Source organism: Oryx dammah, unplaced genomic scaffold, assembly GCF_014754425.2.
Source record: "Oryx dammah isolate SB20612 unplaced genomic scaffold, SCBI_Odam_1.1 HiC_scaffold_19, whole genome shotgun sequence".
NCBI lineage: Eukaryota > Metazoa > Chordata > Mammalia > Artiodactyla > Bovidae > Oryx > Oryx dammah.
In genome coordinates, this window is record NW_024070203.1 from 73205303 (window position 1) to 73349481 (window position 144179).

The 144179-nt window shown below is 44.7% G+C and overlaps 1 protein-coding gene and 1 pseudogene across 5 annotated transcripts; one reads left to right on the forward strand and one right to left on the reverse strand.

Annotated features, from left to right (window-relative positions):
• Nucleotides 1-60983: 60983 nt before the first annotated feature.
• LOC120878827 lies at nucleotides 60984-61693 on the reverse strand (annotated as a pseudogene).
• An 11457-nt stretch (nucleotides 61694-73150) lies between these two features.
• On the forward strand, nucleotides 73151-107991 carry AZIN1 (antizyme inhibitor 1). Of its 5 annotated transcripts, none has more exons than XM_040261968.1 (13): nucleotides 73151-77754; nucleotides 82755-82892; nucleotides 90614-90759; nucleotides 96062-96259; nucleotides 97606-97779; nucleotides 98766-98938; nucleotides 100371-100657; nucleotides 102214-102295; nucleotides 102663-102737; nucleotides 103317-103479; nucleotides 104540-104655; nucleotides 105239-105453; nucleotides 105671-107991. In XM_040261968.1, exons 7-13 carry the CDS (start codon nucleotides 100575-100577, stop codon nucleotides 105780-105782), a joined length of 846 nt encoding a protein of 281 aa, XP_040117902.1. In that variant the 5' UTR covers nucleotides 73151-77754; nucleotides 82755-82892; nucleotides 90614-90759; nucleotides 96062-96259; nucleotides 97606-97779; nucleotides 98766-98938; nucleotides 100371-100574; the 3' UTR covers nucleotides 105783-107991. The 5 variants fall into 5 exon arrangements, with proteins under 5 accessions (XP_040117902.1, XP_040117901.1, XP_040117898.1 ...); XM_040261965.1 differs by having other exon boundaries at nucleotides 77372-77754; nucleotides 100523-100657; nucleotides 105671-107855; XM_040261967.1 differs by lacking the exon at nucleotides 90614-90759.
• The last annotated feature ends 36188 nt before the right edge of the window (nucleotides 107992-144179 follow it).

A 144179-nucleotide genomic window follows, 5' to 3' on the forward strand; every position in this document is an offset into this window, starting at 1 on the left:
AAGGAGTTTCAAAAGAGACAGAGAAAGCAAAACCCCTGCCCTCGAAGATTTCGAAAGGTAACGGGTGACAAGACGAAGGCAACTATAGGGAGCTGGAGTAATCACTTACGCCTGCTAACTTTTTCATGGTGGTATTTTCATTCTGAATAGGGAACCGGTTACGTGAGCACCTGGTTCTTGATGCTCCACCAGATTAGCAATGCACTTTAATTGGATATTTTCATGCCTGTTTTCTAAAGAAGTGACTCAGAGCTGCACGGCAGTCAGGGGGAAAAGGGTCATTTAATGTTTCTCCTTTCCTCCAGCCTTGGTGCTGTATGTGTGTGTGCGATACTATATGAATGATTTAAAGCCGATGTCTGTGGATTCCCTTTCCTCTAAGATTTAGGTATGTCAGTCCCTATTTCTAGTCCCAGCAAAGGCCATCCATCCGCTGCCCCCACCACTGAGCAGTGCTACAATCACTTGGATCCATTCTGTGGGCTGCCTTAGCAGTCTCTCTCAAAATTTCCTTTTAACTCTTCTCTGATGACTTTAAGAAGGAAGTCTCACTTAGGTCCTAGTTGCCTTTAAGACTTTTCTAAGGCTTATTACTCTTCTTTTTAACATTAAACAGCCTTGGGGCTCAGCGTCTCCGCCGGTATCCAGCTGAAATTTAATAACAGCACTTTGTGTTTATTGTACTAATCTTTACAGTTAGCCGTAACTCTATTCTCCATTTAGAGCAGCGACATATAGTTTTCAAAGTAAATGTATTTTATATGCATAAAACACAAGCAATGTGGATTAATGGCACCCACTCCATCATGCTTGCCTGGAGAATCCCAGGGACAGAGAAACCTGGTGGGCTACAGTCCATGGGGTCACAAGGAGTCAGACACGACTAAAGTGACTCACCACACAAAGTGGATTATGGCACAGATATATTTAAGTTTATAAAGTAAGCTAAATCAACTGTTTACAACAGCCAAGACATGGAAGCAATCTAAATGTCCATCAACAGAGGAATGGATAAGGAAGATGTAGTATATATGGTGGAACATTACTCAGCCATTAAAAAGAACGAAATAATGCGGCAACATGGATGGACCTCGGGAGGGCTATACTGAGTGAAGTCAGCTAGACAGAGGAGAAATACTGCATGACATCCCCTTTACGTGGAATCTAAAAAGAAATGATACAAATGAATGCACTTACGAAATAGAAACAGACTCAAGACTTCTAGAACCAGCTTATGGTTGCCAGGGGGGAGGATGGTGGGGGAGGGATAGTTAGGGAGTTTGTGAGGAACATGTACACACTGCTATATTTAACATGGATAACCAACAAGGACCTACTGTATAGCACATAGAACTCTGCTCAACGTTTCATGGCAGCCTGGATGGGAGGGGAGTTTGGGGGAAAATAGATACATGTATATGTATGGCTGAGTCCCTTCCCTGTTCACTTGACATTATCACAACATTGTTAATCGATTATACCCCAATACAAAATTAATATTTTAAAAAATAAACAGAATTAAATAAAAACGGTATGCTCCACTTAAGAAAGAAATGATAATTATATGATGAGATAGAGGGGTGTTGTGTGCGTGTGAGCAAACTCAAAAGTAGTAATCATATTGCAATACGTAAATGTATCGAATCACCATGTACACCCTAAACTTACAAAATGTAAGTTTATGTCTCAGTTACGTCTCAATTAATAAAAATAAAAATGTTATGTAAATCTCCTGTATCTGTGCACAGAAGGTACATATTACAAATTGTGACCTGGTATGAGAATAACTGAAATATGGGGGAATGATCTTTGGGAGGAAGGAGCAGGCAGCTACTACAGCCCAAGGTCATATAGCTGAATGAACCTGGGGGCACAGATAGCCGTTCTAGGGAGGTAATGGGAAGATGGGGCTTCCCAGGTGGCCCTAGTGGTAAAGAACCCACCAGAAGAAGACATAAGAGATGTAAGTTCAATCCCTAGGTCAGGGAGATTCCCTGGAGGAGGGCATGGCAATCCACTCCAATATGCTTGCCTAGAGAACTCCCATGGACAGAGGAGCCTGGCAGGCTACAGGCCATAGGGTCACAAAGAGCTGGACGTGACTGAATCGACTTAGCATGCATGCACACAGTGGGAAGAAGATGCAGAAGGCAGATGTGAGGGGTGACTGGGCAGGCATAAGAGGTCAGCCCTCAGAAGGTCAGATCCAATCAGAAGGCCCCTGAAATTTAACTCTTTAATAATCCACAAAAAGTGTTAAGCTTTGGGATATTCCCAGCAGTCCAGTTGTTAGGACTCCGAGCTCTCACTGCTGAGGGCCTGGGTTTGATCCCTGACTGGGGAACTAAGATCCCACGAGCCACGGTGTTGTGGCTAAAAAAAAACTGTTAAGTTTTAGGAGCCTCTTCTGGTAATTGCTATTTTAAAAGTGAGAAAAAAATAAAGTAGCAAAGAAAACTGTTTTTCAGTTTCTTTTCTAATCAACAAGAGGAATGCAATATATGTTCAAGGAATACAGTATTTGTTTGAATGTGGAATTAGAAACAAAACTTGTGAAGTACTTTAATAATGAATAGTTACGTGCATATTGGGGCTTCCCTGGTGGCTCAGAAGTTAAAGCATCTGCCTGAAATGAGGGAGACTCGGGTTCGATCCCTGGGTTGGGAAGATCCCCTGGAGAAGGAAATGGCACCCCACTCCAGTACTCTTGCCTGGGGAATCCCATGGACGGAGGAGCCTGGTAGGCTATAGTCCATGGGGTCGCAAAGAGTCGGACACGACTGAGCGACTTCACTTTCACGTGCACATTAAGGGTGTCCCAGGTGGCACTAGTGGTAAAGAACCTGCCTGTCAATGCAGGAGACCTAAGAGATGTGGGTTTGATCCCTAGGTCAGGAAGATCCCCTGGTGGAGGGTATGGCAAGCCACTCCAGTATTCTTGCCTGGAGAATCCCATGGACAGAGGAGCCCGGTGGGCTAGAGTCCATGGGATTGCAAATAGTCAGACACGACTGAAGCAACTTAGCACATATTAAGAGATTAATAGATGTTGTATTAATTAATAGTTAAATAACATTTGTCAGTTTACAAACAGCTTTTTACATACATTCTCTAAATTTATAATATGTAGGTAGGAATAATTGTTTGTCTTCTTTTTTCTCTTTATTACATGTTAAACAATATGTGACCCAGAGACATCATGTTATTTCCCAATATCACACAGGTAAAGCTTGAGTTCAAGTCTTCTGGTTCCAAATGCCACACACCCCCTTTTTTTTTTTTTTTGCCTGGCTCTGCATGCAAGAAAACATTGACTTTCAAACCCCAGAAAAGTTTAGAAGTGTTTTTAGAAGGAGAAGGTACATGTTTTTATCATTTTAACAATCAATCAACAAATGTTTCTTGAGGGCTTACTATGCTCCGATTGCTAGGGAGAATATACACCAAGGAGTATGATACACTTTCATAAAAGCAAGAAAAATTAAGCAATAAAGAGCGCACTTCTGGGCTGCTGTGAATGGTCTTTGGATTCTCCGTCCCAGGTCAGACAAGTGCAATTTGACACCATCTGTGGCAGCCACAGGGCTTGGCGGGAAAAGGACTTTTTCAAACAGGAATTATGAAGGCTTTTAGAAAGCAACAGAGTGATTCTATCAGAATTTAAAATACATACATCTTTTCAGATTGAAGGGAGCTTTTAGGGTGTTGATAATGTCCTGTTTCTTGATCGAGGTATTGGCGACATAGGGGAATCAGACTGCAAAATTTCATCAAGCTATGCAACTTATGTATGTAATATTTTACTGTATATTTTTTCTGTATGTAAATTTTAGTAAAAGATCAAACAATAAAAATAGACTGCCTGATACAGTAATCCTTTTCCAAGGAAGTTATTCCAAAGAAACAGGATGTTCACTGAACCATTTGTTGGGGCAAAATATTGGAAACAACATGAATGTCCATTGATACAGCAATTATAGTACATCTCATGTGAGGAACGGCATTCATTTATTGAAAAGAACGAATTATATTGACATTGACTTGGAAAGATTTTCATGTTGGTTGTTGTGGGCTTCCCTGGTGGCTCAGAGGTTAAAGCGTCTGCCTGGAATGCGGGAGACCTGGGTTCGATCCCTGGGTCAGGAAGATCCCCTGGAGAAGGAAATGGCAACCCACTCCAGTTCTTGCCTGGAGAATCCCATGGGCGGAGGAGCTGGATGGGCTACAGTCCATGGGGTTGCAAAGAATCGGACACGACTGAGCCACTTCCTACTGTTGTGGAGTGAGATCTAGAGAGGTGAATATAATTTCATTTAAAAAATAACACAGGACTTTCTTGGTGGTCCAGTAGTTAAGAATCTGCCTGCCAATGCAGGGGATATAGGTTTGATCCCTGGTCTGGGAAGATTCCACATGCCTTGGGGAGACTAAGCTTCTGCACCACGACTACTGAGTCCACACTTCCTAGAGCCCGTGCTCCACAGCACAAGAAGCCACCACAATAAGAACCCCACGCACTGCAACTAGAGAGAGCCTTCCAGTAACAACAAAGCCCCAGCACAGCAAAAAAAAAACCCCACACGTAAAGGGACTTCCCTGGGGATCCAATGGCTAAGACTCTGAGTTCCCAATGCAGGAGGCCAGAGTTCGATCCCTGGTCCAGGAACTAGAATCCCATGTGCAGCAGCTATAAATGCCCAATCCCACACGTGGCAACAAGTCTTCCACGTGCCACAACTAAGACTTGCATAGCCAAAATAAATAAGTCAAAATAAATATATAATTTTTAAAAAGTGAACATTTGCCAGTACAAATATATAACTATGTATGTGTATATATATATATATATATCATATTTTATGAGCACCAAGAAAAAAGATAACACAAAGAAGTTAACATTGATTTGTGGGGAAAGAGGAAGGGGACAAACTTGTTTCTTATGTTCAAAATGAAGCAAGAAAATAATTTTTTTTTTAAATGAATCAAGAGTCATAAGGGAATTTTTTGAAAATAAATGTTATTTTTTTAATGGTTTTAGATTACAGGAGATTTTCCATATATCTCAGTTCTATTAGTAACATGTTGTACTAATATGCTACATGTGTTACAACTAATCAATGAATATTAAAATATTATTAACTCAAGTCTGTATAGTTTACTCAGATTTTCTTAGATTTTCCTCACTGTCCTGTTTCCTGCTCCAGGTTCCTAACCAGGATAACTGCCAAGTCTCCTTAGGTTTCTCTGTGACAGTTTCTTATATTAGATGCTCAATAAACTTTTACTGAATGAATGTTGGATGGGTGCATGGATGATGGAGGGATGACTGGATACATGGATGGAGATAGACAAAAATAGCTCCAGAATTGGCAGAACTGACTTGTAAAGCCCAGTAACCCTACCAAGTCACATCTACTCATTAAGATCTGTCCTGAAAAAGCTCCTATACACCTTTGCTATGATGTGCTTCCAAACTCAGTTATTTGTAAAATGTCCCTTGTATTAAAAACTTATATTCCTTGTTTCTCCACTAGAAATTCATGTTTGTGTTTGGGTAAAGTATTTACATAATTAGATTCATTGCTGCTTCTGGAGGTGTTAGAGTTACCCCCCTGCTATTTTCATTTATATGTGAGAAAATTGGGCTTTCCTGGTGGCTCAGACAGTAAAGAATCTGCCTGCTATTCAGAAGAACCAGGTTTGATCCCTGGGTCGGGAAGAACGCCCCTCCTGGACAAGGGAATAGCTACTCATGCCAGTATTCTTGTCTGGAGAATTCCATGGACAGAGGAACAGAGGAGCCTGGCGGGCTATAGCCCACATGGTTGTAAAGAATCGGACATGACTGAGCAACTAACACTTACTTGAAAAAAACATGGTTTTCTCCAAGTCTTGTGATCACATTCCTTGGGGCCAATGGAAGAGGATTAATCCAAACCAAGAGGCACTCTTAGAGACATTGCCATCTTCTAATGTTCCAAGCACCAGGCCCTGATATACTGTTAATTTTTTTAGGAGAATCCTCATTTGTGAAATACTGGATGGGAAGTAGGACATTTCCTGCCCCTACAGAAGCTGGAAGGTGGACCATGTGACTCAAATCAGATCTGCATAGCAGGACTTGTCATCGCAAAGGACTGACATTATTCAGTATGGCAGCAGCAGGGTGCAGGGTCCATTGAATGGTGAAAATAGGTTTTGGGGTTTTTTTTAAATAACTTTATTTATTTTAGTTGGAGGCTAATTACTTTAAAATATTGTATTGGTTTTGCCATACACTGACATGAATTCGCCACGGGTATACAAGTGTTCCCCATCCTGAACTCCCCTCCCACCTTCCTCCCCATTCCATTCCTCTGGGTCATCCCAGTGCACCAGCCTCGAGCACCCTGTATCATGCATTGAACGAAAATAGGTTTTGCAGCAGCAACCGAGTATCTCAGATTGTTCCTGTGGTGTGTCCTTGGCATGTTTTTACCCGCTGCTCGGCTCTCACGGCTGTTTCCTGAAACTGATTCTCTAGCTCTCTGGTTGATTTTGTGAACACGATATTCTTCCAGTAAATAAGTTACCAGGAGACTGTTTCTGTAGTCAGTACTGTGACAGTCTCTCCAAATTCCCTTTCAAGTCTGAAGGATTTCTTTTCTCAGCTGTTGAGCAGTCTGCAGGCAGGCAGCGCTCGGCTGACAGCCCACATCAAAATTGCTGCAGCTGAAGAGCCTCATTACCCAAGGCCATACCCTTTTCACTGGGGCATCTGAATACAGAGATGAGTCAACACAGGGCAGAAAGACCTGGCCCTTCACTCCAACTCAAGTGGGTTTGCCAGATAAAATAGACAAAGCTCAGATAATTTCAGATAAACAATGAACAATTTTTTTTTCAGTATAAGTATGTTGCAAGTATTGTATGGGCCACACTTATATTAAAAAGTACTCATTGTTTATCTGAAATTCAAGTTTAACTAGCCATCCTCTATTAATTTAAAAAATTTTTCATTTATTTATTTGACTGGTCTCAGTGGCGGCACACAGGATCTTCTTTGCATCATGAGGGATCTTTTTTTGTGGTCCACGGACTCTCTAGTTGTGGCTCCCAGTTCCCAGTACACAGGGTTAGCTGCTCCATGACATGTGTGATCTAGGTTCTGGGACCACAGATTGAACCCATAACCCCTGCATAGCAAGGTAGATCTTTTTTTTTTTTGCAAGATGGATTCTTAATCACTGGGCCACCAGGGAGGTCCCCATCCTCTATTATTATTATGCACTAACCATCGGGGCTTCCCAGGTAACTCCTGGGAAGTGGTAAAGAATCCTCCTGCCGATGCAGGAGTTGCAGAAGATGTGGGTTCCATTCCTGGGCTGGGAAGATCCCCTACAGGAATCTTGCCTGGAGAATCCCATGCACAGAGGAGCCTGCTGGGTTACAGTCCAAGGAGTAGTTTAAAGTTGGACACGACTAAGCACACACGCATGGCAACACTAAACTCAAAGCAACTCTGAAGGACCATTCCAGTCTCAGAGCACTCTGTGGGGTTGGATGAGGATGACACTGAGTCTGCCTTTCAGACCATCTCCTTTCTCTGCCCCCTCCTGTTTCCATCTCTTCTCTTCCTTAGATGGGGATCCCAACACCACTCCCCAGTATAGCCGCTGCAAGCTGATCTCTGTCTCAGAGTCTGCTCCCCAGACAATCCAAGCTCTCAGGGTTCTCTTCCTTGCAACAGGGTGACCAGCTGTCCTGGTCTGCCCAGGACTGCGAAAGGACCTGAGATACAATGATCACCCAACCTGTGGAATTCTAGCAGATAGAACCCTCAATAGCTCGGGTAACTAGAAAGTGTCACTGGTCCTTCCCTTTTGAGGTGCCTAATAGTCTATCGGCCTAAGCTTTTATTTTATTGTCTTTGCAAGTGCTCCCATGCCCTGCCAGGACCAAACCTTTGTTCTGAATCCAAACCTTTCCACCAGGGCCCTGAGGTCCTGCCTTCTCCCAAGTGAGATCAAATGCTGTGCTGTTAAAACCCTGAAGCTGTTACTTCCTGACTTGAGCAATTGTCTGGAAGACAGACTTGCCTTGTTCTAACTGCTGGATCATCGAAAAAGCAAGAGAGTTCCAGAAAAACATCTTTTTCTGCTTTATTGACTACGCCAAAGCCTTTGACTGTATGGATCACAATAAACTGCGGGAAATTCTGAAAGAGATGGGAATACCAGACCACCTGACCTGCCTCTTGAGAAATCTATATGCAGGTCAGGAAGCAACAGTTAGAACTGGACATGGAACAACAGACTGGTTCCAAATAGGAAAAGGGGTACATCAAGGCTGTATACTGTCACCCTGCTTATTTAACTTCTATGCAGAGTACATCATGAGAAACGCTGGGCTGGAAGAAGCAACAAGCTGGAATCAAGATTGCCAGGAGAAATATCAATAACCTCAGATATGCAGATGACATCACCCTTATGGCAGAAAAGAGGAACTAAAAAGCCTCTTGATGAAAGTAAAAGAGGAGAGTGAAATAGTTGGCTTAAAGCTCAACATTCAGAAAACGAAGATCATGGCATCTGGTCCCATCACTTCATGGCAAATAGATGGGGAAACAGTGGAAACAGTGTCAGACTTTATGTTTTGGGTTCCAAAATCACTGCAGATGGTGATTGCAGCCATGAAATTAAAAGACGCTCACTCCTTGGAAGGAAAGTTATGACTAACCTAGATAGCATATTGAACTCAGAGACATTACTTTGCCAACAAAGGTCTGTCTAGTCAAGGCTATGGTTTTTCCTGTGGACATGTATGGATGTGAGAGTTGGACTGTGAAGAAAGCTGAGCACTGAAGAATTGATGCTTTTGAACTGTGGTGTTGGTGAAAACTCTTGAGAGTCCCTTGGGCTGCAAGGAGATCCAACCAGTCCATTCTAAAGGAGATCAGTCCTGGGTGTTCTTTGGAAGGAATGATGCTAAAGCTGAAACTCCAGTACTTTGGCCACCTCATGCGAAGACTTGACTCATTGGAAAAGACTCTGATGCTGAGAGGGATTGAGGGCAGAAGGAGAAGGGGAAGACAGAGGATGAGATGGCTGGATGGCATCACCGACTCGATGGACGTGAGTCTGAGTGAACTCCGGGAGTTGGTGATGGACAGGGAGGCCTGGCGTGCTGCGATTCATGGGGTCACAAAGAGTTGGACACGACTGAGCGACTGAACTGAACTGAACTGAACTGAACAGTAAGATTGGTCTATCCATCTCCCTGTGCTGTGCTTAGTTGCTCAGTTGTGTCTGACACTTTGGGACCCCATGTACTGCAGCCTGCCAGGCTCCTCTGTCCATGGGGATTCTCCATGCAAGAATACTGGATTGGGTTGCCATCCTCTCCTCCAAGGATCTTCCCGACCCAAGGATCAAGCCCAGGTCTCCTGCATTGCAGGCAGATTCTTTACAGACTGAGCCACTAGGGAAGCCCAGCCATCCCCCATCCCACCACTATCACTTGCCTCCAACCACACTTGAGATTCTATTTATTAATAGCTCATATGTTTTCTCCAGGGCTAATCTCTTTCTTCCCAGAGCTGATTTTTTCCTCTTTTGATAACCCATGTTTCTGAAGCCATATGCCTAAACATCCCATTCTATTGATTGGAAATCTAAGAGCAAGCTGAAAAAGCATACAGACTCATGTTGTTTCCCAATAATATTAATTGAACATTCTCTATATGCCACATTCACTCATTCAAAAAATGCAATGATTATCAGCTATGTGGCAGGTACTATGCAAATAGCATTGGAGATATAACAGTAAACAGGAAGACGAGGTTTCTTTTCTAGCATGGGATGCAGTCAATAAGTGAGTGTAGCCAGTATACCCCAGTCTTGCTCCCTGGGATCCCTTAACACTATTTCTGGGTGCCTCTGTCCTGGTTCCTGTGTGAATTTTCTATGATGGTCACGGCTGCAACTCTCCAGCAGCCTTCTTTTGGGCATCTGGAAGGAGTTAAAAGTGGTTGGGAGTTGACCCCACCCCCAGTTGCCCTTAGCCAATGACTGATTGGAATGGGAATATGAACATACTGCTCATTTGCTTCAAGTTGGGGTAACCTTAGAGGCAAGACCTGCACTGGAGGGCTCTCCTATGGAACCAGGTTGAGGCTGAGACTTTTCCTTATTTGAAATCTTTGGGACTTTACCTTATGGAAATCCCATCTTTATTTCCCTTCTTCCTCACCCCTGTTCTGCTTCCCCCACACCCTTACTTGTTTCCCTGGGAGCATTTCTTTAATAAATCATTGCACTTGAACCCTCTTCTCAGGATGCTATTCCAAGGGAGCCTGATCTGAGACAGCAAGTAAGTAAATCAGTAATGATAAGCTGTGATTAACCTGTGAAGAAAGGAGTCCCATGATGGAGAAAGATGCAGGGATCTATCCTAGACAAAAGGACAAGATAGACCACCCAAAGAAGGGACATTTCAGCCAGAAGGAACCGGATACATGAAAATCCAGGGGAAATGTATTTCATGCAGAGGGAATGGGAAGAATCAAGTTCTCAAGGCTTGAAAGAAATTGGCACTGGGCATGTTCTAGGAATGATCCAAAGACTAGTAGGGGTGGATAGTCATGCTGAGAATGGGGCACAGGAAGGCAAAGGCTAACTCACACAGAGCCTTGAGGCCAAGATAAGGAATTTGGAGTTTACTAAAAATGAGATGGAGACCGCTGGAGAGTCTTCAGCTGCAGTGTGATATATCTACTTAACTTCTTTTTCTACAACTTGTGGGATCTTAGTTCCCCAACCAGGAATCAAACCTGTGCTCCCTGTAGTGGAAGGATGGAGTCCTACCCACTGGACTGCCAGGGAACTCCCCTGATAGACATTTTGAAACAATTGCCCTAGCTATCTGGTATAGGTTATAAATGGAAGGATGAGGCAGGAGGTAGATGCCCCCACACACCCCAGGGTAAAGCAATTGGAGATTCATTCTTTATTGACTGAAATTCCAAGACAAGAATAGCAGAGCAATTAATGCAAGGTGGCTGGCCCCTGCCCAGAACATATATTTCTTGTTCTCGAAGTTGAGAGACCTCCCCAGCCACACATGTACAGAAAGGCTCCTTGGAGGCCAAAGGGGAGTTATGACAAGTGATGTTCTACCCAGACGCCTTTTCAGTAAAACCCATCTTGGCTAAGAGATGCCTGCGCATACATGGGAGGATCCTGAGATAGACCAAATAGGGATTGTGAACCAGGCAAACCAAAAATGACTGGCCAAAGGAAATCTGGAGAAAACAACCCATAAAAGCAATGCAAACTGCCATGAGGGCGTGACTCAGAGACCCTCCTTCTGAGTCTGCCTGTGTGTCTATTCCCGAGTACTGTACTCTCTTCCTCCCAATAAATGCATTACTCACTTCACTGCTTTCCATCTTTGTGGGAACTCTTTTCCGCAAAGCTGAAGGGCCAGGGCCCTTGTCACTGATCACTGGTCTAGTGGCTAGAATCTGGTGGTTTCACCACCTTGACCCACCCTTAGTTTCTGGCTGGGAACTCAAACCCTGCTCCAAGCCGTTGCAAGCCCAGGCCACCCGAGATCAAGAAAAGCAGTTGGGAGACTACAGCAAAAGTCTAATAGTCAAATGAGGGGTGATATCTACTGGGACTAAGGAGGTAGAATTGGAGACAAAACTGACAGGGCCTGTTGGTGGGTATTAGCAAGAAGGAAGAAGGAAGAACAACCCCTGGTTTCTGGTCTTAGTCATTGAGTGAATAGTGATGTCTTTCATTAAGATAAGATCACTGAGAAAGACAGAGAAGTCCACACATGATCTATTTCTCACAGAAGCCCTTTAACCAATGTGAAAACCGACGCAGGAAGAAATAGCTGGCTCCTTTCCAGCCAGTACATGGGAGTAGAGGACCAAAACCCTGACCTGAATACTGACCTTGGCAACTTGGGCTGTCACAGCAAGCCACCAGAGTCTCATCTGCACAAGAGGATCTCTGTCCCCAGAGAGGTGGACTACAGGAGGGCTCATGCTAGATGCTGAGGTTAAAAGAGATGGAGGAGATGAAGCTACTCTAATGCTTCAAAAGACTGATCAGGACACTCACCTCAAAAGGTGTTTCTAAACTCCTATCAAAGGTTGTCTGAAAGAGCTTAAGACAAAATCAGCTATTCTTTGGGATGGAAGAGTGATGCCTCTTCCCAGCTTCAGGAGAAGCTCTAGGGGTGGAAGGGTTGCAGGTGGGCCCAACTGGGATTCCAGTGGACCATTCCTCAGCCATCAGCTTACCACTGCCAGGCTGCTCCTTGCCCGCCCAAGCAGCCCTTACTCCAGCCATGATCAGCTACCCGCTGCTTTCTGAAGGGAGCAAGCTTCCTCATGCCTTTGTCAAAGGCACTGCTGTTCCCTCTATGCGGGGGCTGGAAACGGGGTTCCTTCCCAGTCTTATACCTGGGGGCCACACCTCCTTCGCCTCTAGGATTTAGCTCTAAAATTAGCTCCCCTGTAAAGCTGTCTCCACTTCTCCAGGCAGTGTGAGTCACCTCTCTGTGTTCCCACAGTGTCCTGTCGAGGCCTGTGCTATGGATTTAACTATCCCCACTTTGCAGGCGGGGAAAATCTGAGCCTATACAGCAACTGAACAGAGGGGAAAGGCGTGGGGCTGGAGGCAAGCACTAGAAAATTCTGTCTCACTTGAGCCACACGGGGAATGAGAGTTTCCAAATGACCCCACCAGGCCTGGCTAGGCGAGGACGGGAGTCCGGGAATGATGATCCTGAAGGTGGGATCAGGGAAGGCCCACTGAAGAGGGTATAACCTGGGTTATTCTACGCTCCTTCTAAACCCTCTTTTACAACTGTTCACAAGCTGAGATGATTCCTCGATGTGTCTTTTCTCTGGAACTTCCAAGAGGACTGGGGATGCAGGCACCTGACTTTGTCTTCCTCAGGAAGACCCTCAGTGTGGCTCGTCACCACAGCACTGTGCAAAGAAAATGAAAGAGAACCAACCCGTGCTTCATATCTGTGATGGATTCTTACCAACATTTGCATTAATAGAATCTCCTATTTATGTAGCACCTTGCAATTCACAAGCTGCCAAACTCTTTCAATTGTCACACAAAGTCAAGGTAATTCTGCTGTAAACTCATGTTACACATGAGGAAGTTGAGGCTCCTAGAGGCTGGCTACCCTGGCAGGAGGTCACAGAGCCAGGACGGAGACCCCAGGTGCCACCAACTCTAAGTCCAGGACTCAGCTAAAGAATGACTGACAGATGCTCTCCAAGGAAAAGGCTTGCTTCTACTCTTCTAAAAGCCTGAGAAAATCCTAATTGCTTGACCTTCAGAACTCAGGAAGACCATTTTGACTGTGGTTTGTGTCCTGGCCAAAAAAAGCATTTATTACAGGGCCTTGTGATGACAGCAGCAGTTTGCAGCATGCCCTAACCAAACCAGGAAGAGCTCCATCGGAGGTCGATAAGTAATCCTGCTTCTATAAAAGAGAGGCGATTCCAAAGAAAATAAACATACAGCAAATTGCTCCTTGTAGTAGGAATGTTCCAGTGTGTGGGTATAATAAGAAGCATTTTATATGGACAGAGCAGAATGCTGTTGGGGGGATAGGAATAAAAGATATTGTTAAAAACAACAACCAAAAAAAAAAAAAACTGAGAACAAAAAAATATCAAAGAACAAAAGTCAGCATTGAATCATTGGCAAAAAGAAAAAGATGTAGTGTGTGGTCCAACAGAAAGGCTTTGAAATGTCAACGATAAACTTTTTTTTAACAACCTGAAAGTAAAAATGAAAAAAATATGAAATTATGAATTGAATCAGTATGTGCTGTATCCCACAGGGTGATTGTGCTATGGGAGACATTAATGACAAGAGAGAGAGAAAAGGCCATAATAGCTATATTTATTCAGTTTTTGTTATTAATATACCCCAGGCTGTCCTAGGGCTTTCAAGATAATAATCCTGTTTTAAAAGATGTAGTCCCATTTAGGGATTCCCTGGTGGCTCAGATGGTAAAGCGTCTGCCTGTAATGCGGGAGACCCGGGGTTCGATCCCCTAGTCAGGAAGGTCCCCTGGAGAAGGAAATGGCACCCCACTCCAGTAATCTTGCCTAGAAAATTCCATGGATGGTGTAGCCTGGTGGGCTACAGTCCATGGGGTCGCAAAGAGTCGGACACGACTGAGCGACTTCACTCACTCACTCAATCCTATTTAAGGTGCACAATGACCCTTTAATTGTTTTGTTGATCATACCGATGAGAAGCTAAGGCACAGACAATTTAGATGCCCTACCCAAAGTCACTTAGCTGGTTGATGATGAAGGTAGGATATAAACCTGAGGCTCTTGAGTTGATGCTCTTATCTCTACCACCTATCATCTGGTATAGGTGACCTTCCTTGACAACTCAAGGTTTACAAGGTTAGTATTCAGATTAACCTATAAAACAATGAATCTGTCTGCAATGCAGGAGACCTGGATTCGATCCCTGGGTCGGAAAGATCCCCTGGAGGAAGACATGGCAACCCACTCCAGTATTCTTGCCTAGAGAATCCCCATGGACAGAGGAGCCTGGCAGGCTACAGTCCATGGGGTCGCAAAAAGTTGGACATGACTGAGTGAGTAAGCACAGCACATAAAAACAATGAATTCTACAAAGTGATCCTAGCAAATGTGTGTGGGAAGAGGAGGTGTAGAGGGTGGAGAGAACTCTCTGGAGTCGGAAATGATAAAAAAACAACTTAAACTAGCTTAAGCTAAAAGGGAGATTTTTGGCAGCTGGCTGAGATGTCTCTCAGAATGAAGGATGAGCTAAGCTGTGGAGCTTAGGAAAGAGAGAGTCTCTGAAATTTCAGTTCCTGGAACCAAGGATTTGAAAGGTCTTAGGACTCTCCACCTTTCACCCTGTTTATATCCTTGGGTTGATGTCATTTCTCCTATTGAAGGAAAGTTTCTTCATCGCGTTTGTGTTGGCCTCTGGTAGCCCTGTGATCCCAGTTTCTCAACCAACTTCACAAGCAAAGAGGGACAACCTCTCTTCTTTCCCAGATTCTTTCCCTTTCCCCATCCCCACAGTAAAAAATATTCCCAGGGAAGAACTATGATTGGTTCAGCTTGAGTCATGTGCTCAACCCTGAGCCAATTACTGTGGCCTAGGGGCAGGGTTCTGTGATTGTCAGCTCCCATTCACTAGAGTCAGATGGGTATTTGGTGGAGTTTATCCCAGAAGCAAGGAGCTGCTATTCTGGAGAGTTAAAACAACAAATGTCCATAAGAAACTGGACTACTGGCAAGAAAATTACAAACATTAGAAGAGATGCAAAAACAGCCAAGATCAAAAAATTTGATAGCAAGGATAAAATACTCAGTAAACTTTGGAAACTCTATATCATGAAAACAGGTTTTAAGCATGATGAGTGGATATTTATCTACCAAACTAGAAGGTTTAAAAAGTGATTTAAGAAGTGAATTAAGATGCCAGCTCTGAAACCTTTAAATAGTTCTATTATGAAGGCAGATGCATTCTAGGAAGGTTGACTAATGCAGGGTCATGCTCCTAGTTTGTGCCCACTACATTATTAATTCATTTTGATGACAGATTTTGTTAAAAATTATTGCTTGTGGCACTTACATATTTATAACATATATTTTTAGCAGAATAATTTGCATATATGCAGAGTTATATATAAATGCAACCAATAATTTATTACAGAGTCATTGGGCTTATATTTACTCTTTCATGTATGCATTTATTGATTTATCTGATGGTTACCAATGGAGTGGATTCGTTATTTCACAGACTCTTGGGCAGGTCTGGTTTCTGCCCCCAAGATGCTTAGCGTACAGGGGAGGAGCAGAGTGATACATTGATTGTGCGCAGACAGGTGTAGAGAAGACCCTAGTGCACTGGCAGATTCCCCCTCTGAGACTGAGACACTCGCCCCCATGTATAGGGAGTGTGTTCATTTTAAAGGCTCACAGATGAGTCTACCCTCAGGAATTGCCCTTGGCTGATGGGAGCTGCTTCTTCCAAGGTTATGTCCGCCAGAGTTGGGTAGTCTACACGCCATGACTGGTTAATGACTGAGCATTGAGAGGGTACAATGGTCAGCCTCTTTACCTCCACTGGAGATGGGCACTGAAGGGTCACCCCAGCTCTCAGGTCCTGGTGGGATCAGCTGAGGCTTCTGGTGCAATTGCATCACAATTCAACTCCTTCATTTTCCCAGTCTTGTTTTGCTCACTCCCCTATAGACCTTGTTCCTGAGAACTCTCTCCAAAACTACTCTACCTGCAAATCTCCATTTCTGAGTCTATTTTACAGGGAAGGTGCAACTTAGAAAATTTCACTCAGAAAAGGCAATCATGGTCACAAAGTTTCCAGAGCCTGCTTTCCAGTCACCTTGGAGCAAGTCTTTATTTGGAGAAGAATCACCTGGATGGTTTCTCCACACTGTGTAAATGTAAGAAAGAAGGTACCCTTTGCTCTGCAGAAAGAAATTTATAGAATATTCTTTAAAAAAATTTTTTTAATTTGTATTTATGTATTTATTTTGACTGCACTGAATCTTTGCTGCTGAGCTTGGGTTTTCTCTATTGGTGACAAATGGGTTCTAACTCTTTGCTGTAGTGCATGGGTTTCTCCGTGTGGTGGTTTCTCTTGTTGAGGAGCACAGGTTCTAGGTTGGGCACACAAGCTCAGTAGTTGCAACACATGGGCTCTAAAGCATAGGTTCAGTAGTTTTGACACACAATTTTAGTCACTCCACTGCATATGGAATCATCCCAGAGCAGGGATTGAATCTGTGTCTCCTGCATTGGCAGGCAGATTCTTATCCACTGTACCATTAGGGAAGTCCTGTATAGAATATTCTTTGTAGCATGAGGAAGCTTGGCCCTCTTAAGTATCACAGTGTATAGAGCTGGTCTGCTGTGGAGAAAGAGGATATTTTTTGCATAGGAGACAAGGAGCCTCTTGGGAGGAGAAGCATAGAGACTAGGGCCCTCTCCTTTGTGAAGTTCAATGCTATTATAACCTCTCTGATAAACGGGATGATCTTTATTGAGGTCTGCTGGTGAAAGAGGAGGAAAAGGTCTCAGAGAGGAACTTACCCAGGAGCAAAGCGGGAGTCCCTGGGCTGAACCTCATGTCCCAGCCAGCCTGGTAGGGAAGGTGGGCTTTGAGAGAAAGAGTGAGCACAAGATTGTAAGTTAAAGAGCTACACTTCTATCTGAAAAAACACTGAAGGAATGAAGTCATCTTGTCCCAGAGGACTATGTGGCCAGTGACGAATATTAACCTGCAAGACTGTCATCTCTGTAGTAGACAAACACACACTATTTTACAAAATCAACTTTCACTATCCACCCTGTAGAGTAACAGAATCAGTCACAGTGGAAAACAGGGGTGTACCAGGGCACTGATGAGGTTTTCCAGTTGTATTTCTCGAATGTGGGTGACAGGGGTTCCCAGCAATTGGGGAAGGGAGGCTGCGAGCTATTTATGTAATGCTCAGGAGAGATGTGATTATATTGGCACTTTAAGCTGGTGAAAGGGGTCATACAGGTTACAAATGATTTCAAATGAAGTGAGTTGTACTTTAAGGAGGAATGACTACTGTCAGGGAGAAAGCCTTCCCAGAGGAGGTGAGCCAAGTGGGGTCTTGTAGGCTGAATACGAGTCCAGCGGTGGATGAGGAGGTGTGGACATTGGTCAGAAGGGCCTTAGAGATTTCCCAGGACAAAATCACAGAGAAAAGAAGGCACATCATCTCCTGTAAATAGTCTGCATGAATCTGGAGCCCAGGAGGCACTGAAGGAGGAGCTGCAGGCAGGGTGAGACCGTTGGAAGGCCCTAGAAATCAGCATAAGACATTGAAACTTACCCTGGCTGCCAAATCTTGTTGGGAAGAGCTGGAATTTCTGATTTTTATCAGATTTTATCAGATCTTTTTTTAAGTTGGCAATTACGTAAAAAAACAAAAACAACAACAACAAAAAACATTGCGGCAGCTAAAACAAAACATCCTTAGATGAGGTCACAGGCCTCTAGTTCGTAACTGTAACTCCTGCTAAACCAAAGGGAGCTTTTAGACAGAAAAGTGAAAAGATCAGATTTGCATATTAAAAGTTCACTCTTGGCAGTATGATTAGAGAGAGTAAGAGATTTGACAGGAAGACTGGTTAACACAACAGCAAATATTTTGAGACTTCTGTGTGTGGCGAGAGCTGGAATCACAACAGTCGGTTGTGGACCTGAACTCAGTGTAGGAGACAAATCTCATGAACAATCGCACAGTGTGTAATTTAACAGAATTACAAATACATAATTACTCCAAGGAAGAAAAGGGGATGGTGTAAATTGTGGGGAAATGTGGAAGAGAGTAGATTAAAGAGATATTTGGAAAGTTTGGCCACAATTTTGGACATGGAAATGAGAGTAACAGAGTTTCAAGGTTTTACTTGGGTGATTGAGTAGATGCTGTCTTAGAAAGAAGTATAAAAACTTTGCCTCTATTGAGAGTTTGATAAACAGAGTAAGCACAGTTTAAATAGGCATAGCAAAAGAAGGAGAGCTGAGCCCTATTGGGTTGGCCAAAAAATTTGTTTGCATTTTTCCAGAACATATTACAGAAAAACCCAAATTAACTTTTAGGCCAACCTAATGTATTTTAATTTGTGTCCTGAGGCTTCCAAAATGTTGTATTTGCTTTTTTCTGAAGATAATACTTGCCCTGCTTACATCAAAAGGCACTTGAATTAGCCAGGATTCTCCAGAGAAACAAAGCCAGTAAGAGTATAAAGAAAGAGAGAGAGATTTAGTTATTACAAAGAATTGGCTTATACAATCATGGAGGCTGATCAGTGTCCAGGTCTATAGTCAGCAAGCTGAGGACCCAGAAACAGCTGATGGTGTATTTCTAGTCCAAAAGCCAGCAGGTTCAAGGCTCAAGAAGAGCTAATATCTCAATTCAAGTCCAAATGCAGGGAAAAAACTCATGCTCATGTCCAAGGCAGTCAGGTTCCCTCTTATTTGAGGGAGAGTCAGTCATTTTTGTTCTGTTCAGGCCTTTCTCGGATTAAATGAGGCCCACCCACATTAGGGAGGGCAGTCTGCTTTCCTCACTTTATGGATTCAAATGTTGATTTCATTCAGAAACACCCTCACAGCAGCACCCAAAGTTTGACCAAATATCTGGGCACCCTGTGAGGTAGTCAAGTTGACATTTAAAAGTAATCATCACAGCATTTTTGAGTATAAAAAGAAATAATTGATATGAAACTACCTTAGATAGTTCAAGGCTATACAAATATAATGAAGTAGAGAAAAAATTCATTGTCTCTAATGTATGTGTTGCATATTCTCTGTTTGCCCCTCTTGCCCTGTGCCTGGCAGGCTGATCTCCAGCTGCTGCATATCTGGACTCCTTGATGCTTTGGTTTCTGGTTGGGAGGTCCGGCAGGAGATTGTGAGTCAGTGGAAATACTGGGCAGGGCTTTTATCCCCCTCTACCTGTTTCTTCCTTGCAGCTTAGCTCCCGCTTGCATCCCCTCATCCTTGACTGCAGCTCTCTCCCTACCCTCTCAGGTCTAAGCATTCTAACAGCCTCTCTGGGCTTGAATCTCTGGGTGCTTCTCCATCCCTTATTGAGCTCTTACTGCTGCCAAAGATCAGACATCTAGGAGCTGTACAGATAATGTAAATATTAAATTCATATCTAAGCTCTCAGAGGAAATTCTTGTCCATTTTCATTCTAATCTCAAATCAACTTCTCGCCATCTGTTTTCTCATTTAACATCATAATGACTACTTGAATATGAACACATGTTTGTTGCTCCAGAAGCTGTCCTAATGTAGAGAGAAGACCTGTAGAACGAAATGGCATCCCACCCTGGTATCCTTGCCTGGAGAATTCCCTGGACAGGGGAGCCTGGAGGGCTGCAGATTCTATGAGGTCGCATAGAGTCGGACACGACTGAGTGACTAACACACACACAGAGAAGACCGAACTGCCCACTGAAACGAGGGTATGCTGCTTAGAGATGGAGGGCGTGCTGTTTTTGGATCCGGCTGATATTCACATATATCAAAGTAACTGAGAACAGTACTCATTTGAGTAATTCAGTTCAGTTCAGTTCAGTCGCTCAGTCGTGTCTGACTCTTTATGACTCCATGAACCACAGCAGGCCTCCCTGTCCATCACCAACTCCCAGAGTCCACTCAAACCCATGTCCATTGTGTCAGTGATGCCATCCAACCATCTCATCCTCTGTCATCCCCTTCTCCTCCTGCCCTCAATCTTTCCCAGCATCAGGGTCTTTTCAAATGAGTCAGCTCTCTGCATCAGGTGGCCAAAGTATTGGAGTTTCAGCTTCAACATCAGTCCGTCCAATGAACACCCAGGACTGATCTCCTTTAGGATGGACTGGTTGGATCTCCTTGCAGTCCAAGGGACTCTCAAGAGTCTTCTCCAGCACCACAGTTCAAAAGCATCAGTTCTTCAGTGCTCAGCTTTCTTTATAGTCCATCTCTCACATCCATACGTGACTACTGGAAAAACCATAGCCTTGACTAGATGGACCATTGTTGGCAGAATAATGTCTCTGCTTTTTAATATGCTGTCTAGTTTGGTCATAACTTTCCTTCCAAGAAGCAAGCATCTTTTAATTTCATGGCTGCAATTACCATCTGCAGTGATTTTGGAGCCCAGAAAAATAAAGTCTGACACTGTTTCCACTGCTTCCCCATCTATTTGCCATGAAGTGATGGGACCAGATGCCATGATCTTCGTTTTCTGAATATTGAGCTTTAAGCCAACATTCACTCTCCTCTTTCACTTTCATCAAGAGGCTCTTTAGTTCTTCTTCACTTTCTGCCATAAAAGGTGGTGTCATCTGCATATCTGAGGTTATTGATGTTCCTCCTGGCAATCTTGATTCCAGCTTCTGCTTCCTCCAGCCCAGCGTTTCTCATGATGTATTCTGCATATAAGTTAAACAAGCAGGGTGACAATATACAGCCTTGATGTACTCCTTTTCCTATTTGGAACCAAATTGAACTTCCTCAAATACCGGGTCACTTCTTCCTTGGGGTTAGGGTGAGGGCCCGAGTACAGTAAAGATGGTCATATTCTTGGGCTGCTCCAGCCGGGGTATGCGGTCAGGGTCTCTGCCGGCTTCTTTAGGGCGGTCTCCTCTGGGGCAGAGAAGACAACCTTGCGCATGCGCTCCTGCACGCCTGAGTGGGAGCTGCGTGCCGACAGCGGCGCGAGGTGTTGCACGCCCGAGCTGCCAAGGCGTACACTGGCCAGGGGAACTGAGCCTGCGATAGATCGGTAGATCAGTTTGTGACGCCAAGTATCACACCGGGAGCTGCAGCTCTGCTCCAGCGGGTACCGTCTTTTTGCCCTGTTTCTTCCATCTTCACCGTCGGTGCGCTAGTCCATGCCGCCGTCCTCTCTCTCCTGGATGACTGCAGTGACCTTCTAACTGGACTTGATGCTCCTGTGCTGGATATTTCTCCTGGTTTCCAGGATACACTGGTGGCTCAGACAGTAAAGAATCTGCCTGCAATGCAAGAGACTAGGGTTCGATCCCTGGGTTGGGAAGATCCCCTGGAGAAGAGAAAGGCAGCCCACTCCAGCATTCTTGCCTGAAGAATCCCATGGGAAGAGGAGCTTGGCAGGCTGCAGTCCATGGGGTCACAAAGAGTTGGGACTGGACGACTAACACTTCTTTCACGTTTTCCAGGATAAGCTCTTCTCTGTAATATGGGTTTGGAATGATGCAAAGGAAATCTCCCCACCTCCCAGCTAAACTGGCTTCCTGTTAAGTTTTGCTGCTTCTGCTGCTAAGTCGCTTCAGTCGTGTCTGACTCTGTGGGACCCCATAGATGGCAGCTCACCAGGCTCCTCCGTCCCTGGGATTCTCCAGGCAAGGATACTGGAGTGGGTTACCATTGCCTTCTCCAATAGCATGCATGCATGCTAAGCCGCTTCAGTCGTGTGCAACTCTATGTGACCCTATGGTCAGCAGCCCACCAGGCTCCTCCGTCCACAGGATTCTCTAGGCAAGAATACTGGAGTGGATTGCCATTTCCTTCTCCCTTAGCTTCAGTGTGAGGCATTAAATAGAGAAAGAAAAGTGGAGGGTAAAGAGAAGAGACTCTTTTCTTGTTTTTCACTTCCTGCTTTTCAAGGTTGCTCCACAGCAGCATATAATTGGCTTCTGCTTCTAGAGACTTCAACTACGCCCAGCACCCCAACTGCACCCAGGACCCCAACTGGGCCCACCACCCACAGCTGCCAGTAGTATCATGCCACACTCCCTCACTTGCAGAGCTGTGTCCCTGGTGGAGGTCTCTTTCATGGAAGCCCCCAATCAGACAGCACCCCCTCAGAAATCTGAGCAAGAGAGCGTTTCCTTCAGAGATGCAAGCACCAGTCCCCTAGAGCCCTTCTGCCAAGCAACTCTGTACAGGTGACACACCTGTTCTCCAGTCTTAGGAGGTCAGAGCTGCTTCTTGCAAGTATTAATCCCTGGATTGCTACAGTCTTCTTCTTCTTCTTTTTTTCCTTTTCCTCTTTCAACCTTCTAACGCCTGTGAAAGCAATTCTTTATATTAAAGCCCCTCTATTTGAAATATCAAGCGTGATTTCTATTTCTGATTGGTCCCTGACTGACACCCCTTCTAATCCATTTGCCACTTAGCAGTTAGTTCTTTTGAAAATGGGCTTCAGATTGCATCACACCTGTGCTGTACTAGCTAAAATGCTCGCTTTCAAACCACAGAACCCAGCACTGGCTGACTTTTAACAGAAGGATTTACTGAAAGTGACTGTGGAACTCAGAGCATCAGGAGGAAGACCGAAAAGCAACGTATGGAGGAAGTTCCTGGAATGGTTTGTTGAGGATGTGCCCCCTGATTCCTTTTCACAGGACACTTACGGGCATCCAGGTGCCAGTGGACACCGGTCACCACATGCTTGTCTCTGCTGCCCCTACACACTTATCCCCATGCACTCCTGACTGTAGCACTCTCACCTGAATAATTTCTAACTGACCTTGCATCTTTGAGACATGACGTCATGATTCAGAGCCCCAAGGAAGAATATGGTTTGGCCTTGTTCTGTGTACCACGGGAGAGCAGAGAAAATACATTCTCTTATCTTTGGCTTCTATAAGCCTTGGAGCTAGGATTCTGCCTCGCATTAGTTTCGTGATTCCCCAGAATGAGAAGGGCTTTGAGTGCTGGCTAGCCAGTGACAAATGTATGCCATGCTGCCTAAAACCCTCTTTTCTGGCTGGAATTTAGGAATCCTAAATTCCTCCATCACTTAGAATAAAATCCCCAAACCCGGCTTTCCCACCTGGCATGACCTGGCCCATCAGACTTTCTGACCTTGCCTCATGGCCTCTCTCCCTAGCTTCATGTCCCAGTTCCAAGGAGTTTCTGTCTCTCCCTTCCACAGGCCACACTCGTTCCAACCCCCAAGGAATTGCTGTTCCCTCAGCCTTCAAGACTCCTTCCTGCTCCTCTCAAGGAACTTCCTTCTCACTTTCAAGTCTCAGCTCAAGTATCTCTTCCTCAATGAAACCTTCCTCTCCCGCATACTTTTTTCCTTTGCAGCGCCTGTTTGTGCCTGGTATTCTCTTGTGGGTTTATCTGCCTCCCCTCTCCTTGCGGTCAGTTCTGCAATGTCCCAGCACCTGGGAGAGTGGCTGGCTTAGAGCAGGTGCTTGAATGTTGAATGGATCCATCCATTCAACAATTTGATTTTTTAAAAAAGCTAAACAGTTTTGTGATGGAAGCAATGGCAAACAGGATTACGTGAATGCTTTTTTAAAATAGTTAGCTTTTTGACATTTCTTATGGAACTTTTGGAGAAGGCAATGGCACCCCACTCCAGTCCTCTTGCCTGGAAAATCCCATGGACGGAGGAGCCTGGTAGGCTGCAGTCCATGGGGTCTCTAGGAGTCGGACACGACTGAGTGACTTCACTTTCACTTTTCACTTGCATGCATTGGAGAAGGAAATGGCAACCCACTTCAGTGTTCTTGCTTGGAGAATCCCAGGGACAGCAGAGCCTGGTGGGCTGCCATCTATGGGGTTATACAGAGTTGGACACAACTGAAGCAACTTAGCTGCAGCAGCAGCATGGAAGTTTTCCTCAGGATTTAGGTCTCTGAGGTGGGTCCTAAGGGGGCTGTTTTGATCATCTGGAGAAACTGTAGGCCTCCTTTTAACGGCTGTCTGCTCGGAGTCCTCTATTTTGTGAATAATAGCAGAAGGTAAAATTCAGGTCAGGAAAACCACAAAGAGCATGAAAGAAGCCAAATAGTATAATTGTTATACTCTTGGGTATGAGATAGACCTGAGTTTCACTCCCACGTCTGATTCCTATTAGCTGTGTGTTTGCTGGCTCTTTTTCAGCTGTGTGACCTTGGGCAAGTCCCTGACCTTCTCTTTGTTTCAACCCTACATCATAAGGTTGTTGTGAGGATTGAAATGAGTCGATATGTACAAACCACTTAGAAAAGTGTCTGGCATTTACTTAGCTTTAATAAAGCACAGTATAAGCACAGACTATTACTATAGTTAGCATCATGTTGTCTGTTAAGAGGGACTTGAACAAGACAGGAGTTTATTTATCTTTTATATAAGTCAAAGACAGGCAGCCCAGGGTGGGTACAGCAGTTCTCCAGTCATCAGAGACCAAAGTCCCTTCTTTTTCCATCACCACCCAATACATGCTTTATATCTTCAAATTGCAAAATAGCTACTGAAGCTCCTGTAACCACATCTGTATTTCAGGCTTCAGGAAAAAGGAATAGAGAAGGATCTTATGGCAGAGTCAACACTCTTTAAAGAATCTTCCCAGAAGGGCCACATAGTATTTCCTTTTGCATCTCATTGGCTAGAATGTAGGCACTTGATCACCTAGCTACAAGGGACACTGGAAATGTAGTTTTTTCACCACCCCAAATAAAATTAGTACTGTGTTATCAAAGAAAGGGGAAATGGATATTGCACCATGTGCAAATTATTTAACTTCTCCAAATTTTAATTTTGTCATTTGTGAAATGGGAACAATACTTCATACAACTCCCTGGCCTGGAAGTCTACATGAAATAAAGCATAAAAACTACACATAAAAACTGCACAGTGCCCAACACATGCTAAATAAACAAAAATATATCTCTGAATACAAACCAGATGGCACAAAAAGATGAAAAAAATATCCCTACTCAAAAAAGTACTGATTAACTTCAGAAAGAAGCCTATTCTACTTGCACGCTTCTTCCACCTTTTCATGGCTTTGGCCATTTTTATCTCAACTGATTCTCAGCTGACAAAGTTCCAGTTTTAAATATCATATCACCCTGCGTTACTACAGATAAAGGACTACTGTGTCTGGGTGGTGGGGGGCGGTATCTCAAACTCTTCTAAGTCTAACCTCACCCACCATCCAACTTCTGTTCATCTGTATCCAGTGTTCCAAGTCAGTGGATTATGAACCCAGCTGATCCTAAAACTCACTCACTTGTAAAGTTCTGTAAAAATACAGACTCTCATTTCCCACCTCTGATATCAACCCAAAACACTTATATATCTTCCTCACCTGTGTCAAACTGACTCTGGGTATTTTGGATGAAATGACTCAGCCACTTGAATATTTACATAATACAAGCAAATGTATTTTAAAACACAAACATGGATTGAATGTCATTAGGAGGCAGGCACTGTTCTAAGCACTTTGAATGAACTAACTCATTTAGGTACTATCATTCTCCTATATACAGATCAGGAAACAGGCACAGAGAGAATAAGCAACTTGCTTAAGGTCATATGGCTAATAAATGGGGAACTGGGGGCTGGAATTCAAGCCCAGGCAGTCTGGCTTCTGAGAGCCTGTGCACCTAACCAGTTCTCCTCTACCACCCTCCATCTCCCATCATCAGCCAGGTTCACGTTAAACAGTCATGGCACCCCAATACAAGTTATTTAAAAATCTGAACCGTTTTCCTCCCAGAAAATTGCAAGATATTCTTATTCATGATCATTTATCTTCTCAAGCACATTGTGGCACAGATAAGCCTTTATAAAGTATTTCAAGGCAGCCATCAAAAATGGTGTTGAAACTATGTTTCTATGTGTTTATATGTTCACTATGATGGATAGTCTTTGTGTGAAGAAATATATCCACACACACATATGTACACATACACACTGTGTCTGTCTATAGAAAGTCTGGGAGAAAACAGAGTCAGGATGTGACAGTTAATTCTGTGTGGTAAAATCAGCCTTTCAAAAATTATATGCATATATATTTGGCTACCTGGGTCTTAGTGGCAACATGCCAGATCTAGTTGCCTGACCAGGGATTGAATCCAGGCCCCTTGCATTGGGAGTGTGGAATTTTAGCTACTGGACCACCAGGGAAGTCCCAACATCACCCTTTTAAAATTTATCTGAAATAAGCATTTGAATTTTATTTAGTAGAAAAAGTCTTAAAATTTTAAAATAAGGCATTTTATGTATTTTGAAGAAAAACCAATGAAGACATCAACTATATCCCTTCTCTTTTCTGAGCATCTTGCAAGCTCTTCATCTGATTGTTCCTGTAAGATCCTTTAGAACGAAATCTGATGGGGGGAAGGATGGGGATATAGGTGTGTTTGCATGATGGTTGAGCTCTTGATTTCAGTGTCTAGCAGATATGGATTTAAATCCCAGCTGTGAAGCTTCCTGGCTGAGACGCAGATGTTAAGACAGGTCACCCAGGGGCCCAGCCTCACTCGGGCATCTGTTTGAAGGTCCAGGGGCTGAGGCATTTCAGCAAACTGAGCACGTGTATACAGTAGGTGATACAAGGTAGTGAATGCAGCGAGCAAGCAACTGTCCTCATCAGAACATAACTCAGAATTGTTAAATGCCAATGGCAAACCCAGCGTCTTTTCGGCTGGTAATAAAGATTGTAAATAAGTTGCTAATTTGAGGCTAAGCATCCACTCCTGTGACGGTCTGAGGAAAGGAAAAGGTCAGGCTGCTCTCGGGAATTCAGCTGAAGTTGGTTTAAGGTGTTGTTTCTAGTTCAATACCTGCATGTTACCTGGAACAGGCAGTCCTCTAAGCTTTTGGTCTACCAGCTTCTGAACACTGTTTTCCAAAACACAGATTTGCATCCGGTCCTACTCTATATCCCTTTCTGACGTCTCTGCGGTCAGCGGGTTCCATCTACCCCTGGCTGTGCCCACCTCTCGTGCATCGCTCGCTGGAGGCTCTTAAACCCTTGCCTCTTCAACTTCCATCTGGCTGCCTTCCCCCGCCCCCAGCACTGCTGACATACTGCCAAATCTTTCGGCCTTATCTTCCTGGACCTTGTTCCATTAATCATCACTCTTGCCACGTCTCCAGGCACTTTCCTTTCAGTCTATAAACGTGCCTCAATCTCCGGTAGCCTTAAAAAATAATTTAAAAATGAATAACCGTGGCTTCACGTCACGTCTCTATAGCAACTGCCCCATTTCTGGAATCCCAACGTCTGAGTGGCCAGGAGTTTGGATTCTCGAAACTTCAGCTCCCAGTTCTGACACTTCTAACTGTACGACCTTTCGCTTAAACTTTCTGTGCCTCAGTTTCCTCCTCTGTAAAGTAAGGCTCTGGATATTATCTCCCTCCAGGTTGTTGTGAGAATTAAATGCATTAACGCAGAAACTTGTCCTACAGAAGGTGGCCAGTAAACATTAAGTGTGATCTGAATCCTACCTTCTCAACTCCCTTTTGTCCTTCAAAGTACCAGAACCTGGCTCAGGCCCAACCACCCCTGAGATCCTGCTTCGTAAAGGTCATCTATGACCTGTCAGTGTGTGGCCCTCTGTTGCATGTGATGTTGTTGGTTACTTCCTCCTTTCTGCAACTCTCCAAACGTCATCTGCTGCCACTTCCTGCTGCAGACGTTGCCATGCCCTGATTACAGTGAATGAACAAACATACACAGAGCTAGGGTTTGTTTCTTACCTTCAAGTCTTTGCTCTTGCTGAAACTGGATCACCGCCACAACCATAGACGTCACCCCCCACACCTTTAGTGCCCAACTCTGACTTGTCCCCTTCACCCTCCAGATGCCCCTGTCCTTGCTGCCTTCCCCTGGTTATCTTGCACTTATCCTTTAAGACTCTGCTAGGACCTCAATTCCCCAGGAATCTCTCCTGAACACCCTTCTCCTTTTAAAACTCAGTTAGGTACCCCTTCCTGGTGCTTACATGACCCTCATGTAGTTCTTACACCACGTTACAATTCTGTCTTCTGTCCACCCCCAAAATGACTATGAGCAATCTGGTACAACTTTCAGAATCATTTCTTATTCTCTGAGTTTCTAACACTTGACATGGTGCCAGACACATAGTAGGAAGTCAGTAAGAGTATATATGGAATGAAATAATCAATTGATCAATATCAATACTCATTTATATCCTTGAGTTTTAGGTAGTAGGATACAGAACAGCTAGACTGACAGGGAGTTAGCAGGGAATGCAGAAGGTTTGACAAGGTGTGGTAAGGAAGTTGGGGGAAGCAGGCAGAGTTTGGCAGGAGTAAGATGGGCTGTCGTGTAGAGAAATATTCAAAATGAAGAGGCCATGCACTTGGGAAGGCTGTCATCACTAAGCTCTTAAGTACTCTCACAAAATCGCTAGCTAAATGGAAAGCAAAAGAAATCTGAAAACAAAACTAAAGTATATATACTTTCCTTCTTGCTTTTTTCCAAAAGAGCATAATTAAAACCCTATTATTCAAAAAAAAAAAAAAAAAAAAAAACCTTCCAGATGCATGCTATTTATTTTTATGCTAGAAAAACGAGAAAGAAAAATTTTGTTTCCAAAACCTTAGAAGAAATTCAGACCATTCTCCACAGACTGATACATTCCCACAGGCACTGTTTATTATGCACTTTCAGTTTAATCTTTCACCTTCAAGCACTGAACCCAGAGAACATCTGCACTCTTGCTATCTTTGTTATCATTGCTTTTGTCTCTGACATGAGCAATTATTGAGATTCACCATTCCTGGAACCAGTTATTGCCTCAAAAGTAAGAGGCACTGAGCAGTGGTACCAATAACTAAGTTTTAAAGAATCAGAATCTTCATCTTTCTTTTTAAACAGATAATCCACTCATGCAATTCAGAAGACTGAAGAGTGTACAATAAAAATTTTTGCTCCTGCTTTGTCCCTTAAGAAATCTTCTGGTTATACGAAAGAACACATACACGTATGCACTTTTCTTCCTACTGCCTGCTTTTTGCTCGATGTTACTATACACCCTATCTTGCACCTTGCTTTTTCCACCTAACAGTCAGTACATAAGGAAAATGTCTCACTCTATTTGTACATTATATAGATATTGGAGGAGGGAATGGCAACCCACTCCAGTATTCTTGCCTGGGAAATTCCATGCACAGAGGAGCCTGGCGGGCTAGAGTCTACGAGGTCACAAAGAGTCAGACGTGACTGAGTGACTAGCATCTATATAGATATAGCACAAAATTTATATAACCACTCCCCTACTGGTGGATATACAGGCTGCTTCTGATATTTTGAAACTCAAGCAGCACTGTAAGGAATAACCTTTACAGGCATCATTTTGCACATGAGACAATGTATCTGTAGCAGAAGTTCCTACAAGTAGTTTAGCTGAGCCAAAGGGTACATTCATTGGTGATTCTGTTAGCTCTTGCCAGTGTTCTTTCCAGGGAGGTGGTTGTACCAGTTCACCCTCCTACCAGCTTCCTTCCATCTCCACCAGTGGCCTCAGCTGACTTTCGAGGCTTTGCCAGTTTGGAAGGTGATGAATAGCATCTCAGTGTATTCAAGCTTGCAATTTTCTTATCATGAGTATGGCTGCACTTTTTTCCCCCCAAGACCTCAGTGCTATTTATACTTTCTTCTCTATATATAAAATTATGATAACCACAACAATAATGGTGAACATTGGCGGGGGCACTTATACCTCCCAGGGACTTTACAGACATCTCATTTATGCCTTTCAACAGTTCTGCATTGTAGGGACTGTAATGATCCCAGTTTACAAATGGAGAAACTGAGGCTTAGAGAATGGAAGGGATTTTCCCTGGGTCTCACAGCAGCAAGTGTCAAGGCCAGCTTGAATCCAGGCTTCTCTGACCACAAAGCCCACGTTCTTAAACAGGAGGCACCTTCACCTGCGACTCAACAAACACAACAGAAGTAGCGGCCCCGGGGCACCAACTCTCGGATTATCTCCCAGAGATTCTAAGGACATCACCTGCTGAGGTCCTCTCACTCTCTTGCCTCTTTTTGAGGTTAACGTCTCCTCAGGTTCTTGCTTCCTTTTGAGATGCGCTCGCAGGGGCCCGCGGAGATGAGAGCCTGATTGGAGCCTCCCGGAGGTGCAGCCCTGTGAGAGGAGCGAGTGGGCGACTGCACGGGACCCTGGCTCACAAATAGCAACCTCGGGCCTACGAGCGAGGAGGAAGGAACGTTCATTCATTCAGCAAATATTTATCGAACATCTACTACGTACCCGGAAGTGTCCCACAAACTCGGACCCACGGCGGTGAACAAGACAAACTAGGTCTCTGTTCTCATGAAACTTACGTCAGACCAAAAATAAACAAGAAACGAAATGATAGTGTTAGGTAGTTAGAATAGGAAAAAGGAGTCCAGAATGGCGGTGGCTAAAAGACAGGGAAGGGGGAAGCCCGCCAAAAATAGAGCAAAGGAAGGTCCGAGGGTCCGAGGACCAGAGTAAGGACCTCAGAGAAAACAAACAGCACTCCTGGCTAGCCCAGTTTACACAGGGCAGGCAGAGGAGGAGGAGGAAAAAAAAAAAAACATATAAAAAGAGAAGCCAAAACTGGGCTGGGGGCCTCTCTTCTCTGTGCGTCTTTTGGGTTGGCCATGACCTCACGCTTCCAGGATGTATTTTCCTTTACTTTCTAAATAAAACTGAGCTGTAACACTGGTCCGACTGAGGGCTGTAACGCTGGTCCGGCCATCACCTCAAATTTTTGTTGCAAGGAGACAGAACCGAGAAAATTACATACTCCCCCGATAATAGTAATAAGAAGTATTCTATTAGAGGGTTAAAACTGCGTGATTTGGTAAAGAGAGGCCGCTTTGGATTGGTGAGTAGGTGAAGGCTTCTCCAAAGGAAGTTACACTGAGAAAATAAATAATCTGAAGTCCGGGGGAGAGCATCACAGACAGAGGAACAGCCAGTGCAAAGGTCCCATGGGAACAAGCTGGTGCTTCTGCAGACAGGACAGCCTGGAGGCAGCGGGAGGTGAGGCTCAGGCAGAGAGGCTGGACTGGCAGGTGTGATCAGATCTCACCTCGGGGCTCTCTGGATCTGGAAAGAAACCTGCCTTACTGTGTCCAGTGGGAAGCTAAGCTGAGAGGTTTAAACTGGTGTGGGGGTGGGGTGTGTATATGTGTGTGACATAATATGATTTAATTGTTTTTTAAAACAATCACTCTGGCTGCTAGGAGGAGAGCAAATTGTAGTAAGGTGAGAGAGTAACTATGGAGACCAGTATGGGAGACCAGTAAGTATGGGAGGCTATGGAGGTAGCTGGACCAGAGATCACAAGGGCTTAGACCAGAGTAGTACTACTCAAACTTTATTTTTTAAAAAACAGTTAAGATGGTACATTTATTTTTATTCACTTATTTATTTATTTGGCTGCATTGTGCAGCTTGCAGGATCTTAGTTCCCAGACCAAGGATCGAACCACCTGCATTGGAAGGCAAATTCTTAACCACTGGACCACCAGAAAAGTTCCTACTTAAACTTTAGAGAGTATCAGGAATCCTCTGGAGGGCCCAATCCTCAGAGTTTCTGATTCTGGAGAAGACTCCAAGATTTTTGCATTTCTAACAAGCTCCTTGTTGACACTGCTGCTGCTGGTCTGCCAATCACACTTTGAGTAGCATGAGACTAGACAGGAGATGGAAGAAATGGACAGATTTCAATATATTTTGGAAACCTAAGTCAACAGGATTTACTGATGGACTGCATCTAGGGGACAAGCAAAAGAGAAGAATCAAGGATGACTTCGGGGTTTTGGTTTAGCAACCGAGGAAATAATTGCAGGCACATACTCAGTAGAAAGTGAAGGAGGGGCAGATGAAGAGGGAGAAACCCGAGAGTTCTGTTTTGGGCTTGTAAAGCATGAGAGGTATCCAAGTGGAAATGCCAGTTGCTGGGTGGTGAGTTCTGGTGTTGGGGCAAGAGGTCAGGACTGCGGAGACCTCAGCATAAAGATGGAATTTAAAGTGATGGGACTGGAAGGGGTGCCCCAGGGAGAGATCAGACTTGGGGAGGAGAAGGAGCATGGAACTTATCCCTGGGTATCCAGCACCTAGCAGTCAGGCAAAGCAGAGGCACCAGTGGGTAAGAAGACAACTCAGACTTAAAGTCATTCATGCCATTGGCAGAAAGCCTTTTAGGAAAGATGGAATGGCCAATAATGTGGCTGGGAGCAATGTGTGATATGAGAGATCCCAAATCCCAAAGTCATCCTTGACTCTTCTCTTTCACTTGTTCCCCAGATGCAATCCATCAGTAAATCCTGTTACTCTGCTTCCAAAATATATTGAAATCTGTCCACTTCTTCCATCTCCAGTCTAGTCCAACGCTACCCCAAGTGTGACTGGCATACCAGCAGAGGGGAGCACCCTCCAGGGGAAGAAAAGAAGAACCTGCCAAAGTGACTAAGGAACTTGATGGACTTCCCTGGTGGTCCAGTGGCTAAGACTCCACACTCCCAATGCAGGGGCTGTGGGTTCAATCCCCAGCCAGTGAACTAGATCCGACATGCTGCAACTAAGCGTTTGCACGCTGCCCCAAAGATTGAGGGTCGCATGGGTTGTAACCAAGATCCAGTGCAACAGAATAAATGAATAAACATTTAGGGGGAAAAAAAAAGGAACCTGGGAATCTCTAGCTCCTTGTAACATCAGATGGCCCCATGTAGAGAAGTGAAGAAACCTCAGATCTATTACAGCTGTCTCTGCAGCCAGCCTCTTGTCCTGAAGGGCTAGCAGCGTTTGAAGAGGGAGAGGAGATACAGACCAAGTCTCAGGTATTGGGCCTGGAAAGGAGAAGACAGGTAGCAGAGGTCTTAGGATTCAGGTATGATAATAGACAGCATCTCAGACAAAGGCTGCGCCATTCTGGAAACTTTCTTCCCTTTCACCTCCCAGAAACGAGCATCCCTTCTCCCATCCAAGAGCAATTCTTCACCCAGTGTTTTTGAGGCCTGGGCTGCCTGCTGAAGCTGAGCCCTGGCTCCACTGGCGGTCTCCTCCCTCGTCTGTATTTTGATGGCTTCCTCTAGCCTGGCTCCTTCCCCTCAGACTACAATAATGCTATTCCAGCCTAAAAGAAAGCTCTGTTCCTCCACCCTTCCTCCCCTGCAGCTACTGCTTTCCTTGCTTTCACCCCAAACTTCCTACACCAAGGCTCAAGCTTCCTCACTTTCTTTCACCACGGAATTTGCCTTGGGTCCTTGCCACTGTCTCCAAAAAAGCCATATCTAACCCAGGGTCTGCTCCTCCAGGTTCTGACCTCAGGCCATCTTCCCGCTGTGTTCACACAATGGCCACACATTCCTTCTGGAAACTCCCGCTTCCTCCTCTCAAAGTCCTCACCATCCCTATCCAGTGCCCCTCCCCCCACCCAGTGTGGTGGCCTGGTTGGGGGTGAGGGGACAGGACTCTCTGGGTTCTATAACTGGTGGTCTTGTCTCCTTCTCTGCCTGCTCCCAGGTGATCACATTCAGACCCTTCCGTGATCGTCTGTGATCTGATGACTGGTGACAACTTACACTGCTATTTCCAGCTGCCCAGGTGAGATTTCCATGTCCTGCAGGCATGTCAAAGATGTCTAAAACAAAACCTCACCCACAGTGTGCACTTACTAGATAGATATTAAGTACATGTTTATTGAATGAACTGCTTTCTCCTTGCCCACTCCTGCCTCCTACATGTTAAAGAAAAAGCAATAGGGCTTCCCTCGTGGCTCAGTGGTAGAGGATCCACCTGTCAAAGCAGGGTTCGATCCCTAATCCGGGAAGATTCCACATACTGCAGAGCAGCCAGGCCTGTGCACTACAGCTATTGAACCCCTGTTCTAGAGCCTGAGATCCACAACTACGGAGCCCACGTGAGATAGCTACTGAAGCCTGAGTGCCCTGGAGCCCGTGCTCCACCGCAAGAGAAGCCACCACAGTGAGAGGCACACGCACCAGAACAAAGATGGGCCCCCACTCGCTGCAACTAGAGAAAAGCCCTTGCAGCAACAAAGCCCCAATGCAGCCAAAATTAAAACAAAATTATTTTTTAAAGTCTCACACATCTTTTAAAAATAAAGAACAAGCAATAAACAACAAACAAAGCATAAACAGTCTTCCCCTTCTGTCTGGACTAGTGGAATCACCTCACACCCTCCTCTCTCATACATCTAATTGCTCACACAATGTTGTTGATTCTGTCTCCCAGATGTTTCTGGAAATGCTCCTCTTTTCTCCTTTCCATTTCTGTGTGTGTGCTTAGTTTCTCAGTCATGTCTAACTCTTTGCGATTCCATTGACTGTAGCCCACCAGGCTCCACTGTCCATGGGGATTCTCTAGGCAAGAATACTGGAGTGGGTTGCATACCCTCCTCCAGGGGATCTGCCCAACCCAGGGATCAAACCCAGGTCTCTCCCATTGCAGGTGGATTCTTTACTGTCTGAGCCACCAGGGAAGCCCTACTCTGGTGCAATTATCCTTGTCCTAGCTAACAGTAGCCTTACTCACTGGTTCTCAAAGCTGGTTACACATTAGAATCACTGTGGAGATTTTTAAAATTCTGACACTCAGCCCCACTCCAGTGAAGCTGGAGCACTGGTATTCCTAAAAAACTCTACAGATAAGGGACTTCCCTGGTGGTCCAGTGGCTAAGACTCCGAACTCCCAATGCAGGGGGCCTGGTTGGGGAACGAGGTCCTATATGTCAGAGCAAAGATTGAAGATCCTGAGTGTCACAACTAAGACCCAGTGCAGCCAAATAAATAAAATAAATAAATATTAAGGGAAAAAACAGCTCTATAGATGACTATAACGTGCAGTCAGATTTGAGAACCACAGATCATTTCCTTCTCCAGTATCCAGTATTTCCCTCATGATGCCTCCAGCAAATCTGATCTTAACATTCTTCTGCTTTAAAACTTCAGATGACTTCCTATATCCTACAGCATGATTCTTAACTTGGAATCCAGTTTCAAATAATCTGTGAACCTCATTAAATTATACACCAAATATTGTGCCCATGGAGAAGATTGCTTCTGTTCTCAAAGGAGTCTGATTCAAAAAAGGTAAAGGATAATTAGCCAGGTAGAAGTCAATAGTTATTCAACATTTACTGTGTGCCAGGCAGTGTGCTCAGCACTTCACATATACTAGCTCATTAACATTCAAAACTAACCCATAAGTATGAGTGTTACCCCCACTTTACAGATGATAGTTAAGTAATGTCTCCAAGTCAACAAACCCTTGGAGTCTAGACTTAGATGCAACCAGAGCTACTCTCTACCACCTCCCTGGTTTGCAGGACTAAACCACAACCTTCACTGAAGCAAACAAAGCTTTCTCCACCTGGCTAATTGGAGGCAACCCTCCTCCCCTAAACAGACTCCAGCCACCCACTTCGATCCACACTCTGGCCCATGCCTCTGTCCCCCTTCCAGGCTGTGACCACTCCTTGGAATATCCTCCCTGCACTCCTATTCCAGGCAGAATCCTGGTTACACTTCAGGACTCAGCACAAATGTCCCCTGTGACTCTCTGAAACCATCTCTCTTTGACACTTTCCCAAAAAACACTCATTATGGCCTTTCAGCATCTGATGATAGATAGGGGTGTTCACCTCTCTCCCCTGCCAGGCAGAGCTCCTTGAGGGAAAGGACTGTGTCTTGTTGACCTGCGGCTCCCCAGCATCTCACAGTACCCTGGTCCATGGAAGGGGCTCAATGAACATTTGTTGAAAATAACATAATTTAAGTGTGCTTTCTACTTACTAGGGAGTACCCAGGTTCTAAATACAGAGAGTAGGCCTTTGTCTTGAGAGAATGACGTTTGACAGGTTCTTAACGTTGCCAGGATGTCCCCACCGATCTCATTGGGTTATTGTTAAGATTAGATGAAATAATTCTTTAAAAGCACTCTGCATTGTTAAACAATGCAAAAAGAAGGCCTGATTATTAGCTAACTCTCTGCTCACATCCAGTGGCTAATGGACCATTATGAATGTCAGGAAATGCAGATTTAACAGCCACCAGTTACATGCCTTAAAAAAAATGTCTGTCATCGCATTGGCATCTCCTGCTCCGAAACAAACAATGTCCTCATTGCTGTGGCATTCTGCACAGCTGAAATAGCCACACGAGGAATGCTCAATTGAATTTATACTTAACTATAAATTAGTTTTATAAAGCATGTCCCAAGTGTCTTAAGAGGTTCAAGCAAAATTGCTTTTTACAGGGGTGAGAGAAAAGAGGCATCAGAAATGCAGTTGTACATACATGGGCTGCTATGAAGCTTCCTGCTTTTGTTGGTATCCTACTGAGCCAACCCTAAAATAGAGCACTTGGGAATGAATGAGATAAAGATTAATCTTTTAATGAAAATTATCAAATTGTGGCAAATTCCTGAAGTTTGAACCTAATTTTGAAGGTTCTCATACTTTCTAAGCACTCTAAAAAGTTACCTTAGCTTTCCCCACTTGCTAATGTAAAGACTGGGATATTTCATATGTGGGGAGTGATTTCCAAGCCCAATCCTCCAGACTGGTGGCAGAGAAAATTGTTAAACCGATAATCAAATAATATACCAAGCATCACAAACATGTTAGTCATTTGGCAACTCATCAAAGAAAGAAAGACAGAAAGGAGAGAGAAAGAAAACAAGAAAATTTAAAAATTGAAAGTCTACAAGGAAAGGATGAGAGGAAATCCTACCCGAGTCATAACTACTGAGAGCCGTAACTACTGAGCTCACAAACTGCAACTGCTGAAGCCCCTGCGCCTAAACCCTGTGCTCCCCTGCAAGAGAAGCCATCCTAATGAGACCTGAGCACTGCAGCAAAGAGTAGCCCCTCCCTGTTCATCGCAACCAGAGAAAGCCCATGCATAGCAACCAAGACCCAGTGCAGCCAAAAATAATTTTTTTTTAATGTGGAAATTTCAATGACGACAACAATAATAAAATACCTTCCTCATAGGGATATAGCAAGTCAATGGATTAGATGCGTTTTCTGGCCCGTGATGTGTACTCATGCTATGCTGTGTTTAGTCACTCAGTCATGTCTGACTATTTGCAACCCCATGGACTGTAGCCCATCAGGCTTCTCTGTCCATGGGAATTCTCCAGGCAGGACTGCTGGAGAGGGTTGCCATGCCCTCTTGCAGGGGATCTTCCCAACCCAGGGATCGAACCCAGGTCTCCTGCATTGCAGGCAGATTCTTTACCAGCTGAGCTAACATGGAAGCCCGATGAGTACTCAAAAGTGTTAGCTGTTATGACTAAACTTACTGAATGCCGATTATATGCACAGCATAATAGTACCCACTGGTAGTTTTAAGTTCATTCTCTATATAGCCTTCCTCTTCTCATTGGCATTTGAATATCTGTGTTCAACCACTAAACACTATTATAATTATATTTGGTGTGTATCAGTTGTATCCCTTGAGGTTTGCATGGTGCATTGTTTTAAACAGCTATCCTGTGTAGATTTCAGAATATGACTTTCATTATTTAAGATCCAGAAGAAGCTTAAAGTTCATCATGAAGGGTGGTGTGTATAGACTCGAGGGAGGGAATTCAGTGATAGGCAGCTTTGAGATTCCATTAAAATCAGGATTTACATTTATAATAGGAAGCTGAGAGGTCACATGGATAAGCTCTATATATTCCGAACTGATTTCATCTCCCAGGCCCTCCCCAAACTCAGTCTTCCTCCTTTATTATTACAATCCACTTTACCCACCAAAAAGAATTCACCCCCCAGCACTAAAATCAAAAACCTATGTGTGTCACCAAGCTCTGAGCTGCTTCTGATATATGGAGTGAAGAGGTGCTCTTCCCAAAGGCTCTTGTGTTTGCAATCTGCAAAGAGCCTTCTGGAAGGAAACAGTGAGACTTAGGGCCTCTTTTCACAAAATAAAAGTTAATGTACTACCTCTGCTGGACTGGAGCTGAGGCTGGCTGGCAGGAAAGAGCAGCAGTGCCGCCTGAGGGGGTCAGGGTCAGAGGGAGTTCGGTTCTGGAGAGCTGACTCTGGGAGCTGTCCCAGAGCTGGAGCCCTGGGGTCCAGCCACTCGACCCTGTGGGTGGGCCCAGGGAAGATGGCTAAGTGCGAATGGAAGAGTTAGTCGCTGAGAGGGTGGGTCCTCTTGGCTGTGGTCACAGGCCAGCATCACACAGGGCCTCTCCCTCCTCAGCCTGAGGCTGGGCCCCTCCGTGGTGCCTCATTTGCTATTGTGTTCAGGGTCTGGCCTAGACTCTTGTGTTGGCTGCCATTCATGCCTCAGTTTCTGCAGCAGGTCCAGGGATGGATGGAGCCTCCAGAGGAAATGAGGCCTCCCCTGATGGAACCTTCTGCTTGGGGTCCTTATACCTTCAGTCATTCCAGAGGAGAAGGGCTTATCAGTACACATAATGCTAACGGAACTGATTCTCTAAGACTCAGTGAGCTCCTCTGGGGTTTGGTAAGCATATTCTAAGAAGGACACCCAAGAAGGAAAGGAAAGGAGGAAGGGAAGGATGTATCGTCATATTTGCTTGAATTATTTTTAAATATCTCTGGAAGGATACAGAAGAAACCAGAAAGAGTGATTGCTGGGACTTCCCTGGCAGTCTAGTGGTTAAGCCTCTGGGCTTCCACTGCAGGGGACTCAGGTTCCATCCCTGGTTGGGGAACTAAGATCCTGTATACTGAGGGGTGTGTCCCAAAAATTAAAAAAAAAAAAAAAGAAACAGTAGTTACTCTTTGTAGGTGGGGATGGAAATTGAGGGTTTCCCAGGTGGCAGTAGTGGTAAAGAACCTGCCTGCCAGTGGAGGAGACGTTAAGAGACACAGGTTTGATCCTTGGGTCAGGAAGATCCCCTGAAGAAGAAAATGGCTACCCACTCCAGTATTCATGCCTGGAGAATCCCATGGACAGAGGAGTTTGGCCGGCCACAGTCCATGGGGTTTCCTGATGTGAAGAGCCAACTCATGGAAAAGACCCTGATGCTGGGAAAGATTGAAGGTGGGAGGAGAAAGGGACAACAGAGGATGAGATGGTTGGATGGCTTCACCGACTCAACGGACATGAGTTTGAGGAAACTCTGGGAGTTGGTGATGGACAGGGAGGCCTGGCGTGCTGCAGTCCATGGAATCACAAAGAGTCGGACATGGCTGAGCGACTGAACTGAACTGAACATAGGGAGGCTGACCAAGGATGCCTAGAGAAGAGGAAGGAGTTGGGAAGAAGACACAGACCCCATTCCCAGTGCAAGTGTGGGGTTCCCACAGCATAGTCACTGGAAGGGAGTATAGGAGGACCAGCTGCCTGCCAGTTCTTCAGAACTGAAAAGAAATCTGATCTCATTTTGGACCTCAAGCTTGTAAGAGAGTTGCAATTGTTATCTTGTGCCTGCTGCTGCTGAAATGGCCCTTGGATTTGGGCTTTCTTCATCTCTCACCTTGCGTACTCTGACCACCTTTCAATTGGCTTCCTTGTGCCAAGGTTCTAATCCCTCCAGTCCGTCCACCAGTCTTTAAATTTCTTTGTGGAAGTGAAAACCTGATTGTGCCCGTCCAGGAGGGTCCCCAAGGATAGTGTCCTTCCTTGATTTCCCCTGGAGCATGTGATAACACCTCAATTCCTTCTAAGTCCTTGGGGGATCCTGTCACTCTACCACTCACCCTGCTCCACCCACACCTGGCTGCTTGTGGGTTTCTGGATGGCCCATTCTGTCATGTTCTGTGGCTTTCCATATGCTGCCCCTTCCTTCCCACTTCCTGTTTAGTCACCCCGGAAAACGGCATTCTTTCATCAGGATTTGATGGAAATGTCCTCTTGTCTCTGTGACCCATGATCGCTCCTCTTTTTGGCCCTAATCCTGACCTCAATCACTCCACAACACTTTGAACACATTCCTATTCATGTTTACTTTTGTAAACTTATAGTTTCTACATTTTTATCAGATTCTTAGCCTCAGGAGAGCGGGAGTTATGCCTTATTCATCTTTGTGTTTTCAGTGTACAGAAGATACTCGGGTTATACATGGATGAGGGTTTTGTTCCGAATGAAATCCTCAGGATTGGCCACAGAGAAGAACTGCTAAGGTACCCTGAGGTTAAGCTTGTCTTCCAGAATTCTGTAAACTTGGCTCTGTCCCTGTCTAAATAATGATGAAGTTTAAACACTGCTGTTGGCTCTGTCCCTGACTAAACAATGATTGGAGTTTAAACTCTAGCCAAATAAATCCTTAGCTCACTTTTTTTAAAAAAAAAATGCTTAAGTACTGGAAGGAGATGTGGCCTTATACCAAGCAGCAAAGGAACAGAGTGGTTTTGTGTGCCGTGTGAATGCACTGGAAGTCAGGGCACGTCTCATTCCCTAGTAACAGAGCAGTGATACTGTAGCAACAGGTAAGGCCCAATGGCAACCGTGAGTGGATAGATTCACTCTGGGGGAACTCCAAGGAGTAACGAGTAGTGTTTCCAGTTCCAGCTTGGAAAGCCAAGTGCAATTTTCACATGGTACTCCTCTCTGTAGGGTAGTTATGGCGACTGTCAATGGAATTATAAACTGCTGAGATGAAACCCTACAGAGCTCTTTATAGCATAATTTTTGTGATTTTTAAAAATAGTAATAAAATACACATAACGAAATTGATCATTTTAACCATTTAAAAGGTATAGTTCAATGGTATTAAGTACATTTACAATGTTGTTTAACTACTATTTGCAGAACTTGTTCATCATCCCAAATAGAAACTTCGTCTTCATTAAACTTTTCATTCACCTCCCCCTCCAGCGTCTGATAACCTACTTTCTAACTCTATGAACTGGCCAATGCTATGCACCTCACGGGTTTCCCAGGTGGCTCAGTGGTAAAGAATCTGCCTGCCAATTCAGGAGATGTGGGTTCAATCCTTGGGCTGGAAAGATCCCCTGGAGAAGGAAATGGCAATATGCTCCAGTATTCTTGCCTGGGAAATCCCAAGGACAGAGGGACGTGACAGGCTACAGTCCATGTGGTTGTAGAGTCAGATATGACTTAGCGACTAATCAACAACAACAACATACATAATACGGGTAGAATCATATAATATTTGTTCTTTTGTGTTTGGCTTATTTCACTTAACATACTGTTTTCAATGTTTGCCCATTTTGCAGCATGTGTCAGAACTTCATTCCTTTTTATGAATAATATTCCACTGTATGGATATACCACAATTTGTTCAACTGCTCATGCATTGATAGACATTTGGGTTGTTTCTACCTTTTAGCTGTTGTGAAGAATGCTGCTGTAAACAATGGCTCAAATATTTTGAGCCTCTGGGGTTAATTCTTTAGGGTATATACCTAGAAGTGCAATTGATGTACCGTATGATAATTCTATGTTTACCTTTTGAGGATCTGCCAAACGATTTCCCAAAGCAGCTACACCAGTTTACATTCCCAGAAACAACACTCATGGTTTCTTTATATCCTTGCCAACATCTGCTATTTTCCCATTTTTTTGGTAATAGCCATCCTAATGAGTTTGGTAGTTTTGATTTGCATTTCCCTCATGATTAATGATGTTGGGCATCTTTTCATGGGTTCATTGGCCCTTTTCTTATCTTCTCTGAAGAAATACTTACTTAAATCCTTTGCTCATTTTTAAAATGGGTGTTTATTTTTCTCTTGTTGAGTTATAGTTCTTATACATTCTGGATATTAATCTGTTTCAGATATATGATTTGCAAATACCTCTGGAAAATGTTAAGCTTTTATCTAAAAGAAAGTAGTAATGTGATACTTACAAGCCAAAGAGGTGATGCCCAGGCTTTCCAATGCTAAAATGAAAGCTATGTCACCAGCCAGGAGAGGCGCTTCCCTCCTATCAGCACCGCGGAAGTGGGGGCAAGCGACCGAGAGCAGCAGGTGCCAAGAATGGGAGCCCAGCAAGGTCAGGCTGGGAGGAGAAGGATGACCAGAGTGGGGGTCTTGTTTCAGAAACTCAGAGGGTCAAGGGAAAGACCTGGGTTCCCCCTTCCTGTGCCCCCTGCCACCATGGATGTTGACTAGAAAAGTCTCTTCTGAACCCTCCTCCCAGAGCCTACTCAGAAACATCACTTACAGAATTTGTCACCTGGAGAGAGAACTCCCCCACCCCAACTTCTCACCTCCTCATCCTGTTCCCTAGTCAGGAGTCACGCAGTTATTTTAGGCCAAGCTTTCTTTTCACTTTGTTTCTGGGGCCTCATGCATCCGAGGCTGACAACGGAGTGGGTGATAAGATAGCTATAAGACCCCATTTCCCCTAAAAAAGAGCTGCAGTTAAGAACAAGGTTTCAGGTGTTCATTGTAGCGCCATGACTCAGCTCAGTTTTTGAAGACAATGATGGCGTTTGAATCCCGAATCCCCTGTTTATCGGGCCTATGATCTTAGGGAATCACATCTCCGTGCCTTGTCTTTTTTTGTATACCAACGTGGGATAATAATAGGATCCACATCAGAAGGCCAAGGTGAGGATTAAATGACAAAGTTCCTGGAATGTGCTTAGACCAGGGATGGCACGTTGTGAGGGCTTAATAAGCATTAGCTATTATTATCCTCACTCCCTCCAAGGTTCCTGTTAAGCTCTGGAATTGGCATGTTCCTGGGAGTGACCCTAGATGTTGTTCCGCCTGTGAATTTCTTCTCTGCACTTTTCCCAGATGACTGACTGCATTTCCTACGAATAGGAGGTGATGCTCCCGAGGATGTCCAGCACTGGATGACATCAGAAACGGAGTCAATGTGCCTAGGCACAAATCTAAAGAAGAGGATGTCCCAGGGAAGGCGAATCACTCAGCCCCACCCTCTCCAGAGCATCGACAATGCTATGTGGTATTTTCCTTGACCACCTAAGACAGCCTCATGTTCACCTGGGAACTTGATATCATTCCAGTGTTCTAGCCCAAAGTCAGTTATGGCAGCAGCAACCCACCCACAGATAGGTCTGGCACGCCCAGGAAGAGACACCTGAATGCATACCCTGACTCAGTCTAGAATCTCCATGGCAGCACAACTGAGAGTGTGGGTACTAAGCTTAGGCAGCCTAGATTTCTATTCAGGCTCTGCTATTCATCAGTTGTGTAACGTGGGCCAGTAGCTTCACCTCTTTGGACCCCAGATGTTATCATCTATAAAATGGAGATCAGGGTATTACCCAACTCACATTCTTTTATGAGGATAAAGAGATAAAGAGAGTCAATACCTAGAACTGATGCATAGTAAGTGATCTCTTAAAAATATATGAAGCAGGCTTCCCTAGTGGTCCAGTGGTTAAGAATATGCCTGCTAATGCAAGGCACACAGGTTTGATCCCTACTCTGGGAAGATTCCACATGCCGCAGAGTAACTAAGCCCATGTCCACAACCAGTGAAGCCCAAACACTCTAGAGCCCATGTTCTGCAACAAGAGAAGACACCGCACGAAGACCATGCGCTGCATCCAGAGAAAGCCCACACACAGCGACAAAGACCCAGCTCAGCCAAAAACAAATCAATAAAATTCTAAAAAGTACATGTAATGCTCTGAATTCATCAACCACTAACCACACAGTAATAGGAAAGAAATGAAACTATCAAAGAGAGACAGATGGAGAGGGTGACCCCCTATCCAGCAGGCAGCGTGTCTGGCTGTGTGGCGAGAGAGAAGATAGTGAGGTACCACGCCTCAGGGCAGGCACTCAGCAGAGCGGGTACCAACACTATTACGGGGAGACACCTGCATAGTGGGGTGTGGGGAGCTAGCTGAGGTTCGGAGGGAAATAGGAGCCCCACTGGGGCTCTACAGGGGCTAGGTATTGGAAGGTACCCAGGACAGGGGCATTCATTCCATTCAAAACATCTTGGAAGAAGACCAGCTTATATTCGCACACAACTGGAGCAACATCAACTTCATTGTCTCCACCAGCCGTTAGCTGGGAGATTGTTGTTGTTTAGTCACTAAGTCGGAGTGTGTTGCCATTTCCTTCTCCAGGGGACCTTCCCCACCCAGGGATCAAACCCGTATCTCCTGCATTGACAGGTGGATTCTCTATCGCTGGGCCACCAGGCAAGCCCAGAGGCAGGAGATTACATTAACACAAATTCAAAAGCCCTCCCCTGGCTCTCTACACCTTGGCAGCTTCTGCACTGGGTTAGCAGAAGGCAGTGGCCGAGGGTGCTGCCTTCTACCCTCCTCATCAGGCATGTGTAGTCTTCTCACCTCCACTCAGTGTTCCAGCAACACTTATACTTGGCCCTGTGGTTTCAGGTACCACTTCTCAGGTCTCAGACCCCTTCCAATTTTGGCACATTGGAAATGATTGCCTTCCTGGAACAGGTGGCATTTCCTGGCACCCACTCTCGTTAAATTTATCGGCCTGCAACAGCACTGCAACCTGATGCTGAAAAGTGTGGGGCTTGCAAATCAGATGAGAGTTCAAATTTGCTTTCAGTTCCTAGTGGCCGTGTGAGCTTAGGCAAATGACTCCATCTCTCAGAGCCTTGTTGTTGTTCAGTCACTTAGTTGTGTTCAACTGTTTGCAACCCCATGGACTGCAGCACATCAGGCTTCCCTGTCCTTCACCATCTCCCTGAGCTCACTCAAACTCATGTCCATTGAGTCAGTGATGCCATCCAACCATCTCATCCTCTGTCATCCCCTTCTCCTCCTGCCTTCAATCTTTCCCAGCATCAGGGTCTTTTCTGATGTGTTGGCTCTTTGCATCAGGTGGCCAAAGTATTGGAGCTTCAGCTTCTGCATCAGTCCTTCCAATGACTATTCAGCACTGATTTCCTTTAGGATTGACTGGTTTGATCTCCTTGCAGTCCAGGGGATTCTCAAGAGTCTTCTCCAACACCACAGTTCAAAAGCATGGGTTCTTTGGCGTTCGGCCTTCTTTATGGTCCATCTCTCACATCCATACATGACTACTGGAAAAACCATAGCTTTGACTAGACGGACTTCAGAGCCTTTAACAAAAGGTTCTGTATCCCTGTCAACAAAATGGGAATCGCCTGCACCTTCCAGTATTGAGGTGAGGATTGCAGGAAATAAAGGAGAAGTGTTTAGTGCATACTTGGCAGAGTGAGGGCTAGATAAAATGTGAGCTATTATTAGCTGGCCCTGCCCGGCACAACTAGGCCCTGCAGCTGCTCTTTTGAATCCCCACCCTTGTTCCTGCATTTCTCCCAGGCACCAGGTTTCAGGATTAGCGTTAATTACTAATGTGTTGACATCTGGGTGGGGCACAGGTATGCTTAAAATTGCAGACCAGTTTGTGACAAACTAGTTCAGCAGTGCAGATTGTGGGGCACCACTGCCCCAGGCAACCAACTGCTGCTGTTTGGGGAGGTAATTTGAGTTGAGGCCAGTGTGGGGACACGGTGGCAGGGTCCCAAATGCTGGGCTCTGTGGCTGGCACGGGGGAGTGTGCTGTCCTGGGCAAGAACTCTAAGGGAACCCACCCACAGGAAGGGGGAATCCGCCCCCTCTCTGTTCTTCATGTTCCAGTTGGGTAACTTTCGAGGGTTGGGGACAGCTGAGCCAGAAGCAGGAGGTACTAGGATTTGGGTTTTTGTGGTGTGGTTTTTTTCTTTTGGCACCAGGGAAACCAGACTTTAAACGACTGTTATATCCACTCTTGCAAAAACAAACCAAAACAAAACAAAAACCACCACCACCGTGACCGCAACAAACCCAGGTGTCTTTGGCCCATCCTGAGCACAGTGTCAGCCTCTGAAGGAGTCACAGACACAGCCACTCTGACGAGGGGTGCTGATGCTGGGTGACCTCTGAAAGGACTGAAATGAGCTCTGCTTGTCTTCCAGGCAGAAACAAAAGAAAAGAGAATTTGAGTCCTCTAGCTCCAAGGAAAACAGTCTTTTATCTCGTTGAGGTCAGTCCTCCCTTCTTGCCTATCACAAAAGGGTCAAAGGTGCCCAGGCTTATCTCCCAGCCAAAGCCAGCTTTTCTTTGCCAAAAGCAAGCTTTCAGAACTGGGCACTCTTGGCTAGTTACAAGGGAACCAGATCATTCTTCCTGGAATCCCCTGGGGGCCAGTACCCTTGGGGCCTAAAAGCCCCCAAAACTCCTTCCCAGCAGGAAGCATGGAGCTCCAGCCCCCAGTTTCATGAAAGTTGGTGTAACGTGGCCGCCGTGTGCATTATATCACAGTTCCTGTATGGAATCCAAACTGGAGCCTTCTTTTGAAAGGGGGCAGAGGAAAAGGAAAGTGGGAAACTAAGAAAAGCAAAATTCCCTGCGGCCTTTCTAAGTGGGGCTGTAATTATACACACAGATGTATTATCTCCTCCAAAAACGAAGTCTGTAACTTTATTTTTTATTTTTTGGCTTGAGATTGACCTTCCCCAAAAAATCTCCTAAGAGAATCCTTAGTTTTGGTTTCCTCTCTTTCCTTCCCTTTCCCTCATCTGTCCTTAGAGTCTTCTGTTTTGCTCCCCTCCACAGACATTTTTGGAGGCCAGCAAATCAGCAATAGCAGAGCTCAGGTGGGGAAGTGAAGATGGCTGGACAGACAAACCCTGCCCCAGCTTCAAATCTCACACAGTATTCCCTGGTGGCTCAGTGGTAAAGAATTGATCCTTGGGTCGGGAAGATCCCCTGGAGAAGGAAATGGCAACCCACTCCAGTATTCTTACCTGGAGAATTTCTTGCACAGAGAAACCCCCTACAGCCCATGGGGTCACAGAGTCGGACACAACTGAGCAACTAAACAATGATTCTAACAGTTGATGCCTCTGTCTGGGAACAGCAAGAGAAGCAGTGAGCCACTGGCTTGTGAGTCTTTTCGTGGCTTTAGTGCTCAAGCCCGCCAGCTCTCTGCAGGTCTCTTGGGGTGATCTCAGAAGCAGCCCACTTGACCCAGGCCTCTCTGCTCTGTCCCTTCTACAGAGATCTGCAGTGACTAGAGTGCTGACATCAGGACACAAGCAGTTACAACACCATGGTAGGCCTGAGTACAGTACACAAGGGCCCTGGGCTGCCAGCTCCCTAATGACCAGGCAACACGCAGCTGAGCCCAAGAGACCTGGAAAAGGGGCAGTAAAAAGAATCCAGAGTCTCCCCATCCACAAGTCCTTAGGCGTGTGAAATGAAATTCATATTTCATGGCGAGACAAGAAAAATCTAAACCTACAAATTCTCCTCTGGGGGAATTCCTTAGCAGTCCAGTGGTGAGGACTCCATGCTTCCACTGCAGGGAACACAGGTTCAATCTCTGGTTGGGGAATTAAGGTCCTACAATCTATGTGGCATGGCAAAAAACAAAACACCTCTGCACATTGTGTATCTGCATTAGGCATCAACCAGACACCCTTCCAGCCCCACCCCCAACCCCAACCCCCACCAATTAGCAGCAATACCTGCTTAGCCATAAAGAGCAACATCCTCTGAGCATCAGAGCATCAACAACTCCTTAGAGATAACATTCTTTCTTGATCTTATAAGGGGTAGTAAACCATCAATAATAAAACATTTGATGTATCATCATTTCTCTGTCTCAGAAAACTTATGTGTCTTGGCTTTCAACTAGTGCAACAGTTCTTGGAGCTTTCTGAGATACTCTTCTCAACTTGTAATCCTCAAATTTGGCTCAAATAGGATTTTCCATTCCTTTCTTAGATTGACTGATTAATTTTTCATCAACATGTACCTTCTTTAAGAGGTGGACTGCAAAGTAGAAACTTCTCCTCATAGAGGGGCTGGGCTGCATCTGAGGGCTCCCTACCCTGAGGGGAGACTCCAGAATCCCCTTGGCCTGCAGGGAAGCAAGATCTAGAATTTCCCTGGGGCTTCTCCTGGGTCACTCAGTGCATCTCAACTTCAGCTTTGGAGGAGAGGCACCAGAATGGTGTGAAACCCCTCCCCTGCCTCCATGTATCTGCTCCCACACAAGAAGGAGAAACCTTTCCTTCTCTTACCCATGGGACCCCTGAACACAGGTGGCTTTAATTTCTCTCTTCTTTTTCTGTGAGTATTAGGAGCCACAACATAACCAAACCAGGAAGTTTGTTGTTATTGCTATGAAAACTTTTTTTTTTTTTACATTTACACAAAGGCAAACAAAGGCGACTCATTGGGAAAGACCCTGATGCTGGGAAACACTGAGGGCAGGAGGAGAAGGGGATGACAGAGAGGATGAGATGACCGGATGGTATCACCAACTCAATGGACAGGAGCTTGAGTAAACTCAGGGAGATGGTGAAGGGCAGGGAAGCCTGGTGTGCTTCAGTCCATGGGGTGGCAAAGAGTCAGACACGACTTAGCGACTGAACAACAATAAGGGCATAGAAGAATTTCTCCAAAATTTTTGCTCAGAGGACCAAACTTGAACTTCAATCCTTAAAGGATTCTTGGAATATTGTTCAGGTGGGGACAGAATCCCCACGTATCCCACAGGATTTTTGAACTTTGCTGCCTGGCCCCTCCACACATGCCAAATAGACAACGTGTCCCAACCCAAGAAACTGAAAGGCTCATGAATCTCAATCAAAAAATTATTTGAAAAAAAAGTTCTCTGAGGGGCTTCCCTGGTGGTCCAGTGGTTAAGAATCCACCTTGCAATGCAGGAGACACCAGTCCGATCCCTGGCTTGGGAAGACCGCATATGCTGAGGAGCAATTCAGCTTGTGGGCCACAACTACTGAAGCCCGCAAGCTTTAGAGACCCTGCTCCACAACAAGAAAAGCCACCGTAATAAGAAGCCTGTGCACTGCAACTAGAGAATAGCCCCCTCTTGCCACAATTAGAGAAGGCAATGGCACCCCACTCCAGTACTCTTGCCTGGAAAATCCCATGGATGGAGGAGCCTGGTGGGCTGCAGTCCATGGGGTCGCTGAGGGTCGGACACACGACTGAGCGACTTCACTTTCTCTTTTCACTTTCATGCATTGGAGAAGGAAATGGCAACCCATTCCAGTGTTCTTGCCTGGAAAATCCCAGGGACAGTGGAGCCTGGTGGGCTGCCATCTATGGGGTCCCACAGAGTCGGACATGACTGAAGCGACTTAGCAGCAGAAGCCACAGTTAGAGAGAGCCAGTGCACAGCAATGAAGACCCAGCACAGCCATAAATAAATAACCATTATCTGAGAAGAAACAGAAAGAGTAACAAGACTGCAGAGGGCCATGATGAATCACACCAAGAGCAGCTCACACTGTTTTCCCTGCAGGCACTGTGCCCACCTACTAACGGATTATCCCAAATTGACTATCACCACACCCTGTTTAGCCCATTTTACAATTCATGAATCAGAGACAGGGTAAGATAATGGCCCAAGGTGAAGTTCTACAGTCGCTCAGCCAGGTTCAAATCCTGACTCCATCAGTACTTGGCAGTGTGGACCTTAGGCAAACTACCTGACTATCCCCTGCCTCAGTCTCCTCATCTGTTGTTCAGTTGCTCAGTCATGTCCGACTCTTTGTGACCCCATGGACTGCAGCATGCCAGGCTTTCCTGTCTTTCACTCTCTCTTGGAGCTTGCTCAAACTCATGTCCATCGAGTCAGTGATGCCATCCGACCGTCTCATCCTCTGTCGTCCCCTTCTCCTCCTGCCTTCAATCTTTCCCAGCATCAGGGTCTTTTCCAATGAGTCCATTCTTCACATCAGGTGGCCAAAGTATCGGACCTTCAGCTTCAGTGTCAGTCCTTCCAGCGAATATTCAGGATTGACTTCCTTTAGGATTGACTGGTTTGATCTCCTCATGTAGATGGGGGGTTAATAATATTAGCACCTGGAGTTGCTTCGAAGAGGGAGATAGACACAAAATGCTTTAGGGCAGTCTTTGCACACAGTAAATAATTTTTTTATCATTGCCACCTTGTTGGCCTAGCTGGCAAGCCAAGCATCTGCCTGCAATGCAGGAGACCTGGGTTCGATACCTGGGTCGGGAAGATCCCCTGGAAAAGGAAATGGCAACCCACTCCAATATTCTTGCCTGGAGAACCCCATGGATGGAGGAGCCTGGTGGGCTACAGTCCACAGGGTCGCAAAGAGTTGGATAAGACTGAGCAACTTCACTTTCACTTTATCCAGCCACCAAGGCCTCTGGCTCTGGACTGTGCGGGTAGATTTGAGGAAGCAAGGAGCCGGGGCCTGCTGACAAAGCCCTAACATAGCCTGACTCCTCCAGCTCCAGGCAGCTCAAGCTGGTCCCGGTCTCCCCTCTCACATGGAGGTGGAGCCGAAGTTCAGACACCCTCTGACTCGTCCAGCAGCACTGAACCTCAAACTCGCAGACAAAACCTGCGCGTGTACATCTTTCCCTGCAGCCACCAGCCAGCTTGTGACGCAAAAGCCTGCTCCGAGAACCGATTCTGAGAGGCCATTGCTGTACTTTTCAGCCTGGTGTCCTGCCAAGCCCTGTGCTTGAGGCGGCCTCATTCTCCGGCTCTGGCCTCTCAGGCACCACTCTTTTCCATGAACAATTCAATGAGTTCTTTCTTCAGCCCAGCCATGCATCAGTGAGGCCCGACACGGGCTTGGCTCACCACCTCCAGTCAGTGGGATCGCTGGACTCCAGACACCAGTAGGGGTGGCCCCCTCCCTTCTGGGGGCTGGTCTTTCCTGGGTATTCCCTGGGCTGGTACCCTCACCCTGGTAACTACTCCCCAGGGACTTCTGTGATGGTTGTTAAAGCAACCGCTCCTCCCCCTCCACCATCCCCATACCTCACTGTCAGGCTGAGCTTCCTTGATCTCAGGGGAAATAGACCTAGAATCCGAGTTCATGATGCTGCTTCATGGAGAGGCTCAAGGGACACCAAGGAAAACCCAGCCTTTCAAGGTGGTTGTGAGGTTTGACAATATTTATGTAGACTGGTGAGCACATGGCCTACAAATTATAGACATGCATTAAATAACCTAGATCGCGGTCCCCAACCCAGGGCCATGGACAAGTCTGGTCCATGGCCTGTTAGGAGTCAGGCTGCACAGCAGGAGGTGAGTGGTGGACAAGCTTCTTACATATCATAATGTAATAATAAAATTAAAGTGCACAATAAATGTAATGTGCTTGAATCATCTCGAAACCACCCTCGCCTCCATCCGTGAAAATATTACCTTCCACCAAACTGATCCCTGGTGCCAAAAAGGCTGGGGACCACTGAACTAGGATGCTATATTTGCCGTGCAATCAAGCTAAAAGCTGAAAGAGTGATTGGATAACTTCCCTAAGGTTCAAGAGCTGTCAAGAAGCACTGAGCACTGAGATTCACTCCAGGTCAGCCTGAGCCAGAGCTTTCATGCATTTTCCCCAGATTGCTGCCTTTGCCATAGTGGTTCTGGGGTAGGGAAAGCAAGAAAGATCTAGAAATGAGGTAGCCTGATTTCCATTTTGACTGGTGGCTCAGATGGTAAAGCGTCTGCCTACCATGAGGGAGACCTGGGTTCAATCCCTGGGTTGAGAAGATCTCCTGGAGAAGGAAATGGCAACCCACTCCAGTATTCTTGCCTGGAAAATCCCATGGATGGAGGAGCCTGGTAGGCTACAGTCCACAGGGTTGCAAACAGTCGGATTTCCATTTCCTGACCCAAGCTACAAGAGGTGGGAAAGCACTTTCCTCACCCCAGCACAGGGCCTGGCTATCATTGGCTCCCAGCAAACACTGAAAGGGGCCAGTGAGAACTGTGATCAGGTAAGCTCCAGCCAGGCCCTGGCAGTACAGCAGACAGACACCCACACTAGAAGTACTATTTCATCTTTTCTAAACGCTCTTCATTTGCTTCTTCCATGAGGATCTTGAATCAGGAGCCTAGAGGATATTGTAATTATATAGTTTGTTAGGGCAGAGAAGGCAATGGCACCCCACTCCAGTACTCTTGCCTGGAAAATCCCATGGGCGGAGGAGCCTGGTAGGCTGCAGTCCATGGGGTCGCTAAGAGTCAGACACGACTGAGCGACTTCACTTTCACTTTTCACTTTCATGCATTGGAGAAGGAAATGGCAACCCACTCCAGTGTTCTTGCCTAGAGAATCCCAGGGATGGGGGAGCCTGGTGGGCTGCCGTCTCTGGGGTCGCACAGAGTCAGACACAACTGAAGTGACTTAGCAGCAGTAGCAGTTTGTTAAGGAACCATTACTTTTCATTTATTTATTTAAAGAGACAAAATAAGAGTTCCCATGAGATGCCTATAAAAATAAGGTGGGCATAAATAATGTACAGTCGCTAAGTCATACATAATTTACAATTCATGCTTAATGATTTTTTTTTCATTCTAAGATTCTTAGAATTTATACTTACATTTAGGGGCTAGAAAGGATCTTGACATTTTTATGATCAAGACCCTCATTTTTCAGATGGGTAAGTTAAGACACAATATCATGTGTCTTGTCTAAGGCCGGGATCCATGGTGCAACAGAGCTGGTTAGAAGGCCAGGGCACTTCCTATAGGTCACAATTTTTCAAATTGTAGAGAATAAGCCACTAACAAGTAGTAAAATTAACTTTATGTTACAACCAACTTTTTTTCATTTTTTTAAGATATTTTTAATAGAAATTTAAAATTTCATCTTTTAGAGCAGTTTTAGGTTAACAAAAATTTCACAGAAGTGACATTTGTTAAGTGATGAACAGATACTGATACACAATTATTAACTAAAGTCCATTGCTTATGTGAGAGTTCACTGTGTTATCCTATGGGTTTGGACAAGTGCACAAATGTCACGTGTCCATCATTACCATATCATACAGCATAGCCTCACTGCCCTAAAACTGTCCTGTGTTCCATCTGTTCATCCCTTCCCCATTCCTCCTGGACCTCTAATTCAATTTTTTACATACAAGATTTTTTACACACAAAAAATCAGAGTGCATACCTCATCGTATGGATATTAGTTCATGAAACTTTTAGCTATTTGTAAATACATATGTATTTGGGTTAAAATATATTTCTTATTATGAATTTGAAGAGGAAAAAGCTTGACAAACGTGGCTCTAAACTATCTTTTACTTAAAATTCTAGGGAATAAATCCAGAAAATGAATACACAGATGGAACATTTCATATATGAAACCAAAACAAGAAAAACATGTAACCAAGAGACATTAGGAAAATAAGCATACATAAATGCTCTGAAGAATGAGTACCAAGAGGTCAGCAAGTTGCTGTTTTTCCCCAAATCAGTTTTGATTTTAGTTTTTTCATTGGGACTGCAAATCATTCAGATTTGAAGACTTGAATGATCTCAGACTTTAAGGTTTCCCTGATGGCTCAGACCATTAAGAATCTGCCTGCAATGCAGGAGACCTGGGTTCAATCCCTGGGTCAGGAAAATCCCCTGGAGAAGGGAATGGCTGCCCACTCCAGTATTCTTGTCTGGAGAATCCCATGGATGGATAAGCCTGGCAGGCTACAGTTCACAAGGTCACAAAGAGTCGGACACAACTGAGTGACTATCACTATCACTTTTTAAGGACTTCAGAGGATAAGATACAGTTCAGTGTGGAGGGGTGGGGAAGAGGGTAGGAGCAAGGGCTGCATCCTTGCAAATTGATTCTGTTCAAAGTTGCCAAAAATGTTAGCTCTGGATGGTGATCAACAGGGAAAAATTTCTTTTCTGGAGGGTTTTTGAGGTTTGTTTGGCTCTGCAGCTTCACACTTCTTAGGTTTTCATTAGAAACATCATGGAACAGGGACTCTGTTGTATTTAACTTCATGTCACGCCAGGTGTCTGAAGAGTTCTAAAAAAATTGAATTTATGCGTGAGTTAAGAGTCCTCTATTTTTAAAAATCTGCTTTCCTTGTATATCGGTGCTTCATCTTTCCAGGAGACGTGTGGAATCTAGAGACACCAGGGTGTCTCAGAGAAAATCCTGATTTCAAACTCAGAATGGCATGGGCCTGTTACGTGGCCTGCAGGTTTGAATCCCAGGTTCTACTACTGATCTCTGTGTGAGCCTGAAGAGGAATTCTCTCCTAGTATGCTTAAGTGTGATATATAAAAATTCCATATTAAGTGATGCTAAGATTATATTAAGAGCTGCTCTTTCTATGAGTAATATGCTGGGCTAAGCCTTTTGCATGTGCCTCTAATCCCATCAAGAATCCTATGACATGGAAATTATTGTACTCATTTAACAGTTGAATAAATTTAATCTCAGAAAGCTTAAGGAGAATGCCTAACACCACCCAGAAAGATAATGCTTAAGAAAGATTGGAACCCATGCCAGAAAGAGCCTGGGCCTATTCTTCTGGGTGTGCTCAGGGCATAACACACGGCTTGGTAAGTTGTACGTGCTCAGTAGATGTTTCCTGAAGGAATGACTGATGGATGTGTAGGTGCAACAAAGCTTTGGGGATGGATAAGACACTACTACGGGTACTCAGTTCAGTTCAGTTCAGTCGCTCAGTCGTGTCTGACTCTTTGCGACCCCATGAATCGCAGCACGCCAGGCCTCCCTGTCCATCACCATCTCCTAGAGTTCACTCAGACTCACAACCATCGAGTCTGTGATGCCATCCAGCCATCTCATCCTCGGTCGTCCCCTTCTCCTCCTGCCCCCAATCCCTCCCAGCATCAGAGTCTTTTCCAGTGAGTCAACTCTTCGCATGAGGTGGCCAAAGTACTGGAGTTTCAGCTTTAGCATCACTCCTTCCAAAGAAATCCCAGAGTTGATCTCCTTCAGAATGGACTGGTTGGATCTCCTTGCAGTCCAAGGGACTCTCAAGAGCCTTCTCCAACACCACAGTTCAAACGCATCAATTCTTCGGCGCTCAGCCTTCTTCACAGTCCAACTCTCACATCCATACATGACCACAGGAAAAACCATAGCCTTGACTAGACGGACCTTAGTCGGCAAAGTAATGTCTCTGCTTTTGAATATACTATCTAGGTTGCTCATAACTTTTCTTCCAAGGAGTAAGCATCTTTTAATTTCATGGCTGCAGTCACCATCTGCAGTGATTTTGGAGCCCAAAAAAATAAAGTCTGACACTGTTTCCACTGTTTCCCCATCTATTTCCCATGAGGTGATGGGACCGGATACCATAATCTTTGTTTTCTGAATGTTGAGCTTTAAGCCAACCTTTTCACTCTCCTCTTTCACTTTCATCAAGAGGCTTTTTAGCTCCTCTTCACTTTCTGCCATAAAGGTGGTGTCATCTGCATGTCTGAGGTTATTGATATTTCTCCTGGCAATCTTGATTCCAGCTTGTGTTTCTTCCAGTCCAGCGTTTCTCATGATGTACTCTGCATATAAATTAAATAAGCAGGGTGACAATGTACAGCCTTGACATACTCCTTTTCCTATCTGGAACCAGTCTGTTGTTCCATGTCCAGTTCTAACTGTTGCTTCCTGACCTGCATACAGATTTCTGCAATAATAATATAATATATATACAATATAACAATATAATATACTACTACTACTTCTATAGCTGTCATTCATTGAACACATTTGTGACAGACACTATGTTAAAGGCTAATATATGCAGAATGTTCATAAAGGAATTAACGTGGTATATGTCAGTGTTACTAACATTGTTACACATCACTTTAAAGGGAGTTATCATTATAGCAAAAGAGCAGAAAGTTAGGATCTCTTCCAATCCACACACTTGGTGTTTCTTTGGAACCATATTGAACAGGTCCCACCAAAGGTCAGCCCTTTCATCTGTGAACCAACTCCAAACTGGTTTCTCCTTCCCTCTCTTTTTCAGGTGGGTGCAATTACAACACAGTGTGTTGGTTAATCCCTGTATTACATAAGGAGCCCTCAGTGTGCTTTTTGGTGTGAGGGAGGGAGGGGGTTGCATTCTTTGTGCTCGCACCTAGTTTGCATAACGTGCTCTTCTCTTTGGGGCTGAAGTGAGAAAGAAGCCATGTGGTCTGGTGGCGGCAGCTGGAAGGAGAGGGTGATGACTCAGCAGGGCTCTGAGTGGAACGGTGCAGGCAGCTCTGGGGAGCATCGTGGTTGGCTTCCCCTAAGCCACACTGAGAGAGCTGAGAGAGCTCTGAGCAGAACCAGCCTGACAGCCGGCCCTGGCGGGGAGTACAGAGAGCAAGAAGCTAGTCTGTGGTGGGAGCTGGTCAGGCTGTATCTGTGGCCTCGGGGATCTTGTGAGGAAGTTCTGGGGAACAGGACCATGTGGCATCATCCTAGTGATGAAAGTTCTTTGTGACCCGTAATAGCATATTCTTAAAGTGGGAAAGTGCCAGGTATTGTTCATGGGTCCAGGTAAGGTCTGAAGCCTATAGCCTCGAAATTAAATTTCCAGATGGTAACGAATCCTTCATGAAGCACGTGTCACAGGTAGGAATATTACACATGTTTTTAGAAATAGAGCACTTCATCACAACCATAAGCCTTCAACCTAGCAGTCCAACTACTGAACTCAGTATACCTTGAAACGGGACTCATAAAAGTAGAATATGAAGTCACTGTTGCCTCTAATGACTTGGGAATTTTGTTTCATCAAATAGTCTTACAGAAGAGATTTAGAATGTATTCATTCACTCAATCTTCAATTTATTATCCTTTTAAAAAATATCTGTATTATCTGAGGTAAAGTTGACAGTGACCTGAATAGATAGAGATCTTGGGAAAGTCTGTAAAACACGAATAAAAATTCCTTGTCTGTATTCTAAGAACTTAAAAAAAATTCACATGAGAGAATGTAAGGAAAGTTTTTGGTAAGTGGTAAAACACGATATGAAGTTATTACATTTTACCTGTTAAAGAAACTGAGACACAGAGTGAGCAAAATATTTTCCCAAAGTCATAATTAGCTAAAAGAGAGGGTCAAAGATAGATATAAATTCAGGTGACTGGACACATTACAGGCTGGAGTTAGTTCAGCAAAACAACTTCCTTTTTGTAGCCAGGATGTGGGTGACTGTAAGAAGCATCTGTCCAACTGAGGTAAACAGAGGTACTTACTAAGAGTATATAGACTTTCCTGGTGCCTCAGATGGTAAGGAATCGCCTGGAGACCCAGGCGACCTGGGTTCAATCCCTGGGTCAGGAAGAGCCCCTGAAGAAGGGAATAGCTACCCACTCCAGTATTCTTGCTTGGAGAATCCCATGGACAGAGGACCCTGGCGGGCTACCGTCCACAGGGTCACAAAGAGTCAGACATGGCTGAATGACTAACACCTTCACTTCACCACTTCACTAAGAGTACACAGAGATCTCACGGGCTCCAAGGACAGAAAGCAAACTGTTGCTCGGCTTCACTCAAATTGGCCAGAGAACTGAGGAGCCCTGAGACACAGGGTAGCTCTTCCCTGTGTTTCTTTGTCTCTGCTTCTGCACCAGCTTTCACCCTGCTCCATTTTGCCTTCACCCCATTTTGCTGTTCACCCTGAACTTCCACCATGGCCACTAAGCTCCAGGACCCAGACCCAACTGAAAACACACACTGAAGTTCTTCAGGGAGAAAGGGACTAGCCGGGCTCTTCTGAAAGAGAACCTGGGCCACACAAGTCATTTCTGAGCAAATGACTGGGTTTGTTCCTGCTGGTTCAGGTGTGTGCCATGCCAGGTCCAATCAGCTGTGCATTGCCCCACCTCCACCTCCCTAGAAGTCACATTATCTTACATTACCTGGTGCAGCTCTATCATCCGGAGAGCTGTGGGTGGCAAGGGTGCTAAATTGCCTGGCTGGATGTTATCACATAAAGAGAGGAACTGTTTATAGGGAGACTGTACTTGGGATGATATTATGATATATTTCGGTTATGAAATATAAGACCCAAATTTCCTGGTCAAAAAAAAAAAAAAATCATTTCAAGGGATCAAGGGAATTCCCTGGCAGTCTAGTGGTTAGGAACCCACACTTTCACTCCCGAGGGCCTGGGTTCAATCCCTGGGCAGAGAACTAACATTCCGCAAGCCACAGGACGCAGTCAAAAAAACAACAAAACAATTCATCTTAACATCATTTGGGCTCCAAAGATAGATGTATATGTCCATACGATATGGCCACAAGTAACTGTAACACAAGACAGTCTATGAAAGCCTCTTTAAAAACTTTTAAGAAACTTACAAAATTACATGGAAGCATTGTAGGGATTGTAGGGGTTAATAACAGCCTTTCTTTAAGGTGTGCTACTTGGCACGAGGATTATTTTGCACTAAAGGCAATGGAGACCTTGTAGGCTCAAGAGAAATTACTGCCCCTCCCTTAACTACCTAGAACAATTAAAATTGGGGATTTTTTTTCCCAGAAAAAGAGTTATTACCGAGATGCATTTTATCTAAGTGGCCCTATCTATATGGCAGAGTAGACATCTAATTCCCAGCCATTGACTCTTCTTCTTGGAATCTCCCTGGAACCTGGAATCTCCCTCCTCTCCTCTCCTTGGAAGTTCCTATCCCATTCCTCAGCTCCTTTATGCCTCATTCTGTGTTTCTGTCTCTACCTTTCCTGGATGTGGGGTTTCCATATGTACAAGTTAAGATATTATTTTCTCTTGTTCTCTTGTCTTACATCAATCTCATTCTTAGACCAGCCAGAAGAACATAGAAGGGTAGAGTTAAGCTTTTCCTCCTCCCTGACAGTTTTATAACTGCTCCCCTCCCCACGGCAGTTTTATAAGCTCCCTCCTCCCCCCGCCCCGCCCCCCCCCCCCCCCCCCGCCCCGGGCCCCTGCCCAGGGGCTTCCCAGGTAAAGAATCTTCCCAGTGGTAAGGAATCTACCTGCCAATGCAGGAGATGCAAGAGATATGGATTCAATCCTGGGCCCGGGAAGATCCCCCAGAGGAGGAAATGGCAACCCACTCCGGTATTCTGCCTGGGAAATCCCATGGACATAGGAGACTGGTGAGCTTCACTCAATGGGGTCACAAAGAGTCGGACACGATTGAGCAAGAACACGCACAGGGGAGGCAGAAAACTTTCCTTGAGTAAGTACTGTTTAAAATATGTCTTGAAGTGCTCATTACATTTTTACAGAGTGAGGTGGCAGAGGTCAAGAGCACACACGTGAAGCAGTGGGAAAGGATAATTGGAGGAGTGAAACTATGTGTGTGTTCTGAGAGGGCAAAAGGTTTCATGTGGCTGAAGAGCAGGGTGCAGGAGGGAGAAAAAGAAGCCAGCATGAGTTAACTGTTCTCAAGCAGATGCCAGACATTTTCAGATGTCGCCACATTTAGTCCTTTCAGCAGTCCTTGAGGTGGTGTCTATTGCCACTGTTTTACCAAGGGTTCCGAGGCCAAAGAACTTCTCTCCATCTTCATGCAGTGCTGAGGGTGAGGTGGAGAGGATGGCAGAGAGTAGATGAGGGGAGGTTGCCCACCAGGTAACCAGTCCACACTCAACTCTGGAGGCACTGGGATGGAAATCATGCGAGAATTCTGAGCAAGGAATGACATGATCGCCTCTGACTTTTAGAAAAACAACACTACTGGTAATGGAAGAATTAAAGAGAGTATTTTTTCTCTCCTTCATTCAATTAAAAATAATATATTGAAAATTTCCTGTGGGACAAGACTATACATCAAACCCATGGGAAAAAATGTTTCAGTTCAGTTCAGTTCAGTCGCTCAGTCTTGTCCGACTCTTTGCGACCCCATGAATCGCAGCACACCAGGCCTCCCTATCCATCACCAACTCCCAGAGTTCACTCAGATTCACATCCATTGAGTCAGTGATGCCATCCAGCCATCTCATCCTCTGTCATCCCCTTCTCCTCCTGCCCCCAATCCTTCCCAGCATCAAAGTCTTTTCCAATGAGTCAACTCTTCACATGAGGCGGCCAAAGTACTGGAGTTTCAGCTTAGGACTAACCAAATCTCATGAAATTTACAGTCTCTCTCTGTGTGTATATAATATAGCTTATATATGCCTTTCTCTACATACATATTTAATTAATTTAATTAACTGGTTGATTTTTGGTTGTGCCATGATGCTTGGATCTTAGTTCTCTAACCAGGGATTGAACCAGGGACTTGGCACTTGAAAGTGCCAAGTTCCAACCACTGAACCACCAGGGAATTCCCTCTATATATTTTATAACATACACACACACACACACATACAGAAAAGTATCTAACAGGAGAGTTAAACATTTATATTTTAATCATCTTTTAGCTCACAAAAACAGTATGACAACATTTTTCTTTTAAAATATTATCTGTAAATTCTGGATAGGAATCCTTTATTAGATATATAATCTGCATACATTTCCTAGCATTTTGTGAGTTAATTTTTATTCTGTTGATAGTGTCTTTTGATGCACAAAAGTTTTTAATTTTCAATAAGTCCAATTTGTCTGGGTTTTTTTTTTTTGCCTGTTTCTTTGTTGCCATATGCAAGAAACCACTGCCAAATCCATTGCCATGAAGATTTTTCCTAATTTTTCTTTAAGTTTTTCTTTTTTTAGTTTAAAATTTTACATTCAGGTCTTTGATCCATTTGATTAATTTTTGTTTGTTTGTTTTGACTGAATGAGAATTTTTATATCTTCTATGTAGCCTTTTCCATCTTGGCAATGGGCTTCCCTGATGGCTCAGCGGTAAAGAATCCTCCTGCAATACAGGAGAGGCGGGTTCAATCCCTGGGTTGGGAAGATCCCCTGGAGAAAGAAATGGCAACTCACTCCAGTATCTTTGCCTGGAGAATCCCATGGATAGAGAAGCCTGGTGGGCTACAGTCCCTGGGGTTGCACAAGAGTTGGATATGACTTAGTGACAAAATAACACAATGTCCACTGACTTTGGACCAACGAAGTTGCCTCCCCAGTGATAGCAGATCTCATTTCTGTCATTATAATTGGTCCTGATGGCTTCCACCAGCTTAGCCAGAGTGCCCTTGTCTTCCAAGTTGACTTGTGTGAAGGCAACTGTGCAGGTCTTCCTGTGGACCACACACCCCAACCAGCCTGTCCTTCCCCTTGATGATACAGTAGGGAACCCCCGTCTTACAACACAGGGCAGGCAAGAAACCCACCAGTTCACTGGGATCCACGTCATAGGCAACCACCACCAGCTGAGCCTTCTTGCTCTCCTCCAAGGTGGGGACAGTATCAACGACTGCTCAAAAGATAGGTGGCTCTTAGTGGGGACGTCCCCTTGGCCTGCAGCTTTTGTCTCAGCTCAGGCCAGCAACTTCTGCTTCCTCTCTTACTTCATCTCTGGTCTGCACTTGTGGACCAGCTTAAGTAGCTGTCTGGCAGTCTAAGACCTGGCTGAATTGGTTAATCACGGGAGGCACTCTCAGCCGCTTATATAAGGTACTACATGTCACTGCAGCAGAATGTAGCAGGGTCACTTTATGAAGCAGGTGAGTTTCCTTTTGGGTAGGATGTCCAGTTCACTTTCTCAGCCTCCTGATTCTTCATGACAGCAGAGGCCTGGTCTATCTTTTGCCCCTCAGCCTTCTTTCCCCTCGACATCCTAGTGGAGAGCCCCTGAGCTAATTTTTGTCTATGGGATAAAGTAAGGTCCAACTGCATTCTTTTGCATGTAGATATACAGTTTTCTTAGCACCATTTGTTAAAGAGACTGTCCTTTTCTCATTGAATGGTCTTGGCAACTTTGTTAAAAATCATTCTTTCTGGGCTCTCTATTCTCTTCCACTGGTCTGTATGTCTGTCCTATGCCAGTACCACACTGTTGTGATTACTGCAACTTTGTAGTTAAGTTTTGAAATCCAGAAGTGTGAGTCCTTCAATTTTGTTCTTTTTCAAGGTGGGTTTTTTTTGGCTATTCTTTTGAGATTCCATATGAATTTTAGGATGGATTTTTCTATTTCTGTCACACACAAAAAAAAGTCATTGAGACTGATAGCAATTACATTTGAACCTGCAGATTGCTTTGGGTAGTATTTACACAGCATTTTGAATGTACTAAATGTCATGGAATTTATACTTTAAAATGGCTAATTATATCCTATGTGAATTTGAGCTCAATTAAAAAAAAAAAGATTGGGCAATTATATCTGAAGAGCAGGTATGTGTGTGGCATGAGGCAGCTGGAAGGTAAAGGAGGTTGTGATCAGAGGGAGGAAGGTTGGGATTAAAGGCCCCAATACTGTATAGTTTAGAGCTGGTGAGGGCCCCTGGAGTTGAGCAGTAAAAATGGCTAAGGTGATCCAAAGCTTATCTACAAAGACACTGACTTCACAAGATAATTCAAGATGGCAACTTCAGGAACTTTTCTGGTGGCTCAGTGGTAAAGAACCCAGCTGCCAATGAAAGAGACATGGGTTCCATCCCTGATCTGGGAAGATTCCACATGCTACAGAGCAACTTAAGCCCATGCGCCACAGCTATTGAGCCTGTGCTCTGCTGCTGCTGCTAAGTCGCTTCAGTCGTGTCTGACTGTGCAACCCGATAGACGGCAGCCCACCAGGCTTCCCCGTCCCTGGGATTCTCCAGGCAAGAACACTGGAGTGGGTCGCCATTTCTTTCTCCAATGCATGAAAGTGAAAAGTGAAAGTGAAGTTGCTCAGTTGTGTCCGACCCCTCGCGACCCCATGGACTGCAGCCCACCAGGCTCCTCCGTCCATGGGATTTTCCAGGCAAGAGTACTGGAGTGGGTGCCATGGCCTTCTCCGCCTGTGCTCTAGAGCCCACAACTACTGAACGCGTGTGCCACGACTGCTGAAGCCCTCGCTCCCTGGAGCCTGTGCCCCATAGCGAGAGATGCCATCGCAACAAGAAGCTAAAGAGTAGCTCCCATTCACCACAACTAGAGGAAGCCCATGCATCAACAAAGACCCAGCACAGCCAAAAAAAAAAGACTGCAACTTCGGAAGGATGCACGCCCAGCTAGGGATGGCGGTCATCACACGAGTGGTGGGGACAGCTGGGATTATAGGGGACTTTTATCATTATGTCAACGGCATCTTTTTAAAGAGAAAGAATACTGAAAGCTTTTGAAAAGCTATGATACAGGAACTACAGTTCAGGAAAAGAGGACAATGACCTAAGTCCCTTTTTTAAAAAATAAAATCATTGTGGGAGTGGCAGGAAGGTGTTACGTGATACATGGGTAGGGGTATGGGTGGGCCAGCTGGCTTCATCTCTTCTTTAGTCTGGCACTAATGTTGGTGAGCCGGGAAATCCCACCTCCCAACCCAGAAGTATGTGAGGCTTGGTAAACACCTCTCCATTCAAGACTAAGGCAATGGAGGCTATGTTCTTATAAGTTCTTATAAGGGTTCAGTCAAAGCAGGAATGGAAGGCAGACTGGGGATGTGGAAGGATTTGTTCAGCATGAAGTGGGGGTTCCAGAGAAAACAGAAAAGTGTGAGAAGGAAAGGAGCAGCTGGGGAGTGAGTGTGGGAAGGCACTAGGCAGCCTGCACAGGATAAGATGGGTGATGGGAGGCATTAACATTTTGGCATTTATGTGGTATGGGAATAGCATAGTTCAATGAGGAATAGGCCTTTAAGGCCCAGCAAGACCTGTAATGTTAAGTTTAGTAACAGTGAAACAGGTCTCCTGGGATCCAAACAGGATATTGGACTTCAGCTGGGACAGTAGAATTTGGGTAGACAAGAAAACAACAGGACAAAGTCCCAGAGGCAGACACCAGTGTGGATAACTCTTGAGGGCCGGTAACCCCTTGAGGGCCCGTGAGCAAACCAGACAGACTGAAGCTGCAGGTTTGCGTGGGGGATGAGGCACTAGTTCTCCAGGGTGGGGCTAGATTGTGAAGAACTTTAGAAGCCAGCTGAGGAGTCAAGACATGATTGGTAAGAAACAAAGTTTCATTATGAGTTTTTACCAGGAAAACAGCATCTAAGGAAGATTAGTACCTCAAATGGACTTCCCAGATGGCACAGTGGTAAAGAATCCACCTGCCAATGAAGTGGGTGCAAGAGACGTGGGTTCGATCCTTGGGTTGGAAAGATCCCCTGGTGTAAGAAACGGCAACCCACTCTAGTATTTTTGCCTGGAAAATCCCATGAACAGAGGATCCTGGTGGGCTACAGTCCATGGGGTCACAAAGAGTCAGACACGACTGAGCACTCACTCACTCAGTGTAAGAAATATCTACACTAAGTGGATTGGGACAGGAAAAATCAGATCTGCCACAGATTTTGCAGCGATCTAAATATGTGATATAGAACTGGACTAGGGAAGAGAAAAACATGATGCTTTCAAAATAAAGATGAACAGAACTTGTTTTATATATGGGAGAAATAAAGAAAAGAAGGAACTGAAAGTTTTCAAGCATGGCAGGGGAGATATGAAAGAGGAGGATCATTTAGTGGGATGGAATGGACGGTGATGAATGTAGTTTGGGACCTAGATTCATTTCAATCTTACAGCTAAGTGAGACTTTGCAGTTGGCCACGTGGAACAACTAAGTTTCATGCTTTTCAGATAAGGAAATCTTGAGTTTGAGATAATAGAGGACATCCTAGAAAGGGTGTCCTAGAGGCAGCTGACCATTCATAGCTGCATTTTTAATGACAGATCAAAACTAGTGACAACAATGTTGGAGTCATAGGCATAGACCTGTCAAATAATTCTGTAGGAATGAATAAATTATCCAAGGCAGAGGACAGAAAGTGGGAAGAGAAGAGGAGACTAAAGACATAAGGAAGACAGCGGAGAATTGAATCAGGAGGTAGAAGAGAGACAGGAATTTTGGCTTTGCTATTTGTTAGCTATAGGAACTTGATAATTTATTGACCTCTGGGTCTCAGACTGCAGTCATATCAAGGCTTGACAGAAGGGGGTTGGGAGAGCTGGGGAATCTTCTTCCAAGATCACTCACGTGGCCTCTGGTCACTAGCTGGTGGCTGGGACAACGTTATCTTACTATGTACGCTTCTCCATAAAGTCACTTACGACATAGCAACTAACTTGTCTCTGAAAGTAAGTGAATGAGAGATGGTCCCAGTCTCTTACAACCGAATCTCAGAGCTAACATCTCATCACTTTTGCCAAATTCTATTCATAGAAACACGTTAAGGGGGAAGGGTAATATAAGGGTGTGAATACTAGGAGGCAGGATTTTGGAGGCCATTTTAGTGACTGCCTGCCATAATATCTAAAACAGTTATATTCTTAGACTGTTTTCTACTATTGTAGCTGGTTCACCTAAGTTGGCCATTCAATAAATATTGAATCCACTGAGGTAGGCACAGGCACAGGTGGTGTACAAAGAAGGCAATTTTGCCTAAAAGGAAAAGTCACAGAAATTTCCACAGGAGAAATTATGCTTGCACTAATTCTTAAAGGATAAGCACGAGTTCATCTGGTGATAGTTGGACTAAAAAAGAAGGCTGAACGCCAAAGAATTGATGGTTTTGAAGTATGATCCTAGAGAAGACTCTTGAGAGTTCCCTGGACAGCAAGGAGATCAAACCAGCCAATCCTAAAAGAAATCAACCCTCAATATTCATTGGAAGGACTGTTGCTGAAGCAATACTGACCAACTGAAAAACTTGCCTGCAATACTTCAGAAATTTTCTTAAGGTTACAATTAATATGCTCTCAGGAAAAACACAAAGGCTATCCTCCCATTTTCAATGCTATTACTCTATTACAATAAAACTGAAATTCTAGTTTTGTTTTTCATTGTTGACTTTACTAATTCTGTGAGCTTTGGAGGCCCTCAAGGTTGACACATTCTAGTACCTTCTTGCTTTCTTCACCTATACATTCTGTATGTGTGACTAAAGTAAGCTGGTTTGGCAGTTTCCCAAACTGGCAAAAATAACAGAACACCAAGGAGCTTTTCCAAGGGCTTCTCTCCTCATGACCTGAGCTGTCACTGTAGAATACGTAGTCCTGGTTCTTCCCTGCAAGTGTGGAGTATTGCTTGGGGCTGTCTGATCACCCAAGCTTTGGTCCAATCCAATCTGACTCCCCAGACCTAAGCAACCAGAGGGCAGAACAAGCAGTGATCAGAGGCCCTAAGTAATTCCAGCTCATCATATTTGAAGAATATTGATTTTGCTTTTTGTGACCATTGTTCTCTAACAACTAAAAGGCTTGGTTCATCATTTTACTGTGGTATTAGCCACCAAATGTTGGATCCCAGTGTTTGATAGTCATATAACTCTGCTGCCAGTGGGTACAGTGCCTGGGAAGTAAGAGGCATGCCACAACACAGACCCTCTGTGTTAAACAATCTTCCACTCAAGGGTTGGCAGCTGGAAATTTGATTTAGGAATCAATGGTGCTGTTAAGCACCATTGTTTTTGTGCACAAAGAACAATGACTGACTTTTTTTTTTTAAGCATTCTTGATGTTATACTATTATAGTAACCCACATTTTCCATTCTTTCACTTTCTTTGAAAAGCAAACACTCTTTTCTTGGTAATTAGGCACACAAGTGAAAAAATACACCCCAGTTTTTCTTGGACAGCTTATCTCTACTTTATGACTACCATTTAAAATTAAACAAAATAAAACAAACAAACAAAAAAAACCCACTATTCAGTTCTCTCAAATTAGACAGGCATTTTCTTTTCTTCCTCCTTTATTGCAGACTACTGATTTTCTTGGAAAAGAGAAGGAATCATAATGGCAAATACATCCTAATTTTAGTATGAGTAAATAAAGCATTATAAAGAAATAGATATTCTTTATATGTTAATATGTAACCATCATATTTAAAGTAATGCTAAATTTTGCTGGTTTTTAAAAAATAATATTTAATGAGTAGTAATGAATATGTCCACTTTTACTTTGTGATTAAGTAAAGAAAATGTCTAAGAGGTCCCTTTTCTCCAATATCTTCCCAGGGCAGAATCCCATCTGTATCTCTGAGCCAGTCCAGACAGCCTTTTGCTCCATGAGACAACCCAGAGCACTGCCAGTTACTACGTTGTTATAAAGTAATCAGAGGTCTATGTTCAAGGCACTGTGCTGAGTGTTCCATCAGATTAAAGAAAGAAGAATAAAATGCTTGCCGTAAAGAAACTTAATACCCTGTTGGCAAAGTTCAGAAAATAACTACAATAACATAAGACAAGAATCTAAAGGGGATTCCATGGACTGTATAGTCCCTGGGGTCGCAAAGAAGTGGACATGACTGAAAGGGGCCATAGAAACAAACCAAACCTCTTGGAAACTCAAGGCTAGGAATGAGGTAGAACATAGCCAAGGGGACCCACTGGACCTAGTTCTGCTGTCTGGACTGACTCTGTGGTTTCTCTTGTCCATGTGTAGAGGTGACATATTTATAGATGAGTCAAAGAGGCAATGTAGTTGAGCAGCCTGACGCTGGGTCTAGGGCATTAGACATCTTTGGCTATGAAGCTGGACCTTTTCTTTTTTAGCTGCATCACCTTGAGCAAGTTACATAACCTCACTATACTTCCAGTGTTTGTTATTTTTTTTAATATTTAGTTATTTATTTAGTCTGGGTCGGGTCTCAGTTGCAGCACGTGGGACTTTTGTTGCGGCCCGACGTTCTCTCTAGTTGCAGCCTGGGGGCCTGGTTGCCCCTCGGAATGTGGGATCCTAGTTTCCTGACCAGGGATGGAACCTGCATTCCCTCCATTGCAAGGTGTACTCTTTACCACTGGACCACCAGGGGAAGTCCCTGTACTTCCATTCTTTAATTTGTAAGATGGGCATAGTAAGACCTACCTGACAAACTTATTGAAGAATTAAATGATAATATAAGAGACTTTAGAGTAGTGCCTGGCACCCAGTGTATTAAAAAAAATCATAGCTGTTTGCTTTTATGTTTTTCCAATTTCCCTCTGATTTTCCCATTTTTTTAAACTATCAGTTCAATTCAGTCACTCAGTCGTGTACGACTCTTTGTGACCCCATGAATCGCAGCACGCCAGGCCTCCTTGTCCATCACCAACTCCCGGAGTTCACCCAGACTCATGTCCATCAGGCAGTGATGCCATCTAGCCATCTCATTCTCTGTCGTCCCCTTCTCCTCCTGCCCCCAATCCCTCCCAGCATCAAAGTCTTTTCTAATGAGTCAACTCTTCGCATGAGGTGGCCAAAGTACTGGAGTTTCAGCATTAGCATCATTCCTTCCAAAGAAATCCCTGTTTATTAAAGTTAATGCCTATACAATGCCTGGCTTAGAACAGATTTATAGAAAATGTTAGGTTAATTCCACTGGGGACTGTTAATAACAGACTATCATAAAATGGACAAGCAATAGAACTTTATTTTTCATAGTGCTGAAGGTTGGAAGTCTCAGATCAGGGTGCCAACCTGGTTGGCTGATGGCTCTGTTTCAGGGGGCTGACTTCTTGTATCCTCACTTGGCACAAGAGGCTTGGGGTCTCTCTGGAGTTCCCCCCAAATTATGTCTAACATTTTTATCACTCCTATTAGTATGTTGTCTTCTAGACCTCCTCAACTTTATGGCTATGCTGTGCTGTGTTGTGTCGCTTCAGTGGTGTCCGACTCTTTGCAACCCTATGGACTGCAGCCCGCCAGGCTCCTCTGTCCATGGGGTTCTCCAGGCAAGAATACTGGAGTGGGTTGCCATGCCCTTCTCCAGGGGATCTTTCCAATGCAGGGATTTATCCGGCATCTCTTGATGTCTCCTGCATTGGCAGGTGGGTTTTTTTACTAGTGACACGTGGGAAGACTCCATTTTTATGGTTATCCTCCAAACTATCTAGTTTGCATTCTCCTGTATAATGTGCTAACTATAATGTGCTTTACAACAGTAAAACTTTGCCTTCCCAAATTTTCTATTTTCTGACCAAAACAGTAAAGCAGGCTGTTACCTTCCTTCTGACCTGTAATTTGCCAATGCATTAATTTATTGAATGTCCCAAATTATTGTATTCAAGTGTTTTTGGTTTTTGGTTTGTTTTTAGCAATTCAACACATGCCTTTTTGGTTCATGGCCAGCTGTGGTCAACTATCTTTTCTAGATAGTATTTCTTTTTATTTTTTTTGGGTAGTATTTAGATAATCAACAATCAGGTCTCTCCTGTCTTGTACTTATTCAATTGATTTTTGGACTCTAAATGAAGATCTTTTCTTTTCATTCTTTCGTGTAGGCCAGGATTCTTGGTTGCAAGTAAGAGAAAACTAGTTGGAACTAACTTAGGTAAGAAAAACAATTTTTTCTGTTTGTATAGCTGAAGAACAAGAAAAATGGGACAACTAGATTGTTGACTATTCCTTTTTCAAGATGAGCGGTGGCTTCATTTTCTCACATTGCTTTCTCCTAGGACTTCTGTGCCAGCAGCTCCTGGTTCATACTGTCATGAGATGACAACAGAAGAAATGATTCCCTCATCCACTCCTCCTTCTTCCAACCAAGGTCTGAATCAAATATGTACCAATCGTTATTGAGCTGCCTCTACAACCAAGATAGGTGAGAATCTATCAACCTCTAAACCGGTTACTGTGTCCCAGGAAGTCAGAGGGTTGAAAAGATAGTAGTGCCCAGCAGAGCTCAGGGTATGGCAGGGAAGACGTTCTCCCAAAGGAATGAGGAATACATTTTCTATAAGCAATGGAGGTGGTGTAACAGGAGGGAAGAGGGCAGGGCACAGCTTTCAAAAGAATGACACAGCCCAAGGACACAACATAAACTGATTAGAATCTAATGGGACAAAGAGAGCAGACAAGACTGGATCCTCAATCAGCAAGTGAAATGACACACCCAGAGGTGCCAGGACCAAGGAATGGGCGGTGACCAAAATCCTGGAAATCTCCAATCCTCCCAGTCATTAGCATATGAAATTACTGAGCCTATAAAAACTAACCACACCAAGTTTCGCTGCCGCACTTGCCCTCTGCAATGGCCCACACTGTCTGGAGTGTGCTTCTCTCTGAATCTAAATAAATCTACTTCTTACCTATCTGGTGGCTCAGAGGTTAAAACATCTGCTTCCAATACGGGAGACCTGGGTTTGATCACTGGGTCGGGAAGATCCCCTGGAGAAGGAAATGGTAACCCACTCCAGTATTCTTGCCTGGAGAATCCCATGGACAGAGGAGCCTGGCAGGCTACAGTCCACGGAGTCACAAAGAGTCAGACATGACTGAGCGACTTCACTTCACTTCTTACCTATCACGTTGTCTCTCTCTAAATTCCTTCTGTGATGAGACATCAAGAACCTGAGCTTCAGTAGGTCCTGAAACCAGGTACTGTGGATTTTGGCTGGGTTCAAGTTCCAGCCATGTAGGTTCAAATCCCAGTACATGGCTTCAAGTCCCAGTCTGTGGTAAATGGTTTCAGCAGGGCTTCCCTGGTGCCCAGTGGTTAGGACCCTGTGGGCACAAGAGCATGGCTTCTAACCCTGGTCGGGGAACTAAGATCCTGCAAGCCATTCACTGCAGCCAAAGATTAAAAAAATAAAAGCAGTGGCTTAAAATTAAATGACTTAGCTAAGAAGCACCAAGATGAAGGAAGGTTTAGAAATTACTACCAGCAACAATGACGGTTGTTACAGATGGTTGAATGACACAAAAATATTATTTTTGTGAAATCAAACCATTTATGTTTCTTCTCCCTATTTTAGTAAAGAAGCAACTAATCTTTTTGTTTTTATGGCAAGAGTTTTTCTCCTTTTCATTAGTATTAGGTAGAGCAAACTTAAATAGCTATAGATGTTTATCACAGAACTTGCAAAACTTCAAATTAAATGACAAAGGAACAAAATGTAGCCTGCAGTTACCACTATTAACAATCATTTAGGTGCTTATGTGGCAGCAACTAGTCTATTTATTAAAAAAAATAGAGCATATCATAATTCACATTGGACAAAAATAGATTTCAGAGCTCCTATTTTCTATGACCTGAACCAAAAAGTTTAGGATATCTGCCAGGCAGCTGTTTGGAGACAAGCCTATCTTGCTATGTATTACCCAACAAACAAAACACTTATCAGATAATACCTGACAGTAAATTGAAAATGAGATTAATTTTTCAAGCATTTCCTAACTCCCAAAGATTAGAGGAAGATATGAGGGAGCAAACTCATGTGTCAGCCTACTGATTATTCTAGTCATGTGTGTTAACATTTAATTTGTAAAACTGGATTACTGCTTTGCCCTTTAATATCGGTTTCAAAACAGTCCTCTTAAATTAACGGTGAATAGTTTGTTGTTTCTCAAAGTAATAAAAGATGTTAGTGTACAGCTTATGACTTGCTTATCTTAGAAACCACCCAGAATCACTTACTGAGCTGTATCTAATGGCATACATTGCCACTGACATGAAAATAGAAATTCTTTTCCCTTAAACTGGGTTTGTTTCTGGACTCTATCATCCTTTGCTTGCCATGCTTACCACTGTCCAACTCTTTGCAACTCTCTGAACTGTAACCCTCCAGGCTCCTGTGTCCACAGGATTCTCCAAGCAACAATACTGGGGTGAGTTGCCATGCCCTCCTCCGGGGATCCTCCCGACCCAGGGATGGAACCTGTGGCTCCTGCACTGAAGGCAAATTCTTTATTTCTGAGCCACTGGAGAAAGTCCAAGGACAAAGACATGGGTGATATCAAAGATACCAGCGCTGGAATGCAGGATGCCTGTTTTGGGATGCCACAAAACCCTACTGACCCGATCCCTAAATTTTGTGAGAAAACAAAAACATGACGATAAAGTCTCCTTCCAAATTGAGTGAGTCCTCATTTGAGGTGAAAATCAACCTAGGTAAAGGAATTACAACTCTTAAGAGATTATAACAACAGATGCTTAGCAAATAAAGGATAGCATATATCAATTCTATTTGAAGAGAGAATGGTATATAATCTGAACTGTCTTCCCAAAGTAATTTACAAAGCAAGTACATGATTAATTACTCATTTTTTCAGTTCAGTTTAGTCAGTTCAGTCGCTCAGTCATGTCCAACTCTTTGAGACCCCATGGACTGCAGCTCACCAGGCTTCCCTGTCCATCACCAACTCCCGGAGCTTGCTTAAATTCATCCATCGAGTTGGTGATGCCATTCAACCATCTTATCCTCTGTCATCTCCTTCTCCTCCACTTTCAATCTTTCCCAGCATCAGGGTCTTTTCCAGTGAGTCAGTTCTTCGCATCAGGTGGCCAAAGTATTGGAGTTTCAGCTTCAGCATCAGTCCTTCCAATGAACACTCAGGACTGATCTCCTTTACGATGGACTGGCTGAATCTCCTTGCAGTCCAAGGGACTCTCAAGAGTCTTCTCCAACACCACAGTTCAAAAGCATCCATTCTTCGGCGCTCAGCTTTCTTCACAGTCCAACTCTCACATCCATACATGACCACAGGAAAAACCACAACTTTGACTATTGGACCTTTGTTGACAAAGTAATGCCCCTGCTTTTTAATATGCTATCTAGGTTGGTCATAACTTTCCTTCCAAGGAGCAAGCATCTTTTAATTTCATGGCTGCAGTCACCATCTGCAGTGATTTTGGATTTTTACTAGTCTATAAAAGACATAGTGCCAGACTCTTGATAAGCAAGTTGCTTTTATGGAAGATTATCAGTGTACAAAAAGATGTGGTGGACAACTGAAAAAGTGTGAATGTTTTAGCTATTCAAAACCTATATTTTGGTTTTCTATGAAATAACGTGTACTCTAAGAATGTATCTTAGTTGTTGGTGACAAAAGCTCAGCTTCTCTGTACACTGGTGCCGAATCAAACCTCAGAGACAGAGTTTTGGGTGAAGCAGAAAAGTTAGCATAATTGCTTTGCCAGGCAAATAGGGACACAGCAGGCTCATGTCCTCCAAACTAGGTGTCCCAACTTGGGGAAAATAGTGACAAGTTTTACAGTAATTATTGAAAGAGAGCATGATCAGCTTGTGGACATTCTTCTGATGGGTTGCAGTGAGCTAACTAGGAGTCGGCATCATCCACCTTCAAGTCCAACAGGTCTGGGGTTTACATGCTTTGGGGCAGCATATCATCACTGATCGGCAACTTCTCCCTCCTGGAAGGGGTTTCAGTATCTACAAAATAGCTTGAAGATATTGCTGTGTATATGCATTGATGGGTTTCCCTTGTGGCTCAGCTGGTAAAGAATCCACCTGCAATGTGAGAGACCTGGGTTGATCCCTGGGAGATCCCCTGGAGGAGGGAAAGGCTACCCACTCCAGTATTCTGGCCTGGAGAATTCCATGGGGTTCGAAGAGTAGGACAGGACAGCGACTTTCACTCACTCACTCATATCCATTGATGGGAAAACAGGACCTTGCCCCAAGGCTACTCTTGACTATTTCTCCCTGGTCTTGCATTCCCCCCTCTTCCTTAATTAACAACAGCTTGAATCTGCCCCCTGCACACTAAGGCAAGGTCATGGAGGCTAAATGAAGGCTGTTTTCCATAATCAAAGAAATGAGGGACACAGAAAGCCTCTGTGCCCAGGTGCTCCACAGGGCCCTGCATGATATCACAATAAAAATTCTTATTAAGCTCTTTTCAAACATTCCCATTAAATTATGATTTTCATGCTCAATTACCATTGGACTGTTTGTCACATTTATATATGTGACTATAAGATATTTCTATTATAGGCTGATAATTTTAGGGTTACCCATTGTTTTTTGAGTGACTTGTCTTTATCAACGATCTAACTCATTCAGTCTTTTACACCTACTGGCACAAAAGCAAACAAGTTTGAATCAATAAACCAGGATGATCTAAGTGTGAATGGTATTATTTTATCTTAAGGCTCTCTATTTAATAATAATACTTTCTCTGGCACTACCTGTGATTTGTGTATGAGTAACCTGACTTGGCAAAAAACCCCAAACCTCAAACCCGAAACACAATTAAACATGCTGTTCTCATTAGGCAGCTATCATTCTGTTAAAGTTACCTACTACGCTGTCTAGTTCATTGCAGTACAGTTTTTAAGGCTCTGTTGTATGCAATAAAAGCTAGTATGATTTAGATTTGAATACACAAATACTAATTGTGAGAGTACATAGTTTGAATAATAAATTGTTGAGTTGCTTCACTGTATAAACAATGATGGAGTAGGGTCTAGTCCAGTTGAAAGAGTGCACATTCACTGACTTCATCTCAGCTTCTCTTGACTCAAATCTCTGCTATGTGTCTGTGCCTCTCACTCCACTGAAATTATTCAGTTACAGGTCACACATACCTTTTCAGGCCCGTATCATTCTCCTACTGGATCCTTATGTCACGTGAGTGTATGTTCCTCCATTGTCTCGTCACAACAAAGATTTGGAGTGACGCTTATAATAGCTTTCCAAGAGCTCTCCCTGCCACAAATTTATAGTCCCTTTTCTTCTCACCCTTACACTCTCCCCTTTTCTAAAATTCAGTTCACTCTTATGACTGAAACATTTTTGGCTAAGAATCCAAACTTCTTAACATGAATTTGGAGTTTACCGATGACATGCCATTTTCCCAAATCAGAAGAATCCCTTTCAGGAATATGACATTCTGATCATTCATTCCATCTTGGAACACCCTCCATGAAGGGCTTGGCCTCACACTATTGTGATTCTTCTCCTACTCCTTGGGCTGGTCCTCTTTCTCTCCTCTCTACCATTTCTCTAAGTCCTGTGCTTAGATCCCTGTTCCTTTAGACCTTAACATTTCCTTAATTACCATGTCTATAGGAGAGGGTCCCAAATTTACAGCCAAAAGGGCTCCAGATCTCTGTGTTTTCAGAGGCCTTTGGACCATTTTTACATGAATATCCTATCAACAGCTTGGACTATGCTCAAGGAAGGCTCATAGTCTTCCCCCAAAACTGGGACATTCTATTTCTCTGTTTGTGATTCCAGAATTCTCCCCGTTGATTAGTTTCATATCCCCAAATAATTTGCTAACTTCTCCTTTCCCTTCCATTCTCTGATAGCTCAGATGTTAAAGAGTCTGCCTGCAGTGCTAGAGAGCCAGGTTTGATCCCTGGGTCGGGAAGATCCCCTGGAGAAGAAAATGGCAACCCACTGAAGATCCCTTGGAGAAGGAAATGGCAACCCACTCCAGTATTCTTGCCTGGGAAATCCCATGGATGGAGAAATCTGACAGGCTACAGTCCGTGGGGTTGCAAAGAGTCAGACACGACTAAGTGACTTCACTTCACTTCCTCTCCCTTAACATTCAAAATTATCCCTACTCTCTATGCCTTCATCTATGCCTTCCTCTCTATTCCACATTTCCTGCTTCTCTTAACTATATAACAGTCGCCTTCATGGTTTCCTCTCTTCTAAACTTTCTATTTTCAATCCCATTGATGCTAGAGAAATCTTAAAAAAAAAAAAAACTTTGAGTATATCATGTCCCCAATTAAATGGTTCCGAAATGAAGTCCAAGCTATGATCCCTACATTTCACGTCACCCTCCTTTTCAATCTCATTTGCAACCGTACCTATGCTGGAGCCAGAAAGCTAGTTCACAGTTCTTTGAACTGGCCCATTTCTGTGCGTTTTCTTAAGTAGTTCCCTTGCCTGGAATATCTGCTCTCAAAGTCACTTATTTCCCATGTCTGGAGTGTCTGCTCTCAAAATCTCTCTCCACCTTTCCCCAGTAGCCTTTCTCTCACTGAGCTGCGGTTATTTCCCCCTTTCACTAGATTCCACACAGCATTTTATCTGTTTACAACAATTACTTAGTTATTTGATGTAGTGTTATTTCACCTGCTAGACTGTTATCAAGATTTCAAGTGTATTCATTTCTAGCCTTCCTCCCTCCAGCAGGGGCTCTAGTAAAGTGCTGTGCTTGTAAATGTTCTGAAACGAAAAGAATTTTTAAGGAATGAAAGAGAAAACCAAGAAACAGCACAGTGAAATATGGAAATATGAAATCGGGAACAGAGTCCACAGCCCCTAGTTTTTACCTAGTACTCTCACCTCAGAGCCTATGTTCAGCATTGCTACCTTCCTGCCCAGGAAAGCTCTCTCTTCCTTTCATATCTGATTTGTAGCAACCACAGTGCTACAAAGTAAACAGATGGTCGGGAAATGCCAGTGGAAAAAAGTCTGTCTTTATCGCAAAAATTTTGGAGTGTGTGTCAATATATATTTCATTTGTGCCGTTGCATCTGAGTTGCAAGGCATTAGCACGGGAGGACTCAGGGTTTCTGATGGGGAGCGCCACGATATTTTAAAAACATGAGAATAAACTAAAAGCCATGTAAATCGTCCTAGGCTCCCCAGTACAAATAAGTTTGCTCTGTATGGCAACCCAGTCCAGTGTTCTTGCCTGGAGAATCCTAGAGACGGGGGAGCCTGGTGGGCTGCCGTCTATGGGGTCACACAGAGGCGGACACGGCTGAAGTGACTTAGCAGCAGCAGTAAAATTAAAATGACCGCGCAATGAGACGTAGGGAATTGAAGTACTGTGCCCTTGTAACGTCGGTAATGCCCTCTCCAATACAGGTCCTTCATGAATAAGGACCGGGTCGGCTGGCCTCAACCATTCTAAAAAGAAAGCCAGAAAAGCCACACTCCTTAAAAAAAAAAAGAAACAAAAAAAACCCTACTGCACCACACTGCAACGTGCAACTGCAACGACATGCCCACGCGGTCACGAGCCCCTGCAACCACCCGAACACTGGGCCGAGCCGTTCTGGCCCTTAGGAACTCGCTTCCCAAAAAACGGAGCGCCGCAACCCGCGGGGGCTTGAGCTTCACCTCGGGAGGGCAGTCCGCAGGCGTAGCCTACAGAGGCCGCAAAAAGCGGAGAGCTCTCGAGGAGGTAGGGGGGCGGCAAGCTCCAGGGGTGGCCCCCCTCTTTCACCCTCTTCCAGGCAGAGCAGGTTCCAGGCAGTGCAGGCGTCGCGCCAGCTTCGGGCCCGGACCGCGCTTGGCGCCGCGGCCGCCGGGCCCAGCTCCCAAAGCGCCCCGGCCCGCCTCGGGCGTGAGCGCAGGCGCCCGGGCGGCGGGGGCGCGGGCGACGCCGCGCTCTGTCCAGGTCACCTCCCTTCTCCTCCGCCCGCCCACGTCCGCGCAGCGGGCCCTCCGTCGGCCGGGGAACCGGGGGAGAGCGGGAAGTGGCCGGGGGCGGGGGAGACAGGCACCTGCACCGCGGGGTCGCCCCGCCCCACCCGCTTCAGCTCGCCCCGCGCCGGCCCCCTCTCTTTTCCGCCCGCTTCCCTCCTCTCAGCGCCGCGGCCCCGCGCCGTCCGGCTCGCGCGGCTGGCTGTGACGTCACCAAGCCCCGCCCCTCACTATAAAGCCTGGCGTTGCCGGCGCCGCCTTCCCACACTCGCTGGCTCTTCGCTGGGTTGCTGTGTGTTTCCTTTTTTCCCTTTTTTTTTTTTTCCCCCCTCCGCCTTCTCTGCCTCTTCTCATCCTTTCTCGCTCTCCGGCTCTGCGGTGTGACGAGGCCGAATCCTCTCCGCACCCAGCCCTCTCGCCTTTCTTCTTCCTCGCCCGCGCCGTTGTTCCGTTTCTCTCCCTCGGCCGCCGCCGCCGCTGCTGCACAGCTGGTGTCGGTGCCGCGCTTTCCCCCCCACGTCGTTCCTGCAGCCTATGGCCCAGGCCGCCTTGGGTATTTCTGCTCAAGGTAACCACATCCCTCTTTAAAAATTCCGCCGAAAAAGAGAAGACGCTTTACCCGACTCTTTGGGCCGTTATCTCACGTGAGTAGTGACCCTAGGAGCGCGGGCTGGGCCGGGGCCGGGGCGCGGGGCGCCGGGGGGTGGGTCGGCCTCGGGAAGCTGTCGGCCGCCTCAGGCTGGGCCCCGCCGACCGGCCGGCGTTCCTCCGCAGCGTCCCCGCGGCCGGCCACCTCGAACATGGCGGCTGGCGGCGTGTGTGGCGGCGGCGGCCGGTGGCTCGGCGGCGGCGCGGCGGGCTGGGGCGGCTGGCGCGCCTCGGGTGACCGCCGAGCCGAGCCCAGCCCCGAGCGGCCGCGGTTGGGTCGAGGGGGCGTGTGCGTGTGTGTGGACTGGGGGGCGCGCTCGGGGGTCTCGCCGCCGCGGGGCTCGGCGTCGCCTCCCGGCGGCAGGCGGCCCCCACCCCGCTCCCGTGGTGCATTGCTGTTTCCGGGGAGGGGGCCGGGCTGCAGCCCCGAGGGGCCCTGGTGCAGCGCCGCGCCTTCGTCTCGGGATCCCGGGCTGGCGGCGCGGCCGGCTGCAACCGCCGCGGCCTTAGGTTATGAATGGAGCGGGGCGGGCCCGGCGCCGGCCTCCTGTGACAGCTGCCGGAGGAGGACGGGTGCCTGAGGGTGCGGAGAGCGCGGCCCTCCCCTCTCTGCCGGAGGAAAGTTGACGCCGCCAAGGGGCCCGGCGGCGGGGAAACCCCGGTGTCAGGTAGCGAGCAAGAGGCCTTTGGCCCCTTCTGGAAGCCTCGGGGCTGCCGCCCCGCCCCCTGCGGCGCTGGCGATTGGGCTGAGTCGTCTTCACTCCCCCCGGGCCGCCTCCTGGAGCCCAAGGATTAGTCACCATGGCTTCGTTTTCACGTCCGCGCCACGATTCCTGGGCCGAGAGAGGGAGAGCGGTAGGCTTGGATGGCTTATCAAGTACTATTTTGGCAGTTAACGGTGGTGTTTCAGTACTTCCCTGGTTGCTCAGACGGGTAAAGAATGTGCCTTGCAATGCAGGGAACCCAGGTTCGATCCCTGCGTCGGGAAGATCCCCTGGAGAAGGAAATGGCAACCCACTCCAGTATTCTTGCCTGGAGAATCCCTATGGACAGAGGAGCCTGGCGGGCTACAGTCCTTGGGGTCGCAAAGAGTCGGACACGATGAGCGGCTTAACAATTTCCACCAACGGTGGTGTTTTAACAGCCTTACCAAGTGTATATCCTAAACGTGTGTTTCTTAGGCTAAGCTACTGGTTCGGCAACCTGAAAAGGTCAGGCACACTGTTAACGGCCCCAGGATATTTCAGCAGCTTTAACGGGATTTTGTGGTTGCATCGTGGACACATTAAGATATTTTGTGTCCTGTCGTGTTTCCACCCTTCAGCCTCCTGCTTGGATGAGAACCTGAAAGCTCAAGGGAGAGAGTCGATATGTGATGTTATAGATGAGCCTGGCAGAAATACGGCGAATGACTATAGGGCAGAGCCCTGCAAACCCTTTGATTTCTTTTACAAATATAGGATGCAGATGCTGGTTATGAAGGCAAATAAGCCCTGAAGAGTTAGTGGGAAAGATAAAGGCTCCTGATGGTCATAGGTGATAATGGAGGGTACCGTAATCAAGTAATCGGTGCCGTCCCTCTTGCCACTCAGGTTTAACTTAAACATTTTCAAACATATAGAGGGAGTGAAAGAATTGTACCCTCACCTGGATTCAGGAAACGATTAACATTTTGCTTTACTTGTAATTGCTCTATTCATTCATCAATCTTTATTCTGTGTATTTCAAAGTAAGTTGGAGACAACAGAACGCTTTACCCCTTCAACTTCAGTATGCACATATCATTAGTCTAACACTGTTTAAGTATTTCTTTAAAATAGGGTAAATTTTACATAACAGCAAAAACCACACGTCTTGAATATACCATTAGACGAGTTTTGACAAAAATACAGCTGTGTAATACAAACTTTTATCAAAGATGAGAAAAGTGCCATCAAACCCAGAAACTTCTCTTTTGCCCCTTCAAGCTCCATCCCTCACTACCCACAAAGGCATTCACTGTTCTTTTTATTAACCATAGATTAGTTATTATGGAAGTCTATTCTAGAACTTCCATATAAATGAAACTATATATTGCATGAAAGGTTTCTTTAACTCAGAATGTTTTTGATATTCATCCATAGTGCGCTCACCAGTAAATTGTTCCTTTTAACTGCCGAATAGTGGTCCATTATATGAATACCTTGCTTGATTTTTTTTTTTCTTTAAACAACTTTATTTTGGAATAATTACAGATTTGCAGAAAAGTTACAAAGATAATACAGAGTTATACTTTTCACCTAGTTTACCTTATAAGAGGTGGTACACTTGTCAAAATTAAGAAACTGACTTTGATACATTCAGTTCAGTTCAGTCTACCAGTCCTGTCCGACACTTTGCGACCCCATGGACTGCAGCATGCCAGGCCTCCCTGTCCATCACCAACTCCCGGAGTTTACCCAACTCATGTCCATTGAGTTGGTGATGCCATCCAACCATCTCATCCTCTGTTGTCCCCTTTTCCTGCCCCCAATAAATGAGTCAGCTCTTCACATCATGTGGCCAAAGTATTGGAGTTTCAGCTTCAACATCAGTCCTTCCAGTGAACACTCAGGACTTGATTTCCTTTAGAATGGACTGGTTGCATCTCCTTGCAGTGCAAGGGACTCTCAAGACTCTTCTCCAACACCACAGTTCAAAAGCATCAATTCTTCCGTGCTCAGCTTTCTTTATAGTCCAACTCTCACATCCATACATCACCACTGGAAAAACCATAGCCTTGACTAGACGGACCTTTGTTGGCAAAGTAATGTCTCTGCTTTTTAATATGCTGTCTAGGTTGATCATAACTTTCCTTCCAAGAAGTAAGTGACTTGTGATTTCATGGCTGCAGTCACCATCTGCAGTGATTTTGGAGCCCCCCCAAAATAGTCAGCCACTGTTTCCACTGTTTCCCCATCTATTTGCCATGAAGTGATGAGACCAGATGCCTACCACCTAAACTCCAGATTTTCTTTGGCTTTCACCAGTTTTTAATTTCCTTTCTGTCTAGAGGCCAATCTAAGGTGCCGCATTTCCTTTTAGTTGCCATGTCTTTGACAGTCTAGAGAAGTACCAGCCAAATATCCAATAAAATATCCCCCATTTGAATTTGTTTGGTAGTTTTTCTTATGATTAGGCTGTGGTTTTGGAGTTTTGGAAAGAATACCAAAGTCATTGATAAAGGCAGTGTAAGGTGAGACATCCTGATAACTTTGGGTTTACTAAGTTTCTGGGTAGTTACTGTCAAAGTGATGGGAGGTTTTTAGTGCTTTTTATTGGTCAGCTGCTGACTCAGTTAACTCTAGTTCTCTCTGTGCTATTTGCCAAGATAGTATAGCAAGGGACATCCTCTTCAATCAACTGAGAGATTTGATTGCAGTGTTGTACATGATCCAGCTGATATAAACACCACTCTAAATGAGAAAAATAAAGCATTTCCTGTGTCTTCTCCATGCCCCCGCTCATATTTTTATTTAACCTCCTCTTATGGTTGGTTAATCTTAACTGTACAAATGAACATTCTGTTTATCCTGTAAGTAAATGACCCTGTGCCCCCTTTATTTATATTAAAACATGTCTTTCGAAATTCAGAGTCTTCATTTCCTACTAGTATCTTTTCTGTTAGGTGGAAATGTTTTAGAGATACTACTGAAGAACATTCCTGAATTTCTAAAGTTTAATGTCATTAACATTTCACAGCACTGCTCTTAAGTTGCACTGAGCAACAAAATAGCTACTGATATGTGGGGGGGAGGGGATAGCTCAGCTAGAATAATTATCCTGTTCCAAAGAATAGTTGAGAATAAACTCACTCTGTCTCCAGTGGCGATGGCTTTTAATTTACTGAAATTACGTTGGTTTGGGGAGAATTGGAACCTTTGTTTTGGAGTATTTAGTTGGAATCTAATGTGATGTTAATAGTCACTGTCGCATGTTGATATGGATTCTTTTCTAATTATCCATAAGTGTCATTGAGTATGTGATCAGGATACCCCTAGTAGATTGGAAGAACATTTTACTTCCCCTAAGGGTGCCTCTATCCTGGTTGAGATATGAGATATACTGAAGATGTATCTAGAGTGCTTCTGAAATCTTGGATTCTTATGATTCCTACGTTTCATCGTTTTTCTGGTTTTAGTCTTATCCCCATCTTCTAGAAATACTGTCAGATTATATTACTTTAAAATAGCAATCACTGAAGTACAAATAGAACTGTAGGTTTAGTTGTTTAGGTTAGAGGTGATAAGTCTGTTCAGTCAAACCTTAATAGGTAAAAACCATTTCTAAAACTTAATTATCATTTTGTAGAGTGCCAAGCATGTTTACATTCATATGTTGTTCCTAGTGATAGTAGAGTGACTTAGATGTAGATAGGTTAGGAATGAGAAGGAGGTAAACATCTGTTATTTGTCAGATATGTAAGGCAGGTCTCAAAAGTTATTTCACAGGTATACATAGTGTACTAGCTAAGTCACAAAAAATGTTTTTCTTTTTAATATGTAGTTGGATTTTATAGTTAAGCAAAGAAAAACTTGGAATTTGGAGAGTAAAGGAAAGGTTCTGGTTAGTTTCAGATTATTAGATACACATTTAAAATCTTGCATATATGTTAGATTAGTGAGAGCACTTGTACATTTAAAAATTTTATGCCACTTACAAATTTGGGTTTTGGAGTAAGTAAAAGCAAAAATGAAATTGAGTGAAGCCTGGAAACTGAGGTAGAGCCACTTGTAAGGTGACCATGCCCTCAAATTCAGTTTTGTGTTCCTGCAGCTTGGAAATGCTTACTGTATAAAAACAGCATTTGATACTGTGATAAATGCTTTGAAAACATCATTTTGCGTAATGTGCTTTAATGAAACACTTCAAACTGAAACTTCTTCCTGAACTTAATCTTTACATCAACTTAGCCTTCTTGAAGCACAACCTAGCATTTTTTAACATATGACTTACATATTTTTATTTTCTTCTTTAGGGCGAACTTTCTGACCAAGTATACAACTACCCAGAGGGCCTAGGAGAAGTGCTGTATAGAGAACAGTTCGACTTCAACGCTGAGCCACCTTGGGAACCTAGCTGATGATAGGGGGGTTCCATCTCCTAACTTGTCCATGTAAGTATTTTCACAGCTGTGCAGAGGCTGAGGGAGGGTCTTGTGAAGTAGAAGTAAAGGATTCTTGTTCAGTCTTTTCAGAACTCTAAATTGTATTTACCACTTACTCCCTCCCCAACTATTTTTGGGCCATACATTGCAGCTTGCGCCATATCAGTTCCCCTGACAAGGGATTGATCCCAGGCCATGCCAGTGAGAAAGCCTGGAATCATAACCACTAGGCAATCAAGGAACTTCCCTACTTAGCCATATAGTTGATTTAGTTGTGCACATTATTACTATATTTATATATTGCAGGCTAAATTTCAATTAAACCTTATTAGTCCAGATTTTAATATAAGTTGGAGAGATGGTTTTTATTTTTTTAATTAAATGTGGGTGGTAACATCACACCATTCAACCATTTCATTTGGTAGATTCAAGTATTTGGGCTTAAGTCAGAAAAGAAAGTTTATTTTTAAATATAGTAAAAGATTCTGCCCTCCATTCCACTCACCAGAGCACTATCCTGAAGCATTGCATTTAAGAGGCGAATCTTAATTCTTGTTTTCTGGTTATGAGCTTCTCGCCAGATACAGTGTGATTTCTAGAGTTTATATTCTTTTTCACAAAACATGTAATACTCATCTGGTGGAAAAACTGGTTGTTTTCAAAGGTCTTATTGAGAGATGATGATGCATGCTTAGCTCCCAGCATACTGCCTTCCCAAGAGATTTTTAAGGATAGTTTTTGACTTTGCTTACTTGATTTTCTGTGTATGGATTTAACTTTGAATTAAACCTCTGTGCAGAATGCAGTTTCATAGTAAAGTGTTTGAATGTGTGCTGCTAAATTTGTGTGGGTCATTAATTAAAATTGTTTTATTATTTGTAGATTTTTTTAGCTGTTGAAATTTGGGTTTAGGTGTTGAGATTTGGGTGTTTTTAAGTGGGCTAGAGAACCTGGAGGGAGTAACACAAGAAAATTTCAAGAAAGAGATCTAATTGGATAGAGTATGTTAAAGGAAACCTTTTCAACACATTTACTGTTAATTACTCAAATTACAATTTTACATTTTGTTTTTTAAGTCTTAAACAGAGAGAAAAATGATTTCTGAAAGGTTCTACTGACTTAAAATCCAGATTGGGGGGTTTCCCATACTCGTCTTCTCCTAGCTATGTGAATTTGAGCAAATTACTTATCTGAGAAATTCAAACTAGAACAGTTCCTTTAACCCTAAATAGGTTGATTTCTCTTTTTTTGAGTATTTTAATCATGCTTTGTTAATGCAGTGTCGACTTTGGAACATTAGCATAACCTAGAATAGAACTGCAGACACTGGATTCCACCCAGACCTGAATCAGAAATATGCATTTTAACCAAGTGGCTTGTATGCATATTAAAAAGAAGTATAGTTGTCACCAATTCAGTGCCAAGCCAGTTAGTTCTTAGATTTTATTAGTCATCTATTCTACTTCCAGCATATCTGATATTTTCTCCTAAGTTGGCTTGAAGATTTAAAACTTTTCTGGGTGGGGTATACTTGATTCCATAGTCAGAAGTAGATTCTAAGGTGGAAATTTCATAGCAAGCTTCTTGTTTTAAGCAAGACCGTATTAAAGGATGACTTCTTTTATTTCAAATCTCTCTTAATGAAAACTTAACTTTGCATTATATGTCATATTTCTAGTAGTATTTCCTCTTAAGATTTGAGAAACCAGTATCAATGAGCTCATACATTGATAAATGATTCAGCTTAAGGAAAAGTCTGTAGGGTAATTAATACTGTAGAATTCAGAAAGTCTATAATTTCCTGCTTTTTTGTGTGTGGAGGTGTTGTGGTTATAGGCATAGATAGAAAATGCTAACAGTATTCATTCTGCAGGTTCTGGCAGCCAAAGTGACTGGCTTATTTATTCTGCCTGGGTATAGTGTATATTAAGTGAAAATTTTAATTCATAGTACTTTGCTACAGCCACAATCTCTTAATCATACAATTCTAAAATCAAAAGGTTAAAAAAAAAAATTACAGCTTCCTTGATATGACCTAACCTGATTTGGGAACAAAAAGTTGACCTGAATCTGAGCTGAATTTGAAGCTATTTTTATTTTGACTTATCCCATTTAGTGCTAATATTCCTGAATTTTGCTGCAGAAGTATTCTGATAAGCATGTTGACTCAGCCTCACAGAGACTGTTAAATAATATATTAAAAGTATATAGATTAAATTGCTATTCTAAAATCTGAGAAATTTTGAAGTCTGAAAGCTATCTATCCCCAAAGATTTCTTGACTAGAATTAGTAAAGATGGCAAGAGAAATTTTACATTCCAGAAATGTCCTTAGATATCAATAGCAGTTTTGCGGTACTAGACATGGAAATCCTGAGATGTTTTCTGTGGAGCAACAATACTATTTGAAAACTTTTTAGTCATTCAAAAGACTTAACACACTGGCCTTCATGGAAAACAGTTGGCACATAGCACTGCAAAATGTATAGTTAAATAAGCTCTATTTGAACTGCATTTTACTCCCAATTGGAGAAGGCCACGGCACCCCACTCCAGTACTCTTGCCTGGAAAATCCCATGGACGGAGGAGCCTTGTAGGCTGCAGTCCATGGGGTCGCTAAGAGTCAGACACGACTGAGCAACTTCACTTTCATTTTTCACGTTCATGCATTGGAGAAGGAAGTGGCAACCCACTCCAGTGTTCTTCCCAGGGATGGGGAAGCCTGGTGGGCTGCCATCTATGGGGTCGCAGAGTGTTGAACACGACTGAAGTGACTTAGCAGCAGCAGCACATAACTCCCAATATTCCAATAGGATTTCTTTGCAGGTGGTCTAAGCTCTAGGATTGACTTTTAGAGTTAGGTTTTCAAATCAGGTAGTCATCTGAATTTTTAGATAGTAATTAAGTATCTAGAAACTTTATGAATTGCTTACACAGTAAAGTTTTTTCTCTTGAGTAGTGTGTAGTGTTATGTGTGAGCACTGTGAAGAAAATGCTTAACTGATATCTCTGATTAATGAAGGGCTCAAATTGTAGAAAAACTTTGGACTGCCTTTTAAATTTCTTAGACTCTATGCTCCAGTAGTTTTTCAGTGGGCTAGATTTTTCAAGTTATTTTAACTTGAGCTCCGATTATGATTGATTGATCAGCCCAATGCAAAAATTCTAAAGACTATTTTAGAAAACCAAATTCTCCTAACCAGCAGCTTCTATTAGCAGATCTAATGACGAAGTCAGATTAATTATTAGTATATTCCTTTTAATGTTTTGTTCCTATTGATAAGAATGGAAAAGGGATTCGATTAATTGATTTATCTAGATGGAGCCTTAAAATTTTAAGTATTCATGTTCTCTCTCCTGTTTGTTAATATCTACATGCTTTAAAAGGGGCTGCCTTACCTAATTTGAAATTAATTAGGGACATAAGATGCTCTTTATGAATTTACTGCATGGAGCTATTCCTTTGTGTTTTACTGTTGTCAGTAGGAAGGGCAGGTTTTTGGCTCTTTATGGAAAATAGTTAGGGTAATTTAAAGATTCTGTGATGCAAGTCGATTCACAATTTTTATTAATGATTATTGATAGTCATCAACAGTCACAGTGATGAATAAAGCTATCATTGAAACACTAGTTTAGGGACTAGTTTTTAAAGTAAGTGTATCCCCTTGGCATGCAAAGAGCAGTATTCAGTGGTACCTTATTGCCTGTGTAAAGTAGTGCCCCCAAAAAAGCATTCTGTATAAGCCCAATGGGAATAATAGCCTGTTGCTGGATAAAACAGGGTTTGGGGGACATGGTACCATTTCTTTAGGCAAATTTAGGCTTTCCTGGGAGGGCCAAATAGAGTAGCAGGCAGTGTAGACCATTCTTAAAGGGGAATAAAATGTTCTTGCATTTATTACAGAAGATAGTTGAGCTGAGAAAATTAAAGTCACTACCAATCTGTGTATTCCATTATATTCTCTTTAGTCTTAATTGCAGAGTTTTTGAGTTCGGGGTTCTTTGCCCTGAAAAAAAAGCATTTTGAGATACTTAATTCTTTTGATTAGGAGTAAATAAGATACTGTATAAACTGTGTCTTATAAACTATAAAATCTAGGTAAATTGTAGGCTGCTTTTAGGCTGGCCAATTGTTCAGACCAGCAGAAGAAGCTGTTGCAAGTGAAATGCTCTCACCTACTAGAAAACACAGATCCTTTTGTCCTTCACCTCCATTCCAGGGTCATCTGTGCACACTTAATTAAGCAATTTGTTACAAGCTAACTGAAACAGCCATTTGGCCATCCTTTTTTTCTAATCCAGTGAATAATGTGAAGAACATTGGGGCATGAATAGAAAATACTTGAACAGCATGCTGAGTTGCGAAGGATTAGGCTGATGATGTTTAGTTTGCCCAAACCATACCCAGCCACCACGAGGTCTTCAGTGCCTGTATCTGAGTGACTTGTAGCAGTACCCAAGATGATAAACTCTTTTGGAATGCTCTGCTCTAAACTTTTCCCACCTTTATTATCGTATGTAAGCATGCATTTCATTTCTCTAGGATTTACTTGGTGTGAAGTTTTGACTTTTTTTCCTTTATTGTCTAGTTTTGTAAACTTGTGAATGAATTCAGTTCAGATGCTCGATGCATTTGAGTGCTTGGGAACTATATATGACTAATGGCTATTGTTTTGGATGGTGACAGATCATCACAGAAAATTCTATTGGACAACATCACTCTAGGATAATTTTGCCATGAATGTGAGTAGTATTAGTTGTATTAATCTTAAAATATCTATTAATAAGAATCATAGGAATTACACACTCTCACCTTTCTCCTTAGTGAAAAGCTGTTCCTCAACTGTAGAGGTTTTTCAGTCTCATATTCTTGTTGAAGAATTCTTCCATTGCCCAGCACATTCTTAAAGTCAAGCTCCCTGCTGTCTTTATGTGCTCATCAGACTGAAATTAATATTAGGCTTGCATTAAATATATGACTATGGGTTATTTTTTGGCTACACTTTTTCTTGTGATACCTTCGTTCCCTAACCAAGTATCTAACCCGTGGTCTCTGCAGTAGAAACAGAGTCTTAAACACTGGACTGCCAGGAAATTCCCTATCTCTTGTTTTTTATTACAGAGATCCTTCAGTGCCCAGTTTGTTAAGAGCTGCTAAATTAGTATATCTTAGCTAATCATCAGGGTTCAGTATGATTGCCATGTGATATTTGACATGACCAAAAGTAGGATGGGATGTCCTAGTATGTTCAACACAGCTACTGATAGCAAACTAAAACTCAAAGCGAGATTTGCTATCCTAAGTTCTGGAAGAGCTCCTATAGGTCAGTAAGAAAAAGGGAAGAAAAGAAAAAGACCACCCCTGCCCCACACACACAATAGGAAAATGAACAAAGGCTTAAAAACAGTTTTTCTCTACAGACTAGCAGTTTCACTCCCAGGTATGTGGCCCTAGACTGCAGCACCTAGACCGATGCTCCCTAAACTCCCAGTCAGTAAGATGGACTCTTGTGGCAGAATGTCAGGTAGCACACTACTTGGCTGTTAATTTGTGGACCAGCTAGTTTGCAGACCACTTTTTTTTTTTAATATTTATTTTGTTGTGCCGAGTCTTAGTTGTGGCAGGCTGGATCTTTCCGTTGCAGCATGCGTCTGGTTCCCTGACCAAGGATTGAACTTGGATTCTCTGCATTGGGAGCACAGAGTCTTAACCACTGGATCGCCAGACAAGTCCTGTGGACCATAATTTGAGTAATGCTCCTCTTGGGTACATAAATAATAGCAAGAGATTATATGGTGTTTAGGGCGTCCCTGATGGCTCAGATGGTAAAGCGTCTGCCTACAATGCAGGAGACCCGGGTTTAATCCCTGGGATGGAAAGATCTCCTGGAGAAGGAAATGGTAACCCACTCCAGTATTCTTGCCTGGAAAATCCCGTGGACAGAGGGGCCTGGGAGGCTACAGTCCATGGAGTCGCAAACAGACAGACACGACTGAGCTACTTCACATATGGTGTTTATAAACAATATAGCCCATAGGTCCTGTTGTGCATCTATAAAGAATAGTGCACAGCAGTGAAAATTAACAGACTCCAGTCCTGTCTGTCTGTGTGAAGGAATTGAAACTTCAAGTTGAGCAAAAGAAGTTATAGTAGGAAAACAACAGTGATTCCATTCATGGTTCAAAACCAATAAAGCCAATGTTTTCTGGGCATATAGGGGAATAAAAAGATTAAATAACAGGGGAATGATGATTAGAAAAGTCTGAACATGTTTATTCTATAGGGGATGAGGGGATTCAACCACAACTACCCAGTGATGGTGTGCAGGGGCTTCTAAGGTATTCAGTCCTCTTTACCTGGTGTGTAGTGTAGTAATTGTAATGTACATGTGATTTGTATAGTAAAAATAAATTTTCCTCTTGGTGAGGTGGCAGTGAGATCTGCCCTTGGGTACTCAAAACAGTAGTTCAGTGCATTTGTTTGAAGGTAATTTCCCTGTGCTGCACCAGGAAAACTAGAAAGCTCGGAACATGATTATGTATTTGGTGGTGTTCATGTTGCATTACAATAGTTATCTGCAGTGTTACTACATTTTAATTACCATAAGGATTTACATAGTTTACTTCCATGCAGGTACACACTTGCTCTAGAAAAAAACTTAGTCTTCACATCAAATAGTCAAGACACTTTTTTTTTGTTAAGGGAGCCTGATCTTGTCAATCAATTGCAATCGTATATTGCTGTGAAATTCCTTTCTCATTAAGATGTATTATAGAATTTAATGGGAAGCATTTTGCATTGAGCAGCCTTTACCTGAGCATTTCAGACTTAGCCTGTTGGGCTAATTTCCTTTAGGATTTGTGTGTCACCTCCCCCTTTATCTATTTCCTGTTCATTCTTGTTCTTGTCTTATGGGTTGTTTTTTTTTTTAAGTAATTCTTCAGGAGTCATCTTAGTGTTCTTACTCTAAAGTTTTTTTGAACCTTATCACCTGAAAAAGAAACTGAAGGGTATTTATTGTCATTATTTTAGGCTTTCCTCTTACTGTCAATGAAAGCAACCCCTGTTTTGATATCCTAAGTATTCAAAGTAGGCTATTACTATCCATCACTTTTTTTTTTTAATCCAGCACTTATTTTTGATCCAGCATGGAAAATTTTTATATGGGCTAATGATCACACAGATTTATTGGCACGTCTTACCTACCAGTTCTGGTATGTGGCTTCCTGGAGGCCTGCTCCAGACCTCATGTTTTTAGTGCCAATGTCATCCTTCTGCTCTTGTGACCAGTTATTTGTAAAGGTATGCTGTGTGGTAAGTAACATTTTTTTGTGAGATGTAGAAGGCAAAGGTGATTTTTGAGAGCTTTTTTTTTCGCAAGAGAGATCTTAGTTTCCTGACTAGGGTTGGAACCTACACTCCCTGCAGTGAAAGCGTGGAGTCTGAACCAGTGGACCACCAGGGAAGTCCTGCATTGTGTCTAGTTTTAAAGCTGTGAGCTGAGTGCTAAGTCATCAAATGCCTATGCAAAAATAATTAAAAAGGTAGAAATAGCCTTAGGTTTCTCTAGGGTAATAGTAGTAGTGTAAATTTCAAAATATCTTACATTCTCATTTTTAATGAGTAAAACTCCTTTTAGAAAACTGGTGATGTGTTAAGGTTGGGTTTCCTGCTTAGATGTCTCTGAAACAGTACTCTCAACTTTTCAGCTCTCCCTGTTCTCCTTCCAGGGAGGTCTTCACTTCAGAAATCCGAGACTCATATTCATCCAGCTTGGTGTCAAGTGGGCTGTTGCTGCCAGAATTGTCTTGTGATTATTTGAGAGATGTATCAGTTTCTTCTGAAGTGCACTCAGCTGTAGAAGCCTTTGCAGCAGGTGTGTAACGAAGCAAGTGCCCAGCTGCTGCAGCCACTCCTCTTGGAGCTTCCCTCTTGACGGCAGGAGGACTCCTGACCTTAGGGAGGCTCTAGGGAGCGATGTGGTTCTTGGGAGCCTTTGCTTTCCTTGGCAGCTCTTCCTAAAAAATGTGCTATCAAAAAACACCAATATGAAGGTGTAAATAAGGACTGTTAAACACTTTTTTCTTCACAGCTATGATGTCCAAGAGGAAATTACTTACTATAAATGTAGTATTGTGATTGCAGCAATTGTATTAGTGTAAAATAAGCTGAGCTTTCTTTCACCATATATTAAGATGTTTATTTGTGAAAATATCTTAAAGGCTCTTGTGAGTAGAGAGCACGTTCTAGGGTCTGTTGATAATAATAAATTTGGGAGCGTCTATTAAAAATGGATTTGCTCTTAAGTTACAAAGCATTTTAAGGAGAACCTAAGATTTAAATGAAGTAAATTTAGTTAAGTTTAATGTGAAAATAAATCAATGTCCAGCAACACTAGGCTGTAGTATATAGTGGTCTATAACATGCTGAAACGAGTAAATCAGTCCTATTTCTGATTTATACACTGTTTTTAAAAATGGCACAGTGTGTTGGGTTGGATCAGGGTGAGGGAGTTTGGTATCACTTGGGTTTGAGTTTACTGCCCTTTTTTTTCTGACCTTGCACCTAGCTTGCAGGATCAAACCTAGGCATCCTGCAGTGGAAGCAGAGTCCTAACCACTGGGTCGCCAGGAAAGTCCTTAAGTCTGCATTCTTAACAGAGAGATTCCTGCAAATTCCCTGTTTTGTGGATTAACTTGGCGGATCTGACATAGAATAAACTCTGCTCACCCCCAACACATACACACTTATTTTCATTCTAACTCCCTAGAACATGCTGTGTCAGATTTTTGGTTTAATGTTATCGCCAAGTAACTGTATGCCTCTTGAAAATATTTCAGTCAAATATTTCTTTACTTGATTGTCTTGTAAAGCAGAAATGTAGCACATAAGCCTTTTTGCAGCAGTGAACTTTAAACTATTTTTGCTTACATGTGAAGAAAATTGCAAGCATAGACTTCTGAGGGTATGATTATGAACTGCTTTTTAGGACTGCTTCAGTGAGATTGGGCGTAGGAAAGACTCAAGCAAGATCAGCCTACGCTTATCCACCTACTTAAGCCTTTTCAGTTGTTGGAAATACTGGGCTTCCAAGTGAATGTTTCATTTGAGCACAGGGTTTGTTGGCTTAAAATTTGTTAGAAACTAGCTTTCCTGAAGGTTTTTGTGTTTGGTGGATTCTTTTGAGGAAACAGTTTTTTCTGGACATGGCTTTTAGTTTTTAACTGGCTTTTGCTTTTACATGTGGGTCACTTGTGTATATCAAGGTTTTGGCTCCTTTTAAGATGTGAAAGACGGACCTTTTTTCCCAACACACTATAGGGCATTCCTTGCTGTTGCCACCACAGACCTTCAGTTTCAAAACTCCCAGTATTAGAATCAGTTGTTCTCGGGCCCTCTGTTTCTCAGCACCTGCCATGCGCCAAGAATCTCAAGACCTTCCTAGGGAGCACCTGAGAAGGTAAACCAAGATGGAGCTCCACATGGACCATCTTCTAAGGACAGATGTTATTAGATCGGTTTTAATCAACTTTTATTGCAGGCTCAGTATAATTAAGGAAGTAAAATACTACATTGACACCTTGTTTTAGTGGATTCAAGTGTGTTAGTCCCCAAATCCTTTTTGTCAGTCCTGCCAATGTAGCAAATTTTATTTTTTTGTCACAGTCCTTTTGTGAGTCAGATTGGGATTGGTAAACTAACCCTACTTCAGAAGTGAGAGTTGTATTTCAGTGAGGGAATACAGCCACTCTGCATGCACTCTTAAGTCTTTCCTTTAGAGCAAGGAGTACTTTAACATATTTTTATTCATATTGATAGTACATTTATTTGTCAGCTGTTTTAGTTTGACCTTTACTTTTAATATTTAAAATCATTTCACTTCTACAAGAGTCTGTAGTGATAGCAGATGTTTGCCTGAGGTGGACAAAAGGACATGAAGAAATTTTTCTTTATGATAGTGGTAGTTATACTGGTATATACATTAGTCAGAATGAGGGTGTACATTATTGCATGTAAACTATTGATAAGATTAAAAAAGGAAAAAAGTTTAGGGTTTACCTGAGAATTTAGGCAAGAGATACAGGAGGAACAAGGTTGTTATGTAGAAACTAGTCTTAAAAAAGGTTTGAAGACTGTAAGAAGGCATGATAGGATGTTTTGGTACCATATATGAATCAAGTGTAGAGTTTATTAACAGCTGTGAGAGTTCATATGTCTGAGAAATGGTTAATTGATTTGGGGATGTCATTGTGTCTATCAAAGAGCCTGAGAGTTGTGTTGGATTTATTACACTTGGCAAAGGTTGGATTTTTTATAGATTAAAGGTTTGTGGCAACCTTGTTTTTGGCAATCTGTTGGTGCCATTTTTCCAAGAGTATTATTTTTTAGTTACGGTATGTATATTGGGGTTTTGGTGGGGCTTGTTGTTGTTGTTGTTGTTTTTGCACACTTGATAGACTACAGGATAGTATAAACAGAACTTGGGGAAACCAAAAAATTTAGGTGACTCGCTTTAATGAGATACTCACTTTATTATAGTGGTCTGGAACCAAACCTGCAGTTTCTCCAAGATATGCCTGTAATTTTGTCATCAGCATCTCCCAAGCTAGCCTGATTTTTCTGTGCCTCAATAAAATGGAATAATACTGTCATAGTGGCTTTTGAGGGTTAAGAGAATATTGTACAAAGTTTTTGGCACACTGCTTTAAAAAATGTTTGCCTTTAGATTAAGATAGTTTAGCAGGCGTGAGATTTGACTGAATCTGTAGATTATGTAGTTTGAAATAGTTTGAAAAAATCCTTAGGAGAACCCTGGTTCGATCCCTGGGTTGGGAAGATCCCCTGGAGAAGGGAGTGGTACCCACTCCAGTGTTCTGGCCTGGAATCCCATGGACTGTATAGTCAGTCAGTCCCTGGGGCCACAAAGAGTTGGACACTACTAGGCAACTTTCACTCATGTAACCATAACCTTACTTAATCTACAAAAATTTGTGAAGAATGTGGGCATTCAGCAGATAAAACTAGGATGAATGGACCTGTTTTTGTGACTATTTAGGATCATAATGTCAGAGGAAAATTAGCCTTCCTGTAAACCCTGTTCCGTCGCTCAGTTGTGTCTGACTCTTTGCAACCCCATGGACTGCAGCACGCCAGGCCTCCCTGTCCATCACCAACTCCCAGAGTTTACTCAAACTCATGTCCATTGAGTCAGTGATGCCATCCAACCATCTCTAGCTGAAGGAAATTGAGGTTCTTCTTGTCCTGACTTTAAAAACTAGAACTTTACATTTGGTAGCAGTTGCCTGTCATGGTCCATAATTGATAAGGTTCCCAGGTAAATACTGCGTAGAGAGTAGAGACTACTTTGGAATCTGATGAGCTGAAACACTAGGCTAAAGATCTTGATTAAATATTTTTCATTATTAATAGGATAAATGATCTTTTTTAATGTGTAACCTTTATCATTGTGTTTGCGTTAGTGCAGTTGAATATCCCCCTAAAATCGATGTGCTGATTGGTCTTACATTGCTTAAAATAAACATGTATCCTCAAGCCTAAATGTCTACTTTATGGGCACAGATTTAAATCATTTCTGGTATAACAATCTTAAGATTTTCTCAGTAAACTGAATGTAGTTGACTCCTTGGAAATACAGCTGGTACTGTTTTTAAATTATTTTGTGTATTTCATGAAATTGACTAATGCTGTGGCTTATTGACGAATTATTTTGGTGCAACCAAAAAGCTGATACTTTTGAGGACCATTGAAATGAAGTACATTTTTAGGACAAGGGCCTCCACTTGAGGTGAACTCTGGCATAGAGCACGGGGAGGGGAAGAGAAAGGCAGTAATCAAAGAGGCAGGAAAAGCTGTGTATGTTGCCAGGATCTGGTCTCAGTCCATTAAAATTAATGTGGCACCCAGAAATCAGTCTCAGACAAGGAGCAACGACAGCATCTGTCTTGAGAACTTGTTATGTTTATAGACTTTATATTAAAATAAATCTTTGCCTAAAGTAACCTGGTATGTGTGTATGTGTTAGTCACTCACTCTTTGCGACCTCATGAACTGTAGCCTGCCAGGCTCCTCTGTGCATGAAATTCTCCAGGCAAGAGTACTGGAGTGGATACCATTTCCTTCTCCAGGGGATAAGGACCAGTAAATTCAGCAAAGAAGATAAACTTACGTATGGGCTGCTCCAGAGGACAGTAGGTGATTTGGAGAAAGAGGAAAATTTTATTTGATTGGGGAAGAGTTGGATTCAGTATGATGCCTTTTTAAAAATCAGAGTTCTTAGTAAATAAATGTTCATGATGTATATATAGGTCCCTAACTTATACCTAGTTTCAAATTGCAGTGACATTCTTGCATTTCTGGCAGTTAGCTCTTTCAAGTCAGCACTTAAACAAGTGATTGTAATTTTTTTTTTTTTACAACAGTTTTTTGAAGTAGTTGACCTTGGATTGCACAGCTATTAAATGACAAAGCCAGGACTAGGTTTTCTGACTTATGTTCCAGAAACATTTTCACCAAATAAGCTTACCTCAAAGAGACTGAATTGTTAACTTGATTGAACTAGTTCTGTTGTAGCTTGTGGTGTGGGATCCAGATAGTCTCTATCAGAGTTACAGATATCCTCCTGAAGTCAGCCTCCACTTTCACCCATTCCTGTTGTTTACACATCACCTACTCTAGAATTTTACTTAGAAGACGTTTATCTGCAATTACCTGGTATCACACTGGTACATGAGTGGCAGTGTATTGAAGTTCAGACTATTTTGATTGCTTAGCTGCAGACATTTATTTTGTTAGCTTTCTTTACTTAAAATGAGTAAAGTTGTTACATGGGAGAACCACAAAACAAGATGAATAAAAAAGACTGGCTCTGCAACTCTATGTAAAGATGATGTTGATTTGTAACATATTCTGCATATGTTTCAGCTACCTTCTCAAGAAATTGTCATATTAAGCTTGTCTTTTTATGTATAAATTCACATTTGCTTTAAAATGGGCACTAAGGAAAGGATATTGGTGATCTAGTGTTTCTGAAAATGGTAAGTGATTACGCAGATTCTTCACTAAATTAGGTTCCTCTTATTAGCACACTCTGACAGCTCATATATTAAGTTTAACTAATGAAAAATAATACAGACTTTGAAATAACTTCTTTTTGACAGTTTGTTGCATATTCTAAGGACCCAGACGTAAGGCTTGGTGGCCCGTCTCTTGTTTTTCCTGGTTTATGACTTTCGGCTTTGTGGAATACGGCTGAGATGAAAGGATTTATTGACGATGCAAACTACTCCGTTGGCCTGTTGGATGAAGGAACAAACCTTGGAAATGTTATTGATAACTATGTTTATGAACATACCCTGGTAAGTGTGTCGTATCGGATTTCTTAAAATACAGTGTTTATAATAATTTCTGAAATATGAAGCATCATTACTGCTACTTAAAGATCATTTTTGTTTTGTACTTACTGATACAGTTATTTTTGTTTATTGCCTTACGGAAATTATTTGTTTTTGTTGGAGCTAATTTCCTATATTCCCCAAATTTGAAGAAGTGTTTTCAGGTTAGTGATGTTCAGTAATAGGATACCCAAAAAGCTTTCTCTTGACCTCTACAGATACGTTTAAGTCTTCTCTCACACTAGCAAAATCCTGCTGCTCTCTTCTGTCATCGGATTTCTTTTTTGGGGGTTGAGGAAGAATGACACTTGTCCTACCATTCAGTCTATTCTGTAGCCAAATCATTCCACAGTTAATTCTCTCATGTCACTAGTCTTAGTCAAACATTTCCTGGGTCAGAACATCAGGGTGGCAGCCTGTCTTTGGTCAGTATATTCTAATAATGTATATCTTCAAATAATGTGGATTATAGAAAACAGTAATATTTTCGTGACATTTTAAACAGTATCTGAATGTTGTATGTTTTAAATAAAGATTATTTTGTCTGCCGTCTAACATTGGGTAATTTATTCCCTGGATGATATGTGTAGTCATCTCTCTTACCCCCAGGGTAGCTCCAGCTTCAGAATCAATCACGATCTTTTCCCAGATCCGTAATTAAAATCAGTTTACTTTTTCTTTCTTTCTTTCTACGGCTTGTGGGATCTGAGTTCCCTGACCTAGGGGTTGGACCCCTGGCCATGGCAGCGAAAACTGAGTCCCAGCCACTGGACTTGGATTTATCTGGCATTTAGTGTACTTCCATGTTTTTTAAATTTAGTTTTGTCACCTCTACAAATACTACCAACTTACCTCCTTAAAAATGGATTTCTTTTGTTCCCTTTTACTGTCTTTAACTGCAGTTCACAGTGGGGATATGGCTTTTTGTTTAGCATTCCTCATTCTACTCACCTTTTTAGGGAATTAGATCCTGTACTGTTAAAGTAGGTTTAAACAATTAAGGAATGCATGGAAGGTTATAAGTAGTCTCCTTCCCTTCCACTCACCAGAAGTAAAATTGGAACAGTTCTGAAGTATAAAGTCAGTCTCATTGACACTTTTTTTTTTTAAATTTTTTTAATCTAAGAGAAAATTTTCTGTGTCAGCATAGCACAGCAAACAGTCAAGTTTAAAAAGAAACAAGCCTTAAATGTGGTGGTGTGTAAATATTTATCTTGGCTCATTTGTGGAGGAAAAAGGGGAGTTCTTTCCTACTTAACAATACTCTGTTTTCTGTGGTTCTTCTGTTTCTTTTTTCATAACTATAATAGACAGGGAAAAATGCATTTTTTGTGGGAGATCTTGGAAAGATTGTGAAGAAGCACAGTCAATGGCAGAACATAGTAGCTCAGATAAAGCCGTTCTATACGGTGAAGTGCAACTCCACTCCAGCTGTGCTTGAGATTTTGGCAGCTCTTGGAACGGGATTTGCTTGTTCTAGTAAAGTAAGTCATTTTCATTACTTTGTTATTGAACTGCCACATTTTAAAATTGACTAATGTTTGGTGGGACTTCCCTGTTGGCTCAGTGGCAAAGAAATCCACCTGCCAATGCTGGAGACTCGGGTTCAATCCCTAGGTTGGAAAGATACCCTGGAGAAGGAAATGGCAAACTGTTCCAGTATTCTTGCCTGGGAAATTCCATGGACAGAGGAGCGTGTTGTAAAGAGACATCACTTAGCAACTAAAAACAACATTTGGTGACCAGTAGCAGTAGGAGAACAATTGCAAGGAAGTTTGACTTGTGGATGCATTTTTTAAGTTGTTTAAATTTGCCGTTTAATACTGGAAATTTACGAACTTTCAAATATACCAATGAAAGGAACATTATGGTGAGATGAGACTTTATAAGCATTATCTTTAATCAGAAACTTTTAGCCTAGAGCTGGTTTGATCAAGTTACTTCTGATGACAGCAAGATAATATCCTAAACTGGGAGATTTCTCTGATGGTAATGACAGGCATACCTCAGAGATGCTGTGGATTGAGTTCCAGACCACTGCAGTAGAGCGAGTCACATGAATTTTTTTTTATTTCCCAGTTCGTATAAAAGTCATGTTTGTACTATGTTGTGGTCTATTAAGTATACAGTAGCATTATGTCTAAAATATAATGTACATACCTCAAAAAAGAATGCTGTTGAAAAAAATGGTGCCTGCAGACTTGTTCAACACAGGGTTGCCACAAATCTTCAGTTTTAAAAATGGAATTATCTGCAGACGACAATAAAATGAGATATGCCTATATACCTTTTAAAAGATTTTTAACAGTATAATATAGCAAGCATTACCAGAATATGAACTGTGATGTATGTAATCCTAATTTAACCTTACATAATTTGAATTTAACCAGAAAATAAAGGTATATGGCAGTGATTGAAAAGTAATAGAAAGCTTACCTTTTAGATGACACTGTTTAAAATCTGTTTTTAGACTGAAATGGCTTTAGTGCAAGAATTGGGTGTATCTCCAGAAAACATCATTTACATAAGTCCTTGCAAGCAAGTGTCTCAGATAAAGTATGCAGCAAAAGTTGGAGTTAATATCATGACATGTGACAATGAAGTTGAATTGAAGAAAATTGCACGTAACCACCCAAATGCCAAGTAAGTGTAAAATTAGGTACAAGGGAATATTTTTTTAACCTAGGATTTGGGGTTGTCTTTAGTCTGGGAAAGCGGGGTGGGGGGGCATTTATATAGAGCAGTGGTTATATATTGTAATTATTGCAACTTACTACACGGAAAATACTACTAGCATTTTTATTGGCTACTTCTGATCCTTCATGGGCAACTAGGATGAGATAAAGATATTTTGGGATATTATGTATAATCTTTAATTCAAGGAAGAAAATCTGGTTGGTAGAATGATCAGATTAAAGCTATGGCTATATTTTCACAATTATATTAACCATTCTAGTTATTTGTCATATTAGGAACAGAATGTGTTCTGCTCAGGTTTTTTTCTTCTAGCTGAGGGTTTAATCTGCCCTCAGCCTCGGTTTCTTGGATGGTTGTCCTTTGTGTCAGTGCCTTAGGAACCTAGTCCTTAAGTCCCTTCTCTTCAAACAGGAAGTTTAACGTTTTTACTTGTACCCTACATGGGGCCCCAAGATTTGTTTTCCAACTAAAAACTTTACTGTTTAAAAACAAAACTTTGAGACTTCCCTGGTGGTCCAGTGGTTAAGACTGAGCTCCCAATGCAGGGGGCATGGGTTTGATTCCTGGCTGGGGAGTCCCACGTACTACACAGTGCAGCCAAAAAATAAATAAATGTAAGTTCACCATGCTTCAAACAAAAAACAAATTTTAAGGCAAAATAAATATTACCATGAACTGGTATATCAAGAGGATTTTATATAGCCTATGCTAAAAGTATACTAGTACACAATTTGCTTTTTAATAAGTTACCGTGTGTTGTGTTATATGTTACCAAAAATGTGTATTATGTCCATATTTTCCTTATTTGATAACTTCTTACTGACTTTAATGGTATTCTTTGAAAGGTATCCTATAGGTAGAATAATTTTGCTTTTACAAATAACAGTTTTGTATAATCTTGTTTTTTTAAGTGATTTGTGGTTACTCAGAGATTGCCTGACAGTCTTGATCACTTTGTCATGGTTGTCATGGTTTGGAAGGAAATACCAAATAGATTTGAATCAGTAGTCGAAAAGGCTGCTGTTAAGATACATTAAAAAAAAATTTTTTTTTTCTTGTTAGATCTATTTGATTAATTGGAAGAATGGTTCCAAGTAAGTGGTAGAAAGTTAGCTAGCTAGAACTTTTTAGGAAATTGAAGCATTTAAAGCCCTGATCGTTTTTAGTGAAAGACAGTAATGGCATTGCTATTCAATTTAGTCTTTCTAGGTGGATTTATGGACTGATGGACTTCATTTGAAAGTAATGTCGTCTTTGATTACAGAGCCCAATCGACTCTTGCTGCTACAACAGAGTCTTAACTTCCTGCATTTTCCAAATTCCCATCCTTGTAAGCTTCATGCTTTAGTCCCTAATTGCTAGTTTTTTCTCTATACAGGATTGTTTTTCATTAGGTTCACTTGATTCATCCAACGCTGGATTATGGAGCACTGACAACATTATCAACACACTTCCTACAGTCTTCAGGCTTCACATGTGCTGATGATGATGTAAACCAACTCTGCCCCAATCATCTCCCCCTTCTCTTAGGCTCTTACTGCATATCGCAACAGAAGATAGCATCGGAGGCGAAGAGGGTAACATGAAGTTTGGCACTACCCTGAAGAACTGTAGGCATCTTTTGGAATGTGCTAAGGAACTTGATGTCCAAATTATTGGAGTTAAGTGAGTAGTTGTTTTAAACTTCATTTTGTGATGATAATCTTAGTCTTTCTCTTTACCAGTTTAGGTTTTCTTTCGTATAAACGTTAATAGATTAAATTTCTGGTTTACTATACATAGTTTTCTTAGTTTAGGAAAATAAATGTTTATACTATTTTGTACTTGTATGTACCTCCCCTTCACCTAGTAAAGAGAGAAAATAGTAAATAACAGTTCGGTTAGTAATTTAAATCACTTCTTTTTAAATTGAGTGGAAGGATTTACTAGAATTCTGATGAATACCAAAATGGTTGTTGGACATGTCATTTCAATTTTTCTTTTTCCCATCCCAAGACTTTTTATTTTCCCCTTTTTAATCCCTCAGGGGCACTTCAAAAAATCAGTAGACTATTTTATCCTCTCAGTTTTTATGTATGAGGAAACTAAGACCCAGAGAGTTAATGACTTGATCATAGTTTCTGAACCATGATCTGAATCAGATTTGGAGCAGTGACCGCCAGATTTTAAAATTATTCATAAAGATGGATAAAGAATCACCACTGTTAAACTTAATTCTCCCTTAGCTGACAATATTGATAGTATTTTAGAGTTTTCATATTTCAGTTTATTGTTAACACACAGGAAAATTGATTTGAGGTGTATTCTGTGAATTTTAACATTTTTGTAACCACTGCCACAATTGATACAGAAAGGAGCATATTTTAATTAAATTTTTAAATTTGATTTTAATTTTTGGTCTTGTAACACAGCTTGTCAAATCTTAGTTTCCCAACAGAGTTTGAACACAGGGTGGGGCAGAGTCCTAACCACTGGACGACCAGGGAATTCCCTCAAATTTAAAAGTCTGAATCTTTGATAAATATCACTATTAATGAGCAGTACTAACAATTATCAGTATTGCTCAACTAAATTAATGTTCACTTGTATTTATTTCTCAGTAGGTAACTTTTTTTAAAAAAAGATTTGTTTGGCTACACTGGGTCTTCATTGCTGCAAGCTGGCTTTCTCTAATTCTGGAGAGCGGAGGTTACTCTGGCCTTTCTTGTGGAGCACAAGAGATGCTTGGGCTTTAGTAGTTGCAGCTCAAGGGGTTAGTTACTCTGTGGCATGTGGGATCTTCCCAGACCAAGGATCAAGCCTGTGTCCCCTGTGTTGGCAAGTGGATTCTTAACCACTGGACCACCAGGGAAGTCCCACAATAGATTTGTGTATTTTCAGGTAAAATTGTGCATTCAAAATTGAAGATTTTGTCGCCCAGTTTTATTGAGTGATTGTTACTTTTAGTAAAGTAACAATTTATTGTTATTTTACCATATAAAAAGCATGTCCCTGATAGCTGTGAAGTATAACTGATAACATTAGTAAATAAATTATTACCCAAACAGTGCTTTTTCTTAAAGGCTGGTATTGTAACTTGGGTAATTTAGAGGTTCATGTTTCTAATGCTTTAAATATTGAGTAAAGTTAATGTGAATACTTTTTTGTGTGAATATGGTGAGTTAGAAAGGAACGGCCTCTAAAATTTGCTGTACCTTCAAATTTATTACTCTGTCTTTCAGATTTCATGTTTCAAGTGCTTGCAAAGAATCTCAAGTATATGTACATGCTCTATCTGATGCACGATGTGTGTTTGACATGGCTGTAAGTTTTTCCCTTAAATTATTTTGCTTTTTAACCCAAGATGTTATTTAAGACAAATATTCAGCTTCTTTTCTACTTCTAAAGTATTCTAATCGAACTTATTTATGACATGCACATTTTAAAACATGGGTGTAGAGAGATGCAATAGTTACTTACTTGTATGTTTTTAAAGACAGTACAGACAATAGCAGCAAAATATAATGAAATAATCCACCTCTGTTAGTAGAAAGCAAGAAATTTACTAAAGGTCAGAACAGAGATTATTTACCTCCCTTAGAGGAGGTAAATAATGTGTGTGTGATGTCCCTGTATGCATTACAATTTGGAAAAGCATTTAAAGATTTTTTTTCCCCTCTTGCATCTCTAGGGAGAATTTGGCTTCACGATGAACATGTTAGACATTGGTGGAGGCTTCACAGGAACTGAATTTCAATTGGAAGAGGTAAACATTGTTCAGTGGATAGACACACTGGACTAATGTCTCATTCCTTTCTGCTTACGTGGTAGATTTGTAGACTAGAGTTTTTAGAGCAGCAACTAAAGCTGTAATATTGTGTAAAATTTGTAAGAAAATGAATAGGTAATGAGTTTAAACTTGGAACTCTGTAGCATAATTTTATCATGGAAAGTGTGTTTTCAGTGCTTGACGACAAGGATTAATTCATTCATCACTTACAGAGTTTGAACTGTTTTATCCGTATACACATCAGTTCGCACCTTCCTCCGGTATAGAAACTGATTGGAAATTTTGTTCCTTCATCACTAGTGATTGAATATAGAAACAGTGACTTTTCAATCACCAGGAGCCATTTGCCACTGGAATTATAACTTTTTAAATCAATGTCATTCTGATGGTTAGAAAACCAACTTCAATGACGTGAAAGCCTGCTTTATTTCTAAGCTTCACAGTTGTAATTTAGCTAGTTAATTTTCCTGAAAAATTTAATTGCTGTTAATCTCTTAATGTTGTGAATTATCTAATCCAATATTAAAACCATAATATGGGTTTTAAAATCCATAGGTTAATCATGTTATCAGCCCTTTGTTGGATGTCTACTTTCCTGAAGGATCTGGCATCAAGATAATTTCTGAACCTGGAAGCTACTTTGTGTCTTCTGCATTTACACTTGCAGTTAATATTGTTGCAAAGAAAGTTGTTGAAAATGATAAGTTTTCCTCTGGAGGTAAGTTACAAAGTTTATAGTTTTCTCTTAGTAAATCCAATTAGTTTGAAGATGAGTTCATCAGATACTATCACAGGTAAATATAATTTTGGACATTTGATGGGTTATGACATTATGGGTATTCTTCATTCATCTGTACGGAGGAGCTAGGGAGCGTTTCAAAATGCCATAGCTAACATTTCCACTCCATCAGACTCTTCTCAAAGCTTATGTTAGATAAATTTCCCCAGGTGATTGATTCCCTTTAAGAACCAGTACAATCTCATCCCTATCAAAATAAAATAATTTTCATATCTTAAAATTTATTTGTTTTGTTCAATTTTGATTATTTTTCCAGCATAGATTAGTTTGGACTGCCCTTGAACTTCTTGTAAGTGGGATCATGTATATTCTTCTGTTTAAGACAGCTCAGTATAATATTTATAGAGCATTTCGTTTTACATTTATTGCCAATTAATATTCCACTGTTGGAATGCATATACCTTGTCTCCAGTCTCCTGCCATGAATATTTGATCGTTGCCAGTTTTTGGCTATTAAGGATAAAACTACTGTTACTACATTAGGTGAATGATGTAAGAATAGAATTGCTGGGTCAAAAAAAAAAAAGAATTGCTGGGTCAGAGAGTAGATGTTCACAACGATTTCAAAATGGTGTTGCTGTTTTACTCCTCTGCTGGCAATGTATATATACAAGTTCTGATTGCTCCCACCTTTGCTAATTTCTTGTTTTGGTCATTGCTAAATTTTATCCACTCAGTAGGTGTGTTTTGTGGTATCTCAGTGTAGTTTTAATTTGCATTTACCTGGTGAGTAATGATGTAGAGCAGCTTTTTTTTTTTAATGTGTTCATTGGTTATCCTCCTTGGTGAAGTGTGTTCAGTATTTTAAGTTAACGGTTTTAAGTTATGTCAGTATATATCACTACTTTATATTTTGAAGAATGTGAAACCTATGAGTCAATTCTATAAATACTAATTCAGACTTTGATATGCCTTTTAGCTGTTTTACTGTAAGTTCATCTTTGCTTTTCCTGTTTTTGTGTTTTGTTTTTTTTTACAGTAGGAAAGACCGGAAGTGATGAACCAGCCTTCATGTATTATATGAATGATGGTGTTTATGGTTCTTTTGCAAGTAAACTGTCTGAGGACTTAAATACCATTCCAGAGGTTCACAAGGCAAGTTTTATTACAGTTATTATAAAACCTGCTTATTTGGCAGTTTCTGAATGGAGCTGTTATTTTTAGGATGCATCCCAGCTTAAAAACTGTATTTGTTTTTGCATGTGCTGGGTCTTCGTTACTGCACAGGCTTTTCTCTAGCTGTGGCAACCAGGAGCTCCCAGGCTCTAGAGCACAGGCTCAGTAGTTGTGGTGCATGGACTTAGTTGCTCTGTGGCACATGGGGTCTTCCCAGATCAGGGATCTAACCTATTTCTCCTGCATTGGCAGGCAGTACTCTTTGCCACTGAGTCACCAGGGAAGCCCTCATCCCGATTTCAAAGAAATATTTTAGAATGGGGGAAGGTTGCCCCTTTTTTGGGGGGTTTGTATTTCTCTGAGTCCTGTTAAGTCCTTTGTTCTGTAAGTTGCTTCCTTAGATGGAGTTAAGGAGGAGTGTCACTGCCCTTGGCTCTAGGCCTTTCTTCAAGGGCACATTTGATTTGAAATGGTGAAAAAATGAACGCTCTTATCCACCTTCAAGTTCATTGCCTGCCTGAGTTAAAAGCTTAACAAAAAAAAATGCTTTTTTGCCCTACAGAAATACAAGGCAGATGAGCCTCTGTTTACAAGCAGCCTTTGGGGTCCATCCTGTGATGAGCTTGATCAAATTGTGGAAAACTGTCTTCTTCCTGAGCTGAATGTGGGAGATTGGCTTATCTTCGATAACATGGGAGCAGATTCTGTCCATGAACCATCTGCTTTCAATGATTTTCAGAGGCCAGCTATTTATTACATGATGTCCTACAGTGATTGGTAAGATGGATTGTTTTTTAAAGCAGATTGGATATTTGAGGTGACAAGGTTTGCTAGTTTTAATTCTACAATGAATGCACAACTTAAAAGTAATAACAGAATGATCTTTTAAGCGTAATTGGAAGACCAGTTATTTTATAGTTCTTTTCATTGTCTGTTTGTTGTGTGGTTGTGTGGTCTTTGTGCTTAAACTCAGATGTCTTGATTTTTCCCTTAGGTATGAGATGCAAGACGCTGGGATCACTTCAGACACAACGATGAAGAGCTGCTTCTTTGTGCCTTCTTGCATTCAGCTGAGCCAAGAAGACAACTTTCCCACTGAAGCTTAAGCAGGCATTAACGCTTCTGTAGATCTGAAGTTGAAGGTTAATAAGCTTGTCTGGTCTACATTCCAGTGTGGAAAAAATTTAAACAATCTTATTCTGTTAATTCTCTTGGAAACAAAAACTACTAGTAATAACTATTTGGGACCAGACAAAATCAGCTCTATAATTCACTGGGGGTAATTGGGAGATTAAGATAATGTATCCAGATTTAATAAACCTACCGGTTTGCCCTACCCCTTAAGCGTTTAAAATAAAATATGCAACAAAATGGATGACTTAGTGGAGATGGAAGCCCATTAATTGGGTTCCCCATTAAACCGTTTACATACAAGTACACAGTTTTTATACTAAGGATTCGTGTTTAAAAGTCTTGTAAAGTTAATGTCTTTCACCCAGATATATCAACTGTCAGTGGAAGACCAGTGTGACTTCATTAGATACGTTTAGTGTATTTAGAATGTGTAAATTTGTGCTTTGAACTGTAGTTTAATAAATGTAAAATTGCATCATAGTATTTGTTGTATTTGACCTAATGTAACCTTGTATGATTGCAATAAAATTTTGTGTAGATTTTACTGTTTTTTCAGGCTAAAATTTTGGGAAAGGGGCTAGCTAGCAAAGGTAGTTTTGAAATAGATGTGTAACTGGGCTGTTTCGAAGGTTATTTTCCTTTATAGCCCATTTAAGTTTAGTTTGGCTTAGTACATTTTTCAGTTATTTAATTAGTAATTTAAGTAAAATGTTTGGTAAATCATTGTGATGTTCAGATTCATTATGGAGAGTTGATGTGCAGTAAGCATGATGTTTAACAATTTTAACACCAAAAATGTTAATCCTGCATAAACCAATTGTAATAATTAATAGGTGTTTCTGTATAGATAGAATGCATAGAGTACCTTAGTAAATCTTTGAATCGCAAATCTTTTGGCTGAAATGGAAGATTCTATTAAATACTTGGAATAAACTTTGGGGAGGGAAATGCAGAAAACTCTGCTGCGCACTAAATCTTAAAGAAGGGCTACGTCTATATCCAGAAACCTGACGCTCCTTTGCACGGAATATTATTTAAATTCAGAGCTGTGAGGGGGATGGGGTGAAGCACACCTATTTTCAGTTTCTCGATTGCAGTGATTTCAAATTAGGGTTTGTTTTGTTGTTCACTTAGTTTCCTGTTATTTCCCATTTGTTCAGCAGCTTAGTGTAATTAGTTTTCATTCTTTTCATACTAAAATTTTATGGTGATTGGGAAAGTGAGTTAGAGTCACTAACCTGACAGTTGTTGCCAGGAATTTGCGTTGTTCATGGCTAGTATATTAGTAATCCTAGATCTCAGAATCACAATAGTAATAAAGTAAACAACAGGGGTCATTTTTTCCTAACTTATTCTATGTTCAGATGTGGAATTTCTGTCTCCCAAGAGGAAATGTGACTTCACTTTGGTGCCAATGGACAGAAAATTCTGCGTGTGCTACATAGGAGAAGTTTGGAATGCACTTAATAGCTGGTTTTTACACCTTGATTTCAAGGTGAAAAGAAATTGATCATGAATCTAATAAATTTCAATCTCTTAAACCAGTAGGTGCTTAATATTTTTGATTTGATTAATTCCCATTTGAATTTTATGGGTTCTATTAATTGAAAAAGGACTCCAGTCCGCTGTCATCTAATTACCCTTGGAATTTTCCAAGGTATAATGTGGGGTTTTATGCAAAATTCCAAGCTACCATACAACTTTTTTTAACTGTAATGAGGAGAAATTGCTCCTAACCTTCTTTACATGTTGTGCTTTTTGGTTCAGAAATGCCAAATCTTTTAAGAGATGGTACAACTTTGAGTCCTTGGCTTGACTATACAACTTTGAGCTTCGTGGCATGTCAGTTTTGCCGTATTTCAAGGAGAGCTATTCTGTGTATAACAGCTCAGAGTTGCAAGTACCACATGTGAACGATATGGTAACTTTAAAAAATGTTTGTGTTGTATTTGAAGACTGTTTGCCATAAATCTAAAGTTTGATCTTAATGTATTTCAATTTGGTATGCTAAAAAAGTACTGAATTAATGTAACAGTCTTTTTTTTTTTTAATCAATATTGTAAGTTCAGAATTTAACTGAAAATATAAAACCCAAATGATTTCTATATAGTAAATTGAACTGTAAAGGTAACTTGTGTGTGATTCTGAATACACAGATAAAATGTTTTTAATTCCTCCTTATGTTTTAGTTTTGCTTTGGCTTTTGTTGCGAGAGAGTTGAAATTTTACTTATCAGCTTTGTGTACATTGACTTGCAAGCATTCTTTCAGAATCTTTACTACATAATAACAAATTGAATCTGGTAAAATGATTCTGGGTATTACATGTGGAATACTGAAGACTTTGATAAAATGTATATATATATATATAGAGAGAGAGAGAGAGTCACAAAGATTTTTCTAGGGTCACTTTTTTTAGACACATTAATTCACCAGCTTCCTAACAGTTTTTATTTATTTATTTATTTATTTATTTTTATTTTTTCCTAACAGTTTTTAGACTTAAATAGTTCTGTATAAATTAAGCTAGGTATTCCTTCTGAGTAAGATGGGCACTGATATCAGTGAATGCAAATTTAGATTTTAAAAGTCACACCAGTTCTCTTTTTGTCCCTTTCTGGGGAGCTACTCTCAATTTCGTTGTGGTAATTTACAGGTAGGTAACTTGACCAGTAATAGTGAAGAATGCTTGCTTAATTGGTTTGGAAGAGTGAAAGAAAAAGTTTCTTAGTAATTTTCTATATTCAAGTTGTGAATAAATCCTGCAAATACTTTAATCCCTGCCTCACCCATCCTGAAGTAGGAATAGAAGTATGGTGTACAGTGTCACTTGCAGGCTTTTGTGGGAACAAACCTGGTTTACGGTTAACAAACCACAACTAGTTGTAGTCTAGCTTTTGCTGGAGGCTGGTCTCTACCTACTTAAAGGAATAAGCTCCCAGCTTTTGTATGATGTTTGGAGCAGGTAAGCACCATCTGACTGCTTAATTCCTTGAGCTGTATGGCTTCAGTTTCAAAAGCAGTTCCATTTTAATGATCTTTCAAATCCCAGTTCTACCATACTACTGCTCATGCCTGTCAAAACCCTTTGCAATTGATGGCTTAGTGAGAAATTTAGCACTGGGTCAATTATGAGAAATTGGAAAGTTAATCCACAGTTGACTAACAGATGAAGGGATAATGCATTGGCAATAGAAAAGGAGTTCCATAAGAGTGCAAGAGAAGATCCTCTGGTGAACTAGCAGGATTTGACTTTGATTAAGTTTAGTCCCAGAGTCTAGTTAAAGCTTTTCCTAAATGACGGTGCCAGACTTCATCCCGTGCCTGTGCCTGCAACCCTGTCCCACTTAGTCTTTAGCAACAGTATGCCGAGGAAGAGGGGGACACAAAATTGAGCTGAAATTCAGAAAATTTTTAGCTCTCTGGATTTCACTGATTTCCTCTCATCTATTTTCCTGTTTCTTAAATTACTTTCTGTGAGATTTTCTCAGCTCCATATTCCAAGTCTATTTTTTAACCTCTGAAATTCTTACAAGCTAATGGCCTCCAAGAACGTTTTTCATAAGTTCCCCTCTAACCCAGTCCTAGATAGTCTTTTTGTCTCTGTTTTTGGATTGGACTGTATGTTTTCATCATTAGAGGCATTCTTCAGATGTGTAGTAACCCTTCTGAGTGGGGACTAAAAAGCTAATAGGAAGCTCTGAGCACATGAGTGTGGCTTGTCAACTCAATGTGCTGTGTCCTAGTGGAGCTGTTGGGAAACCTCTTAGGTCACCCTGAAGTCTTTGCCCATTTTCAGTGAATACTTTTCATATCCCCTGCTGGAGGAGTAATGGGCCATCTGCCAGCATTTGAGAAGACAAGTTGGGTTGAAGGGGTTGGGTTTCTGTATTGAGTGTGCAGTTAGGGGACTACCCCTGCCCTTAGCAGTGCTCCATGTCTGTTATTCCAGAGGCCTGTTTGCCCTCTTGAGACAAGGAGTCTCCAGTCCTGATGAATGAGTGGGCTTTTCTTGCCCAGCTGTGCAGTGCAGGGAAAGGGATCTGGAAATTGAATGCTTAGACTTGCAGACCATCATTTTGCTCCTACCTCCAGATGGATCTGCTGCCAGTTTCTCTGCAGTGTTTTGGAATTTGAGGGTTTTTTGTGGGGGGCGGGCGTTGTGTCTCAACCCCCTGCCACCTCGCACCCTACCCCTGGTTTGGGATTCCAGTTCCTGCAGTTGCTAAATCATTAACTAATCTGTGTACTTGCCAACTTCATCTTCTCATGTCTCCTTGTTTTTGCCTTAGTTCAGGAATAAACATGTTTAATGTCACCATTGTAAACATGTCTCAATATATTCTACATGCATAGACATAGTCAAACTAGGAGACCTTTTAAATTTGGGGAGATTAAACTATCCATCTGCTCATGGAGCTAAATTTGGGGGGTGGCTTAAAGTTTCATACTAATTTCTAATTTATCTAAAATTCTTTTAAGCTTACTGAGGTGCTTTTAACTTATAATTTGTGCAACATATAGTCACACACTCAGCTTTTATTGCCCAACCACTCTTAATGCACTTAGGCAATTACCTTGTATGACTGCTCAGCAATGCCCCTCAGCTCTAGTTACTTCTGTGACTTAAATTTATCCTCTTACTGGTCTCTCTTACTGTTCTCAGCAGGAATAAAGAAAGCAAGAGCGTTTTTGAAGTTTGGCTTCCTCCTCTGATTCTACAACAGTACACGTAAAGAGCTTGCTGGGAGAGGGCGGAGAACTTTAGTGTTGCCCCAAAGAAAAGCATCATATTGAAATGTTTCTTAAAAATTGGTTTAGCTAACATTTCCTTCATGTTCTCCCAGTTGGAACTGGGTTTAGAGTATTTTAGGTTGGTTTCGGGGAGGGGGTGTAAAACTTCATTTGAGAACATATGAAAAGTTCACATTGTAGAAAATACTGCCCAAGTGGCACAATGCTACCGTCCCCGCCCCCCCTTTATGTACAGTCAGTTTTGGTAGAACTTGGCATGTGCTTGCCTAAAAATCTTTACATTGTGAGATCAGTATAAAGATGGGTAATATGAGGTTGGGAGTGCTCACACTGTCAGTGAAGCAGTACAGTATTGATGGTAACCACTTTTAAATGGCTGTACAGTTGTACACGTTAAATACACAGATACTACAACCACGGTATCACTACCTTGAAAAACACGCATGTTTTGTAAACATGGAAGGGTTGCAGCTTGTGGATTGTGAAGGGGTGAGGATGTGTTAGTTACTCAGTCGTGTCCAACTCCTTGCAATCCCATGGACTGTAGCCTCTGTCCATGGAATTCTCCAGACAAGAATACTGGAGTGAGTTGCCATTCCCTTCTCCAGGGGGTCTTCCTGACGCAGGGATTGAACCAGCGGCTCAGGTCTCCTGCATTGGCAGGAGGGTTCTTTACCACTAGCACTATCTGGGAAGTGGTGGGAGGGGTTATCTGAAATTGGAAGGTTGGACCACCAGAAGCAAAGAGAAACTGGAGAGCCTCCTGATGAAAGTGAGAGAGGAGAGTGAAAAAGCTGTCTTAAAACTCAACATTCAAAAAACTAAGATCATGGCACCCGGTCCCATCACTTCATGGCAAATAGATGGGGAAGCGATGGAAACCATGACAGACTTTATTTTCTTGGGCTCCAAAATTACTGCAGATGGTGACTACAGCCATGAAATTAAAAGATGCTTGGTTCTTGAAAGAAAAGCTATGACCAACCTAGACAGCATATTAAAAAGAGACATTATTTTGTCAACAAAGGTCCATAGCAATCAAAGCTATGGTTTTTCCAGTGGTCATGTATGGATGTGAGAGTTGGACCATAAAGAAAGCTGAGCACTGAAGAATTGATGCTTTTAAACTGTGGTGTTGGAGAAGACTCTTGAGAGTCCCTTGGACTGCAAGGAGATCAAACCAGTCCATCCTAAAGGAGATCAGTCCTGGATGTTCATTGGAAGACCGATGCTGAAGCTGAAGCTCCAACACTTTGGCCACTTGATGAGAACTGACTCATTGGAAAAGACCCTGACGCCGGGAAAGACTGAAGGCAGGAGGAGAGGATGAGACAGGATGAGGTGGATGGCATCACTGACTTGATGACATGAATTTGAGCAGACTCTGGAGTTGGTGATGGACAGGGAAGCCTGGCGTGCTGCAGTCCATGGGGTCACAAAGAGTTGGGCACGACTGAGCAACTACATTGAACTGAACTGAACCACCAGTGGGTGGGTGTAGCTTGTTGCACCCTTGGTGAACTGAGGTAACTGGTCCATATGTGAGGAGTGTGTATTTTGCATATTTGTATATTAAGAACCAGAAAGTTCATGTTACCTTAACGTTGATCCCCAGTGAACCAGTCACCCTGGAACAAGCAGTTTCAAAACTGACTTCCTGCACGCTGTTGGGAATAGGTTTGAAGAGTGTATCAATAATAGAGGATCATGCTAGCGTCTTCACTATTGCAAGCCCACTTGAATGACAGCGGTTTGATGGCAATTAAGCAAAAACACAGGACACTGGAATTAAAAGCCTACCTAAGCCATTTATTCAAGGACCAGCATCTCTGCAGCCTCATGATACTTCTATGTGACACACAAATAAGGGGTTCAAAGGGTCCTAGAAACATTTTCCTCTAATTTCTTCATTTCACATTTGCAGAAATGGAGACCCAGATAGGTTAAGGAATTTGCCCCCCAGTTTTACAACGAGGCTGTATCAGAGCAGGGATTTGAACCTAAGGCTGGACAAACCTGTGTCATGGTCTTAGGCTGGGTTCCCTGGACACGGAAACAGCTGTGTGCAGGTTGTTTGGAAGTGCTCCTAGGACATGGGAAGCAGGAGTGGGCAGAGAGGGCAAGCTGTCCTGTAGTTCCAGCAGAGGCCTTAGCTGATCTTATGTGGGGCTCTGGAGCTGGGATGGCCCTTCAGAACTGGACCAAATGGAGAACTGGGGGCTGGGACCTGGTATCCCAGGATTAGCCAGTCATTGGCTACAAGCTGCACCTTGGGAAGAGATGGAACCTCGGGCAAGCAGTTCCCCTCAGAGGTGAACAATGTCGTGAGCCAGTTCCCAGTGAGGAATGCAGCTCTGAGCCTTCAGCAGGCTGGTAGCGGGGATGGGTCCACCAGCCCTCAGAGCTTCTTGGCAGAGTTTCTACTGTACTCAGTCATTAGAATAAAACAACTATATCATGTTCAGTATTTAAGAGGATCAGAACCACAAATTCTGCTAAGTTGTGTATCAGGGACTTCGTTGGTGGGCCCGTGGTTAAGACTCCAGGCTTCCATTGCAGGGGGCTGGGTTGGATCCCTGGTCAGGGAACTGAGATCCCACATTGCTGTGTGGTGCAGCCAAAAAGTGTATCCGTTTACTAGGGCTGCTGTAACAAAGTACCACAAACCTGGGGGGCTTAAGCAACAGAAATTTATTGTCTCATAGTTCTGGAAGTCCCAGATTAAGGTAGTTTCTTCTGACGGCTGTGAGGAAAGAAAGGGTCTCTTCTAAGCCTCTCCTTGGCGTGTAGACCGCTGTCTTCATGTGGACATGGCCTTCTCCCTGTATGTGAGTCTGTCTCCACAGTTCCCTTTTTTATGGGGATACAAGGCATACTGGATTAGGGTACTCCCTAATGACTTCAGATGAAATTTCATCATGTCTGTAATGATCCTATTTCCAGAGAGGTTCACATCCCTTGGTCCTGGGGATTAGGCCTTCAACATGTGAATTTAGGGGAACACAACCTATAACAACAGATATGTATTGTAGCTATTTGGAACCAGGCACTAGCTTGACCCTTGACCCCTGGCTTGATTGCCCCGTGGGCACCCCCACTGCCCACCCCATCCCCCTACAGTAGCCACTGCTTCCTTCTGCCCCTTCCCTTTCTTCACTTAGCACATTTTCAAACTTTCCCGCTTTCTTTATCTTCCCTTTTCCCTACAAGGTTAAGGGATTTTTTTTTCCCTATTATTTTAAAATTCTTATAAACTAAAAAAAAAAAAATTCTGACCAAAAAACCACCTGAAAACTCTCCAGCAAAAACCACTGCTTTTACTTTCCTGCGGCACTGCCTTCTAGATACCTGTGTTCATTTCAAATTCCCATCCCTCTTCTTGTGGGAAAAGTTTGACCATCTTGGACACACTGTCCAGCATTTTACTTCTGCCACTTCCAATCATCTTGAACTTTTTATCTCTAACAGTACAGAGAACAGGCCTCAGGTCCTGCAGGGGCACCATGACTCTGGAGGGGAACATCCGGGGAGACTGTCTTGAGGTCAGTTCACCCCTCCAGTGAGACTTCGGGGGCACCTGCAATGCCTAGAAAGGGTAGATTCAAAGGGATATGAAGACTTTGGCACCCTCCAGATGGTTCTCTCGGGGACGTGAGTCTGAGGTCAGGCCTGGCTCAGAGGACACCTGGAGGTGTGAGAGCATGTCCAAGAAGTAGCTTCTTCAACCCGAATGAGCCTCCTCCACCTCCTTTTTTTAAATGGCCCCATCAAGTGGCATGTGGGATCTTAGTTCCCTGACCAGGGATCAAACCCATGCCCCACAAAGCATGACCCAGAAAATCCGCAGCGCCAAACTGCCTCAAGGTTGCGGCAGGGCCCAGAGGCAGCCTGAGACTGAGATCTGGAGCCTTGCCTCCTCTCTTTGACCTGAACTATTACATGGTTTCTACTAGTTGATCTGCTACCAGGGTCTCCTCCTTGAGCCACCATCCTTACGGCTGCAGGGTGAGCTTCTGAAACTGGTCTGATTCAGTCACTCATCTGCTTTACAGTCGTCTCCGCAGTCCCGTCTGGGACCTGTGCTTTCTAGGCCCTGGTCAGCCTTCAAACAGACAGTGCTATCTTGCTACATGTCCCATGAGATCCCACAGCGCTTCTCAGCGTCGCTCCTTCACGCCGTGCCCGGGGGTGAGTATAACTTTATCATTCATTCGTTCATTTGCTTGTTCATTGTCCAACAAATTTTTGATATTTCGAGGCCAGGAACTATTCCAGCATCGGGGTGGCAGTAAACAAAATACCCTCAAGCCCTAGCCTGGATTGAAAGTGTCTTTCAATGGGGACTTAAGATCCAGGAGGTGTCCTAGAGCCTTTCAACTCAGATCTGAATTCTGAGAGCAAGGCCAGCCCCCACATGATCCTCAGGCCTGCTACAGTAAGTGGTCTGACCCTCCAGGGCACCCCATATCCCTCATCCAGCATGCGGGGCTGGGCAGGAGTCCACAACTGTGTAATATTCACACAACCCCAACTACATACCAAGCAACCGCAGGTGGCTCAGCGCTGCACAGCTCCCCAACTCTCTGCTGCTTCCTCCTCCAGCCTGTGACCTTGAAACAGAGCTTTGTTTCTGCTTGCTGGTCTTGCCTACTGCCTGACTCAGAGTTCATGAGGCTGCAGTCAAGCCTAGTGGGTTAAGAACACGGACTTGAGGTGTCCTAACTCCGTTGCTACCACTTACCAGCTATGTGACCCTGGACGAGTTATTTAACCTCTCTGATTCTCAGTTACCTCTTCCATACTTTGATGTAAAACAAATTGCACTCAAACTCTGAGCTTCAAGTCTTCACCTATAAAAAACAGATTATAAGATTCAGTGAGCTTTTACCTTTAAGGTAAAAGACACTTGCTCCTTGGAAGAAAAGTTATGACCAACAGCATATTAAAAAGCAGAGACATTACTTTGCCAACAAAGGTCTGTCTAGCCAAGGCTATGGTTTTTCCAGTGGTCATGTATGGATGTGAGAGTTGGACTATAAAGAAAGCTGAGCGCCAAAGAATTGATGCTTTTGAACTGTGGTGCTGGAGAAGACTCTTGAGAGTGCCTTGGACTGCAGGGAGATCCAACCAGTCCTTCCTAAAGGAAATCAGTCTTGAATATTCATTGGAAGGACTGATGCTGAAGCTGAAACTCCAATACTTTGGCCACCTGATGTGAAGAGCTGACTCATTTGAAAAGACCCTGATGCTGGGAAGATTGAGGGCAGGAGGAGAAGGGGATGACAGGATGAGATGGTTGGATGGCATCACCAACTCAATGGACATGAGTTTGAGTAAACTCTGGAAGTTGGTGATGGACAGGGAGGCCTGCCGTGCTGCTGCTGTCCATGGAGTCACAAAGAGTTGGACATGACTGAGCGACTGAACTGAACTGAACTTTTACCTTTAAAGTACTTAGAAAAGTGCTCAGCATGTGGTAAAGTTTAAGCATGTGTTTGCCATTGTGTCTCCTGGGTTCCTGCTTGTTGATCTCCCCGGGGCTCAGAAACCTCTCACTTCTGATGACTCCTGGATAAGATGTTTTGGTAATGGAGACTGCGTGGAATTACTGATGACTCCACCTTCTTCCAAAAATTATTTGAAATATCCTTCATATAAAATAGAAACTAGAGGGACTTCCCCGGCAGTCCAGTGGTTAAGAATCCACCTGTCAATGCAGAGGACACGTGTTCAATCCCTGATCGGGGAAGATTCCACAGGCCACGGGGCAGCTGGGTCTATGTGCCACAATTACTGAGCCCACGCTCTAGAGCCCGTCTCCGCAACCAGAAGCCTGTGCACTACAGCTAGAGAGTAGCTCCCTCTTGCTGCAACTAGATAAAGCCCATGCACAGCAATGAAGACCCTGCGCAGCCAAAAAAATAAGTGATCATATGGCTAACTGTGAAACCACTTTAAATAAATAAACAACTTTAGATAAAGCAGAGGTAAGGTTAATCCAGAAGTGATCACCGCTTTTGGTCCTGCTAAGGTTTGACCCCACTTTGTCTCTTAGGTTCCTAGCTGCTGCTGCTGCTGCTGCTGCTGCTAAGTCGCTTCAGTCATGTCCGACACTGTGAGACCCCATAGACGGCAGCCCACCAGGCTTCTCTGTCCATGGGATTTTCCAGGCAAGAGTACTGGAGTGGGCTGCCATTGCCTTCTCCTAGGTTCCTAGCAGCCAGCGTTAAAAGGGAAAAACGCTTTAAATTCAAATTTTAGAACTGTTTAACAAAATTCAAAGCATCCATAGGATATGAGTGAGGCTTTCTTTCGACAGTGTAGAGCACAACGCCAGGGGCCATTAAGCCCAAAATGTTTTTTTTTTTTTCCTAGCAAGGGCCCAGATGCAGGTGGCTTGCCTTCCGTGTTAGTGGGAACCGAGCAGGCTTCTTACGCAGCTGCCACTCAAGGAGGGCTCAGGGGTTGGGCGGCAATGGCTGCTCTCCCCACTAGATGGAGCTCGTGGATCATCATTGCTCGCAGCGCCTCGACGTTGTAGCAAGCAGTTTTTCCGTTTTCTTAGGCGATTTCGCGTGGTTATTAAATTCGTCTGTTCTATCATGTTTCTGAAGTCACACAAACCTCTGCCTCTCTGTCCTTTGTACTGTCACATTGGGTTTTGAGGGTCGGGGGGTGGGAGCCGGGAGGAAGAGAGGATTCTTCCTCACTTTCCCTCCCCTCCTCCATCCACCCACCCTCATTAGCATGAGCTTTTGCCACCGCAAATCCCAAACAAAGTACAGGTTTGCAGTTACCATGACAACTGCTGGAGCTGCCCTCTAGCAAGTTACCATGACAACTCTTAGACCAAGGGGGAACCCTTGTTCTTGGGCTGAGACAATACAACCAAAGGCTGGAACATCTGGATGCTCAAGAAATGTGGTTCTTAACATTTAGAATGAGGCTTTTTCCTTCAAGTTGGGGTGTCAGGCCCACCAATGACATGCCTATGTCACACAAAGCCAAGTTAACTTAGTCTGATGCATACAAGAAACCCACACACCAGGCAAGCCATTGGAGCCTCTCTGTCTTTGAGGTCAGGGTGGGTTTTTGTAGGACCAAGTGGTTGAGGTCAGCTGGAAAAACGGAATGATTCGGGCTGGCTGGTGGGTTAGGAGATAAGGGGCTGTTGATTGGTTCAAGTTCAAAGAAGGAATCTACTTTACTTTGGTGAACCTTCCCTGTGTGGCTATGGCTTTGCTAGATCCATGGGTCAGTTGTTAGGACTTAAAAGTCAAGATCTTGAAGGCAGTCGGTTAGCTGGTTTCTCAGTCTGCCATCTTCCAATAGCGCTTAAAGACATGGGTGTATCTTTTTCATATTCCCAGAGTGTGGTACATACCAGAAGCTCTTTGAAGGGTAGAAGGAACTCACAAACACCCCCTTCCTTTTTGTGCTCCCGGTTCTTCCTCCTGGGCTTGTCCCACGATGGGTGAGCAGACAGGGAAGTGGATTCATGGAACACACAAATTCACTGAGGCACTTACTTTATGCCAGGCACTGGGCTAGGTACTGGAAACACCGTGATGGGCAAACCAAACAGGACTGTGTCCTGACGGAATCAACATAAGACTACACAAAAGAGCCTCAGCTTTGAGGGAGGAGCACGGATGCTACAGAGCATATAATGGGCAACATGGCTTGGTCAGATTTCCTGGGGAAATGATAGTTGCAGTGAGATGTGAACGAAGAGTGAAACTACCTCTTTACATAGGTAAAGAGATGGAGGGAGAATGTTCCAGACAAGGGGAACAGCAAGTACAAAAGTCCAGGAGATGGAAACTCACGGGCTAAGGAAGAAGGCCAGTTTCCCTGGAGGGCAGAGCCTCAGAGCACAAGCATGGTGCAGGACAGGGCCAGCCCAAGCAGGGCTCTGCTGGCCTTTTTATGGATTTCTATTTTTATCCTAAGAAATAGGGAGGTGGCATTACTGTTTTTATAGCTAGGGGTGGGGTGTGTTTTGGAGACATCAAATGATTTGGCAGAAATCCTAAGTGAAGCAGCCATGAATCTTGGAGCTGCTCCTGGGGGTGTGCATAAAGTAACTGACTTTGTGTTTCAAAGAGATTTGTCTGGCTTCATTCTGGAGAAGGGACCTGAGGGAGGGCAAGAATTGACAGTGGCAGCTTGATGAGACTCTGGCATTGGGACCAGATGGGAGGTGGTGCAGTGGAGGGCTGTTTCAGAGGTAGATGGGCACAGAGCTGGATAAGGACGAGGGGATGGAAGAGGCACTACGCCTCCAGCTTGTGTGACGGCATGATGGGCTTGGTCACTGACACGTGGGTCCCCAGAGAAGAGGACCAGGTTTTGAGGGGAGGTTTGTGAGTGTGGTCTTGGACATGTGGCATTTGAGGCGACTCTGGGGTGGGGATAACAGTAAGAGGCTGGGTCTTCAGTCTGGAGCTCAGAGAGAGGCCCAGCCCAGAGGCCACATACGGTCTGCGTACGTGATAACAGCACAACCAGCAACTGTTAACTGATGAATGTCTCGGTTCCCATGCCCTTCTGGGGACATCACTGTTGTGACCTTTTGGTCATAGTAGTACTTTAGGGAGGTGGGGGAGTTTGGGGGGAATTTGGCTCTCTTCCAGAATCCCCAGGCAGGGTCCACTGGGACCAGTGTAGCCCTGAAAGTGAATCTAGGAAGAAACAAAGGCACCCACACAAGTGGTGACATCCGTTGGTTTGAAGGTGGCAGCTTGGAGAAGCAGGTGTGACCATACCCAAAAGTCTAACCCAACCGTATTTTACCCTTTCACACAGCACCCCATGTTCACTCACATCGCATCAGCTGGCCCCTCAATTATCTGAGGTTACCGAGGTAACTAGTGGTAAAGAAGCTCCCTGCCAGTGCAGGAGTCATAAGAGGCACGGGTTCAATCCCTGGGTGGGGAAGATCCCCTGGAGGAGGGCATGGCAACCCACTCCAGTATTCTTGCCTGGAGAACCCCATGGACAGAGGTGCTGGTTGGCCTACAGTCCATGGTGTGACAAAGAGTCAGATATGACTGAAGTGACTGAGCGCGCGCGTGCGCACACACACACTGAGCACTCAGTGTGTAAGAGACTGAGGCAAATGAGAAAACACAAGCTCACAGCAGGGACTCACTCACATCTCCAAACGCTTGTGTCCAAGATTGCAGTGCAGTCTCTTCAAATTCAAAATGTTCTGGAAACTCAAAAGGTTTTTGTCTAGTTTGGTGTAAACTCATTCGGCCTCATAACCTGACAGAAGGGATGTGAAGATGTTTATAGTCTTTATTTACCCTTTTTTGCCGCAGGAATGGGGTGTGTTTGATCACAGGGTGTTGTTCCAGAGCCCACAGCTAGTGGTGGAGGTGGTGGCGTTACCTTAAACCTACTCCGTGAAAAATCTAAATTCCAAACACATTCCTTCAGATTCTAGAAGGGGGCTGGCTGGTGGACCATTTTATCATCAATCTTTTACTACTCAGGGGAGTATACAAGAAAACGTAAGCATGCTAAAAATGAAGATCCTGAAAGTGTGAAAAACATCATCTCATGTTGGGAGAAACAACAATTGTTTTTTGAGCACCTGGAACACTGCTAAACAATTTCCTAGACACTGAGGAGGGTACAGTGAACAACGCAACCCCTATACGTTCACAAAACTGACAAAACTGTATTTTTATAAAGGATGTGCACACAGATTAGCAGATAGGAAGCTCTGAAAGGGCGGACAGTAAAATTTCAAGAAGGTTTCTTGATCCAGGCAATATGAGTAATATTTTTTTTCGTCTCCACGTTTCCACATTTTCCTCCAGTGCTCAGGACTCGTTTTTTAATTATGATTATTTTTTTAAGAGAATTAGTTCAGTTCAGTCGCTCAGTCATGTTCGACTCTTTGCAACCCCATGGACTGCAACACGCCAGGCCTCCCTGTGCATCACCAACTCCCGGAGTTTACCCAAACTCATGTCCAACGAGTCGGTGATGCCATCCAACCATCTCATCCTCTGTCGTCCCCTTCTCCTCCTGCCCTCAATCTTTCCCAGCATCAGGGTCTTTTCCAATGAGTCAGCTCTACGCATCAGGTGGCCAAAGTACCGGAGTTTCGGCTTCAACATCAGTCCTTCCAATGAATATATTCAAGGCTGATTTCCCTTAGGATGGACTAGTTGTATCTCCTTGCAGTCCAAGAGTCTTCTCCAACAACACAGTTCAAAAGCATCAATTCTTCGGCGCTCGGCTTTCTTTATAGTCCATTCTCTTTAAGAGAACGGTGATCTTTAATTAACCAGCAATATCAATGAACTAGACCAGATCGGTCTTCCCCCTCCGCAGTCGCCGCGGCGTAGCTGTAGATTCGGGCAGGAGGCTCAGTGCAGTTCTATAGCGCAGCAGTAGAGGGCGCCGCGCCCGCGCAGCCCCGGGCGGGGCCGCGGCCGCGCTTTCCTCCCCAGCAACACGGCCCGCGCGTCGCTCGGGAGGCGCGGCCTCCTGGCTTCCCCCGCCGGGCCTCTCCCTCGCCCCGCCTCCCCCCCCCCGCAAGCCGGGCGGCGGCGCCGCGGCGACCTCGCCTGCGCCTCGCCCCCAGGGCCGGGCTGGGCTTCTGGCAAGACCCGCCCGCGCCGCGCGGGAGGGCGGAGAGGGCCTCGCGCGCCCCGGCCGCCGGGCCCCCTCCGCCCCCGGCGCCGCCCTTCCCCTGCCCCCGCCCCTCCGCGGGGTCGGCCGGGCCGCCGGCTGACTCGTACTTTGGAGCCGGATGGGGAGACGTGACCGCCGAGACCAGGGCTGCGCCGGGAACAGGCGCGGGGGCGGGAGGAGGAGGCCGGGTTTCTGGGCACCTGGCGGCCGGGGCGGGGAGCGGCCAAGCCCTCCCCGCGCGCCGGTTCCCAGGGGAGGGGGAAGGGACGCGCGCTCCTCCCGGCGCCCGCGGCCCCCGCCCTGCGCCCCGGCGCGTGTGTGCGTGCGCGCCGCCTCCGTTCCCGCGGCTCGCCTGCCCCGCCGCGCCCCGGGCCAACCCGCCGCGGGGAGTCTGGCCCGGGAGGGCGGCCAGGTCACCAGTCGGGTCCGCCGTAGGTGGTCAGGCCACCCTCAGGGACCGGGGAAGGAATTTATGCCGTCAGAACACGGCCAGAATCGACTCCCAACGTCGGCCCTGCCCGGTTTCCTCGTCTGTAAAATGGGAGAAGTCGGTATCTAACCTCCCAGTAGGCTCGCATCGAGACCAACCAACACTGGTTACCCTTCATAGTTTTCTTCTCGTTGGTGAGGATTCAAAGGGCGAAGAGTGCGCAAGCATTTCAGTGACCCACCTTCCCTTTGGGTTAAATGCCTCAGCTCTAGGTTTTCAAGTGTGGCCTTTCTAGGACTCTGATTGCGAACAAGGCTTGATATGAAAAACTCAAAAACCCCAGGATGTTATAATGAAAAGGTGGGGAGGGCTTGCCCCACTACATGTAACTGTTGGTCTTTCAGATTCCAGTCCCAGCTCTCTGCCACTTGCAGTCTGGCTGCTTCACCAAGCTGTTGAGTGTCACTCGGCCTCGGTTTTCTCAGCTGTCAAATGGGAACACTGCTTGGTGGTGACAGGGTCGGGTGCTCAGGATTAATCTCCCACTTTCACAGACTCTCATGCATCCTTTTGGCAAAGTTGCCCTTTGTCAAGAAATTCTTTCTGGAGCTGTAGATCCTCCCCAGGCTCCAGGCTATATATCTGCATCCCCTTGTTAATCGATGTCATTTCCCTTGGAGGAGATGGGCCACTGCCGAGTTCCTCAACCTGACCTTCCTTTATCCCTGACTAGGGTTTCAGGGTCCTCCTGTGGACAGATGCTGAGAGACCTGAGAGGCCCAGACAGGGACATTTTCCCTCAATGTGTGAGTTCCTAGCAAAACAGGAAGAAAAGAATGCTTACTGAAAACTACTTCCATGCTGGGGTGATTTATCCCAAGGCTCTGAAGAACCTTGGAGGTGGGAATCATCACCTCCTTTTTGCCCATAAGAAAACAGGTCCTGTTGCCTGGCACTCCCAGTCTGTCCTTAGCTGGATCCTCCTCCACCTCTGAGGACCAGTGAGTGTCACAGGAGGTGGTACCACCTCCACCTAGGGCCCCTTCCAGCTGCCATGTGGCATTGTCAACGGGAAATGGCTACAGTTCCTATCATTGCCTGGTCCTCCCACTGGTGAGGTTCCCCGGTGGTTATCACTGGTTTGAAAGGCCAGTTGGCTCTTGAGAAACAAACAGAAGCCTCACCCACCCTTCCTGTTGGAAACTTTGGCCTCAGCTGCAGAGTGGATGCTTGGGAAACATTTCAACTCCAGCCTTGGGGCGTCCAACTGCTCCTGGAGATCTTTGTCAGTGCGGCTCTCAGGGCTTGTTGGACTTGGGAAGTCTGCAGGCCTGGGGGCCCCTGCTCTGAGTCTGGACCCTCTCGATGGTGACCATCTGCACCAGCAGCTCTCACCCCTGGCTCCCCAGTAAAAGAATGCTGATGCCTGGGACACCCCAGACCAGTGAAATCACCTGGTGGGAAGGGGGCCCATGCTTCACCATCTGTGTGTTCTAAAGCACCCCCAGGTAATTTCAGTGTGCTGTTGGGGTTGAGAAATCCTGAGGGAAATCAATACAGAGTGTGATCAAAGAACAGAATAGGAAAGTATTTGAAATCTGAACAAAGGAGGATTTGCATTAGAGGCCAGCTAATAAAAGCCATCCAAGGCAGGATGGCTCCTGCAGCTGTGGCTGACAAATTCTTGGAAAGAATCCATCCGTCTGGAAACTGGCAGGACACGGTGCCCCAGGGGGCAGAGGGCGAGACCCCGCAGCTCCAGGTTCCCTCTGGGCCACCGGGCCTGCTTCTCAGATCCACCTCTGTGCTGCCAGGCCCCGATGCTCTGTGAGCCTCTGTTCTTCCAGTCCAACTGGATTGCTTGCTGTTCCCAGAACTCGCCCGCTGTCTCCCCCTCCAGGTTTTGGTTCCAGGCATTTGTTTCCGTCTGGAATGTCCTTTCCCCCATCTGTTCAAATCATTCCTCTTCAAGGTCCCTGCCCTCACGCCAGCTCCACCAGGAAGCCTCCTCCCGGGGGCTTCTGTAAGCGCCTGTCCCTCCCCTCCACCCCCGCCCCACTTCCCGGTCTCTCACTGCCAGGGTGTGCCCAGGGTCGTCTCCCCAGCCAGGCTGTGGATGCAGGAAGGGACCTTCTGTAGCTTCTTCCTGCCCCGCCTGTCCCTGGAGGTGGGGGCGCCTTGCCTGGAGGGGCTGCACGCATTTCCTGAATGCGACAGAAGTTGTCCCTGTTCCCAGGCAGGGTGGACAGTCACACGGATCAGCCCTCTCCGCTCAGGCCCCTTGCTGCTAGTTCCGTGGCCCGGCCGCTCTATTTTCTGAGTGCCAGGGGGGGCTTGTGGTTAGCCGGCAGCGACAGGAAAGAGCCGAGGCCAGGCCTTGACCCAGCACGTGGTATCCCCAGCACCGGAGCGGCTTCCTCGGGGGAGGGGCGGGTCGAGAGAGCGGGGCGGGAGACGAGGGTGTGGAGGCCTGCATGCTGGTGCGGTCTCTTCCCAGACACCCCCTCCCCGAAGTCTTAAAGAGGGTTGGGGGTTGGAACCCCGCCACTTCGGGGGGCCGTCGGGGGCCAGCGCTGGTGCCGCGGGACCGCCTGCTTCTGGAGCCCACCCGCCCCGGGGTCCCGCGCCGCACGGCCAGATCGCGGAAGGGGAGGGGGTCCCGGAGGCGGCCCGCCCAGTGCCGGCGGTGTGCGGGCTTGTTCCTTCCTGCGGTCGCCCGCTGCCGGCCCGCGCCGCAGGTGACCCCGGCAGCTTGCCAGTGGTCCCGGCTCCCCTCGGCCGCGCCCACCCCAGCGCTCCCGCTGCCGCAGACGCCTCCTTGGGGTTTTCCGGCTCTGAGCGCCTCAGATGACCTCGCCGGCCGCCGGCCCGGGCCGCTCCCTCCTCCCGCCGCCCCCCCACCCCGGCTTCCCGCCTCCCGGGCCGCGCGGCAGGGCTTTCTGATGAGTCAGCGGGAGCCCGGGAGCCTCCAGCCGCGCCGGGGCATCTGCTCCGGTGACGCACCGTGACTCACGGGCGTCCGGGCAGCCGCAGTCCCCGAGCGCGCAGCGCCGAGTCGGGACGCCGAGCGCAGGTCCCCCCCTACCCCCACCGGCTCCGGGCGGACCCCGCTCCGCGCCCCGCGCGCAGCATCGGGCTCCTCCCGCCTCCAGCGCCCTCCCCACCCCACCCCCGGCTCCCGCCCGCCTGCGGCGCTCTCCTCCCCGCGCCTCTCCGCTCCTGGCCCCAGTCCAAGCTGACATCAGACGCTGGCCGCCCGGCCACCCTCTGAGTCAACAGTTTCCGAAGCCGAGCCCGCTGCCAGGGGTGGGGAGAAAGCGCTGCCTCCGGGGGAGGCGGAGGGGGCGGGGCGGCTGGGTCCGGCAGCCGCGGGAGGGCGGAGGTGGGTGGGGACCAGCGAAGCTTTTTTTTACAAGAAGTCACGGGGGTGGGGGGTGCAGGGGGCGGTTAGGGGGAACCGAGAGGGTGAAAACCACCCTGCAGAGCGGCGGGGGCGGAGAGGAAACCTGCGCCCAGAGCCACGTGCTGGAGCCGGCGCGGGGTGGGTGGCTCGCGGAGGCGTAGGGGAGGGAGAGGCCGCTGCTGGGAAAGGCCCCAGGCCACGTTTCTGGGGAGGAGATGCGCCGCGGGTGGACACGCTCGGCCCTAGGCCAGCCGGGGACCTTCGTGTCTGGAGAAGGCGGCCCAAGATCCCTCTCATGGGAGCAGCTCTGGCCGAGCCTCGGATGGCCGGCCCTGCCTGCCCAGGGATGGCCTTGAAGAAATGCCCTGGCCTAAAGGAAATGGCAACCCACTCCAGTGTTCTTGCCTGGAGAATCCCAGGGACGGGGGAGCCTGGTGGGCTGCCGTCTCTGGGGTTGCACAGAGTCGGACACAGACTGAAGCGACTTAGCAGCAGCAGCAGCAGCAACCTAGTTGCCTCCTCTGCCTGCGGTGGGATGGGGTTGAGGCTGAAGGGTCTTCTATCTCACCCCGCCTCTGCCCACCACCACCTCAAAGAGGATATCTGTCCAGTGGTGGAAGAATTTGAGAGGCTGAATAAACTGGGGGTGGGTGGGGGTGGCCATCCAGTGAAGGTGAGGAGAGTGGTAGGAAGAAAAAAGGAAGCACAAAAAGGAAGGAAAATCTTAAGAACCTGCCAAGGACGTAACCACAGTCCTTGGAAAGGTGAGTTTCCTGTTACCTGAGGTACTAGGCCAAAATCCTGAGGAGAGAAAATGGATTAGCTGCAGGAAGGAAGGTGGAGTCTGGGCTTTTTTTGCTCTCGGTAAGAGGGTGGAGTCTCTGAAGGCCATGATCTGCCACTGTCTGGGTTCAGCAACCACTTTGAGAGGCTGCCTCCTGTGGTTCTAGGATGTGAAAGTGAAAGTTGCTCAGTTGTGTCTCACTCTTTGCGACCCCGTGGACTATACAGTCCGTGGAATTCTCCAGGCCAGAATACTGGAGAGGGTAGCCTTTCCCTTCTCCAGGGGATCTTCCCAACCCAGGGATCGAACCCAAGTCTTCATGGCGGGTGGATTCTTTACCAGCTGAGCCACAAGGTTTCTAGGTTGCTCAAGGACAAAAGACCTTTTAAAGAGCACCCGCTTGCACCTAGAAGATCCCTGACCCTTTGCCCTGCCCTTGTCAGACAGGAAGGAATGGAGAGGAGCCAGGAAGACAGAAAGGCAACAGACCTCCACAGGCGCCTGGGTTTCCTCCCCTCCCAGTCCATCTCATCTCACTCCACCCTATACAGCTGCTGTGGGTGGGGGGCTTCCAGCTGGAATTCATTCTCAGTCTCTTTCCGGGATTTGACTTGCCCTTCTTTCCAAAGCCACGGCTCAGCAAGTGATGCCAGCCCTGGGAGGGGTGTCCGGGTCTCATCTTGCAGGCAGAAGGAGCACAACAGCTGGGTGCCCAGAACCTGTCCGGGTCTGTGCAGAGCTGTTTGTCAGTGCGGCCTCCCAGGACCACGTGCGCTGCCTCTCACCTTGTGTGACCCTCGTTCAGACCCAGGCAGAGCAGAGCTCCCGGTCCCCTTCCCCTTGGGCACAGCCTTTTCCCAAGTGTGCCGGTGGGTGGCTCATTCCCGCCTGGTCAAAACCACATTGAGCTGGACTCCTGGGAAGTTCTGTCCTCCGGACCTCTGTAGAAGAGGTAAAAATGACAGCTCTTGGGAAACCAAGGGGCCTCATTTGCGGAGGTGGGACAAGATGCGGAGGCCAGTGGCATCCAAGAGCAGAAGGACTGGCTGGGGATCCTCATGGGCGCTGTTAGGAGCAGAAGGTCCTGGGCCCTGGGTGGTTGCGCTTCGGGGAAGTTGGTGGGCTGGACCAACTGGGGTTTATCCTGGGAGCTGAGGCCAGGTGCAGCAGGGGCCTCTGCTGGATACTGAAGCCACAAACACTGCAACCCCCAACTTCCACTTTTTTTTCTTCTTCATGCTGAGAACACCCTCGGTAGGGGCTGCCTCCTCCACTGGTTCAGATTCTGCTTTCTCGTGTGTGTGTGTGTGTGTGTGTGTGTGTGTGTGTCAGAGAGGCAGTTAGCACGACCTCTGTCGATCTCTTTTCTCTCACTCCCTGATCTGCGTGCCTGTGGCCCTTGGCACCTGCACTGTCACCCTTCCCACGCGCTGCTTGGCCTGAGAGAGAGAAGTTTTGCTGTCTTCAGCTTCCCTCTCTACCCAGAGGCCTGCTGAAAAGGCCCCGAGTTTCATCTTTGCAACTCCCTCCTGGTGGAACGCATGAGGAAGTGAATTAGCTGTCGGCTCCGTCCTCTTCTGCTCCGTGCTTGGCCTGGCAGCCTCCTTCGTGTCTGAGGGCACTTCCTGTTTGCTGTGTCTGCTGCCTCCATGAGAGCCTCATCCTGAGTTTTGACCCACCCTGCCCTTTGCCTCACGATTCAGCTCAGCCTTTGTGACCCTGGCTTGTTCACCTGATGGACCCCTGCAAGCTGCTCAGCAGGAGCCTATGTGCCTCCCCTTAGAACCTTCCCTATGGGGTTCTCTGGTGGTTCAGGCGGTAAGGAGTGTGCCTGCAATGAAGGAGACCCGGGTTCGATCCCTGGGCCAGGAAGATCCCCTGGAGGAGGGAATGGCAACCCACTCCAGTACTCTTGCCTGGAGAATCCCAGGGACAGAGGAGCCTGGCGGGCTACAGTCCATGGGGTCACAAAGAGTCAGACACGACTGCGTCACTAGGCAGAGGATCGATGGGACCTAAGTGTACCTCACTAAAGCCAACCCGCCGATTGACCGTACATGGGCACCCAGGAACGGGGTGGCCCTAACTGAAGCCAACATGTCGTGTAAATTCCGCAATGCTGTAACAGATAAAGTAGGGGCTACCTTCCTTTACAAAACATCTTCTAAGCGTGTTGTTGAAAATGTGGTTCCTCATATGCATTTGGAGGACTCGTTTTCCTCGCAACTTTTGGGGAATGGATAAATTGAAAGTGAGATACAAAATTAGGAGATGAATTGGCAAAGATCGGTCTGTTTTCACGGAGTCATGTAACCAAGTTCTGTATCACTGCACATGCCAGAAAAGTTGGAGAGGAAACCGAGCCAAACTAGGAACACCCTCAAAGGGCTTGGCGTTACTCCTCAAAACATCTGGCACTGCATGGTAACATTTGTCATGCCACTGAAAAGCTAACCTTCTCCAGTTGTCCTTGACCAGTGGAGCAGAGGGCCAGGGACCCTCTGTGTGAGAAAATGTGGTTCTAGCTCTGGTTTTTCTGTGTCTGAGCTCCACTACCTTGTGCCACCTGCTGATCTGTCTGTGCCTAGGTTTCTTCTGTAAAATAGAGATCCTTATACCTACTTCTTGGGGCTCTTTGGAGGATCAGAGGAAGTGATTGACGGCCCAGAGGGTGCCCAGTGTACACCTGAAACTATCACAATGTTGTAAACCAACTATACTCCAATAAAAATTAAATGGTTTTAGCTGTTGGGGGTAACAACTTCCTTAAGTGTATAATCTTCTCCATTGGGGTTCTTTAGGTCTAGGTTCTGTCCAGGGTCAAGAACGTCAAATTGAGAGAATGTTGAGCTATTTTTCAGAAGCCACTGGAGCAAAAAGACCAACATCTCTAGGAGAGGTAAGGAATTTAAGAGCAGCACAATCTGCCAGCCAGTGGTGGATTTCAGGCCTGAGAGAAACTTGACAATGAATCATTCTGAGGCCTAATCAGTGGCAAAGATGACCTTTGCCCAGACATTGGCATGTTTGAGCCTTTAATGCAGGAAGTGTTGAAAGAACCTAATAAATGCTTATTCATTGAGTCAAATCCAAGAGTTTGAAGGAAAAGTGAAAATTTTATATTCTGGGTACCCCTGTGCCAGGTGAGATGTGACCCTGAGGGAAAACACTAAATCAGACCCTGGTCCAGTGGGTGATGGGTCCCAGAGCCTCACACCGGGCCCTGAACTCTTGCTTCTGCGAATGGGAGCAGATCACGTTCCCAGGAAGGACAGATTGACGGGCTGCATTGGGCACCATTGGGAGAGGAAGTAAGAACTGTTCTTTGCACCTCACCTCAGCTCTTTCTGGGCTTCCCTGGTGGCTCAGACAGTAAAGAATCTGCCTGCAATGCAGATAGACCCAGTTTCAATCCCTGGGTTGGAAAGATCCCCCTGGAGGAGGACATGGCAACCCACTCCAGTATTCTTGCCTACAGAATCCCAAGGACAGAGGAGCCTGGCCAGCTACAGTCCACGGGGTGCCAAAGAGTCAGACATGACTGAGTGACTAACACTTTCACTTTCAGCTCTTTCTGGCCCATCTGACACCAGTCCAGAGAATGTATAGTATATTCTCCTAGGACTCCATAACCAAGGAACCACAAACTGGCTGTCTTAAAACAACAGAAATGTATTTGCTCAGAATTCTAGAGGCTGGAGTTATCAGCAGGGCCCTGCTCCCTCTGAGACTCTGGGTAGAATCCTTCCTTGTCTCTTCCAAGGAAGGGTCCTCACGTGAGTCCAGGGCCCAGCATGAGGCTCTGGGACCCATCACCCACTGGACCAGGGTCTGATTTAGTGTTTTCCCTCAGGTTCACATCTCACCTGGCACAGGGGTACCCAGAATATAAACTCTGCACTTTTTCTTCAAACTCTTGGATTTGACTCAATGAATAAGCATTTATTAGGCTCTTTCAACACCTCCTGCAATCCTTGGCATTCCTTGGCCTGCAGCTATTTCACCCCAATCTCTGCCTCTGTTAGCATATGGCGTTCTGTGTGTGTCTTCACATGGCAGTCTCTTTATTAGAACCCCAGTCACATTGAATAAGGACCCACCCTAATAGCCTCTTCTTTGTTTTTGTTTTTTAATATTTATTTCTGTTTATTTGTGCATGCTAAGTCGCTTCAGTTGTGTCCAACTCTGTGCGACCCTATGGACTGCAGCCCACCAGGCTCCTCTGTCCATGGGATTCTCCAGGCAAGAATACTGGAGTGAGTTGCCGTGTCCTCCTCCAGGGGATCTTCCTGATCCAGGGATCGAACCCACGTCTCTTATGTCTCCTGCACTGGCAGGTGGGTTCTTTATCTCTAGTGCCACCCTGTTTGTCTCCACTGGGTCTTAGTTGTGGCACACAGGGTCTTTAGTTGCAGCATGTGGGATCTAGTTCCCTGACCAGAGAGCAAACCAGGCCCCCTGCATTGGCATCAAGGAGTCTCAGCCACTGGACCATCAGAGAAGTCCTCTTATCGCCTCTTCTTAATTTAATTACACCAGCAAAGACTCTGTTTCCAAATAAGGTCACATCCACAGGTACTGGCCGGGGGGAGGAGGTTTAGGATTTCACAGTATCTTCTAAGGAAAAACAGTTCAGCCTGTAATATGTGGTAAGAGTGATGCCTTTGATAAACGGGCTGCTGCACAGGCCAAGAGGGTAGTCAACATGGGTGTCTTGCCCTGTGCCAGCAAGGGGGCAGATAGAAACAGCAAGTTAGCATCCACCTGTCAGGAGTCTCAGGAACACTCATATCCTTTAATCCAGCGACACACCACTAGGAATCCAGCTGGAGAAAAGCATCAAAAATGTAAAACTTAATGCACAGAGGTCTTCTCAGTGTGTTTATTAGAAACAACTTCAACGTCCAACAGTTAAGGATGGTTATTAAAATAAGCTGCATCCCACATGAGGGGGTGCTAATCGATTTTAGAAATGATATCTCCAGGAAAAAAATTTGAAGCATGGAAAAAGTGAAATGATATATTTCGTATGTTGTCAACTTTATTTTAAAAATGAACACGGAAGAAAAGAATCAATATAACGTTAACAGTCTCCCCCCTTCTTAGGAGAGATTATGAGTGATTTTTTTTTAAGTATTATTATGGAGCTATATATGTTCTCTGCATTAGCTTGATAACCAAGGAGAAAAAAGCCCTAATGTTATTTTAAAAATAGATATATATTGCAAAAAAAAAATAGATATATAAATAGTTTCCTGGAATATACATTCCAGGAAAGTTCTAGCTGGGAGGAGAGTAGCAGCTGCTTGGTATCCAGCTGATTTCTGTGTTTATAAGCCACAGCCGTAACCTCTCTAGAATTTCTCAACATGTAGCTGGATGGCTCCTTGCCTCAGAATTACCCATGATGCTTATTTTAAAATGCAGAATTCTAGGCCCCACCCCAGGCCTACTAAACTGGGCCCAGGAATTTGCATTCTTACAGGCTCTGCACATTTGAGTTCGAATTCCCCTTATCTTAGAGGCTAGGGATACCCACTGATCAGTAATCCAGCATGGATCCAGCATGGTTTCTCACATCAGTCGTTTTGAGGAATAAAACCAAATAAATAGAGAAGTTATTGTTTTTCTAAAGGTTACTCTTGGTTGTCCCTAGGACAGGAAGCTGCAAACCAAATATTCAAAATAATAGAAAATTCATAATTATATTTTATTTTGGAATTAAGCAACAGCAGGTGGTGTGTCTTAATTTATGTTAGGCTAATAATGAAAACGAGTTAACATTCCAGACTCTAGCCTGATAAGTGATAAAGTGTTAGTCCCTCAGTCATGTCTGACTCTCTGCAGCCCTGTGGATTGTAGTTTGCCAGGCTCCTCTGTCCATGGGATTTCCCAGGCAAGAATACTGGAGTGGGTTGCCATTCATTTCTTCAGGGGATCTTCCTGACCCAGAGATTGAACCCAGGTCTAACCTGCATTGCAGGCAGATTCTTTACTATCTGAGCCACCAGGGAAGCCCCTAACCTAGGTTGGAATTAAGAAAAGCAGTTGCAGGAGAATGTTGGCCCATAGGAAAAGCTTTGCCCTATTACCAAGCATGTATTCCACATGCCGTTAGTTCAGCATCATAATTATAGATGTGATCACTTTTAACTCACAACCTGAAGCTGAAGCTCTAATACTTTGGCCACCTGACGGGAAGAACTGACTCACTGGAAAAGACCTTGATGCTGGGAAAGATTGAAGGCAGGAGGAGAAGGGGACGACAGAGGATGAGATGGTTGGATGGCATCACCGACTCGATGGACATGAGTTTGAGTAAGCTCTGGAAGTCGGTGATGGACAGGGAGGCCTGGTGCACTGCAGTCCATGGGGTCGCAAAGAGTTGGACGCAACTGAGCGACTGAACTGAACTGAGATGCCCTTAACGAATGGTTTAGGGGAACGATGTTAGAAGATGGAAGGTTTTCCACTTTGAGGTGTGTGCCGGCTTAGGGCAGGGGCTGGCTGAGAACACCCTCTGGGTCCTGTGGGCTGTGACTTGTCCAGACCCAGAGGAGCTGTAGCTTCGGGTCGGGGGAGAGAAGGGAGGCAGCTGTGCAATTAGCCATCTCATCAGTAGGTGAAACTCAACACCACAAGGAGGCCAGCATTCAGGGTATTAGTCCACACTTGTTGCTTCAGGGAGAAAAGATGAGCCATTGGGAGAACGAAATATCCCGAGAATGAAGACAGCTACATTTGGGAGTCATGATTAAAAAAAAAAAAAAAGAACTGAGAGCTCCAGCAGCTGTGGAACTCTGCCTCAGCCTGGAAGGGGCATGTCCCCTCCCAGGGCCCTCTCTAGAGTGATGGCTTCAGGCTTCAGGAAGCAGGTCGCCTGTGCCTGACCTGACCTGTTTGGGTGGGAGGAGGGCGGGCTGGCGGGGGGCAAAAAAAAGGTGAGCAAATTGCGTGGCCACCTTTCAATAACACCTTCCGATTGTGCTGTGTTATAATCCCCAGAGCTCTGGCCTGAGTGGATGGGAAATGAGAGCTGGGTGGGCGGATCCTCATCTGCTCACCAGCTTGGGGAGGCCCCCAGCCTTCAGGCTGAGAGTAGGGATCTGGGGAGGCTGGGCCAGACAGGCCTTCTTCCCTGCGGCACTGGGAGGGAGGGCGGGAAGGCCTCTGAAAGGGTTAGGGCCCATTGAGGGAAAGAAATGTCAAAGGAAGCCCTGTATCTTTCATACAACGTGTAATTAACTTTCAACAGAAAGTGCCACAAATTCATAATGGGAGCTGACAGCAAAGGAGGAAGACTCCGACAAGCATCAGATTTGTCGTGGTTTTTTTTTTTTTTTTAAATTTTTTAAAGGAACACAAACGGCTGCAGCTATAATCGTGAACTTCCTCCAGTGATATTGTCTCCCCAGCAACGAGCCGAATGGTGCTGTCTCCTGCCTGACCCGGGCCGGGTGAGCAGGAAGCGCCGGTACTCAGGGGGTGGGGGCCGTCTGCAGCCACCATGCTGTCCTGGGGAGCCAGCCCCAGAGCCCTCTCCTGGCCAGGAGCCGTCCTCGGAGTCATCCCGGGTCTCCAGCCAGCAGCTCCCGAGGTTGCCCTTCCGGCGGAGCCCTGGCCTCCTCCCTAGTGCCCTGCCCTCCGCTGGGCGGCTGCCGGCTGTGAGGAAGGGTGGGGTGGCTGGAGAAGAAAGGCAGGGAGCCCCTGGGTGGGGTGGCTGCAGGTGGGCAGGGCCTGGGCAACCGCCAGAACAAACCAGGGCCAGCGTTCTCCCCCCTGGGCACAAAGAGCTCCAAGTGAGGGACACGCCCGCCCCGTGTGCAAGCAGGAGGCTCACGTTTCCTGACAGAGGAGGAGGCCCGTTCCCACACCGTCCTGGGTGTGGCCTGGAGGCTGAAGCCTGCTGGGCAGGCGCCACCCCCCAACCACCACCCCACTGTGGACTCCTGGTGACCCGTCTGGGTGGCTTCAGCCCTCCTTATCCTCTGGTCTGCACATGAGGATGGAGAAAGGCCTGGACAGGCCGCTTAACTCCATAGGACATGGGCATCTGCCTTTTCTTCCTCTGAGAAAGAGCCTTCTTAGGCCCCCTCCCCTCCCCCACCACAGACACACTAATGTGTGCACTCACACACACACACACACACACACATTCATTAGCTCCCAGTTTAAATGAGAGAAGGTCCCGCCCAACCATACTCAGACCTTTCCACTCTATTGTGCTGACCTTTCCACTTTCCCCAGGCCGTGGCTTCAAAGAAGTTAAGACTAGGCCCCAAAGAAGTCAGGCCTAGCAACGTGTAACAAGAACCGTTGTACTGACCAGAGTACATCTTTGCTGATGCTCACGGATCCCCTGGGGCAGCTATGCCTTGCCAGGGAAAAGGATGGGTCAGGAAGTTACTGAAACCTTCCCTGGGCCTGGTGGGCTTTGGGTTTTACAATGAAAGAGTTGGTAAATCAACTCTACTCCAATAAAAAAGGTAAAAATCAAATGAAAAAAAGTTAAGAGAATACTTTTTCTATGCTCTCTTCATCAGTCAGTCAGGCCGAGAGCCACAGGGTTGCAGGGCGGTCCACACAGCCCCCGCAACCCTACTGCATCAGGTGGGCCCTGTGGCCTCTGCAAGCAGGAGGGGCAGGCATGGTCCTCTGACCACCGCTAAAGCCAGTGGTAGTGGATGAGAAGTGGGCAGTCTTTGAACGTAGAGCTTTTCTCTGTCCTGTGTTGTGAACTATGAAGAGGACATTCATGTATTGAACATATATTTCTTGGGTACCCATCTAGGTGCCAGAAAAGAAACAATATTTCCTGCTCTCAGGAGCTTACATTTGACACAAAAGCCTGGGAGCTTCTCTGCACTCATTTCCTATAGCTGCTCTAACAAAGCACCACAGATTGGGTGGCTTAAGCAACAGAAATGTTATTTTCTCACAGTTCTAGACGTTAGCAATCTGAGATCAAGGTCTTGGCAGGGTTGGTTCCCTCTGAGTCACCCTGATTTCTTTCTGCGTCTTCACAGGGTGTTCTCCCTGTGTGTCTGTTGTCCAAATTTCCCCTTTTTATAAAGGCACCACTCATATAAAATTAGGGCCCACCCTAATGGCCTTCGAAGAAGGCGATGGCACCCTACTCCAGTACACTTGCCTGGGAAATCCCATGGACGGAGGAGCCTGCTGGGCTGCAGTCCATGGGGTCGCGAAGAGTCGGACATGACTGAGCGACTTCCCTTTCACTTTTCACTCTCATGCATTGGAGAAGGAAATGGCAACCCACTCCAGTGTTCTTGCGTGGAGAATCCCAGGGACGGGGGAGCCTGGTGGGCTGCCGTCTATGGGGTCGCACAGAGTCGGACACGACTGAAGCGACTTAGCAGCAGCAGCAGCAGCAGCAGCAGCTAATGGCCTTATTAACTTGATTATCTCTGGAAAGACTTTATCCTCAACAAAGGTCATGTTCTGGAGTACAAAGGGTTAGGACTCCAGTGTGCTTTCTTCTCTGGGAGGTGGACACAATTCAAGTCATAACAACCTCTACAGAGACATATAGGAAAGTATGAAGGCGAGTCAGTTGCCTTTGAGGTGCCTGCAGTCTCCTGCTTTTTCCAGGTCTCTGGTGAATGTATCTGATTGGTGGAACCTGGGTCATGAACCTGTGCTCCGCTGCAGGGCAGGCTGGGAAATTCAGTTTCTGGCTTCTCACCTTGGGAAGGATGGGCGTCTAGTGTGGGATTTTACCCAAACACAGAAAGAGCATTCAAAGGATTCATGGGAAAGTGGCCACGAAGCACAAGAGGAACCTGCTATGTAAGTGCTTTCAGATTTTCTCCAAGGGGACCCGCAAGCAGAGGATGAGAGCAACCATGTTGCTGTTTTGTCTCCCCTTTAGTGCCTGGTGGTGTGTGCTGCCCACTGCCGAGACCAAACGTTGGTGACCACAAAAGACATCTGGCAAGTCTAGAAAATGGTGAACAGCTAACATTTAATAAGCATTTACTATATGCCAGGAATTTTTCTGAGCTCCTTACATGCTGCTTACTTGCCTCATTTCATCCTTGAAGCAGCCTTAGGAAGCAGAGCTGATGATGACCTCCCTTTCACAGGTAAGAAAACGGAGATACTGAGAGGTCAAGCAACCACTTAGTGGGTTAGAGAGCCAGGGTTAGAACCCAGCTATTTCAATCTGAGACTGGGAGCTTAGCCACTTTGCTCCCTAAGAGATGGAAGAAGATGATGTAAAATGAGGGGAGAATCTCCCGGCAAGGCTGTGGGGCAGGTGGGTGAGTGCTGTTAAGTCATTTGCCCAGGTGGCAACCTGGGAGCTCACCAGAACCACCCCTGGGTGGCAGATACATTCTCTGTGAGCCAAGGTGGGTGTGATGTCGGTGTGAGGCACTCCTGACAAAGTCCTCGGGAATCCTGGGAGGGAGGCGTGGGAGGAGGCAGGGGGGAGGAGGGAGGGAGTGGTGCAGGCTGGCCCAGGAGGCCCTGCCTGGCATGGCTGAGGACAGCTTGCGTCAGAGGATGCTGGGCAGGGCGGGCACTGGCTCCCCTGTGAGGCAAGGAGGCCCCAGGCTGGGCCCTTGCCAGGGTGCTGCCTGGAGAGGGCTGGATGTTCCCAAAGGTTCTTCCCCAGGGACCCAGAGGAACAGCTGGGTCTTGGAGGGGCCAGGGGGCTGCCAGGGCAGACCCTCAGTGTTAAGAGCCTCTGTGTTGCATTAGGGGCTTCCCTGGTGGCTCAGACAGTAAAAAATCTGCCTGCAGTGCAGGAGACCTGGGTTAGAAAGAGCCCCTGGAGAAGGGAATGGCAACCCCCTCCAGTATTCCTGCTTGGAGAATCCCAGGGACAGAGGAGCCTGGTAGGATACGGTCCATGGAGTCGCAAAGAGTCGGACACGACTGAGCGACTAACATGCACTCAGGTCCCTGCCGTGATGCCCAGAGGCAGAGCCCTGGAACCTCTGTGCCTGTGTCTGCCCCTGTGCCCTGGGATGTTGCAGTGCTGCTACTTGAAATACTTTGGGTGGGGGCGGTGGGGGGGATGCTGTGGGAAAAGGGACAGGAGACAAAAGTGGATGAGAACATTTCCAAAGCCCCAAGCATGCCTCACTGGAGATCTTCTCTGGCCCTGGCCCTTAGGACTTTCCAAGTCCAGAGACTAATTTCAACAGTGTCCACACAGCCCGGGTGTCTGTCATTCACCTGTGAGCTCCCCTTTTGAGAGAGATGGGACCAACCTAGCAGCCTCCCTTTTCAAAGGGAAACAGGGTACATGGTGGAAGGTGGACTTTACTTAAAAGCAACAGAAGAGAAAGGGAAAGAGTATTTTCCTTTAGCACCGATAATAAGGTAAGAATAGGATGCTTTCCTATGTACTAGCAGGGCATTTCCAAAACATACAAGAGTAACAAAAGTAAGAAAGAAATGAGAAGGAAAAGAAATTATCCATTGGAAGTTTTTGATTTTTAAAAATTTTCGGAGGTTTTTATTACAGTAAGTGACTGTGAAATGAAAAATGAAAGTGTGAGTCACTTAGTCATGTCCAACTCTTTGTAACCCCCTGGACTGTACCTCTATTCATGGAATTCTCCAGGCAAGAATACCGGGGTGGGTTGCCATTCCCTTCTCCCAGGGATCTGGGTCTCCTGCATTGCAGGCAGACTCTTTACTATCTGAGCCAGTTAATAAAATAGATCAGCTTCAAAAATGTTTACAAACGTCAGTGATATTCTAGAGTTTTAAAACCAAGTTAAATCCACAATAACATGAAAAATAACCAGGGTGCCCTAAGGTTCAAATATCTCCTCCCAGATAAGAAGCAGAGAGGGGGATATTCTTAGAATTTAAAGAAAGAGGTGGGGCTGGGTTGCCAGATAAAATACAACGTGGCCTGTTGCATGTAAATTCTAGATAATACAACGAGCATTTTGTTAGTATAAAAGCATGGTCCAAATATTGCATGGGACATATTTATATGAAAAAAAATTATTCATTGTTGAACTGAGATTTAAATTGAGCTGGCCATCATGTATTTTCATTTGCTCAATCTGGCCCCTTTGGATGGGCATCCCAGCCACTCCAGTAGGGGAAGGCAGAGAAGTGACTTCTGGAAAAGAGTCTGGCCTGTTTGCCTGGTGCCTTGTGTCAGGGACTCCAGGGAGACCAGGCCTCTGGCTCCAGGCCTGCCTCCCAGGGCCCTGGGAAAAGGCCCTGGGCCTCTTCTCGGAGCTCTGGCTCCCTGGAGGGAACAGGCAGGGCCCAGCAGCTGCAGGAGGAAGCCTGGAAAACAACCTGGAAACAGTTCAGGCTTCTCCGGGCAGCTGCCAGCACATCTACAAGTGCGCCAGGGCCCTCAACCACACCGCAGGCCACCTCCCGTGGGCCTGAGAGGTCGCCCTGACCCCCGAGCCACACCTCAGCTGACACTGTAGACGGGCCAGCCTGCACTGACCTCTCCTTCAGGCCCAGCGCTGAATTGCCCCACATTCTCTGGGGCTGAGGTCATCGAATGCCCGTGGGCCTTTCCTGCAAGGCTGCGGTGCCAATCCATGGGCATTCACTGGGTGACTAGTTGTGTGTGCTGCCCACAGGTACCCTGGGGAGGGGTCTGCTCCCCAGGATTCTGCGGAAACCCCTGAGTGAGGTCCTGCAATCTCTCCCTTGAAGGTAGGTGGAGCCTGCCTGCCTGAGGCCTCTGGGCCAGCCAAAGACCCTCCAGCCCCTCAGGCCCCCTGCTCTGCTAGCCCTGCTCAGGGGCCTTCCTCCCAGAGCTGTGTGGGAGCCGTTCTTGTGTCCTTTCCCAGCGAACAAGGAGGGGAGGCGGGGGAGGAAGAAGGGCAGGCCTGCCCTGGGAAGTTTCAGCTTGAAATGTTGGATGGGAGCACTCCCTGGGGTGCTGAGAAAGGAAGGAATGAAGGACAGCTTGTGAGAGAGACTGGCTTTGATAAGTATCTCCTGTGAAGTGCTTTTAGTCCCATTTTTACAGAAGATGAAACTGAGGTCCAGAGAGGTCATGGAATCTCTCTCAGGTCACACAGAAATGCTAGCCTCAGGATTCCCAGCCAGACCTCTCTGAGTGTTAAACCTGGGTCCATTCTGTGCCTCTTTGCGGCCCAGGAGAGTTCCGATCTAGTTCAGGAGGAAATAGCTACTGTCAACTCTGTTTTTCTACTGTGTTAGGTTCCTGCCTCCTCTGCTACCCCCAAGACTTGGCTCATGACTGAAATTTCGACTAGAAAATCATGCTGAAAGGAAACAGCTGTACCTCTCTGTGTCCATGCCAGGAACCCCATCTCCTGGGCTCTCAACCCTCTTCTCACAGAGCCGAGTGAGCTCTTGGGCAAGACTGTGGTGGTCTTGGCAGTACGCTGGGGATTGTCCCTGGTCCCTGCTCTCGGACGGCTCGCTCGATAATTCCTGACAGACTGCAAACCAGCCTCTCAAACTCAGCCTGTGTGGCTGGCTGAGTTTGGTTAAACTAGAGGATATAGGCCGCCGTGATGCCCCACGCTGTGACTTGTCCCTGCCCCTTAGCCCTTCTTAGATGTCTCCCACAGAGGGCTCAAGCCTTCCTTATCTTGGGCATTTCTCAGAGTGTCTCTGGCACTGCAGCCCTCTTGGGTCACCATCCCACCGCCTCAGTACCTCACAGCAGTAGAATGACAAGAAACGTCTGAGTACGGTGGGGAGAGCGTGGGGGCTGGGAGGTGAGAGGGAAGGCTCTGCTTCTGCCAGTCATGAGCTTCCTTTATTGACTCATGCATGTGTGGTGGCTGGATGGGGAGACATGGGAGGAGACGGAGGCTGGACGTGGTAATACCAGCCCAGTGGCTCTTGGCTCCCAGTCTGTTCACAGATGTTTGTTAACCAGACGTCGTTAGAACGGACTTCCAAGCTCTCTACTTGCACCTCCTCTGCTGAGAGTTGACTCAGTAGCATTTCTCAGAAGCCCCTTTCTTCTGTCACAGCTTGCAACTCCTCTGAGACTCCAGAAACATCCAGCCTACGCAACGTCTTTTCTTGACTGAAGTATGGCCGTTGGAACCATACTGTCTGGGTTCCCATCCTGGCTCTGAACCCTCTCAGACTTGGGGGTGATCCTCAATCCCTCTCTGCCTCTGATCCCTTGCCTCTGATGTGGGGATGAGAGCATCTATACCCCAGAGTTGTTGAGATTGCAATGTTGTCAGCTGTAAAAGACTTAAAATAGTACCTGGCACATGGTAGGTGCTATGGAAGTGTTAGCAGCTGTCTTATTATTACTACTATGATTATTTTCTGTCTCCTGTTCCCTTTCCTTCCACGTCTCCAGTCCAGTCTTTATTGATGCACTGTCCTCCAAAGCCTCGGCGAGCTGGCTGGGCAAAGCTGTCCTTACAGGGTGGTATAGGGGCCTTGGAAGGCTGGAGACTCTCCCATGGAGATGAACATGCGCCTCTGAGAAGGTGTGGGGACCCCTGCAGATGGTTCTGAGGTGGGAAGGAGCAAGTCACCCTCTGCTGTACTGAAAGGAGTACAGCTGCCTAGAGCAAGGGGTGTGTCTCCTGGTGATGAGGGAACTTTGGTTTGGGTCCAAATAGTTCAGAGAAAAATGCATCAGTCAGAGGACTTCTGAGTGTATCCAGATGGAGGTGAAGCTGCATACCTGGTCTCACGTGGGATGAAACTGTGCAACCCCTATGGAATTCAAACCCAGCCCAAACTCTGATTGAGGTTTGAACCCATGAGCTGGGACTTGAACCCATTGTCTTTTCATTGAAATCACACACCTTGTCTCAGGACTTAATGAAGATCAGGTTCTTTGTGTCTAGGTGTAGAAAGAATTCACTGAGAGGCAGAGTGATAGGTAGGAAGTGTCAATAGATTTATTGAGACAGAGTGTAGGCCATCTCAGGTGGCAAGAGGCCCCAAAATAAGTGGTTAGTTTTGGGGGGCTGGGTAAATTTTTAGACTAATGAGTGAGAGGATTATCCAGCCATTTTGGAGAAGGGGTGGGGATTTCTAGGAACTGGGCCACTGCCCCCTTTTTGGCCTTCTGTGGTTGGTCTAACTGTCACAGCACCAGTGGGGGTGTTGTTCAGCATATGGATATGTTACAGTGAGTGTATAATGAGGCTCAAGGTCTACTGGAAGTCAAACCTTCCACCATTTTGGGTCTAGTAGATTCTAATCAGTTTATGTTGTATCCACAATGACTATGCCATTCTCTTAAAGGTTATATCCTGCCCCCTTCCCTCCTGTTTCAGAGGTTACAATTAAGACACTCATACAATAGGACTCTAGTGGGTTGATGGGTGGCTCCCCAAGAAATATGTCCATGTTCCAGCCCCCAAAACCTGTGAATGTGACCTTGTTTTTAAAGAGTCTTTGCAGATATCATTAAGAATCCTGAGATGAGGTCATCCTGGATTATTTGTCTGTGTCCTAAATCCTATGACAAGTGTCCTTGTAAAAAGTAGAAGAGGAGAATTCACAAACCCAGAGGAGAAGGCCAAGTGAAGACAGAGGCAGAGTCTGAAGTTATGCAGCCAAAGCAAGCTTGGAGCCACCAGAAGCTGGAAGGGAAACTTTGGAGAGAATGCAGTCCTGAGGACAACTTGACCTTGGATTTTTTTTGCTCAGAACTGTGAGAAAATTCATGTCTGTTGTTTTAAGCCACCCACTTTGTGGTAATTTGTTTCAACAGTTACAGGAAATTAATAACAAGGACCAACTGCAAACCACAGCCTATCTGTACCCCAAAAGGAAAAGGAAAAGATAAGGGGCCATGGTTTGAAGCAGTGAAGGCAGAGAGAAATGAAACTCAAAGGATCGATGAAGGACTTTCATTGACTGCTGCATGTGATGGCGCGGGCTGTGTACCGCACAACAGTGGATGGCATATACTGCATGGTTGTAGATCTGAGTATTTGTTCCTTGGTTTTTCCCTGCAGGGGTCAGTAAGGTGTCTTAAGGAAGGGATGCCTCTTACTAAAACATACACAATTACCCTATGGCCTTGCTAGTGTTAGTGAGAAACATCCAGATAGCCCTGTCCAGTGGAACTTTCTGCAAAGATGGGAATGTTATGTTGTAATTATTGTTGTTTAGTCACTTGGTCATGTCCAACTCTCTGCAACCTCATGGACTGTAGTACACCAGGCTCCTCTGTCCTCCACTGTCTCCCAGGGTTTGCTCAAATTCGTGTCCACTGAGTTGGTGATGCTATCTAACCATCTCATCCTCTGCTTGCTCCTTCTCCTTTTGCTTTTGATCTTTCCCAGCATCAGGGTCTTTTCCAATGAGTCAGCGCTTCGCCACAGGTGGTCAAAGTATTGGCGCTTCTGCTTCAGCAAAAGTCCTTCCAGTGAGTATTCAGGGTTGACTTCCTTTAAGATGGACTGGTTTGATCTCCTTTCAGTCCAAGGGACTCTCAAGAGTCTCCTCCTGCACCACAGTTCAAAAGCATTAATTCTTTGGCACTTATGGGACCGTCCAATAGCATAGCCATGAGTCACATGTGACCCTTGAGTACTTTGAATGTGGCTTGTGCAACTGAGGAGCTGAATTTTATTTTAGTTACTGTAAACCGTAAACACCACATGTGGCTGGGGGCCACCATATTGGACACGCAGCTCCAGGTCAAGAAAATGGAAGCTCCCTACTGCTCGGTGCAGAATTTAATCACCAGAAGCCTGGCCACTATTCACATGATACTATCCATGGGCCCCTCTGCAACTTAGTCCCTGATGAGTAGAGGCAAGGGAGTCAGTCAGGGACTAAGGCGGTGGGAGAGGTGGTGACAGGCAGTGAGGAGTGCCTGGGAGTATGAAAAATACCTAACCAGACTGAAGCAAGGGTCCAAAAGCAGAAGGGGGTCTAGAGAAACGCTTGCCTGAGGAGGTTGAGAGATTTCTCTCTAAATTGCTGTCTTTCCCTACCCTTAGTCACACTTCGTGAAGTTGTCAGTCCTGAAGTTAGCAGAACTCTTTAGAACCTTTTTTTTTTTTTTTTTGGTTGCACCATACAACTTGGGAACCCCCTGTAGCTCAAATGATAAAGAATCTGCCTGCAATGCAGGAGACCTGGGTTCAATCCCCGGGTCAGGAAGATCCCCTGGAGAAGGGAATGGCAACCCACTCCAGTATTCTTGCTTGGAAAATTCCATGGACAGATGAGCCTGGCGGGCTACAATCCATGGGGTCGCAAAGAATTGGACGTGACCGAGAATGTACAAACACACACAGCAAAGGAAGAAAACAAATCTCAAATTCCGTTTTTCAAGTAAATGTGATACAAATCTATAGAGACAATAAAGACTGTGCAAAGAAGAAAATCAAAGACCAATATCACTAATAAATGGGTGCAAATATACTTAAAAAAGAAAAAAAGCACATGAGCCTACTCTCACAGGGCTTAGTTCAGTTCAGTTCAGTTGCTCAGTCGTGTCCGACTCTGTGACCCCATGAACCTCAGCACAGTAGGCCTCCCTGTCCATTACCAACTCCCAAAGTCCACCCAAACCCATGTCCATTGAGTCGGTGATGCCATACAACCATCTCATCCTCTGTCGTCCCCTTCTCCTCTTGCCCTCAATCTTTCCCAGCATCAGGGTCTTTTCCAATGAGTCAGCTCTTTGCAGCAGGTGACCAGAGAGATATAGAATCACACAGGAAGTGGTATTAGCATGTCTGTAGCATCCAAACAGCAGGAGATGCAGCTGTTGAAAATAATTTTCTTAAGAGGTTGTTAATTTGACAAAAAGCAGATCATAAAATAGAATTATAGTCTTTCATTTTTTAAATAAAAATATATCTATAGTCAAAGAAAAAAATGTCTGGAAGGATATATCCCCAAATCTATGATGTCAGGGCTCATCAGCCAAAGGACACCAGGAACACATGTGTAGTGGGGTTTATGGGCAGTGAGGGGCATCTCAAGAAGAAGCTGCTAGAAAGGAATTAGTATCAGGTTTCAGCCTGTGGTCATTGCCTTGGGGGATGGTTCAGGCGAGCGGGGCTTTGCTCTGGACTGGATGCTGCTGGGAAGTGGGGGTAACTTTATGACTCGCTGTCTTAATCACTCGCATCAAGATGAATGGAATGAGGTTATAATTGGTAATAACAAAACAAAAACAGCAGGGACTTCCGCTGTGGTCCAGTGGCTAAGACTACACACTCCCCAATGCAGGAAACATGATTCCTTGTCAGGGAGCTAGATCCCACATGCCACAACCAAGGAGCCCACATGCCGCGATGAAGACGGAAGATCCTGCATGCTGCGACTGAGACCCGGCACAGCTAAATAAGTGGATGTTACAGAAACAAAAACAACAGTAACCTATAAGCCAGAATAGGGGGTGTT

Coding starts and splice junctions, on each gene's coding strand:
- AZIN1 (XM_040261964.1), top strand. CDS start 96,158: ATGAAAGGATTTATTGACGATGCAAACTACTCCGTTGGCCTGTTGGAT. Junction 100,658..102,213: donor GTCCAAATTATTGGAGTTAA/GTGAGTAGTTGT, acceptor TCTGTCTTTCAG/ATTTCATGTTTCAAGTGCTT. Junction 105,454..105,670: donor ATGATGTCCTACAGTGATTG/GTAAGATGGATT, acceptor TTTTTCCCTTAG/GTATGAGATGCAAGACGCTG.